General features: G+C 36.5%; 13 protein-coding genes, 1 non-coding gene and 1 pseudogene across 22 annotated transcripts in view; 7 read left to right on the forward strand and 8 right to left on the reverse strand.

Annotated features, from left to right (window-relative positions):
• Window positions 1-6909: 6909 nt before the first annotated feature.
• Window positions 6910-8751, reverse strand: LOC107616004 (uncharacterized). The gene is made up of 2 exons (XM_016318014.1): window positions 8275-8751; window positions 6910-8184 (listed from the first exon to the last, which is right to left on the reverse strand). The coding sequence occupies exons 1-2, from the start codon at window positions 8749-8751 to the stop codon at window positions 6910-6912; spliced, it is 1752 nt and encodes a 583-aa protein (XP_016173500.1).
• A 21604-nt stretch (window positions 8752-30355) lies between these two features.
• LOC107616888 (putative protein phosphatase 2C 1) lies at window positions 30356-31206 on the forward strand. Its single transcript, XM_016318777.3, has 3 exons — window positions 30356-30428; window positions 30506-30729; window positions 31144-31206. Exons 1-3 carry the CDS (start codon window positions 30356-30358, stop codon window positions 31204-31206), a joined length of 360 nt encoding a protein of 119 aa, XP_016174263.2.
• A 1148-nt stretch (window positions 31207-32354) lies between these two features.
• On the forward strand, window positions 32355-37145 carry LOC107618905 (uncharacterized). The gene is made up of 12 exons (XM_088499256.1): window positions 32355-32376; window positions 32984-33264; window positions 33647-33675; window positions 33772-33779; window positions 33825-34049; window positions 34126-34313; window positions 34545-34662; window positions 34728-34820; window positions 34898-35049; window positions 35140-35234; window positions 35528-35843; window positions 36622-37145. Exons 1-12 carry the CDS (start codon window positions 32355-32357, stop codon window positions 36922-36924), a joined length of 1830 nt encoding a protein of 609 aa, XP_088355382.1. The 3' UTR covers window positions 36925-37145.
• A 633-nt stretch (window positions 37146-37778) lies between these two features.
• On the reverse strand, window positions 37779-40353 carry LOC107616002 (SH2 domain-containing protein B). Of its 2 annotated transcripts, none has more exons than XM_088500093.1 (5): window positions 39987-40353; window positions 39118-39321; window positions 38474-38703; window positions 38212-38290; window positions 37779-38114 (listed from the first exon to the last, which is right to left on the reverse strand). In XM_088500093.1, exons 1-3 carry the CDS (start codon window positions 40002-40004, stop codon window positions 38686-38688), a joined length of 240 nt encoding a protein of 79 aa, XP_088356219.1. In that variant the 5' UTR covers window positions 40005-40353; the 3' UTR covers window positions 37779-38114; window positions 38212-38290; window positions 38474-38685. The 2 variants fall into 2 exon arrangements, with proteins under 2 accessions (XP_088356219.1, XP_088356218.1); XM_088500092.1 differs by having other exon boundaries at window positions 38474-38570; window positions 39987-40348.
• Window positions 40354-59273: 18920 nt separating this feature from the next.
• LOC148546581 (uncharacterized) lies at window positions 59274-59839 on the reverse strand. The gene is made up of 2 exons (XM_088498118.1): window positions 59822-59839; window positions 59274-59735 (listed from the first exon to the last, which is right to left on the reverse strand). Exons 1-2 carry the CDS (start codon window positions 59825-59827, stop codon window positions 59274-59276), a joined length of 468 nt encoding a protein of 155 aa, XP_088354244.1. The 5' UTR covers window positions 59828-59839.
• Window positions 59840-64540: 4701 nt separating this feature from the next.
• On the forward strand, window positions 64541-71062 carry LOC107617827 (MLO-like protein 11; annotated as a pseudogene). The gene is made up of 15 exons (XR_015899944.1): window positions 64541-65699; window positions 66130-66187; window positions 66302-66537; window positions 66644-66760; window positions 66957-67017; window positions 67114-67208; window positions 67696-67759; window positions 67929-68027; window positions 68354-68408; window positions 68687-68725; window positions 68825-68995; window positions 69105-69140; window positions 69431-69498; window positions 69592-69652; window positions 70603-71062. The product of XR_015899944.1 is annotated as an MLO-like protein 11 (transcript).
• A 6477-nt stretch (window positions 71063-77539) lies between these two features.
• On the reverse strand, window positions 77540-85935 carry LOC107617826 (delta(14)-sterol reductase). 4 transcript variants are annotated; one of them, XM_016319698.2, is made up of 14 exons: window positions 85452-85935; window positions 83167-83338; window positions 82939-83056; window positions 82387-82457; window positions 82236-82292; window positions 81835-81926; window positions 81574-81621; window positions 81250-81370; window positions 81090-81136; window positions 80828-80909; window positions 78927-79003; window positions 78705-78824; window positions 77958-78032; window positions 77540-77845 (listed from the first exon to the last, which is right to left on the reverse strand). In XM_016319698.2, the coding sequence occupies exons 2-14, from the start codon at window positions 83218-83220 to the stop codon at window positions 77692-77694; spliced, it is 1116 nt and encodes a 371-aa protein (XP_016175184.1). In that variant the 5' UTR covers window positions 83221-83338; window positions 85452-85935; the 3' UTR covers window positions 77540-77691. The 4 variants fall into 4 exon arrangements, with proteins under 4 accessions (XP_016175184.1, XP_088354214.1, XP_088354215.1 ...); XM_088498088.1 differs by having other exon boundaries at window positions 83167-83353; XM_088498089.1 differs by lacking the exon at window positions 82939-83056 and having other exon boundaries at window positions 82387-82451; window positions 85452-85869.
• Window positions 85936-88484: 2549 nt separating this feature from the next.
• LOC148546582 (uncharacterized) lies at window positions 88485-88844 on the forward strand. The gene has a single exon (XM_088499257.1). It carries the CDS (start codon window positions 88485-88487, stop codon window positions 88842-88844), a length of 360 nt encoding a protein of 119 aa, XP_088355383.1.
• Window positions 88845-89874: 1030 nt separating this feature from the next.
• LOC107616001 (uncharacterized) lies at window positions 89875-90303 on the forward strand. The gene has a single exon (XM_016318011.1). It carries the CDS (start codon window positions 89875-89877, stop codon window positions 90301-90303), a length of 429 nt encoding a protein of 142 aa, XP_016173497.1.
• Window positions 90304-103975: 13672 nt separating this feature from the next.
• On the forward strand, window positions 103976-106527 carry LOC148546583 (uncharacterized). Its single transcript, XM_088498446.1, has 2 exons — window positions 103976-104185; window positions 106222-106527. The coding sequence occupies exons 1-2, from the start codon at window positions 103976-103978 to the stop codon at window positions 106525-106527; spliced, it is 516 nt and encodes a 171-aa protein (XP_088354572.1).
• A 17051-nt stretch (window positions 106528-123578) lies between these two features.
• Window positions 123579-124816, reverse strand: LOC110266941 (uncharacterized). The gene is made up of 2 exons (XM_021112026.2): window positions 124759-124816; window positions 123579-124480 (listed from the first exon to the last, which is right to left on the reverse strand). Exons 1-2 carry the CDS (start codon window positions 124814-124816, stop codon window positions 123579-123581), a joined length of 960 nt encoding a protein of 319 aa, XP_020967685.2.
• Window positions 124817-126176: 1360 nt separating this feature from the next.
• On the reverse strand, window positions 126177-127220 carry LOC110266942 (protein FAR1-RELATED SEQUENCE 5-like). Its single transcript, XM_021112027.1, has 2 exons — window positions 127011-127220; window positions 126177-126950 (listed from the first exon to the last, which is right to left on the reverse strand). Exons 1-2 carry the CDS (start codon window positions 127218-127220, stop codon window positions 126177-126179), a joined length of 984 nt encoding a protein of 327 aa, XP_020967686.1.
• A 301-nt stretch (window positions 127221-127521) lies between these two features.
• On the reverse strand, window positions 127522-128151 carry LOC110266943 (protein FAR1-RELATED SEQUENCE 5-like). Its single transcript, XM_021112028.1, has one exon. It carries the CDS (start codon window positions 128149-128151, stop codon window positions 127522-127524), a length of 630 nt encoding a protein of 209 aa, XP_020967687.1.
• A 4512-nt stretch (window positions 128152-132663) lies between these two features.
• LOC148546584 (small nucleolar RNA R71) lies at window positions 132664-132771 on the reverse strand. Its single transcript, XR_015901090.1, has one exon. It is a non-coding gene; the product is annotated as a small nucleolar RNA R71 (small nucleolar RNA).
• Window positions 132772-143139: 10368 nt separating this feature from the next.
• Window positions 143140-144179, forward strand: part of LOC107616706 (uncharacterized) — a 5776-nt gene continuing 4736 nt past the window's right edge. The window contains exon 1 of one of the 4 annotated variants that reach the window (XM_016318649.3): window positions 143140-143390. The gene's annotated coding sequence lies outside the window, so the exon portion shown is untranslated. The remainder of the gene's footprint in view (window positions 143391-144179) is intronic. The other 3 variants (XM_016318648.3, XM_088498092.1, XM_088498093.1) reach the window with 3 other exon arrangements.

A 144179-nucleotide genomic window follows, 5' to 3' on the forward strand; every position in this document is an offset into this window, starting at 1 on the left:
AGTCATGAAGTGGTAAAATCTTAGACTGAAAGAAATTTAGGATCCAAAGAAATCAATCAGAAATTACAATCCAAGAGTTTAAACAGTGAAGTACATAATGCTTGTTGGCTAAGAAATAACAATTAACATGCCAAGAAAGGGATCAAAAGAGTTAGTTTGAGAAAAGGTGGAAATGAAAAAGAAAAGTGAAAATGTCAATTCAGTTAAAAGTCAGAGAAGTGGGTTAGGATTAGTGGCATGGTAATGTAATTTCTAATTAAGAAAAGTTCAAAAGTTTAGAAACAAGCAAACTCACATTCAAGCATACAGAGCAGATTATTGATGATAAAACATGTAATGAAAGAAGCACAAAGAGGAATACAATCATCAACACTGCACGTCAATCAAGAAGGGAACCAAACGGAATGGGAATGCTAGCCCAGCATCTCATGAATTTTGCTTTGGTTTAAAGTCAGATAAGTCACAAATTCAAAAGCACCAAAGGCAATTCATGAGTGGAAGTTAAGTAAAACAATTTTTAGGAAAATTTGGGCAGCATTCCGGCAGTAAAATGGACATTCCCGGAAAATCAAACAAGCAGCAAAACTCATATGAAGTTCAGCAATTTGGCAAATAGCATGAAGAACAAGGCAATTCATACGGTTTAGGCATTATAAAGCAGAACAGAATGGGTAAATTTATAAGAATCTATCAATTGAGTTAATCAAGCAGTGATAAGCAATGATGTAATAATCAATTCAGCATAAGCAGCATGCTTTATTTGAGCAAGGAGCAATCAGGGGTAAACCATGGCACTAATGCAGCAAAAAATTGATTAACGAGGTTCTCATTAACTCAGAATTACGTCAATTAGGTGTGTGATTTTAGCAATGATGAATGTGCATGAGAGGGTACCAAAATAAGGCGGAAGCTAACCAAGTGACTTATGAATTGACTTTGGTAAGAGTCAAATAAGTTTCAAGTCCAAAAGTGTCAAGCTCAATTCCTAAGTTGCAAGTTCATTAACATTATATTTTTCAAAAAAAATTTTGGCAGCATGCCGGCTATAAATTGGACGTTCCCGAGTAATAAATAGCAGCAGAAAGATTATACATATGAACCAGATAGCATCGAACAAGCAAACAATCAACTAATTCATATGGTTCAGGCGTCATCAAGCAGAAAACATAAATTGATGTAGCAAGGCAACAGTAAAATAATGCATGTGAATCACAATTCATCATGGTAGTAACAAGATATACACAGAGCAACAATACCAATCTGCAGCAGTAAATACGGCTCAAGTGGAATGATGGCACTAAGCAAAGCAGCATTAAACAGTAGTGAAACAACATATTGGTAGCATCAGCAGCAAAGTAATTTCAAAACAGATAAATCAAGCAGCAAGAACGGCGCAATTATCAGACCTAAATCTACTAACCACATCCTAACTACCTAACCACCTAAAATCCACTAAGAACATGCATCTCTAACTATCCTAATGCTAACAGAATTTAACTTCAACGAACTAACTTGAATGAACAGAAGAGTGAAGCTAAGATGCAGAGATGGAAGCAGTGAAACCTAGTGAAAGCAGAAACAAAATTGGAAACAGAAAGGGGAAGAAAGGTGGTGCACGGTACTGCCAGCCTGAGAGGTGGTGGTGGCTCAACGGCGCAATGGCTACCGCGACGACGTGGGGTGGCGGGGTGTGAAACGGGCAGAGAGAGAGAGAGAGAAGGAGAAGGGAAGAAGGAAGGGGAGTGGTGGTGCTACCCAGTGACGGCGGCGACTCGACGGCGGCAGGGCTTCAATGGTGGTGATGGGGTTTGCGGCGGGTAGGAAGGGAGGAGAGGAAGGAGAAGAAAAGAATGAATGGGGAAAAAAAGGGTGGTCGGCGGCGGGTTGGCAGGGGCGGCGGCGATGGGTTTTGATGGTGGTGGTCGCGGTGGTTTGAATTTTTGGAGGGAGGGAAGGGGACGTTGGAGAAGAGAGGAAGAGAGTGGTGACGCGAGGGAGGATAGGGTTCTCGCGAGGTTAATGAAATCTAATCCACGCGTATGCGTGGATCACGCGTGCGCGTGGATCAAGCAAAAATGCATTGACACGTACGCGTCATGGACGCGAACGCGTAAAAAGGGATAAATGAAAATGACGCGTAAGCGTGAAGCATGCGTACGCGTCGGCTGAAATTGTGCTAAACGCACAGTTCCAGCGTCGTTTTCACATAACCCTCTGTCTTCTTCGAAGGGAACAAAATTCTTCATTTTACGTGTGCGCGTCGCACGCCCCCGCGTGATGTGCTAATAATGGAAGTGACGCGTACACTTCAGGGACGCGTACGCGTGGTGTGCTAATAATGGAAGTGATGCGTACGCTTCAGGGACGCGTACACGTGGCTCGAATTGTGCTTCTAGCACACCAGCCGCACAATTCCATCACAACTTTCTGGTCGTTGGATGGAAGCGTCGATTTGGTTTCGACGCCCACGCGTGCCTACGCGCACGCGTGGATGGCTTTTTTTTATATATGAAGTATGCAGAATGCAATGCAGGTGATGATGCATGAGTTATGATTTCTAAATTTTGACGAGTAAGCATGAAATAAAATAAAACTGAAGGTGAAAAGGGATGATCATACCATGGTGGGTTGTCTACCACCTAGCACTTTTAGTTATTGTCCTTAAGTTAGACATTGGATGAGCTCCCTGTCATGGTGGCTTATGCTTGAACTCGTCCAGGAATCTCCACCAATGTTTGTACCTCCAGTAACCTCCGGGGTCCCAAATCAGACGCATAACGTCTTTAAGCAAGTTGAAGCGAGCAACAAGACCCCAAAAATGTGGAATGCCAGATTGAATTCCGGGATCCCAAACCTTGCTTTTGCACCCATCTTTGCATTGATCTTTATTATTCCAACCGGGTGGCAAGAGAATTGAATAATCACTAGAATGTCCAAACAGCCTTCTAGAACCATGCATTCGAGCTCTGCACCAACCTTTGTGTCCCAACTTGAAACTTGTAACCGTACTAAACCTAGTCTTATTTTGCCAATCATTACTCTTAAAGCCACAAAGGGCTCGGAGTTGTCCATCCGTCTCAAGCAAACCGTATTCAAGTGGGAAAGCAAAGGTCGAGGATAGGGACTTTACACACTTGAATATCGTATTGGATGGTAATGGCTTAGGGATACGTGTTTCTAATGATTGTGCAAGCTCTGCTTTATGATGCTCATCTTGGAGTTCTTCTACCTCTTTGCAAACTTCTTCAACTTCATCTGCACCCTCACCAAATTCTTCAGACTCTTCATCGTCGCTCAGGTCATAGGTTAGAGGTTGAGAGAAATCTACCTCTATATTGAATTCAAATTCACTTGAGGAAGGTTCTTCAAACTCAAAGGGTTCAAATGCGGATACAGAGTTGTCATGAGGGGGGCTTAATGCTTGATCATCATCATCAAGGAAATTTTGTTGCTTGGTCTATTCCATCCAGTTCTTCATAAAGAGCATGTCTCGGAGGTTGTGCACTATCCTCTTCAACATCAATTTCAGGTTTATCAGGTGAATGTTCCACATCTCTAAATTCCCATGGAGGTTCGGCATCACCTAGGTCCTCAACCACTTCTTCCTCCTCCTTGGGAGGCATAGCTTCTTCCAATTCTTCCAACACAAAGTCATGCTCCTCACGGTCCACCGGGATCTCTGGTGTCTCCATCATGTTGCGTTTCTCATTAGATTTTCCATATGAGGGCATGGGGGCTTCTTGAGTGTCCAGACATCGAGAGTTTAATTGAATTACCACTTGCCCCAGCTGTTGAATGGTTGCATGAAGTCGGTCCACTGTCTCCTTGAGACGATCCTCCGACTCTTGTCCCTTCCGGATAACACAATTAGGTTCATGTGACTTTTGGGCCGATGGGTATGGACAAGATACATATGGAGGTGGTGGTCTTTGTGAGTGATTGCATTAGAATCTGGGTGATTGGTGATATGGGTTAGGTCGATATGGAGGTGCTTGGTGAAAAGGGGCTTGCGAGTGCGGTGGTTAAAAGCTACTTTGGAGAGGGGGTTCATAGACGTGTTGTGGTAGGTGTTGATTGTCACGAGACGGTCCACCATAACCATTGTCTTGGTATGCATCATGGAATGGTTGTTGCTTGTAGTACATTGGAGGGGGTTGTTGCCAAGAGGGTTGATCAAATCCTTGTGGCACATTCCATCCTTGATTGTTCCAACCATGGTGCATGTTGGCACTATAATCTCCTCTTCCTGTAACATAATTATAACCACGCTCATAGCCAGAGGGGTGAGAAGTCATAGTAGAAAAGAAAAACAAAAACTAATAAAAATAAGCAACTAAGTTCTAAACTAACAAAGACTAGCAAACAAGTAAAAAGTAAATATTTACAATAACCAATAATAAGGCGCACGTTTGCAATTCCCCGGCAACGGCGCCATTTTGACGAGCGAGACTTTTGTTGATAAAGAATTTCAAAATAAATCATCATTGCAAGTATAGTTTCTAAACCAACAAGAATCCCTTCGTGCAAAATTTTTAGTTGTCACAAGTAACAAACCCCTAATAAATCAATAACCGAAGTATTTAAACCTCGGGTCGTCTCTCAAGGAATTGTAGGGAGGTGTTCTTATTATTGGTTATGCACAGGTATAATTTGGGGTTTTGTGAATAAGAGATAAGAAGAGTGAATTGCAAAGGAAACGAACTAATAATTATAAAAGCTCTTGGCAAGGAATGAAAATTAGAAGTCCTATCCTTGTTATCGTCCTCAATAGTGATGAGAATCGTTAGTTGCAACCACTTAGTTAACCCTCTAATTGTGAAGGAAAGTCAAGTGTATGAATCAATTTGATTCCTCAAGTCCTAGTCAACTCCTATGGAAAGACTAGCTTTAGTGGAATCCAAATCAATTAGCAACCTTCAATTGTCAATCAACTAAGGAGTTTGATAACTCAAGCGTCACCAATTACTCAATCAAAGCCAAGAGGAGAAAATCTAACTTAAAACTCTCCCAAGCATTTCATCAAACACTTGGAAGACACAACACAAAATAGTAGAAAGGCAATAAGAGATAATAAGATCCACACAATCAATCGCAAGTATCAATAACATAGATAAAAAAGAGCAATCTTAAATATGAAATATCTCAAATTGTATTAAATAGAGAAATCAACAAAAGGAATGTATAAACCAAAGTATTAGAGTCAATAAGAGTATAAGAGAATTAAGTCAAAGAACATTGAACCTGCAGTTGAGGAGAAAATAGATCTAAAACTTAGAGAAATCCTAAATCCTAAATCCTAAAACCTAGAAAGAGGGCTACATCTAAACCTAAAATTATTTTAATGATTGTATGAATGTTCTCCCCCTTCATTTTGCTTCACTCTCAGCCTCTAATCTGTGTTTTCTGGGCCTGGAACTGGGCCAAAAGGAGCCCAGAAATCGCTGGAGACAATTTTCTGCAACTGCTGTATGTCGCGCATATCACGCGTACGCGTGGGTCACGCGTGCGCGTCGTTTGGTGATATTCCTTATCACGCGTACGCGTCAGTCACGCGTACGCGTCGCTTTTCTTTTGTGCTATTCACGCGCGCGCGTCAAGTGCGCGTGCGCGTCACTAGGGAATGCTCCGGATCACGCGCATGCGTGAGCCATGCGTCCGCATCACGTCTCGCTGGTCAGCTCCATTGTTTCTTTGTGTTCCTTCCATTTTTGCAAGCTTCCTTTCCACATTCCAAGCCATTCATGCCCTATAAAGCCTGAAAACACTTAACACACAGATCACAGCATCGAATGGTATAGAGAAGAATTATAATCTAACAAATTAAAGGCTCTGGAAGCAAGTTTTCAATCATAGTATTAAATCAGGAAGGCAATTGTAAAACCATGCAATTTATATGAATAAGTGGGTAAAGACTTGATAGAAACCACTCAATTTAGCACAAGTTGGACCATAAAATAGCGGTTTATCATCAAGTATAGCGGTTCGCCGTTCTTGGGCTTCCCGAGGACAGGTGGTGTTGCGAGTACCTCCTTGAAATGCTTGAACGCCTCTTCGCACGCCGGTGTCCATTTGAACGCTATCCCCTTCTTCATCAAGTTGAAGAATGGTAGTGCCTTAGCAGTTGACGCCTCGAGGAATCGGGAAAGCGCAGTGAGCCTTCCTGCCAACCTCTGGACGTCTTTGATGCACCCTGGGATCTTCATCTGGAGTATTGCTTCACACTTTTCCGGGTTGGGCTCCACCCCTCTTTGGGTTAACATAAACCCCAAGAATTTTTCCCGCTTCCATGGCAAAGGCACACTTAAGCGGGTTGAGCCTCATGCCGTGTTGCCGGAGGGAGGTAAATACATTCCCCAGATCGATTATGAGGTCCTCAGGTCGGGTGGTCTTTACTAGGATATCGTCCACATATACTTCCACCGTTTTGCCTATGAGGTCGTTGAATATCTTGTTCATCAACCTTTGGTAGGTAGCCCCTGCGTTCTTTAGTCCGAACGGCATTACCTTGTAGCAGAATGTCCCCCCTGGCGTTATGAATGCCGTTTTCTCCTCGTCGGGCCGGTGCATCGGTATCTGATTGTAGCCAGAGTAAGCATCCATAAAGCTCAGATACCGATATCCCGCTGCCGCATCGACGAGCACATCTATATTGGGGAGGGGATAGCAATCTTTGAGACATGCTTTGTTAAGATCAGAGTAATCCATGCACATCCTCCATTTTCCATTGTGCTTTCTAACTAGAACTACGTTCGACAGCCAAGTTGAGTAGTCGAGTTCCCAGATGAATCCGGCTTCGAGGAGGCTAGCCGTTTCCCTGGCCACCTCCTCTGCCCTTTCTTGTGACATTTTCCGTCTCCTCTGAGCCATCGGCTTGGCTTCCTTCTTGACGGCCAGGTAGTGTGACATGAGCTAGGGATCTATCCCCGGCATGTCGGCTGGCGTCCAGGCAAATAGGTCGCCGTTAGCCCTAATCATCTCCATCAGAGGTTCTTTCAGGTCATAGGGGAGGTTCCTGTTCACGAAGGTGAACTTCTCTTCCGAGTCGCTGACCCTGAACTTTTCCAGATTTCCTTCTGGCTCGGGTCTGGGTTTGTCGTCGACCCTAGCGTCCAGGTTGGCTAGGAATACTCCTGATGCCTCTTTGGATATCTTTCTCAAGGAGAGACTGGCATTGTCGCATGCGACTGCCGTTTCCAGGTCTCCCTTGATGGATCCCACTGATCCGTCATCAGCGATGAACTTCATTATCAACATCTTTGTACTAATTACTGCTCTGAGGTCGTTGATGGTCTTTCTTCCTAGGATGACGTTGTAGGCCATGGAGTCTCGCAGGACTACGAACTCCGCCATTACCGACCTTTTCCCCTGTCCCAGTCCTATGGATACTGGTAGAGAGATTATTCCATCAGGCTTGATAAAGTGGTCGCTCAGCCCTACTACCCCGTGCTGGTGAGTCCTTAGATCGGCATCTCGGAGACCCAAAGCATCGAAAACGTTGCGGAACATGATATTCAAGTCGGCGCCGGTGTCTACGAGAATTCGCTTAATCAGGCCGATTCCTACCTTGGCCGTGATGACCATTGGGGGGTTTTCCATGGCTTCGTCAAACCATTGGTCCCCTGGACCGAATGATATGGACGGAGTCTTCTTGAAGTTTGGCGCAGGGTGGGATGACGAGACCGCCAGAACTTTGGCGTCCTTCTTATGCGCCGATTTCGATCTTGGAGCCGCATCCCTTTCGATCACTACGTTTACTATCGTGAGGCCGGGCTCTTGGCGTCGCTTTACCGGGCGACTCTTGTCCTCTGCATCTCGGTCGCGATCTCGTCTTCTCGGCTCCCTGATGAGGTGGGAGAACTCGCTTAACTTTCCATCTCGGATCGCTTGCTCCAGCGCGTCCTTTAGGTCAAAAGAATCCTGTGTTTTGTGTCTATAGCCCTTGTGATAATCACAATATAGATTCTTGTTTCCTCCTGTTCTGTCCTTCAGAGGTCGGGGTTTCGACAAAATTCCCTTCTCGGCTATCTGCTGGTAGACTTCCACAATAGGGACTGCGAGGGGGGTATAGTTGGTGAACTTTCCAACTCGGGGGAACGGCTTGAAGGTCTTGGCCGGCACTCCGTCTTTGGGGTGCTCCTTCAGTCTTTCCCTGCTATCGTGTTGACGAGCTTGGTTGTAGGCGGGCTGACGTTTATTGGCCGCCACCACCTAACTGACTTCTTCGTCATTGATGTATTCCCTCGCGACGTCTTGGATTTCTTGCATCGTCCACACAGGCTTGGTGGTAAGATGTTTCCTGAAATCCTCGTTTCGGAGTCCATTTATCAAACATAAACTGGCCACCAAGTCGGTTAGACCGTCTATCTCCAAACACTCGTCGTTGAACCTGTCTATGTATTTTCTAGTCGGTTCGCCGGATCTTTGCGTCACCCCGAGCAGGTTGATCGGGTGTTTCGCCTTTGCGATGCGGGTGGTGAACTGGGCCAAGAAGGCGCGGCTGATGTCGGAAAACTTGGCCACGGAACCCTGCGGGAGGTTGTTGAACCACCGGATTGCAGGTCCTGCCAAAGTGACCGGGAAGGCGCGACATCTCACCTCGTCGCCAACTCCTTCCAAGTTCATCCTGGCCTCAAAGGCCGTTAGGTGCTCTTGCGGATCTTGGGTTCCATCATACCTCATGTCCGTTGCCTTATCAAAGTGTTTTGGCAGCCACACCTCGAGGACTGAGTGATGGAAAGGGGTTGCTCCCATGATCACGGGACGCCGGGTTGTTCTAGCCCTTTCTTCGTCGCGTTCTTTTTCCTGATTGTTCACGGTAGCTCCTTTCCTCGAAGATCTCGCGTATATCAAGGGATCGCGTCGCCTTCTCAGCGTCCCTCTGTTCTCCCGAGGGCTATCCGATTCCGATCAGGGGCTCGGCGTGCCCCTGGAACGACTTCTTTGCCGAGGGGACCGCGAGTGGTCGGGCTCGGGGGTTTGCCGACGTTGCCCGCGGTTCGCGAGCTCACGTTTTAGGTCGCGCTCCAGGTTCTGTACCCTGTGTCTCAGTTCCTGCATTATCCTGGTACTATCACTGCCTGTTCCCCCAAAAGGGCGTCTCTCCTGGGATCGCGAGGATTGCTCGGCTTGTCGCGGGGGGGACCTCGTGCGTTCACGTGAGGAAGCCACGGAGGCGTCCCCCCTTGGTTTGGTTGCGTTCCCTAGCTCCCCAGGGACCAATACGAAGTCCATCTATTCGGTCCCCACAGACGGCGCCAATGTTCGGTTGGTCGAGTACCGGACGGATCAAGGACGTTTCTCGGGTGAGCGGAGCTCTCGACTGGTAAGGGACCAGGGGGTTGGGTGGTGATGACGGGCGATGTTCCGAGCTTCTCGCAAGGGAGGGGTGTCACCTGCAAAGACACTCCGACGCTCAAGTCAGTCAGGTGTGCAGGTGAGAAAGTGGTAGAATAGTGTGTGACGTACCTTGGGGAGACGGGTAGGACCCTCCCCATATATACCCTGTCAAGAGTGGGTCTCGCGAGAACAGACCCACCTTCCTCGAAATTTCCCAATACAGGTGTAGCGGTGAGCTGTAAAGGACGCGTGTTCAGGTCGGTTCTCGAACGTCTCGTGCCCGCCCGTTCGGGTCGAGTAGCTTGTGGATTGGTCCCCAGCATGTCGTTTGGGTTGGGCCGTAACATAATTTTACCTAAATACTAAATTAAATCATGTAAACACTCAACTTAAATATAAAGAAAAGATACTAAAAGTACAAAACCAATCATTTCTAAAAAAAAAAAGAATAACTAAAAAATTAGTACACAAAATAAATGTGGAATCACAATACTCAAAATAGAACCTTACAAATTTTACTCTCAACAACTCTAACTATGCCTCATAACTCTTAATTAAAATGTCATACATAAATTTAAAACTAGACCACTTATTTATATTATTCTTGTGGTGAAAAGAAGACATCCAATCATGCAACTCTTTTATTTTTTTTAATTGTTTCATGCTTACACTTTGTACACGACTAGAACTTGTTTACAAGTTGGATATTGTTGATCATAATAGTTATCAGGATTAGTTATTATTTTCAACCATATCACAATATGATACCATTTTTTTAGATAAATTAGAGTAACTATTGACCACCTAAATAGTGGGAGAAGGACAAAGGTTCAAAACTATAACAAAGCAAAAACCAAACTAAAAATTTCAACACCAAAAGACCTAAATAACACCTACATTTCTAAATATTAACACCAAAAGAACATAACTCCTCCACTGCAAAAACAATCTAGAGCACTTTTTCATGCCTATGCCAAACTAAACATAATCAAACAAAAAGAACAACCCCTAATTACCATTTAAACCAACCTAACAATCAGTTATTTTCCTACGACATCGCCATCGAGGAGCAAAGATTTTGGTCTCATAGAAAGCAAACATAAATAAACATAACCAACACCTGATCAACACGAGTAAGCTCTATTACAACTAGGGGTGTGCATGGCCCGGCCCGGTCCCGAACACTTTAGGGGCTAATTTGATGTGATTTCATCGGGTCTAGGGCCGGGTATGGGTCTCAAAAGTAGACCCGGTCATTATTTCAGATTGGGTCCGGGCCATAGCTCGGGTCACCCGAAATGGCCCGGTGGCCCGGTCATCATACACAATTAATATTTTGTGTTATTAGTGATGGATGATGGCTATTATTATGTGAAATTTAAGTATTGTAAACTTTAATATTTTGTGTTATTAGTCATTATATATAAGACTATAAGTTAATGTTTTATGTTTAAAATGCATAAGACTTTAGACTAATGCATAATTTTATGTTATTTGTATTGATTTAAATATTTGGTGTTATTAGGCAATATTAGTATTGATTATGGTTATACTTTAATTTTAGAGAAGAGTTACTTCTTATTATATTTTTCTAAGTAAATTTTACCATGTCAAATAATGATTGGAGTCTTGGAAATTTGGATATTTTTACATGCTAACTTACAAGAAGGTATCAAGGTAATATAATGTTAACGGCCCGGTTTTTACCCGGTATAATCGTAGCCCGAAAGTGCATAAGTTTCATCGGGTCTAGGGTCGGGTTCGGGTCTAACAAATAGGTCCGGTGTATATTTCGGGCCGGGTCTGGGTCACATCAAACCCGGTTTTACCCGGCCCATGCACACTAGGGGTGGCAAAGCGGGCCGGCCCGCCCCGCCCCGCCCCGCCCCGCCTAGGCCCGCCCTATAAACGGGGCGGATCGGCCCGTCCCGCCAACTAAAATGGGTTCAAAATGCTAGCCCGCCCCGCTTTATGGCGGATTTGCGGGTTGGCGGGCTAGCCCACTTCTTTTTTTTTTTTTAAATCAAATTCATTAAAATTAACCAAAAAATAATAATTAAAAAATCAAATACAAATAAAAAATAGTCAAATTATAATATAATTTTTTTACTATTTTTTTTTTAATTTTTAACTTCAATAAAATTGTTTAAAATAATATTTGTCAATAGAATCATCTTTATTTTAAAAAATAAGTCACATAATTTGAGCATATATACAAAATTGTAAAATAAAATAAATAAAGTTAATAACTAAAAGAAGAATAAAAACAAAAAATGAAAAAAAGTGTTTAAAAATTTTATAATTATTAATTTTATAATAGTCATCACACTTTTATTTAATAAAAAAAAAAGAAAAATAAAAATCTTCGACCCGGCGGACCGGCCCGCCCCGCCCCGCCAAAACCTGCCAATTTGGCGGTGCGGGTTTGGCGGGTTTTTTTAATTTGGCGGGCTCCAAATCCTAGCCCGATCCGCCTTTTTTAGCGGGTTTAGCGGATCGGCCCGACGGGCTCGACCCGTTTTGCCACCCCTAATGCACACCCCTAATTACAACTGATATCATACACAATCATTCTCCATTCCTCAAGCCAAATTGGACCATACCATCCACCCTTTTTACTAGCGCAGCAGTTATTGGACCTGTTTTAAGGACCCACTCTTCCTTCCACGTCTTCTTATTCTTATGCTTATCTCTTATTGCTTCTTTGTTTCTGTCAATGCTTTCTTGATATAGTCCATTATTGCTTCTTCCTCATTACATTTCAACATCAGTTGAGAGTGCACTCTCCACGTCCTTATCACTTCTTCTTTAGTGTCTTTAGCTTCGCTTTCGCTAATAGCTTTTGGCTTCGATATAGTTTGTCTCCCCTTCTTCTTGGACTCGTCTATACTGTGTTTTCTTCTCTGACCTTTCCCTTTCTTCTTTTATGGAGACTCACAGGAGATCTTTTTTTCTTTGCTGATTTACTTCTTTCTCTTATATCTTTTTTACACTCTCTTCTTTTCCTTTTTCTTACAGTACCCTTTGATCTTTCTTTATTATCCTTACAGCCACTTGATCCAAGCTTCCTCCCCATCCTGGTCTTGTTTTTCTGAGAAAGATTTTTTTGTATTACTTTTTCAAAGTCTAGTGAGTATTGCGGACCAAATGAAGATTTACTATTCTTATTCCCCTAATTCTCATTGCCTATATTTTCTTTCCCTTTTTCATATTTTAGTTTTTGGCCAAATTAAGATCTCATTCGAGTTTTCTAGATCACCTCCTCAAATATTCTATCATCCAAAAATTATTTTGTAAAAGAAAAGGATTTTTTATTGAGTTTTCTATGTGTTGTATGTCTAAGTAATGTATCCTTCTATCATGCTCTTCTTTCTCACAATACATCATCGTTTGCATTTCATATTTTGTGTCCATCATCTTATTATACTCTCTAATCCTCCCAAAGTCTTGCCTTTCATCATTTATTTCAGTCTCATGTTTCTGTAATTTTCTCTTTATTTCTTCCGGTTACTTGCCTATTTTTCCATCTTTCATGACTCTCATATTCAATGAGTTCTGTGATGGCCATACTTACGGTGGCTAAAGGTGACTTCTGTTTAATCAGCCAGTGGTAATATGGCACATGGTTGTGAAGAGCATCTTTTGAAATTTACATAACAGATAATAAATGCGACCAAGTTACTAAAAGGTCAATAATGTAAATGTAAGGGCAAAAAATATTTTATCTCATGTGGGCCTCATTTTATTTTTCCATAAGAATGATGCGGAAATTAGTGGACCTAAAATAGGAAAGAAAAAAATAATCTAGAGAAATTTCAGTCTTAATGTTAAAATGGAATAATGGAGAGTGACAGAAAAGAAAGTCGTAGAAAATAAAATATAAAAAAAAGTTGTGAAAAATAGTTTGAATTAAATTTATGATTTCAAATTCATTTCTTTTAAGAAGAGTTTTTAAATTAGATGTAAAACACAATAACAATGAGTTATAATGAAATGGTACCATTTTAACTCCAAGTGACATATATAGACACTATTATAAATAAAACATGAGTTAATTGTTACATGGTTTTTTTATTTTAAATTTGTCTTCTATTCCTATTCAGATGATTGCCATGAAGATTTTATTATTAGTCATCCATGTTGATAATAATCTTTAGATTTCTATTATGATAGTTTTGACTATAGATTTTTCTTTATTGCTATCATAATTCATAGATAGTTGCCTATGAGAACATACAACACGTTGAGCAGAAGCAATTATGCAGTAGTTGTAGAGAAGTGAGAGAACTATAGTTGAATTGTATTTATTGTAATGAATGTGAATGAATAAACTATTCTAATAATGACATGCATCTGATCTCTATACAACACTGGTACTAACTAATACCATAGCAGAACTAATAGAATTCTACATCAGTAACTATATAACAAAATAGAGAAGAGTAATCTTGATTATCTTGCTAGCTACGTAATGTTCTTTATATCCTTCTTATTCTCAACACCCTCATGGCAAACTCATGGCGTTTTAGGTAAGACCCTGAGTTTGGTTCTGAATTTCTGAAAACTTGTATAACAGAGAGGTTTGGTGAGAAGATCTATGACTTGGTCTTCTGCTGGGATGTGCACAACAATTAATTAATGCTGGTTTATTTTTTCTCGAACTGAATGCATGTCTAGATCAAAATGTTTGGTCTTGTTGTGCAAAATAGGATTTTTAGTGAGAATAACTGCACTAATATTGTCATTGTATAAGATTGGAATGCTTGAGCATTGAATGTGTAGTTCTATGAACAGAATTTAAACCCATCAAATGTCTGTTTTAGCAGCAGCTATGCTCTTAAACTCCACTTTTGCACTGGATTTGCTTATTGAGTGCTTCTTTTGGCTTGCCTAAGAGATTAGATTGGTTCTTAGATAAACACAGTATCTTGTGGTTAATCTTCTATCATCCATATCTGAACCTCAATTTTAATTTGCAAAGGCAAATAATTTAAAATTAGCATTGGGTTGAAAAAAGAGCCCTTGATCCATGGTACCTACCAAGTATCGAATGATTCTTCTAACACATTTCCAGTGGGATAAAAGAGGGTTATGCATGTACTGTAAAACTTTATTGAATGCATATGTAATATCTGGCCTGATTAAGGTTGCATATTGCAATGCACCAACAATAGATCTGTATTGAGTAGGATTCTTATATATTTCACTACCATGTGTAGATAATTTAGTAGTAGTGATCATGGGTGTTGGCATAGAATGTGATTCATGCATATGAGATTTAACTAGCAATACTTTGATATATTTGGTTTGAGAGAGGATATATGAACTAGATTCTGTCTTAAAAGCCTCAATACCTAAGAAGAAATTGAAGTCTCCTAAGTCTTTTAAGGCAAATAAAGTATGTAATTGTGATATCAATTTGGTGATTTCATTATTATCATTGCACGGAACAAGTATATCATCAACATAAACTAAAACATACATAGTAGAGGTAGAAGTAAAACGAATAAACAAGGAAAGATCTGACCTGGTATTCTTGACGTCAAATTGTGACAAAGTTGAAGCTAATTTAGTAAACCAAGCCCTCGGGGCATGCTTTAAACCATAAATAGATTTATTTAACTTGAAAACTGATATGATGGACCTTGAGGGAAGGATCATGGTTGCTGCATGTAAACTGTCTCTTGAAGTTATTCATTAAGAAAAGTATTGTTGAAGTCAAATTGTCGAATTGTCCAGGCTTTAGTAACTGTAGTTGTCAGAATAATTCTAATTGTTGTTGCCTTAATGACGGGACTGCACACTTAATCATAATTAATACCCTCTCTTTGATGAAAATCTTTAGCTATTAGCCTTGCTTTGTATTTTAGAATGGTACCATTAGGATGCTTTTTAATAGAATAAACCCAGCGATAACCAATAATGGTACTGCCAGGAGAAGGATCAACTACTATCCATGTGTTGTTTTTATGTAATGCACTAAGTTCTTCCTGCATTGCTCTTGTCCAATGATCAGTGGTGAGAGCTAATTTAGTTCTTGTTGGTATTTCATTAACAAGGTCTAGAATTTTCTTGGCACTTGCTTGTAGTGCTTTGGGTTTTAAGGGACCAATTTTTGATCTAGTGATCATAGAGTGAGTGTTAGTATTGGTGGAGGGATTGATAGGTGGTAATTGGATAATTGGGAGTAGGTTGTGTAGTAGGAGTGGTATTATCTGGCTATGAAGTCTCAGATGAGGTAGTAGAGGAAGAAAAAATTTGATTACGTAGTGTATCTTGTGTTGATAGTGGGGATTGTGATAAGGATGAATATGAGAAAATTGTGTGAGCGATCTCATTAGAGGTGAGGATAGGAACAGGTAAAATAGATTGAATTGTTGAATTCTTGGTTGGAGGTTTATAAACTTGTTGAAACATAGTATTATAAGGAAACAACAACTTATCAAACATGTCTTGTAATAAAAATCTTACCCATGGAATTCATACATTTATACCTTTTGTGTTGAGGTGCATAACCCATAAAAATGCATAAATTAGATATATATTGAAATTTAGATGAGTTTAAGGAGTTAGCAAGGGATAGCAACCACAACCAAAAATTTCAAGTAGATTATAATCTGGTGCATGATGATTAAGCATTTTAAATTGTGATTTATTAGAGAGAACATGAGATGGCAATCTATTAATTATAAAAGAAGCAGATAAAAAAGCATCATCCCAGTGTTTTAGTGGTAAACATGTAGTAGCTAGCATTAATAGTCCTACTTCAACTATATGTCTATGTTTTCTTTCTATCCTACCATTATGTTGATGTACATGAATATCTATGAAAAATGCCATTAGTAACTAAAAAATCTTGAAAATAATGTGATATATATTTTTGACCATGATCTGTTTGTATTTGTTTAATGTGATAACCAGTATATTTCTCCATCTATATTTTACATTGTTGGAATGCTGTAAAGACTTATGACTTGGAAGATAGCAGGAAGATGCACGAATATCATGATTAAGCATCAAGAAAAGATACATAGTAAAAAAAAACCATGATGAAAAAGGACAAAAGAGGGACACCATACATCAGTATATACCATTTCCAATGGTTGATTAAATTGATAAGTGTTTAATTGAAAAGGCAAAGCATGCATTTGAGACATACAATATAATTTGCATAAGGATGAAGAATTATTATCATTGTTATTTCTAGTTCTATCAAAAGAAATATTACAAGTATTAAGAACAAGTGAAATATTTTAGAATCACAATGGCCTAATTTTTTGTGCCAAACATCAAAAGTATTACAGATAACAATGAAAGCAAGAGGTTTAGATGTAATGATTGGTGATCTAGTTATAGCTACTCGTTCAAATTCATAAACTTCTTGCTTAGATGACCCTTATAGAAGGATCTGATTGGTGTCCTGAGATTTCACATAACAAGCATTAGGGTGAAATTCAAAATAACATTTATTATCTACTGTAAATTGATACACATTAATTAAACTGTGAGATATATCAGGGGAATCTAATAATTATTTAAGAATAAACCTTTTGTTACTATCCAAAGAAATCAGATATGAATAACCAACATCTGCAATAAGAGTTTCTGTGTCATTACCTAATACCACTTGTTCTTTTCTTTGAAAGTCGGATAATACTATCGTGCTAAAAGTAATTTTTTTCAGTACATGCTGAAATGAAGTGGCATGAGGAAATTGTTGACGCGTAGTTCACCTCTAGCCACAATCGGGGACAATGGCTGATGTACAACAAATGAGTGACAATCATCCGTAGTTAGAAAAAAATAATGGTGGCTACTCCAATGAAGATTTAATGATTGTTATCATGTGAATATACATCATTTTGATCATTGAATGATAGATTGTAGGGTTTGATTTTTATTTAAAGTAAAAGTGTTACTTTTATTTAAAGTGTTGTTAAACAAATAAGCTACACTTTTTAAACAAGAATCATCATAAAAAGATGTTTTTGGTATCTTCATGTGAGCAGTTACCAAAAATAATTAGTGATGTTTGCAGGATAAATTAATGCATAATTGGGAGATTAATTAATGGTCAAGGGAGATAATCTCTTTCTTTCTTTTTTTGGGTATGGTCATAGTGTTTGGACCAAGAAATACTCTTTTGAACATAAAAATCAAATTGGGCCATGAAATGCTATTATAGTAATAATAAACAATAACAATATAAAATCCAGGAGAATAAGTAATGATAATAATAGTAATAATAATAATCTTTTATATATATAAAAAAAAAGACAACTACGATTTTATTTATAAATCCTAAGTACAAATTTTATTTTAATAAATATATTAAAAAATTTTAATGTATGAATTAAAAGAAAATTTTAATTATAGTAAATTTTTTATTTTAATTTATACTTGTTTATTATGTATTATTTGATTTAATATGTATATTTTGTCCATAATAGATCGAAATTCGATTTTGTTGCGGCCTGGCCCAAACCCTCTACGGGTTGGCCCGATCCGGGCACCACCCGACCCAAACGGTCAAGGGCAGGGCGCCTTGCAGCCGATTCGGATACGCGTCCTGACAGCTCACCTATAGCTGTGAGGAGAACGCCTCGAAGAAAGTGGGCCTGTCCTTGCAGGGCCCACCTCTGACACGGTATATAAGGGGAAGGTTTTACCCTTCCCCCAAGGTACGACATGCACATTCTACCCCCCTTTTTCGCCTGCACATTTACTGACCAGAGCGTCGGAGTGTATTTGCAGGTGACACCCCCCTTTCCACGCGAAGTGCTCAGGACCTCGACTACGTCTAACCGGCAACCCACGACCAGACGAGGCCCCCATCACCAACCAGGATACCAACCCGAACCGTCCGGTACCCGACTTACCGAACATTGGCGCCGTCTGTAGGGACTCGACCATGGACTTTGTACTAGTCCAAAGTGGGACAGGCCGCGAGGCCGAGCCCGGAGGAGACGCCGCCGCGACTGATTCCCGACAGTATCTAAGATCCCCCCCGAGAAACGCAACACAATCTCACGAGAGACGCCCCTTCGGGGGAACTGGCAACAATCACGCCAGAATAATGCAAGAGCTGCGCCACAGAATGCAAGACTTGGAACGCCGGCTAGCAGATAGAGAACACGATCAGCACACCCCAGAACAAAGTCACTCCCGCTCTCACTCTAGGAGCCACTCCAGACGCATGCTCAGCCCCCAGGCTGAGTCCGAAAGTGATGGGGAAAGAGGACGCGCGAGAAGACGCCATGACCCCGTCATCTATGCCCGGCAGGAGAGGCGGCGTACAACGGATCGCGGGCACGAAGACGCTCGTCGGGAAGACGACGAAGGAAGAACGGCGAGAACCCGGGGACCCGTGATAATGGGAGCGACCCCATTCCATCGTTCCATACTCGAGGTCCAGCTGCCAAAACACTTTGACAAGCCAACGGACATGAGGTACGACGGAACACAAGACCCACTGGAACACCTCACGGCCTTTGAGGCCAGGATGAACCTAGAAGGAGTGGGAGACGTGGTCAGGTGTCGCGCTTTCTCGGTCACTTTGGCGAGACCTGCAATACGGTGGTTCAATAACCTCCCGCAGGGCTGGGTGACCGGTTTCGCGGACATCATCCATGCCTTCTTAGCCCAATTCACGACCAGGATCGCCAAAGCAAAGCACCCAATCAACCTACTGGGGGTGACTCAAAGACTCGGCGAGACGACCAGGAAATACCTGGATCGGTTCAACAACTAATGCTTGGAGATTGACGGGCTGACGGACTCAGTAGCAAGTTTGTGCTTGACGAACGGACTCCTGAACGAGGACTTCAGAAAGCATCTTACTACGAAACCAGTCTGGACAATGCAGGAGATCCAGTGTGTAGCGAGGGAGTACATTAACGATGAAGAAGTCAGCCGGGTTGTGGCTGCCAACAAACGGCAGTCCTCTCACAACCAAACTCGGCACCACGAGAGCGGAGAAAGAACAAGGGAGCACGCCAGGGACGGTGGTGCGAACAAGACAACAAAGCCATTCCCCCGAGTCGGGAAGTTCACTAATTACACTCCCCTCACGACCCCGATCATGGAAGTTTACCAACAGATAGCCGAGAAGGGAATACTGTCGAAACCCCGACCTCTGAAGGATCGAACAGGGGGAACAAAAGCCTTTATTGTGAATATCACAAGGGATACGGGCACAAGACCCAAGACTGTTTCGACCTGAAGGATGCACTTGAGCAAGCAATCAGGGACGGGAAACTTGCCGAATTCTCCCACCTCATTAGAGAGCCGAGGAGACTGAACCGCGACCACGAGGGCGAGGATAGATCCCGGGCGACAAGACGACGCCAAGAACCAGAGGGAGACGACTACGGACTCACAGTGGTAAACGTAGTAACGGCGAGGAATTCAGCCCCAAGGTCGAGATCAGTACAGAAGAAAGACGCCAAAATTCTGGCAGTCTCCTCTTCACCTGCGAGAAGTTCCCAGAGACTCCCATCCATCTCCTTTAGTCCAGAAGACCAATGGTTTGATGAGGTCCCGGAAAGCCCCCCATGGTCATCACGGCCAGAGTCGGAACCGGCCTCGTCAAACGAATCCTCGTGGATACAGGGGCAGACTCAAACATCATGTTCCGCAACGTATTTGACGCCTTGGGACTGCGTGACGCCGACCTAGCGACCCACTAGCACGGTGTGGTAAGGTTGGGCGATCACTTCATCAAACCCGATGGGATTATCTCCCTCCCGACCTCCATGGGACAGGGACAGAGGCGAAGGACAGTAATGGCCGATTTTGTAGTTTTGCGGGATTCCACAGCCTACAACATTATCCTGGGGAGGAAAACCATCAACGACCTTGGGGCAGCGATCAATACGAAGCTGCTCGTAATGAAGTTTGTTACTGATGACGGATCCGTAGGATCCATTAGAGGAGAGTTGGAAACGGCGGTCGCCTGCGACCACGCCAGCCTCTCCTTGAGGAAAAAATCCAAAGAGGCATCAGGGGTGTTCCTCGCCGACCTGGATGCCAGAATAGACGACAAGCCCAGGCCCGAGCCAGAGGGGGACCTGGAAAAATTCAGAGTTGGGGACGCGGAAGAGAAATTCACATTCATAAACAGAAATCTCCCCCATGAATTGAAAGAACCTCTGATGGAGATGATTAGAGCCAATGCTGATCTGTTTGCTTGGACGCCATTTGACATGCCGGGGATAGACCCCCAACTCATGTCGCACAGCCTGGCCGTCAAACCGGGAACCCAACCAGTGGCCTAAAAGAGGAGGAAGATGTCACAGGAAAGGGCAGAGGAGGTGGCCAGGCAGACGGCCGGCCTCCTCGAAGCAGGGTTCATCCGTGAACTAGACTACTCCACTTGGCTATCGAATGTGGTTTTAGTAAAAAAGCACAATGGGAGGTGGAGAATGTGTGTGGACTACTCCGACCTCAACAAAGCGTGCCCCAAGGACTGCTATCCCCTCCCCAACATTGATGCGCTCGTCAATGCAGCGGCGGGGTACCGGTATCTGAGCTTCATGGATGCCTACTCCGGGTACAATCAAATTCCGATGCACCGGCCCGACGAGGATAAGACGGCGTTCATAACGCCAGGAGGGACCTATTGTTACAAGGTGATGCCATTTGGCCTAAAAAAAGCTGGCGCCACATACCAGAGGCTGATGAACAAGATATTCTGCGGGCTCATAGGCAAGACGGTGGAAGTCTACGTGGACGACATCCTCGCGAAAACCACACGGCCTGCCGACCTCCTAAGCAACTTGGGGGGCGTGTTCGCGTCCCTCCGACAACACGGCATGAGGCTCAACCCGTTCAAATGCGCCTTCGCCATGGAGGCCGGGAAGTTCCTCGGGTTCATGATAACCCAAAGAGGGGTAGAAGCCAACCCTGAGAAATGCCAAGCGATTCTCCAGATGAAGAGCCCGGGTTGTATCAAAGACGTCCAGTGATTGGCAGGAAGGCTGACTGCGTTATCCCGTTTTCTCGGCGCATCGGCAGCAAAAGCCCTGCCCTTCTTCAATCTGATGAAAAAGGGGATAGCGTTTGAATGGACTCCTGCATGCGAGGAAGCATTCAACCGCTTCAAAGAGATCCTAGCAACACCTCCGGTGCTCGGGAAGCCTAAGACCGGAGAACCACTCTACCTCTACCTAGCCATAACAGAGGAAGCGCTTGCAACAGTGCTGATACGAGAAGAAGGGAAGGCTCAGCAACCAATCTACTTTGTGAGCAGGGCGCTACAAAGAGCAGAGCTGAGATACAACAAACTGGAGAAACTGGCGCTGGCACTCCTAACCTCCTCCCGAAGGCTGAGGCAATACTTCCAGGGCCACCGTGTCATCGTGAGAACGGACCAAGCAATTCGCCAAGTACTCCAGAAGCCTGATTTGGCTGGAAGGATGATGACTTGGGCCATCGAGCTCTCCCAATATGACTTGCAGTACGAGCCCCGACATGCAATCAAGGCACAGGCGATGGCAGATTTCTTAGTAGAGGTAACAGGTGATCCCCAAAAGGAAACGGGCACACGGTGGAGGCTCCATGTAGACGAGGCCTCCAACCAAACGTCTGGGGGTGCCGGGGTCATTTTAGAGATCCCGGCTGGGGTCATATACGAGCAATCGACCAAGTTCGAATTCCCCGTATCAAACAACCAAGCGCAATACGAAGCCCTCTTGGGTGGGCTAATTCTAGCCCGGGAAGTCGGGGCGACAAGGCTGGACGTGTGCAGCGACTCACAGGTCGTCACCTCACAAGTGAACGGAAGCTATCAAGCCAGAGACCCGCTGCTGCAAAGGTACTTGAAAAAAGTTAGAGAATTGACCAGGCAGTTTCAGGAGGTCACGATCCAACACGTTCCGAGGGAGAGGAACACACGGGCAGACCTCCTATCTAAACTAGCAAGCACGAAGCCGGGAGCGGGCAACCGGTCTCTCATACAGGGCATGGCAAAAGAGCCAACGGTGGCCTTCCATTTGGCAAAATCAAACCCCTCCTGGTTGGACCCCATCACAAATTTCCTGGAACGTGGCAAACTACCTGACGATGAGAGAGCAGTCAAAACACTGAGGAGGGAGGCAACCAAATACGCAATCATACAGGGACAACTATTCAAAAAGGGACTCAGCCAACCCCTATTGAAGTGCTTGCATCCCGACCAGACGGACTACGTACTTAGAGAAGTTCATGAGGGATGCTGCGGCCACCACATCGGGGGCAAAGCCCTAGCAAGGAAGCTAATCCGAGCTGGGTATTACTGGCCATCAATGATGAAAGACTCCGGCGAATTTGTGAGAAAATGCGTCAAGTGTCAAGAGAACGCCAACTTCTACAGAGCGCCGGCTTCCGAGCTGAGACTACTGACGTCCTCCCGACCCTTCGCACAATGGGGAGTCGACCTATTGGGACCCTTTCCAGTCGGCCCCGGACAAGTCAAATACCTCATAGTCGCCGTTGACTACTACACAAAATGGATAGAGGCTAAACCACTGGCTAGTATATCGTCAACCAACTGCAGAAATTTCATGTGGAGGCAGGTGATAACGCGGTTCGGGATCCCGGAAGTCGTCATCTCGGACAACGGAACGCAATTCGCCGACAAGAAATTCACAGAGTTCTTCACTGGCCTGGGCGTAAAACAGAAGTTCTCCTCGGTGGAGCATCCCCAGACGAATGGGCAGGTTGAGTCTGCAAACAAAATCATCCTGCTAGGCCTTAAGAAACGGCTAGACAGTAAAAAGGGGGCATGGGCCGACGAACTCGCCTCCGTTCTATGGTCCTACTGCACAACCGAGAAAAGCTCCACAGGCGAAACACCCTTTCGTCTGACATACGGAGTTGATGCAATGATACCAGTAGAGATCGGCGAGCCAAGCCCGCGATTACTCCTGAAAGGAGTGGAAGAGGCGGTTGAGAAGGACCTAGTGAATGAGGCCAGGGAAATAGCTCACTTGTCGGAAGTAGCACTGAAACAAAGAATGGCGCTGCGCTACAACACCAAAGTGCTCAAAAGGGAGTTTGAAGAGGACGACCTCGTCTTGCGACGCAACGACATAGGGCCACCGACACCAGGAGAAGGAAAGCTGGCGACAAATTGGGAAGGTCCTTACAAAATCAAAGAGGTGCTTGGCAAAGGCGCCTACAAATTGGAAAGGCTCGACGGCAAGGAAATCCCGAGAACATGGAATGCAGGTAACCTGAGAAGATTTTATTCGTAGCTCAGGCACACTGGCCAAGCGGCCTGATAAGCTATATAGCCCATTGTTAATTCCCAATGGTTTATTTTTATCAAATATCTACCATGTTCATAAATTTGTTTAGCTAACGACTAATGCTTACTTATTTGAATCCTCCAATCTACTATCTCCCAATACGAATCCCACACCATCGCGCTCGTAAACGGCAACCCGGGATTGATCACCCCGGGAAGCCAACTGAACCATAGCCATAACGAACGGCCGTGATAATAAGACCATAACAGTTTCAATCGAGTTACCTACGTGAACGGCAAAACATACACAAGCAATAAGTTCGCCTCAAAAAGACGGTAACAAAATACAAACGCTACCAAGCAAGATAAAGGCAATAACAATAAGCCGACCAGGCGACCAATAAAGTATAAAGTTAATAGTTGCAACAAAGTATTCAACAAACCCATACAAAAGCCAAAGTTACAAGAGTTCATTTTCGGTGTCAACAATCTTGCAGTGCTGGATCGTTTTGAAGACCCCAATAGCCGACGTATCGAAGTCTGGAGCCACGATCTTCACCTGAGCCTTCAGAGCCTCCTCGGTCATGAAGATCGCATTCTTCCCTTGCTCCTTCGTCGCCTTGTGCTTCCTCTTAAGCTCGTCGACCTCGGCTTTAGCAGCTTTAGCCGACGAAACGGCCTGGTCGCGTTCCTTCTCCAAGGCTGCCACCCGACCCTGCGCGGCACTCAGCTGGCTCTCTAGGGTCATCTCCCGCTCGGTTAAATGGGACACAGTCTCATCGGAAGCCTTCAATTTCTCCTCGGTAGACTCTGTTTTCTCCTCAGCAGCCTTGAGCTTTTTCCCCACCTCGGACAGCTGCCCCTGAAGCAGCTCGACTTGCACCTTGAAGTCATTGTTCGCCTTACCAGAAGATTCAAGCTTTCTTCGAAGAGCCTGCATTTCCGACAACTTGAACTCGGCCTTCTGAGCTATCACGGCCCCACGGAGCAGCGTCCGATACATCCACCTCGCCTACCCCGCCAGGTCGATGCCAAGGAAATGTTCCTCCATGCCAGGGATCAGGTGGGAGTCGATGAAAGTCCCAGCATCAAAATTTTTCTCCATCACGATAAAGGTTCCTTCCGGGCTGGCAGATGCCCTCCGCCTCTTAGGAGTATGAATAAGTTCCACATCATCGTCATCTTGGCGGGTAGAGGACGAGTGTCCGGCAATGGCCGCCTCTTCGGGAGTGGGGGAAACCTGCACCCCGGCCGAATTCATTGCGGTATCTTGGGGAGAGGGCACGGCCTGATCCTTCTTCTCCTCGACAGGATCTTCAGACTTCCCGTCGACCTTCTCGTCCGTCTTCTCCTCGTCACTATCCTCTAAAAAGGTCTTAACCAAACCCTCGAGCCCTGTCACTGAAGCAGACATCTCTACTACAACAAAGAAACAAATGCGTCATTCGTGAAGTCGGAAAAAGCAAATTAAATGATAAGCAACACAAGAACACAAAGGCAAAATAGCTCACAAATATAATTCCGGGCGACCTCCCGGTCACCCATAAGGAGGTGTGGGTTCACGTGGTTTTTTTCCGAAAACCGCGAACAGCACGTCGGCAATCCTCTTATTTTCAGGGGACATCACCTTGTAGGTCACCTTGATGAAAGTATTAGACCCCGCCCCGAAGCTCCAATACGTCGGGATGAGGCGTTCACCCTCTAGCGACAACCAAAAAGGATGACGACCTTTGACGGGACGAACCTTGAAATACTTGTCTTTGAACCCATGGTAGGAGTCCTCGAACAAGCCAAATATCCTCCGACCTTGGGCAGATCAGAAAGACAGGAACCCTTTCTTCGCTTTCCCCTCCTTGGAAGGGTTAGTGAGATTGAAGAAGAAAAGAAAGACATTCACCGATACCGGCAGCTCGAGATATTCACAACCCATCTCGAAACAATGGATAGAGGCCCAGCTGTTCGGATGAAGCTGCGATGGCGAGACGGATATCCGATTAAGAAGCGCCATCTGGAAGTCGAAAAACGGCATGCGAACGCCCACCTGGGTGAACATGGCTTTGTAAAACCAAATCCAGTCGGCAACCCAGGGGGAGTGAAAATTGATCTCGTACAGCCGCTCATGGGGGGCAGGAACGAAGACGTCATAGTTGGCCTTCTCGTCTGTCCCTCTGCAGAGATACTCGGCTTGTCGGAATTCGGTCAACTCCCCTCGTCCATCTGGTTCAGGGAGTCCTTCAAATCGGAAACAACCCAAGCATAGGGGTCGTAACCCGCAGCAGAGGTGGAAGCCCGTGAAACGACGCGAGGCATACCTACAGCGGGGGTACCACTCCGTTAGTCTATGAGGTCGGGAATCCGGGAAAAACCCAGGAACTACGTCCATTCTATTCAACAGTTAAGATCAAGCATGGCTACATATATCTATCATGCAAGCTACCTAAAAGCCTACCCTGGAATGGTACCCTTCCCCTAATGCATCTATCTGGCACTAGAACACCATCTACCAACAAAATCAAAGACCAACAACAGCAAAAATGCAGAACAAACACAAGCAACAAACATACAGCAGTAAAGCACAGGAAGGCAAAAATCGAGAGTTACCTGAATTGATTGCAGGAGCTTAGGAGGGAAAGGAGAGGCACAGGAAGGCTCGAACGAAGTCTTGGATATCAGGGAGTGAAGAAGATGAGAGTAGCAAGAATGGGAGAGAGAGAGAAGGAAGAAACTATTTAAAAACCGCTACACAAAGCGCGAAAGGGCCAGGGGCAAAATGGTCTTTGCGCGCAGGGTTTTGCAACTCATTATGAGCATTTAATGCTCAGCGCAAAGAACGAAGCGACGAACGGTCGTCTCAATAACCAAGAGACACGCGCGTAGGGGGCACGTCCTTCCCACGGGTGGCCGACCTGACGACAACGCACGGAACGAGAAATAACACGCCACTAATAGCTTTCACGACTATTACTGGCGCGTGGGGGCACTGTTGCGGCCTGGCCCAAACCCTCTACGGGTTGGCCCGACCCGGGCACCACCCGACCCAAACGGTCAGGGGCAGGGCGCCTTGCAGCCGATTCGGATACGCGTCCCTGACAGCTCACCTACAGCTGTGAGGAGAACGCCTCGAAGAAAGTGGGCCTGTCCTTGCAGGGCCCACCTCTGACACGGTATATAAGGGGAAGGTTTTACCCTTCCCCCAAGGTACGACACGCACATTCTACCCCCCTTTTTCGCCTGCATATTTACTTACTAGAGCGTCGGAGTGTCTTTGCAGGTGACACCCCCTTTCCACGCGAAGTGCTCGGGACCTCGACTACGTCTAACCGGCAACCCACGACCAGACGAGGCCCCATCACCAACCAGGATACCAACCCGAACCATCCGGTACCCGACTTACCGAACAGATTTATATGTAAATACCTAAAAATCGAGTTTGTCCTATTCGATTTATATAGATCTGTTTAGGACATGTATAAAACCAATTTCTATTTAAGACATCTGTGCAATTTTAGTCTCTAATTAATTTATTAATATAAATTATCCTTATTTTTAAATCCAATATATATATATATTTTTTTAGTTTTATTTTCTCATAAATTCACTATTCTTTTAAACTTTTAATGATTCATTAATTACTTTGTATTTACTGAAATCTTCAATTTTTTTATAAAAAATAAATGATCAAAATCATTAAATTACAAAATACTAACAAAAATTATTTATCTTTTTTAATTTCTGAATATAATTTTACTTTACTTACGATTGCATATTTAATACAAAAAAAAATAAAGCATATCAGATAATAATATTTTAATTCCTGAATATAATTTAATTCTTTATTAACATGAAAAAATTAAAATATAAAAGTAAATAATATCATTATTAGCATAAATAATAATAATGCAATAATTAAAATTAAATATATCAAGATTTGATTATTATTATTGTCACAAATTAAATACTCAACAAAAAATATAAAAATATAATTTTTTTATTAACGTGAACTGATTAATATTAAACACAAAAAATAGAATTTTTTTTTCATTATCAACATAAAAAATCTAAACATTTTTTTTACCAAAAATAAAAAGATTCCAATCTGCAGCCTTAAAAAAAAAGAGGAAGACTCGTATAAAGATTGGCAAAACAACTTTTTTTTAAGTTACTGATGTGTCACTCTCTCTCATTTTTCGTATCTCATTACGCTTGCCCAAGTTTTCTCCTTCTATCAGCATTGGTCTCTCTCACTGTCTCCGACAAGCTCATCGTCGGTCTCTTCCTGTCTCCGATCTCGCGTGCCTTCCTTGCCCTCTTCGTCACTGGCGGCAGTGGCAGCAGCTCCCTGACCTAGACGTCGTCGCCGCTCCATGTCTTGTCACTGCCTCGCAGTCAGTCTCGCGCCGTCATTGCGTTCGTCGACGTCGAGACAGAAGCAGCAGGTCCCCGACTTCCTCCTCGCCTTCAGCAACTCCTCGACTTCCTTTGCACAACCTACTCCCAACGTCTCTTTTGTATTTGGTTGTTGTGTTTGATTTTTTTTGTCAAAAATAATCACATTGAGTGAAGATCACCAATATGGGCACATGGGTATTCATAAAAAGATGAACTGTATGAATGATTGAAGCCAAAATTGGGATTTTTACTATTTTATTAATAATTGTATAATTGGGATCAAACAGAATTAAATGGGTTATGCAAAAAACTGGTAACTAAAATTAAAATGGATTTTGAAATAAGTAGTGATGAAAGGGACAGTAATATAAAAAAAATATAATGGCAGAGGTAAAATTGAAACGGAAAAGGAAATGAAGTAAAATTCAATTGAGAAAAGTAATACCAAAAAAACAATATTACATAGCTAGAGTTCCTGTCCGAATTTAAAGTGCTAGAAAGATGCCAATCATATACAGAACTCAAAGAAGAAGAAGAACAAGAAGAATTTGGAGGTGTAGTAGCACTAGTAGTGTTCCAATCACTAACACTCTTGTTCTCCTCTTCATCATTTTCATTATTATTATCACCATAGTTTACAAGCATACCACCCTCAAACATGTAACTAAGTTTCATAATTTCATCATCTAACCATTCATATGCTCCCAACTCCTCATCATTAAAAGCTTCATCATGATCAGCATTATTCTTTTGAATGCTTGGTTGCTGAAGCATTATCACCTCTTTTGTGTCCCTTAACTCTAAGTTCTTATTAGGTGCAGTAGATCGAGTAGGTGCTCTTCTCTTGGAAGCTTTTAATGCAGCAATGTCAATGGTGGGAGGGAAGGAGGAATAATCATTCAAAGATTTCATGAAGCAATAAATTTTCCTCCTGAGATTGAGAGTTCCAATAGTTCTTTATCTCATTGTCTGTTCTTCCTGGTAAATGCCCTGCTATCACTGACCACCTACAATTATTACATACCAAACAAAACATCATCAAAATAGAATTAACTATTTCCCACTCAGATACAAGAAACTACTTTGGTAAATTATGATTTACTCATCGTTTGAGCATTTTAGGCAATTTAATACCTTCTGATATAGGTGCAGTAACAGATTGTTAAACTGATTTATTTTCTTTTTTACTTTCCAATTGTCATGACAGGTTTATTGTCTTAGTTGGCTATGAATATTTCAATAACAGATTAAATATGCAAATATTTCTTGTGTTTTACATCAAGCCTCATTAGTTTTGATAATAAAATTTGAATATTCTCAATCCAAATCCATATCATGGCTTGTAATTAAAAGCCAGACATAATGGATAATTCGATCTGGATATAGTGATTAGCACTTGCTGGATGATACAGCATTATGTGGTTTATTTATATATGAGGTGTGACTCTATCAATGCTTATGCTAATTTATTTAAGGATATTTCTTCTTGTATTTTGTTTCTCATTTCTACATTTTATAAATTGGTGTCCTTTCTTGTCTGTGTATATTTTAGGCCAAAATTGTTTGCTTTTTGTCTAAAAAAGATTGGTTTTTGTTCCTTATATTCTTCCTCCTCCTTGCTATGGAATGAGAAAACTTGGAACTATCACAAGTGTGTTGCCTTGCTCTTTATTTTGATATTCTATTCTATGAAGATTTATGTTCTGTTCTGTGAAAGAAAATGCATAGAAATTTAGCTGTTAACCCTTTTGAAAATTGAAGCCTCTTGTGTTCTCTGCTTTTTCTACTTAAGTTTAGTTTTCCAATGCATAGTTTATGGATTAAATTAATGTCAGGAGCCTCAGAGTTTGATGTTGTCAATGTGATTCTTGAGGAGGGACCAATCATCCTACATATTTTTAGTATATTCTATCACTTGGTTTCACATGTTAGTATTTTAAGATTCATATAGACTGATTATTTTAGTCTTATCTGTTTTTGTTCTTTTCATGCAACAATCGCTTGATTCTTTGTTTAGACTATATGCCAAGACTATTCTTTGTTTAAACTCATGGTCACCTTGCTGCACGCAAAGTTAGGGATTCCCTGCCTATCAAACTTCTTTCTTTTTTGCATTCCGGTGAATCGAGGCGAAACGGATCAGGATAAACTAAATTCCATGTGGAGACAAGCTTTCATGAAGGCATATAAGGCCATGGACAAAGAGCTGAGGTCTCATCTGAATCTGGATTGTTTCTGTAGTGGGAGCACGGCTGTAACCATAGTGAAGCAGGTAGCAGCTCAATGAGTAGTGCATTCAATTGCTGCATATACTTCATTGCTTCTTTCACTGACAGTTCTATGTTGTTCACTTTCCAGGGATCAAATCTGTTCATGAGCAACATAGGGGATTCCTGAGCAATCATGGGATCCAAAGACAGTAATGACTCCATGGTGGCAATTCAGTTGATAATTGATTTGAAACCTGATTTGCCAAGTTAGTTTTGTCATCATTGTTCATCCTTTCTCAGTCTATGTTTTTGCTTTGAGATAGCTTATCTGAATTTTTTACAGGGGAAGCTGAAAGAATCAAAAGGTGCAAGGGCAGGGTATTTGCCTTGCAAGATGAACCAGAAGTTCCAAGGGTGTGGTTACCTTTTGATGATGCACCTGGATTAGCAATGGCTAGAGCATTTGGCGATTTTTGTTTGAAGGATTACGGTGTCATTTTTATACCAGAATTTTCTCACCGGCTTCTTACAGACAAAGACGAGTTCATTGTTCTTGCCTCGGATGGAGTAAGACTTTCGAAAATATATCTGCTTTTATTTGTTCTTGTGGTCTCAGTTGCCACAGTAATATTACAATTATCGCTAAAGTCTCGCAGCATAGAGCATTTGCAACATTTTCTGTTTCCTAGATGCATAGTTTTTTCTTGTTTTGTTGTTTTGGTCCATGTGAAAGTCATCAAATCAAAGTAACTTAGTTTAAGCTATGTATAACTTGCTGTAGGAAAATTTTGCTATGCATAATAGTTCTACCCATGTAAGCAAGAAAAGCATGTCATTCTCATCTATGTGTATGTTTACTTTTGTAAGTGAATAGACATATGATATGGTGAATTTGAATCCAACACTTGAAAAATTTTAACTAGTTCTTGTGTTTCTTTTTAGGCTACTTATGCTTAATATCCATCTTGGTATTTTGTGCAGGTTTGGAATGCGTTAAGCAATAAACGTCGATTTTTGGCGTGGAAAATATACTATTTCTTCTAATGCGCTTTAAACAGAATAGATTTTTTATTAGTTAAATAATACAAAAAATAATATAAAAATTTTAGTTAAATAACACATAACCTATTTTAAACTATACAGATTTTTCTTTTTTTTTTTATGTTTTGTCGTTGATACAAAGTAGTTGCTATTTTTTTTTTCTATGTTTCTTTTTAAACATAGCAAACTTATTCAAATAATTAGTTTTAAGAGAAATTATACAAAAACATAACAAAAATAACAAACAAAATACAAAAAGTTTTAACTACAAATATATAAATTATTTTAAATTATGCAAAATTTTAAAGAAAATTAAAAAGATCTAAGAAAAAGAAAAAAAGGTAATAAAAACTAAAAGAAGAAGAATACGTATAAAACAGAAAAAAAAAGATGCATACTAAAAAAAATTGAATCATAATTCTAATTATTAGTTACAATATTATTATTCTCTCCTAATTATATGTAATAAATATTAAAAAAATAAAAATATAAATTAAAAAGATAAATGGTAAAAATTTGAAACTACATAAAAAAATTGAAAAAGTGTATATATAATAATAACAAATTTTTTATGTGAATAATATTACAGGATTATTCTTAAATTATATTTAATTATAAATTTAATATATTTTTTATAAAAAATTTTATAAATTTATATAAATTATATTATTTTATTAATTTTATTTTTTGTAGAATAAAAAAGTATAAAGAGATACAGAATGAGAGTGAAAAGAGAGAAAAAAAATAAAGAAGAAGAATGAGAGAGAGAATTTGTTAATTTTGGAGGGAAATAATATTTTATTTTAATTGTAATAAAAAAATATCTCATGATACATTTTGATTTTTCAAATTTGTAATATAGAATATAAATTATAAGTTATATATAGAGTGAGAAGGGTAGAGAGAAATAGAAAACGGAAGAAAGGTAGATAAAACGATGGAAAGAGGGAGTTTATTAATTTTGAAAAAAATTATTTCATCCCAATTTTAATGAGAGGGTGTTACATATGTGACATTGACATATATATCTTGCTTGTTAAATTAATAATATAATATAGTTATATTTTAATTTTAATTTAATTTTGATTACAATTAAAGAATATCATAATGCATATTTTAATTGTCAAATTTGTAATTAGTAATTGATAATAATGTATAAAGCTGTTTGTTACGGTACGATGATAAATTCATACGTATCGATACGTTTAAAATATGGACAAATAACAATAAGACATGTGGAATTTATTTTTCACGTCAGCATTTAATTTTTTCTTTTTTAAATATATAATATATCACCACTTTTACTAAAACACCCTTTTAATTAAATAAAAATAAAAAAATATTAATTTATTTAATTTTATAAAAAGACTTAAACATCCTTCCTTTATTTGATTAAACAAAAATACCCTTTTAAATTAATCAAATTTTAGAATTTAATTAATCTTAATTTTATAAATTTAAATAATTAAAACAACAAAATAAAAACATATTAAAAAAACAAAAAATCAAAATTTTTCTTCATTTTATGTTAAATATATTAAAAAAACAAAAAACTAAAATTGTTCTTCATCTAGAATTCAAAAACCTTCTCATTCACCCATATGAAGAATTCAGTCTTCTTCCTCTTCTTCTCTCCTCTTCCTATCCTCTCTCTCTGTCTCTCTCTGCTCCTCGATCTCTCTCATCTGTCTCTGCGTCGCACGCAAGACGCCAACATTTTGCTGGGATGCCCTAGCCAATTACCCAACCTAGCAACCTTAGCTCCACACAACGGCTAAAGGCGAACCCATCCTTCCCATCACCCTCGAGCTCCTCCTTCCTCTCTCCGTCATCGATCTCACTCCTTCACCTCCGTCCATCTCCCGCCGCCGTCGCCGAAACGAGCTTCGAAGCCACCGTCGTTATCGTGCAGCTCTGTTCCACCATCGTGCAGCTACTGTTTCAGTTTTGAAAGCACCACGCAGCTCGGTTCCATCGTCGCCGGGCTCGCCTCCTTTTTCCGTCGAGCAGCTCTATTCCATCGTCGCCGGCGCTATCTCTGTTCCACCTGTTATCCCTTCGGTCGTGCCCTTGTCCCCCTCTTGCTCAGGATCTGCCCTGCTCTGTTATAGGGCTTCTAGATTCTAGGTAATTTTTTTATAACAATTATTGAATAATTGTTGTTAGTTAATTTGTGAACTTGTTATGGGTTGAATAATTGTTGAATAAGTGTTAATTAATCTCTAAATCTTACTGTTTTTACTGTGAATTACTCCATTGTTAATGATTCTGATAATCCATTGGTGAATAAGTGTTAATTAATCTGTCTCTAATACTGTCAAGAGTATGCTTAACTTATTGGCATCATTCTTATAGTTGGATCTTTCAAATTGGTTTCCGAGGAACTTCAAAATTTTGAAGTGAATAATATCTCACATTCTCCTTTCATTTCGCTTTTTTACAGACGAAAATGGAAGCTATGTGCCCTTCAAGGTAACTTTTCTCTTAACCTTACTGTCCAAGCTATTTAAATTTCATTTTTCAGTGATCTTCTAAACTTAATGACCATGTTTTCATTTTCCTTTTCAGCAATGGAGGTTTGACAATCTCAGCACAGTTTTTCTGTCATTGATCATTCTTTTCATTTGAGTTTGATATCAAGACAGTGAAGGTAAGGACTTTGTGCTGTTCTATTGTTTCTGCAGGGAAAGGTCTATCCGGTGGCGTTATTGGTGGAATATCTGTTGGAATAGTAGCAGCACTTCTGTTATTGGTATTTTGTGTTTATGTTAAATGTTATAGAAGAAGGAAGATGTGGAACAAAAAATTGGTAGCTAAAGATTCCAGCGAGAACTTTGTTCTCCAAGGTATATGGATTTCGACTTATATTTTATCTAATAGCATGCTTGGATTAGTAACTCTTATACATTGTCCCTCTTTCAGGCGAAACCTCTCATAATGCCAAAAACAGAACTTCAGCTTCTGATGATACTAGTATTATAGGTGTTAAGGTAGAAAAATCAGCAGAGTTTTCGTATGAGGAACTAGCCAATGCCACAAATAACTTCAGTTTGGCTAAAAAGATTGGTCAAGGTGGTTTTGGTGAAGTCTATTATGGAGAAAATGGCGAGGTTCATAATTTCTCTGTGTTGCTAGTTTTGATTACAAGTATTTGAAAGAAAAGTTGCATATATTTTTTTATTAATGAGAAACTAAATTGCAGTTCTTTTAGTTGAATAGATGCTGCATGCATAGTCAAGTTTTATGTATGATAATACTGTTAGGACTTAGGATAACTAACATTTCAATTGTTACTTTCTTCTATCTTTCCACTTTGGCTGAAGTTTTCTCTGATAACACAGAGAGCTGCAATTAAGAAGATGGACATGAAAGCATCAAAAGAATTTTTGGCAGAACTGAAAGTGTTGACGCGTGTTCATCACTTAAACTTGGTAATCTTTCTCACATATTCCATAGATTGTTTCCAACTATGTTCATATGATCTTTCTGTTTCAATGTTTCACTATTTTTCGATAACAATATAGGTACGCTGATTGGATATTGTGTCGAGGGCTCTCTTTTCCTTGTGTATGAATATATCGAAAATGGAAACTTAAGCCAACATCTGCGAAATTCAGGTAATATAAGCACATGATATGATACATATCTATGTTCAGAATTCAGTGCTTAATGATAAACTGTTATCATTTACCAGATAGTGAGCCTTTACCATGGTCTACCCGGGTTCAAATTGCTCTGGACTCGGCTAGAGGACTTGAATACATTCATGAGCATACAATGCCTGTATATATCCATCGCGATGTAAAGTCGGAAAATATTTTATTAGACAGAAACTTCCGTGGAGAGGTACGATACATCTCAATAAATTCAATGAACTTGTTACCTTTTTTTGTTTTCTTGTATAATTCTGAGATACTGCATTGCATTGTTTTGCAGGTTGCGGATTTTGGACTGACCAAGCTGATTGATGTTGGAAGCTCATCAGCTCCAACTGCTAATATGGCTGGCACATTCGGCTACATGCCACCAGAGTATGATGAACTGTTTTCTCTCTATTCAATTTCTTTTGGCAAACTAAGGATTAGAGTATGCTAACTATTATACATTAACTAAACTTGCAAAGTGTTGGTAGTTCTTTTTTTTTCCCATTAATTTAGTACATAGTTATGAGTTTATGAATGTTGAAAGAGTATTCCTTGATCTTCATCTCCTTGTTTCCAATAGCAATAAAAGTAGAAGTTTTTCGGTCTTAACTTCACACATTCACATTCTAGAAAGGAAAGTGAGCTTTTTAGATTTAATAATAGGATTCTCTTATTTGCAGATATGTATATCGAAGTGTTTCTCCCAAAATAGATGTATATGCTTTCGGAGTTGTTCTATATGAGCTTATTTCTGCAAAAGAAGCTTTGATGAGGAGTGGTGGTGCATCTGGTGCTGAATTGAAGGGCCTTGTGGCTTTGGTGATTATTAATGACTTTGCTATGGAGTTGCTTCAGATCGAGAAGCAGCGCAAGGACGAAGCTCACAGAGAAGCCCTTAGAGTTCCCAATGAGGAGCGCAAGAAGCTCAAGGCCGTAGCTGCGCAAATCAGGGCTCAGGAGCACAAGATCGCACAACAAGAAGTCAGAGAAACACTCGTGCGTTTTTCTTTTTCTTCTTCCCTCCCTTCTATGAATTTCGCTGTGCACACCAAGTGTTCGATGGTTTGCTTATTTGTTGGTTTGAGCTAATATGCACGTCAAATGTTTGTTAATTAGTCTCAATGGATAATTAGGTAGATATATGTGCTCAATGTTGTGTTCGTGCAGACGAGGTGCTTGATCTAATGACTGAACTACTTTTGAAATAAGTGTTGTTTTCTTTCTTTGGAGCCATAATGGCTTGTTGTTTTCTTTTTTTGAAAATTGACTAGGCCTCAATCTGGCTTTGATTTTCCTTTCTGTGATATTCTTTTGCTTGGGCCAAATGTAAAGGGTTAGATTTTATCTTTTGCATTTGTATACCACACACTATTGATTGACCCTTGTTCATTGTCATTGTTCATTACTTAGCTACCTAATCAACATTTCTAATATGATTGCATTTATGGTCTTTGTTTTGTATTTAGCTGTCAGTTGGTTCATTCTGGTTTATACTTTACATTGCTAATCTGTCAAAAAATCCAGTAATAAAATAGGAACTAGTTTCATATTTGATTATGCAACATGTAGAAACAATAAAATAAGTCAATAATCAGCTGACATGGAGTTTGGAGGTATAGTTTTTATATTTTGGAAGTCTAGTTTTCGAATCTTTCAGGTGCGCTAAAGAGATACTTCGACCTATTGTTGCACACAGCCTTGGTTTCATGTGTTTAAGTTAAACCTCTTATAGTCTTTTGATGTGCTTACTGATGTGTCATTCTTATGAATCCAGTTAAAAGAAAGAGCTGAGAAACTTGAAAATTGGAGGATGAAGGTCAAAAAGCATGGTGAGAAGATGGCAGAAAAGAAAGAGTTATTGCGTCGACAAAGCTCAATGTGGATCGATGAAGCTAATCTTGAGGCACAAATGATGAAGCTAATCTTGAGGCACAAATATTGGAATCCATCGTTTCCTTTTGCTGAGTCCCTTATATTTCCACATTTGTTATGGTTGGGATCAGTGTTGTGTTATCTGTTACATAGAAGTTATATTTTTGTCCTATGTTCAATCAAGGTTGCATCATCATGCAAATAACTTATGCATTTGGAGTATGGTTAACCACTGCCACATTCAAGATGCATAATACACATGGAAATAAGTCTGGATATTTTGGGTTAGTCTGGGATTATAGAGCAAGTACTAACGTACCAAGTTTGCATGCTTGAGTGTACAATGATTTTTCTTTTTTTCCCAATAGACGTGACTTGCTAGTGATTGCACTTGATGCATATATGGTATACCCTAATTTAGAACCATTGCAAGAACTAGTATTTTTCTTTTAAGCTTACGCGATTTAGATTTTCCTTAACCCAAATGTTGTTTTGCTCACGGTTTCTTAGCGTGTAGAATCAATCAAACTACGAGCACCGCCAGTAAATGATGATAGCGAGATAATTATTTAGCATAAAGCTAGGTTACATTTTCCTTAAGCAATCAGGTATTCAACATAGATTTACATTTCACGTTAAACTTCAGTGAATTATTATGCAAATATTCTCCGTCAATGATTTTTGTTATTATTTTTTCTTTGTCAATTCATAGCTTTTTGCTTTTCAGCTATCCACTGCTCACAACAAAGACCTTTGCTTTAGTGTTACACAGCGACTGAGCCCAGATATGAATTGAATTCACACCACTTTGTTAAAAGACCTAGTGAGATAATCACTAAATCACATTCTATGATTATAGGTAGATATTTTCATCTGACAATAATTTATTTGGTGGAGAAAGACAGACACAATCCATCACCCTCTACAATCCATCACCCTCAACAATCACGTTCTAAGATTTTAATAACATAACTATTTGTTCCATCTTTTTCAAGTTTCCATAGCCTTCACTTAATAAAATAAGTTAAATGAAGTTAGAGAAAACAAAGCTGGGAAAAATTACGGCTGCAGAAGAATAAAAGCACCTATCGATTTCTTGGCATCTATATTTTCCAGTCAATGGTCTGAAATTAATAATCTACAGGCAGTATGGTTCACGAGGATCAATAATAAAGCTAAGCAAATAAGTATTGACATTGCCACTTCTCCAAAGAGTTCAGATGATAAGCAACGACATCAAAGAAGCATAGCTTGTGAAGATGAAACAGAACCATCTTCTTAGTCTTCAAATTCATTCTGGTGATCCAAAAGATAGTTGGCTGCCAGGTCCTCGTTTTTGTTGCATGCAAAGAACACCTCCAACACAAGATCTCTATCAAATCCCATATCTTGAAGCTGCAAAAGAACAACATAGGGACAAGAATAAGATACTAACACTAGCAAGTAGTACATCATAAACAAATTTCAACGGAGAGCAATCTCAATGGCTTACCCTTTGAATAGCCTCATTCTCTTCTGGGGTGACAGTGATGGTCTGGGGCACTGCAGAAGCCAACTCACTTGGTAGATTCCTGATCAAACAATTCAAAACAACCTTAGCATACCCATGTCTTATGAAGTCAATAAAATCCCAGATACATTGGGGACTCTGCATTTATACACGCGGGGATTATAGGATGTGTTTACTCATACAATCTGAATATGGAAAACTTTAAAAAAAAAAAGCTGCAGACTTTAGAAATTCATCATCTTACTCTTCTCCATCAGGTTCATTTATAAATTCAAACAGCTTTTTCAAATCTTGACGGCCCGAGCGAGATTGCAAAACAGGTGCTACAACATAAGTGGGATCTGAAAGAAGTGATCAATATTTCAGGCATTCAATAAGCCCAACAACACATGAAGTCAGTATTTTGTATTAACAACTCCTGGAGAGGCAGCAGCTATGTATGAGCGTGAGAATCCATCAACCCAGATAAAGGAGCTTCAAAAATGAAGAATGTATGAACTTGAGAACTACACAGATTAATCTAGCACATTAATTGTCAAAACAATTTAAATATGCTGTGACAGTGAAACATGCAAGTTAAAAATTTTGCAACTTTCTTATGCTTGTGTGATTCATACAAGAAAGTTGTAACAGAATATATCATTACATTCGCAACTACTGGCCAACGAAAACAAGGTCACCATGGTAATGATACAATTTCAAGCTAAATATCATTAAATTAAAGTAACTAATCAAGAGTGTTTAAGAGCTAACTTAACCCTCTTTCATATCAGGAAAAAACCAACCAATGACACAAACAACAATTCTAAAAGCACAACGCCATAACCAGAAGCGATGAAATTTTTTCCATTCTTGCGAGAGAAAAAAGGCCAAAAAAAAAGCACATACCTGCTGAATAATGGTAGCAGGAAACGTAGTTGAGTTGGCCAGATAAACCCAAAAGCAGAGAGAAAAAGTTCCATCCTTCACTTCAATTTCAGCTCTTAAATCTTTCAGCAGAGAGTACCCTGCATTCCCTATTGCATCCGTGAACATAATTTCTTCTTTTTTTTGTTTTTGCTCTCTGTAAAACTTTGGTCTCTCAAGCATAGCCTAATTGATTGACAAATTGTGAATGAAACTGAAGTCAATGAAGACGCATTAATCAAATTTAATTGATTGTACAAAAGAAACCCAAGGTAGAAGCATTCTTTCGTAGTCACAGAGAAATTTAGCATTGTATTCTGTAATTGAGTATTTACAGCTCCATACCAAGTAAGAAACATACTGAATTTATTTGAATCATTTATGTCGGTCTCACCTCATATTCTTCATGGTTTGGTACAGAATTAAAGAGACAAAATGTGTTTGATATTCTATGATCATCTTAATTCATAGAGGGAAAAAAAACAACTGAATTGGAAGCTTATCTCAAGCTTATCTCACAATGATATTCTAAGTGTATCATATTTATAATCCAATGATACTCTTACTTCTAATTTGACAAACAGTACACTTGCATATCTTACTTATTGGTTTTTAACACAAGAACAAAATCAGAATACAGAACATAATAACTCAACAATTATATGAAAATTAAAAAAGGAACAAAAGAACAAAACTATCCTCATACATTAACACCAAAACTAATTTCAGTTCTCAATCAATTGATTCAGCGCAAAATTAGCTTCTTAAGAAAATAAAATTAACTCAAGAACAGAACAGAAAAACAAATAGAAGCAGTGAAAAATCAAACAAAAAAAAAATCAAGAATCAACCTGAGTCAGAGGCTCCATTCTTGATGATGCAGACAGAGAGTGACAGAGTACAGGGAGGAGTGGAGGAAGACGTGGTGGCTGCCAGAAAGGGAGAGGCGCTGGACGACGACGGCTGGACGAGGCTCGACGATGGAGGGCGAAGGGACATTCAAAGAACTTCCATAGAGGAGAAAGAAGCAGTATTTGGCCAGTGGTTTAGCCTTCCTTCTCCTCTTTTAGGTTCTTTAAATTTCGTGAGTGACTAGTTACTAAGATCAATGTAGTCAATTATTGTTAGGGTTTTGCCGTTTTGGTTTGCTTTAGAGGGGAGGGGGCACGAATGATATTGGAGAGGATGAAGAACAGATTGATTTTTTATATTTTTGATATGTTTTGCTTTGCTTCAAAGGAAGATGAATGATTAGGGGAATTAGAAAAACTGAAGAACGATTGATTTTTATTTTTTTTAATATGTTTTTGTTTTGTTATTTAAATTAATTGAAATTATAAAATTATGATTAATTGAATTCTAAAATTTGATTGATTTAAAAGGGTATTTTTGTCTAATCAAATAAAATAAGGATGTTTAAGACTTTTTATAAAATTAAATTAAAAATATATTTTTATTTTTATTTAATTAAAGGGGTATAATAATAAAAGTGTTGATATAATATATATTTAAAAAAGAAAAAATTAAATGTTGACGTGGAAAATAAATTCCATGTGATTTGTTACTACTTGTCCATAGTTTAAACGTATCGGTACATATAAATTTATCATCGTACCATAGCAATCACCTAATTTTTATCTCTACCAAAATCTCTCTTTCTAATCTTCTCCAATTCTCTCTTTCTGCAGATTCCAATTCTCCAAATTCCAATTCACTAACACTTTCTTCTTCACTTACACCTTCCTCCTCTTTCATTTCTCTCTTTCACTCTTTTTTTTCAAGTTTTTCACTTTTCACCTTTAGACTCACCTGATGAGAAACTAACGACCACAAAATTTCACAATCTGTGTAGTTTATTTCATGTGTAATTCATGGAAAAGATCAAAGTTATGAAGCATTTATTTACTATACTTTTGTAATATTTATATTATATAGATTAAAAGGGTACTATAGTCTATATAGATTCGTTGATAGTGGTGGCAACAAGGACAAGTTGGATTATACAAAAGAAAGAAAGATAATGAGGAAACACGTGCATGCTCCATGAAGATTCAGTTTATGTATATTTTGAGGATATCTTATATTATATAGTTATATCTTATATATATTATATAGTTATATCTTATATGAATAATGCTAGGTAGACAAAAAAAACAGTCAAAATTTGCTTTATTTAACATTTATTAATTGTCGCAACAATTAATGAATGTTAAATAAGGCAAATTATGGCTGTTTTTGGCTGATTTTATTTGGTTACCAAACATTTCCGTATTATATTATATATATCCTTGTAAACGTGAAAATGTTGTAGTCTTATATTTTATTCATTACATAATTTAATACGTACGTTATTCTATTAAAAAACTATAATGGAAGTACCAAAAAAGTGCTAGCTTTAATTATGACTACATCATATGCATGTTTTGTATTATATTTTGGTTTGTAATGGAAGTACCAAAAAAGTGCTAGCTTTAATTATGACTACATCATATGCATGTTTTGTATTATATTTTGGTTTGTGTACACTCTAAATTTTCTGTATGAAAAGTGTTAGGGGTTAACACTTTTGTTAAATTATGACCAGCACTTAATTATCAAAAGAAAATTGAATGATTCTATACTATTAGATATAATTTCACACCATTAAAAATATCATTAATGGCTAAAAACTACAAAATCTGCTAGTCCCCTAAAATTTTTCTTTCTGTATTATATAAAGACAAAAATATAAAAATAATGAAATATAGAGGATGAAGTTATTCATCTTGATTAAAACATAAAAAATAGCATACAAACGAAAATTTCATATTGTGAAATATATATAATTTTTGGATATTTTTTTAATTTTTAAAACTTTTTTAAAGTGAAAAGACCAAAAAAATTAAATAAGAGATTAATTATTATTGAATTTATAATTTTTATCACATAAAAATTTTATTATTTTATTGTGATTAAATATGTATTTTTTTATTTTACAAAAAAATTTAATTACTTGAATAATATTCAATAGAAAGATGTACAAATATTTTGCAGTTGAATTCTGAGCATAAATATTTTATTCAATTCTTTAATCACATTTGATTTTTTAAATAATTATTTACGCTGTTAAAATAAAATATAATTATTTTTTACGATATAATTTCATATAATTTGATATATGTATAAAATTATTTTACATTAAAAATATATTAAAATTAAATTAGATTAATAGTTAAATTTATTTTTAAAAAAGGTCATTTTTTAAATTCGTATTTAAAAAAATTTATCAATTAAAATAGTTTTTTAAAAATGACAAACTAATCATTTTTGTCATTTTGTCGCTCTATTAACATTTTTTGTCAACGATTAATAATGTGAAATATTAATTGACAATATACATAATTTTTAACACGTTCAATTGAACACTAATTAGATATATTTATAAAATTCTATCACTTTAGTCTATTTTTTCAATTATATAAACTCTAATTTTAATATAATCTAGTGACTAAATTAATAAATTTGTTAAACACATTTATTTAACGTCTAATTAGATATACTAGATATCATATATGTCATCAATTAACATTTTATATTATTTTGATAAAAAATTAAATACTGTTAATAGAGTGATAGAAAGATAAAAATAAATAATTAAAAATCAACGTATTTTTTAAAAATTAATTTGATTATTAATCTAAAATAAATTCTTATATAAAATTTAAAAAAATAAAGATTCACATATATTTATTTTTATATAAAATTAATAATTAAAAGTTATTAAATAATAATATAATAAAATTTATTAAATTATTTAATAATTTTTAAATATTAATTTTACATAAAATAACTTCATGTTAATTTTTACTTTTAAAAAAAATCTAAGATTTTGAAGTGACACGAAAATAACTTGATCCAAATAAAAAATCTCTTTCTTTTATTTTTATTTATGGTTCTAAGAATCATACCGATTTGTTCGGTTCAATCACATTAATTGAAAATCAATTATTAGGTAAGTTCAATTCAAATAAAAATTTAGTGGATAACAAATCATTCAAAGAATAAACCGATTAACCCATGAAACCAGTGCAGTTTTTTGTTAGCAGTTTTACTTGAGTATAATATAAGGAGACACTTAGATAAAGATATTTAAAACGTTTTTTTTTTAAAATATTTTTTAATAATTAAATTTAATATATATAATTAATTAAATCTTATTATTTATATATATATATATAAAAAGAGTATTTTAGTTATTTTTTATAATAGAGATATTATAGTCATTTTTTATAAAAAAATATTAATTTAGATCAGTTCAAAATTTAATTTATTAGTTTTTCGACTAAATTAATTTGTTTGATCTAATTTTAATAAAAATGTATATGATATGGTCGTCATAAATGAGCTATAATTCGGCATGATCCGTTATAGCTCCTCCATTCATGAGCCATAACTCAGTCAGATAAATGCTCCCATCATAACCGACGACAAAACGGTACACAATTAAGATACGTTACCCACCTTTTCGTAACCGACCTTAATGCTAAAAACGTAACGGCCGAACAATTTACCATATAAAGCAAGGTAAAGTATTTTCTTCGGTAAGTGACAAATAGTACAATATACTGACTTAAGCTTCGGAGTGCCTTTGCAGGTACACTCCCTCCTCATTTGTTCGCACGGTTCACGTCACATTGAGAAGAAAGCTCGGACTCAAGGATTGGACGCTCAGCCACCGAGGTGATAGCTCGGCAAGCATTCATCACTAAAGGCCAATCTATTTTACAAGCAAGAACAATTGGCGCCCACCGTGGGACCGAAGAAATAAGTCTTTTCTTTTGGTCCTTCCACCTTCACTTATGCTCATGGCTGACGTACCACCTCCTTCACCATCCGAACTTCTGAGGATGGTAACCGAGTTACAACAGGCTAATCAACGTATGGCCGAGGAAAACCAAAGAATGGCCGCCCAGATTACCGAACTGAACAACGCTCGGATCGAGAATAACGACACTCATCACCAACGACCAGAGGATGATGAACATCATTCTGGCCCTTCCCATGTCTCGGAGACCATCCGGGTTGAGGGAGCTCAACCTGAAGATGAAAACGCCGAATCCGACGAGCTCATGGGTCCTTTCACGCCAGAAGTAATGAACTTTGAGCTACCGCGAAGGTTTACCTTACCACTAACTCTCACGCCTTACGATGGGCTCGGAGATCCGAAGAAGTTCCTCAAGAAATTCCGATCAATAATGATCATTAACGGTGCATCAGATACTGTCTTATGCCGTTGTTTTTCGAATTATTTAGACGGCCCTGCACTTGATTGGCTTTGTGCTTTGCCTGCAGGTTCCATCTGACGATTTCAGCAACTGGCCAAGCTGTTTGAAGAACACTTCGCTGGATCCACAATATATCTGCATGACTCTGACTATCTGAATACCATCAAGCAGGGGCAAAACGAAAGTTTGAAGGACTATATGACTCGTTTCACAAAAGTCGCCATCAACATACCCGACCTCCACCCCGAAGTCCATTTGCATGCAATTAAAAGTGGCCTCCGACCTGGAAAGTTCCAGGAAACAATTGCGGTTGCCAAGCCTAAAACCCTTGCCGAGTTCCAGGAAAAAGCCAAAGGCCAAATCGATATCGAAGAGCTCAGACAAGCTCGAAAGTCTGACAAAACAAGCTACAGAGACGATGATAAAACTCCAAATAGTAAGAAAGGTTTTCAACTAACACCTCATTTTGATTCTTATACGTAGTTTAACACTAAGCGGGAGGATATCATCAAAGAAATTCTAAATTCAAAACTCATCAAACCACCAAGAAAGGCCGGCACCTACCAAGACACTAAGAACGTAGACAAATCCAAATATTGTGCCTTCCACCAGAAGCACGGCCACACCACCGATGACTGTGTGGTAGCAAAGGATCTCTTAGAATGGTTAGCTCGGCAAGGCCATCTCGATAAGTACATTGGAGGTCACATTCAAAAACGTTCCTGATGAGCGGATAATTTATACGCTTTCTGGCATTATTTTTACATAGTTTTTAGTATGATTTAGCTAGTTTTTAGTATATTTTTATTAGTTTTTAAATAAAAATCACATTTCTGGACTTTACTATGAGTTTTTGTATTTTTCTGTAATTTCAGGTAATTTCTAGCTGAAATTGAGGGACTTGAGCAAAAATCTGATTCAGAGGCTGAAGAAGGACTGCAGATGTTGTTGGATTCTGACCTCCCTGCACTCAAAATAGATTTTCTGGAGCTACAGAAACCCAAATGGAACACTCTCAATTGCGTTGGAAAGTAGATATCTAGGGCTTTCCAGCAATATATAATAGTCCACACATTTCCCGAGTTTAGATGACACAAACTGGCGTTCAACGCCAGCTTTCTACCCTATTCTGGCGTTAAACGCCAGAAACAAGTTGCAAAGCAGAGTTAAATGCCAGAAACAAGTTACAAACTGGCGTTCAACTCCAAGGAAGACCTCTACATGTGAAAGCTTCACTGCTCAGCCCAAGCACACACCAAGTGGGCCCGGAAGTGAATTTCTGCATCATTTACTCATCTCTGTAAACCCTAGTAACTAGTTTAGTATAAATAGGACTTTTTACTATTGTATTAGGGTCTTGGGAGACCACCTTTAGGGTCTTGGTTATTCTGGTTCCCCTCTGGGGCCGAAGCCAATGAACACTATTATCACTTATGTATTTTCAACGGTGGAGTTTCTACACACCATAGATTAAGGTGTGGAGCTCTGCTGTTCCTCATGAATTAATGCAAAGTACTATTGTTTTTCTATTCAACTCAAGCCTATTTCTTCTCTAAGATATTCATTCGCACACAAGAACATGATGAATGTGATGATTATGTGACACTCATCACCATTCTCACTTATGAACGTGTGCCTGATAAACACTTTCGTTCTACATGAAAACAAGTTTGAATGCATATCTCTTAGCCTCCTGATTTATGATCAGAGTCTTCGTGGTATAGGCTAGAATTATTGGCGGCCATTCTTGAGATCCGGAAAGTTTAAACCTTGTCTGTGGTATTCCGAGTAGGATCTGGAAAGGGATAGTTGTGACGAGCTTCAAACTTGCGAGTGCTGGGCGTAGTGACAGACGCAAAAGGATTACTGGATCCTATTCCAGCATGATCGAGAACCGACAGATGATTAGCCATGCGGTGACAGCGCATTTGGACCATTTTCACTGAGAGGACGGGATGTATCCATTAATAACGGTGATGCCCAACATACAGCTTGCCATGAAAAGGAGTAAGAAGGATTGAATGAAGGCAATAGGAAAGCAGAGAATCAGAAGGAACAAAGCATCTCCATATGCTTATCTGAAATTCCTACCAACGAATTACATAAGTATCTCTATCCTATTTTATATTTTATTTATATTTTAATTATCAATTTACCATAACCATTTGAATCCACCTGACTGAGATTTACAAGATGACCATAGCTTGCTTCATACCGACAATCTCTGTGGGATCGACACTTACTCACGTAAGGTTTATTACTTGGACGACCCAGTGCACTTGCTGGTTAGTTGTGCGAAGTTGTGAAGAAGAACTAAGATTATGAATGTGCGTATTAAGTTTTTAGCGCCGTTACCAAGGAATGAACGATCACGATTTCGTGCACCATGTTTTTGGCGCCGTTGCGGGGGATTGTTCGAGTTTGGCCAACTGACGGTTCATCTTGTTGCTCAGATTAGGTAATTTTATTTTATTTTTAAGCTTTTTGTTTTCGAAAAAAAATTTTCAAAAAAAAATATAAATTAAATAAATTATTCTATGGCTTCAGAATTTTGAGAATAAATTCTAGAGTTTCATGATGATCTGTTGAAGTCTGGCTGGCTGTAAAGCCATGTCTAATCTTTTGGACCGAGGTTTCAACTCATCATCACAAGAGCTTGTTAATTTCTATCAACCTTGTTGTTGAATGTAATGATCTGCTAAAACTTTGCTGGCCATTGGCCATGTCTAGTGTTTTGGACCGAATCTTTCACTGAAAGCTTGGCTGGCTAGTAAACCATGTCTAATTCCTGGACCGGAGTTTTAGACTAACATTGCATGATTCCTGGAATTCTTATTAAAAATTTTGAATTTCCTTATTTTCTTTCTCAAATTAATTTTCAAAAAATCCAAAAAAAATTTTAATAAAATCATAAAAACAAAAAATTTGTGTTTTTGTTTGAGTCTTGTGTCAAATTTTAAGTTTGGTGTCAATTGCATCTTTTTAATTTCTTTAAATTTTTGAAAACTCATGCATAATGTTCTTCATGATCTTCAAGTTGTTCTTGATGAATTTCCTTGTTTGATCTTTGCATCTTCTTGTTTTGTGTCTTTTCTTGTTTTTCATATGCATTTTTAATTTGTTAGTGTCTATAGTTTGAAAATTTCTAAGTTTGGTGTCTTGCATGTGTGTCTTTTCTAAAAAAAATTTCAAAAATAAGTTCTTGATGTTCATCTTGACATTCAAAGTGTTCTTGGTGTTCATCTTGACATTCAAAGTGTTCTTGCATGCATTATGTGTTTTGATTCATAATTTTCATGTTTTATGTCAATTTTGTGTTTTTTTCTTTCCTCATTAAAAATTCAAAAATAAAAAAAATATCTTTCCCTTATTTGCAAATAAATTTCGAAAATTTGGTTTGACTTAGTCAAAAATTTTTAAAATTTAGTTGTTTCTCATGAGTCAAGTCAAATTTTCAATTTAAAAAATCCTATCTTTTCAAAAATCAAATCTTTTCCATTTTTCTTTCATATTTTCGAATTTTTTTTTTAAATTTGATTTTCAAAATCTCTTTCTTAATTTTGTTTCATAATTTCAAATTCTTTACTAACAATTAATGTGATTGATTCAAAAATTTTAAAGTTTGTTACTTGCCTATTAAGAAAGGTTCAATCTTTAAATTTTAGAATCATATCTTTTAGTTTCTTGTTAGTTAAGTAATCAACTTTAATTTTCAAAATCAAGTCTTTTTAAATTTCTTTTTCAAATCTTTTTCAAAATAAATTTCAATCATATCTTTTTCAAAACTTAATTTCAAAATCTTTTCTAACCTCTTCTTTTTTCAAAATTGATTTTCAAATCTTTTTCAATTAACCACTTAACTTTTTGTTTGATTTTTAAAATTCTTATCTTTTTCAAAACCACCTAACTAACTTTCTCTCTCCAATTTTTGAAAATCACTAACCTCTTTTTCAAAATTTCTTTTCATTAACTAATTATTTTAAATTTCAATTTAATTTTATTTTCCTTTTTGATTTTTGAATACTAACTAATATTTAAAATAAAAACAAAAATATTTTTGATTTATTTTAATTAAATTTGAATTCTTCCTTCTCTCATCTCCTTCTATTTATTTATTCATCTACTAACACTCCTCTCTCACTCATAATTTGAACCCACTATTCTCCTCTGTGTTCGAGTTTTTCTCTTCTCTTTCTTCTATTCTTCTCTTCTTATACTTACACAAGGAATCTCTATACTGTGACATAGAGGATTCCATATTTTCTTTTCTATTCTCTTCTTTTTCATATGAGCAGGAACAAGGATAAAAACATTCTTGTTGAAGCTGATCCTGAACCTGAAAGGACTCTGAAGAGGAAGCTAAGGGAAGCTAAGGCACAACTCTCTGGAGAGGACATGACAGAAATTTTTGAAAAAGAAGGAGACATGGCCGAACCTAATAACAATGGTTGAGATGCAAGGAAGATGCTTGGTGACTTTATTACACCCTCTTCCAACTTCTATGGAAGAAGCATCTCACTCCTTGCAATTGGAGCAAACAACTTTGAGCTTAAGCGTCAATTAGTTTCTCTAATGCAGCAGAACTGCAAGTTTCATGGACTTCCAATGGAAGATCCTCATCAGTTTTTAGCTGAATTCTTGCAAATCTGTGAAACTGTCAAGACCAATGGAGTTGATCCCGAGGTCTACAGGCTTATGCTTTTCCCTTTTGCTGTAAGAGACAGAGCTAGAATATGGTTGGACTCTCAACCTAAAGATAGCCTGAACTCTTGGGATAAGCTGGTCACGGCTTTCTTAGCCAAGTTCTTTCTTCCTCAAAAGCTAAGCAAGCTTAGAGTGGATGTTCAAACCTTCAAACAGAAAGAAGGTGAATCCCTCTATGAAGCTTGGAAAAGATACAAGCAACTGACCAAAAAGTGTCCTTCTGACATGCTTTCAGAATGGACCATCCTGGATATATTCTATGATGGTCTGTCTGAATTATCTAAGATGTCATTGGACCATTCTGCAGGTGGATCCATTCACCTAAAGAAAACGCCTGCAGAAGCTCAAGAACTCATTGACATGGTTGCAAATAACCAGTTTATGTACACTTCTGAAAGGAATCCTGTGAGTAATGGGACGCCTCAGAGGAAGGGAGTTCTTGAAATTGATACTCCGAATGTCATATTGGCTCAGAATAAAATATTGACTCAGCAAGTCAATATGATTTCTCAGAGTCTGAATGGATTGCAAGCTGCATCCAACAGTACTAAAGAAGCATCTTCTGAAGAAGAAACTTATGATCCTGAGAACTCTGCAATAGCAGAGGTGAATTACATGGGAGAAACCTATGGAAACACTTATAATCCCTCATGGAGAAATCATCCAAATTTCTCATGGAAGGATCAACAAAAGCCTCAACAAGGCTTTAATAATGGTGGAAGAAACAGGTTTAGCAATAGCAAGCCTTTTCCATCATCCTCTCAGTAACAGACAGAGAATTCTGAGCAGAATCCATCTAGCTTAGCAAATATAGTCTCTGATCTATCTAAGGCCACTCTAAGTTTCATGAATGAAACAAGGTCCTCCATCAGAAATTTGGAGGAAGAGTCACTGAAACCCCTCCTAGTACTCTCCCAAGCAATACAGAAGAGAATCCAAAAAGAGAGTGCAAAGCCATAACCTTACTTGGTGTGGCCGAACCCAGAGAGGAGGAGGAGGACGTGAATCCTAGTGAGGAAGACCTCCTGGAACGTTCACTGACCAATAAGGAGTTTCCCTTTGAGGAACCAAAGGAATATGAGGCTCATCTAGAGACCATAGAGATTCCATTGAACCTCCTTTTACCATTCATGAGCTCTGATGACTATTCATCTTCTGAAGAAGATAAAGACATTGTTCAAGGGCAAGTTGCCCAGTATTTAGGAGCAATCATGAAGCTGAATGCCAAGCTATTTGGTAATGAGACTTGGGAGGATGAGCTTCCATTGCTCATTAATGAACTGAATATCTGGGTTCAACACACTTTACCTCAAAAGAAATAGGATCTTGATAAATTCCTAATTCCCTGTAACATAGGCACCATGACCTTTGAGAAGGCTCTGTGTGACCTGGGGTCAGGCATAAACTTAATGCCACTCTCTGTAATGGAGAAACTAGGAATCTTTGAGGTACAGGCTGCCAAATTCTCATTAGAGATGGCAGACAAATCCATGAAACAGGCTTATGGACTAGTAGAGGACATGTTAGTAAAGGTTAAAGGCCTTTACATCCCTGCTGATTTCATAATCCTAGACACTGGGAAGGATGAGGATGAATCCATCATCCTTGGAAGACCCTTCCTAGCCACAGCAAAAGCTGTGATTGATGTTGACAGAGGAGAGTTGGTCCTTCAATTGAATGAAGACTACCTTGTATTTAAGACTCAAGGTTTTCCTTCTGTAACCATGGAGAGGAAGCATGAGAAGCTTCTCTCAGAATAGAGTCAAACAAAACCCCCACATTTAAACTCTAAGTTTGGTGTTGGGAGGCCACAACCAAACTCTAAGTTTGGTGTTGGGAGGCCACAGCCAAACTCTAAGTTTGGTGTTGAGAGGCCCCAACATTGCTCTGATTATCTGTGAGGCTCCATGAGAGCTCACTGTCAAGCTATTGACATTAAAGAAGCGCTTGTTGGGAGGCAACCCAATGTTATTTAATTATATCTATTTATTTTCTATTGCTATTTTATGTTTTCTTTAGGTTGATGATCATGTGAAGTCACAAAAACAACTAAAAAATCAAAAAAGAATGAAAAATAGCATTAAAAACAGCTCACCCTGGAGGAAGAGCTTACTGGCGTTTAAACGCCAGTAAGAAGCATCAAACTGGCATTTAACGCCAGAAAGAAGCATCAAGCTGGCGTTAAACGCCAGAAACAAGCACCAGACTGGCGTTTAACGCCAGAACAGAGCATGGAATTGGCGTTTAACACCAAGAATGGGAGAAAAGTTGGCGTTAAACGCCAGAAACAAGCAGCAATCTGGCGTTTAACGCCAGGATTGCACTCTAAGGGAGTTTACACACCTAAATGGAGCAGAGATGATAAATCATTGACCCCTCAAGATCTGTGGACCCCACAGGATCCCTACCTACCCCACCTCTCTCTCTCTCTCTCTCTCCCACCTTTTCATAACACTCTTCCCTAAATACCCCTCACCAATCACCTCCACTTCTCTTCCCCATCACCACTTCACCAAACACCTCCACCACTACTTCCCTCCTAAACCCACCCACACATGGCTGAACCACTCACCTCCCTCAATCTCCTCCATTATCTTCTTCTTCTCCTCTCTTCTTTCTTCTTTTGCTTGAGGACGAGCAAACATTTTAAGTTTGGTGTGGAAAAAGCACTGCTTTTTTGTTTTTCCATAACCATTAATGGCACCTTAAGGCCGGAGAAACCTCTAAAAAGAGGAAAGGGAAGGCAATTGCTTCCACCTCCGAGTCATGGGAGATGGAGAGATTCATCTCAAAGGTCCATCAAGACCACTTCTATGAAGTTGTGGCCAAGAACAAGAAATCCCTGAGATGCCTCAAGGGATGCACTTTCCTCCACAAAACTATTGGGAGCAAATTAACACCTCCCTAGAAGAATTAAGTTCTAACATGGGACAACTAAGGGTGGAGCACCAAGAGCACTCCATCATTCTCTATGAAATTAGAGAAGATCAAAGAGCTATGAGGGAAGAGCAACAAAGGCAAGGAAGAGACATAGAGAAGCTCAAGAACACCATTGGTTCTTCAAGAGGAAGAAGACGCCACCCTCACTAAGGTGGACCCGTTCCTTAATCTCCTTGTTCTTATTTTTCTGTTTTTCGTTTACTATATATCTATTTATGTTTATGTCTTTATTACATGATCATTAGTATTTAAGTGTCTATGTCTTAAAGCTATGAATGTCTTATGAATCCATCACCTTTCTTAAATGAAAAATGTTTTAATTACAAAAGAACAAGAAGTACATGAATTTCGAATTCATCCTTGAAATTAGTTTAATTATTTTGATGTGGTGACAATACTTTTTGTTTTCTGAATGAATGCTTGAACAATGCATATGTCTTTTGAATTTGTTGTTCATGAATGTTAAAATTGTTGGCTCTTGAAAGAATAATGAAAAAGGAGAACTGTTATTGATAATCTAAAAAATCAAAAAAATTGATTCTTGAAGTAAGAAAAAGCAGTGAATACAAAAGCTTGCAGGAAAAAAATGGCGAAAAAGAAAGAAAAAGAAAAAGCAAGCAGAAAAAGCCAATAGCCCTTAAAACCAAAAGGTAAGGGTAATAAAAAGGATCCAAGGCTTTGAGCATCAGTGGATAGGAGGGCCCAAAGAAATTAAATCATGGCCTAAGCGGCTAAATCAAGCTGTCCCTAGCCATATGCTTGTGGCGTGAAGGTGTCAAGTGAAAAGCTTGAGACTGAGCGGTTAAAGTCGAGGTCCAAAGTAAAAACAGAGTGTGCTTAAGAACCCTGGACACCTCTAATTGGGGACTTTAGCAAAGCTGAGTCACAATCTGAAAAGGTTCACCCAGTTATGTGTCTGTGGCATGTGTGTATCCGGTGGTAATACTGGAAAACAGAGTGCTTAGGGCTACGGCCAAGACTCATAAAGTAGCTGTGTTCAAGAATCAACATACTGAACTAGGAGAATCAATAACACTATCTAAATTCTGAATTCCTATAGATGCCAATCATTCTGAACTTCAAAGGATAAAGTGAGATGCCAAAACTGTTCAGAGGCAAAAAGCTACTAGTCCTGCTCATCTGATTGGAGCTAAGTTTTGTTGATATTCTGGAATTTATAGTATATTCTCTTCTTTTTATTCTATTTGATTTTTAGTTGCTTGGGGACAAGCAACAATTTAAGTTTGGTGTTGTGATGAGCGGATAATTTATACGCTTTCTGGCATTATTTTTACATAGTTTTTAGTATGATTTAGTTAGTTTTTAGTATATTTTTATTAGTTTTTAAATAAAAATCACATTTCTGGATTTTACTATGAGTTTGTGTATTTTTCTGTGATTTCAGGTAATTTCTGGCTGAAATTGAGGGACCTGAGCAAAAATCTGATTCAGAGGCTGAAGAAGGACTGCAGATGCTGTTGGATTCTAACCTCCCTGCACTTGAAATGGATTTTCTGGAGCTACAGAACCCAAATGGCACGCTCTCAATTGCGTTAGAAAATAGGCATCCAGGGCTTTCCATCAATATATAATAGACCACACTTTGTCCTAGTTTAGATGACGCAAACTGGCGTTCAACGCCAGCTTTCTACCCTATTTTGGCGTTAAACGCCAGAAACAAGTTGCAAAGCAGAGTTAAATGCCAGAAACAAGTTACAAACTAGCGTTCAACTCCAAGGAAGACCTTTACACGTGAAAGCTTCACTGCTCAGCTCAAGCACACACCAAGTGGGCCCGAAAGTGGATTTCTGCATCATTTACTCATCTCTATAAACCCTAGTAACTAGTTTAGTATAAATAGGACTTTTTACTATTGTATTAGGGTCTTGGGAGACCACCTTTAGGGTCTTGGTTATTCTGGTTCCCCTCTGGGGCCGAAGCCAATGAACACTATTATCACTTATGTATTTTCAACGGTGGAGTTTCAACACACCATAGATTAAGGTGTGGAGCTCTGCTGTTCCTCATGAATTAATGCAAAGTACTATTGTTTTTCTATTCAACTCAAGCTTATTTCTTCTCTAAGATATTCATTCACACACACGAACATGATGAATGTGATGATTATGTGACACTCATCACCATTCTCACTTATGAACGCGTGCCTGACAAACACTTCCGTTCTACATGAAAACAAGCTTGAATGCATATCTCTTAGCCTCCTGATTTACGATCAGAGTCTTCGTGGTATAGGCTAGAATTATTGGCGGCCATTCTTGAGATCCAAAAAGTATAAACCTTGTCTGTGGTATTCCGAGTAGGATCTGGGAAGGGATGGTTGTGACGAGCTTCAAACTCGCGAGTGCTGGGCGTAGTGACAGACGCAAAAGGATTACTGGATCCTATTCCAGCATGATCGAGAACCGACAGATGATTAGCCATGCGGTGACAGAACATTTGGACCATTTTCACTGAGAGGACGGGATGTAGCCATTGACAACGGTGATGCCCAACATACAGCTTGCCATGGAAAGGAGTAAGAAGGATTGAATGAAGGCAATAGGAAAACAGAGATTTAGAAGGAACAAAGCATCTCCATACGCTTATCTGAAATTCCTACCAACGGATTACATAAGTATCTCTATCCTATTTTATATTTTATTTATATTTTAATTATCAATTCACCATAACCATTTGAATCCGCCTGACTGAGATTTACAAGATGACCATAGCTTGCTTCATACCGACAATCTCCGTGGGATCGACCCTTACTCACGTAAGGTTTATTACTTGGACGAAGGAATGAACGATCACGATTTCGTGCACCAGTTTCACACCTTCCAGAAACGAGGACTCGTCAGAACAACAGCACCGAGGAAAAGAAAGGACAACACCAAATCAATATGAAAAGCCCAGAGGTATAATCAATTGTATTTCAGGGGGATACGCCGGTGGAGGGTCCTTAAGCTCGGCCAGAAAGAGATCACACCGAGCTATATGCTTGGTAGATGGCTTCCAGCGCGAAGCTACACTCGCAACACAACTCTCCCAAGTGACGTTCACACACGCCGACTTTAATTCAAACATACTCAACTTGGACGACCCTGTGGTAATCATCCTTCAATTGGGAGATCTGTTGGTAAGGAAAGTACTTCTGGATCCCGGGAGCTGCGCCGACGTCCTATTCTACTCAACATTCCAAAAAATGAAGCTCAGCGACAACGCTCTCCAGTCAATAGTAGGAGACCTTGTCGGGTTCTCGGGTGAGCGAGTGCCGATATTGGGATCAGTGTGGTTACAAACCACACTGGGTGAGCATCCTCTTTCAAAAACATGTGATATTCAATATTTAGTTGTAGATTGCTTTAGCCCATATAACCTCATACTAGGCCGACCTTTTTTGAATAAGTTTGGCGCAATTGTATCTACAGTTCACCTGTGTGTTAAGTTCCCTTTGCAGGACAACCAGGTTGTAACAATCCATGGGGATCATAAAGAGGCACGCCAATGTTACAACATCAGCATGAAACTACCAACCCGTTCCAAACAACAAGTCAACAATCTCCACCACGTCGCCAAAAGCTTGGCGTTAGCCGACCTCGATCCACGAGCCGACTTCCTTGAACGACCTACACCATCCAGGACTTACAGAAAGTATATTTCCATAATAATCCTAACAAATTTACTTATGTAGGTACATCCCTAGACTCAGTGGAACTAAAAGCCATCACCACCTTTTTACAAACACAAGCCGACCTATTCGCATGGACACCTTCTGACATGCCTGGCATCGATCCATAGATCATCAGCCATAAATTAGCAATAAACCTGTCTGCACGACCAGTGCAACAGAAGAAACGAAACCTCGGCGATGAAAAGAAAATAGCATCATTAGAAGAAACTCAAAAGCTGATCCATGCAGAGTTCATCAAGGAAATCAGATTTACTACCTGGCTGGCAAATGTGGTAATGGTAAGGAAAAAAAATGGTAAGTGGCGCATGTGCCTCGACTTTACTGATTTAAACAAAGCATGCCCGAAAGACTCTTACCTTTTACCATCCATAGATTCTTTGGTGGATAATGCTTCTGGCTATGCTACCTTGAGTTTTATGGATGCTTATTTGGGTTATAATCAAATCCTCATGCATCCCTCTGATCAAAGTAAAACAGCATTTATCACTGAATTCGGTAACTACTGCTATAAAGTTATGCCCTTTGGACTAAAGAATGCAGGGGCAACTTACCAGTGCCTTATGGACAAAGTCTTCGCCAAACAAATCGGCAGAAACATAGAAGTGTATGTCGACGACATGGTCGCCAAGACACAGCTCGGGAAAAACCATATTGACGACTTATCAGAGATTTTTGGCCAAATTCGCAACTACAACATACGTCTAAACCCAGAAAAATGTGCCTTCGCAGTTCAGGGAGGTAAGTTCTTAGGTATTTTACTAACAAACAGGGGCATTGAGGCGAATCCAGATAAATGCCGAGCAGTTCTGGAAATGACGAGCCCAAAGACCATAAAGGAAGTCCAACGCCTCACCGGAAGGATCGCTGCACTATCCAGATTTATCCCATGCTTAGCTTCAAAATCTATTCCTTTTTTTCAAACGATAAAAAAGAAAAATAAATTTCAGTGGAATGATGATTGTGAGAGAGCTTTTAAAACACTAAAAACAACTCTCTCACAACTGCCGATCTTACAAAAACCCCATCAAGGGGAAGATCTATTTCTATATTTGTTAGTCACTGATTGGGCTATAAGCTCTGCTCTTGTTACAAAACAAAACCCAGCATCCAGTATACTTTGTCAGTAAAACCCTTCAACACGCCGAACTCAATTATCCCAGAATTGAAAAGCTGGCTTTAGCACTAGTTTTCTCAGCAAGAAGACTCCGACCTTACTTCCAAAGTCATGCTGTCTATGTCAAGAGTGACCACCTATTACGCCAAGTGTTACATAAACCAGAAATCGCAGGCAGACTTATTAAATGGTCAATAGAATTGTCAGAGTTCGACATCAGGTACCAATCAAGAGGACCGATTAAGTCCCAATTCTTGGCAGACTTCATTGCAGAACTTACTATTCCTTCAGAAGACGATCATACAAAACAATGGATCTTATACGTCGACGGCTCGTCGAACACTGAGGGCTGTGGTGCCGGCATATGTCTAGAGTCTGACGATGGCTTTATTCTGGAACATTCATTACACTTATCTTTCAAGGCTAGCAACAATCAAGCCGAATATGAGGCCCTCGTTGCAGGACTCCGACTTTATTTAGATCTCCGCATTTCCACTATAAAGGTATACTGTGACTCCTTATTGGTAGTACAACAGGTAAACGACCTCTTCCAAGTAACGGATCATCTCCTTTCTAAATACTTATTATTAGTGAAAGATTTTACTTCAAAGTTCTCAAATTTTGAAATTCAACACATACCACGAGAACAAAACCACAGGGCTGATATCTTATCTAAACTCGGCAGCACACAATCCGACTTATCCACACTGCATCAATCCAATATTACATCCCCAAGTGTAAGTTTAACAGATGTATTAAGTGTCACACAGGAACAGGGTTGGCAAGACGGTTACATACAATATCTGAAAATAGGTCAAATACCAGAAAAGGTCGGCAACACAAAACGATTCCGAAGACAAGCATCTTTTTTCACTTTGCTCAAGGAGACTTTATACCGCCGAGGATATACTCGCCCGTTGCGGAACACATATAGGAGCTCGGAGTTTAGCTTCAAAAATCCTCCGCGCAGGTTTTTTTTGGCCGACCTTACAACATGATAGCAAGACTAAGGTTCAGACTTGTGAAAATTGTCAGAAACATGCACCACTCATACACCTACCTGCCGAGCACCTACATTACTCTGACGTTAGTTGGCCTTTCTATCAATGGGGCTAGACATCCTCGGTCCATTTCCAACGGCACCGGGGCAGGTAAAATTTTTAATAGTTGCAATTGATTATTTCTCAAAGTGGGTTGAAGCCCAACCTCTAGCCAGAATCATATCACAACAAATGATTTTTTTCACTTGGAAAAATATTATTTGCCGTTTCGGCATTCCTCACCACATCATCACTGACAATGGTCACCAGTTTGCCGACCATAAATTTCAATCCTTTTTGAAGAACCTTAAGGTCAAACAACATTTTGCCTCCGTTGAATATCCTCAGACAAACGGACTAGCAGAGGCAGTGAACAAGATCATACTACATGCCTTAAAGAAAAAGTTAGATGATGCCAAAGGACTTTGGGCCGAACTAATACCCGAAATCCTTTGGGGATACAACACAACACCTCAGTCATCAACAAAGGAGACACCATTTCGCCTGGTATATGGCTCTAAAGCTATGATACCTTTAGAAATCTCGCACAACTCGGTCAAAACTCAGCTCGGCAACCAGGATGAAGCTCGGCGAGCCGAGCTAGATCTCATTGAAGAAATAAGGGAAACAACAACACTCTGACAACGCGCGGCTCAGCAAACAATTGCCCGACGACATAACAAATCGGTCAGAAACTGATCATTCTAAACAGGCGAGTTAGTTCTTCGGAAGACGGAAACTGCGCGCTGACCTCCATCCCATGGAAAGCTCACAGCAAACTAGGACGGCCCCTACCGGGTTAAAGAAGTTCTCGGCAACGGAGCTTACAGACTAGAATCCATGAATGGTACAACACTACCTAATACCTGGAATATTTCCTCTCTAAAGAAATTTTACAGTTAAACATCAGGGACAGGCTTGTACTCTTTTTCCTATTACTAAGATTTTTCCCAATGGGTTTTGCTTTGAGAGGTTTTAACGAGGCTAGCCTACCTGAACCTTTGTATCCAAAGGATTACCAATACTACTGTATGTAATAAATCTATCTCATTTTATACAAACTCTGTCACATTATGATGTTTGCTTTTACAATCAACAATGCTTGGTACAATTCCATCTATGGTCAAATCACATAATGACGAACATCTTCGTCTAACATCCGAACCAAGCATATTCGGCAAACATTAAAAGGAATATTCTTAACAGAAATTCCAATCAATCGCGCAAAATGCCGTTCAAATATTCAAAACAAATCGGAAACGAATAAAGACAAGGTCAAACAACTCTATTAATGACCTCTAAAATAGTTACTGTCAATAATGTATCATCAATTACATTACCCAATAAAAAAGTTTTAACAAAAATAAAATTACATTAACATACTAAATATTCTCTGCCTCATCTTCGGCAACACCATCATCTTTAACCATCTTCCCATCTCGGACAATCTTACCAGGATCCAACTCAGATAGATCAACACCTGGAGCAAGAAACTTCGCCTGTAAGGCCGCCCTTTCAAAACCCTCTACAAACGAATCCAAAATTTCATCGCTTTTCTTCTTATTCATTTCCTTCAGCCGAGCAGTAACATCAATCAGCCGAGTTTTCATGCTCGCTAAATCAGCTTCCTTCTTCTTCAAGTCCTCAACGTCCTTAGCATAGTTATCTTTCGTCTCCTTTAACCGCTTTTCAGTATCAGCCAACTTACTCTGCAGCTCAGAAACAATATTTTTGCTCTTACTCAATTCCTCTTTCATTACCAAAACTTCATCCTTCTCCTCCACCACTTTCTTATGCCTCGGCTCCTGGCTTCGCCCCAAACTGGCCAACCTCAACCCAACAACCTGCAAACCATGACAACAACAAGAAAAGTAAAATACATAAAAATGTCTTAACCAGGATAAAAATTACACCAAAAGGAAGACTTTACCTGCATATATTGCCCGACAGCTACTTCACCAACCTCTTTCGCAAGAGAAACATCAGCTTCAGATTGACAATGTTCATCTACCGCAGTCATATAAGGATACTCTTTTTCCCACACAGAAACACCCTCACTAAGCTCAGACATCTCATGAAGTTTTTTTCTGATTCCCAACAAAAGCTTGAATCTCTTCCAGGGACACTCCATGTTCCTTCCCACTAGAGTCATCGGACAAATCCACCACACCCGACTTCCTTTTTCTCGCAATCACCTTCCTACGCCCCTGACGAGGCTGGACAACCTCTCCAGCCGTTACCACTTTCTCACGGTTCGACGATGAAACCTCCTTTTTCAAATTCTTAATTTTAAAGCGTGACCTGAGAGTAGCAGCTGAGACCCCAGGGTACTTCCCACCTGCAATACAAATACAGAACACGTCAGAAACTCATACAAAATCAATATACAAAGAACAAAAATCCCAAACTCACCCAGGTAATTTATCACTGCCTCCTTATCGTCTTTCCATTTGAGTAACTCATACATAGATATAAGATCTTTACGATCAATACCCTCAACCAAAAACTCAATCAAACACACATTCCTCGGTGATATGACTTCAGGACCGAGTATATTTTGCGGTTCTGAACACCACCACAAAGGAAACTTCTCGACCAGATTCTCATCAACATAAAAGGGAAACTCTTTTTCTACACTCCTAACCTTAAGATACATTTCTTTAAAATCCTTGAATGAGAATTTATACAACTTGAAAATAGCAAACCCAAGGGTGCTATTGAAATTTATTCAACCCCCTTTCCATACCCCCCTTTGCTTGAAATAAAGAAAAGAACAAGTCAACTGATGGCGTCTCCTCAAGATATTCCATCAAAATCTCAAAGGAGCGCAGAAACACCCAGCCATTAGGGTGAAGCTGAGACGCAGCACAGTTCAACTGTTTCAGAACCTGACACTCAAACTCTGTAAATGACAATTTCACCCTCAATTCCTCAAGCACACAGCTGTGCATGTAGAAGAACTCAAAACCCTGCCCTCGATGATACACCCTATCATCGTTGCTACATGAAAGCAACTCAACCTGAACCCCAGAACCAGCCCTAACGACTCTTGCTAAGTTCACTTCCTTTACAGCAGACTCATCACGAAATAGGGAGATTCAGGATTTCACATCCTCACCAACCCAGTCATAAGACCAGTCAATCTCACCCTTTTTCTCCTTCTCCAACCCCATTAAGACACAACAGCAAGCACACAAGAAGAGAAAAGAGAAAGAAGCAGTAAATCAGAAGCAAAGAGACAAAGTGTACATACCTCTTTTGCTCATTCTGTTACCAAAATGAAAAACCCAAACACCAAAAAAAACTAGAGTTTAACTTCTAGCAGTAACCCAACAATGGTTCGAATACTGAAACTGTCTCCCAATAACATCTAAAATGACGCAACTACTTTGGAATGGCAACAAGCCTTTAATGCGTACATTAATCTCTCTCTCCTCCCCAAAACAATGCCACGACTCCCCACGTCATAGCAAATAATACTTTTTTAATGAAGTACGTTGAATTGGGGGCTCACTCAGTAACCTATCCAACCGAGTTATAACTCCTCAAGAAGCTCAACCTGTTTCATTAAAAATTCTCCACAGGCCAAGCTTGGGAGCTGTGATATGGTCGTCATAAACGAGCTATAACTCGGCATGATCCGTTATAGCTCCTCAATTCATGAGCTATAACTCGGTCAGATAAATGCTTCCATCATAACCGACGACAAAACGGTACACAATTAAGATACGTTACCCACCTTTTTGTAACTGACCTTAATGCTAAAAATGTAAAGGCCGAACAATTTACCATATAAAGCAAGGTAAAATATTTTCTTCGGTAAGTGAGAAATAGTACAATATACTGACTTAAGTTTCGGAGTGCCTTTGCAGGTACACTCCCCCCTCATTTGTTCGTACTGTTCACATCACATTGAGAAGAAAGCTTGGACTCAAGGATTGGACGCTCAGCCACCAAGGTGATAGCTCGGCAAGCATTCATCACTAAAGGCCGATCTATTTTGCAAGCAAGAACAGTATATATATTAAATTTTAATTATTAAAAATATTTAAAAAAAATGACATTTTTAACATCTATCTGAGTGACTTCCCTATAATATAATGTTGTGGTTTGTATTTTGCATTGCATGTTAGGTACATTAAGTGTGTGTTTGGATTACAGTTTGCAAACGGGAGTTTGTATAAAATTGATTTTGCAAAATTGATTTTGATGAAAAGTAAGTTTGTGTTAACGTGATTTATGTTTGGCAATCTTTATATCAAAATTGATTATAGTAAAATAAATGTTGTTTGGATTATATTACTCAAAATCACTTTTAGATGAAAAATTACTAAAAGAGACATCAATTTAAATAATTTTTTTATATACATGCAAAATCAAAACGCTAACAAAAATAATATAAAAAATATTTATCATATAAATAAAATAAATACAATAAAAAATAAAAATATGAAAAAGAGTACTATAAATTTTATAATATTAAACAAAAAAAAAATTTTCTATAATTTTTTTAGTACGGTCAGTACTCTTTAATTTAGTATTATTTTAGACTATAATCCATTTTCTTTATTGTATCAACTATTTTTCATTATCTATGACTCTATTGTTACTTATAATTAGTTTTTATTTATTTTGTCTTTTTTTTATAAGATCATAATTTATATTATAAAATTTTGATAATAAATGTAGTATACAATAATTACAATTACAAATTTTATAAAATCAGAATAAAAAATAAAAAAATTAATACAAAACAAAAATAGAGTACATCAAAGAATAAAAAAATTGATACAGATAGGAAATAATAAAAATGTCATAAAACCAACAACATATATCATATGAACAAAAAAAATACAATAAAAGGTAAATAAAATTCATATGAATAAAATTAAATAAAAAAATAAAAAAATTTCATACATAACATAAATACAATGCAGTAAAGGAAGATAGAAAAAAAAAATTCATATGAACAAATAATAATAAAAATATCATAAAATTAACAAAATATCTAAAAATTAGAACATAATAAAAAAATCAACAACATTTGTCAATAAATAAAAAAATACAATAAAATAAATAAAAATCACATGAACAAAGTAAAAAAAAAATAAAAAATTTCATAAAAAATATACATATAAAAAATAATATAGTAAATGATAAAAAAAACTCATATAAAAACATAACATGAGAAATTAGAATACTACACAAATAATATAAAAGTATTTATCCTATAAATATAAAATACAATAAAAATATAAAAATTAAAATATGAAAGTGAGTACTAAAAATAATTAAAAAAATTAAAATATTCACTTTGCTAGTGATTGAAACAAATTTGAACCATTTTGATGAAAAACAATTGGAACTAAGAACAAGTAGGAAGAACTATAGAGAACTGTGATGGTAATAGTTACTAGTATCCTTTGTATAGAAGAAAATGAAGGATAGGATTGGTAAAAAAGAAATAAAATTTCCACCTAATTTTCTAAGATAATCAGCCACTATGAACGTGAAACGCAGAAGCTACAAATTTTAGCTTCTCCTGAAGTACGTTTAAAGGCAGAATCACTTCTGCGTTCAGAAGAATAAAAGTTGCCAAACATAAAAGTGAAACTTTCAAGAGACTCAAACGTGCTTCTTTCCTCCTCAACGCGTTTGCCAAACACACCCTAAGTATGTGTTTGGATTCACGTTGGGTAAAAAGTTTGAATGGAAGTGATTTTGTAGAATTGATTTTGGGTAGAAGTGAGTTTGTGCCAACATGATTTATATTTGATAATTTTTACTAAAATTTATTTTGATAAAATAAATATTGTTTGGATAATATTAGTTAAAATCACTTCTAAATAAATAATTAATTAATTACTAAAAAATATAATATTAAATTATAATATTATTTTTTAAGTATATTTAATTTTTTTATATTTTTTAGTATTTTTTATATAATATTTTTTTATAGTACTCTATTTTAATATATTATAATTTTTTATTATTATAATAAAAATTAATATTTATTTATTAAATTAAAAATAATATATAAAATAATATATTTTAGTACTCTTTTTAAGTATTCTTAATAATCTTATTTTTATTATTATTTTAAATTCTAATTTTTTACAAGTTATATTTTTATTATTATTTATAATTAATTTTTTATTTAATTTATTATTTTTAATAAGAAGAATAATACATATTATAAAAAATTAAAATAGTAATCAATACACAAAAATTAGAATAATTGTTTTAATATTTTCAGTATTTATTTATAAAAAATTATGAAAAAACCAATAATAACTAGCAACAACCTAAACGTGCTTTGAGTAAACGAAGAAGCTATAATTTCTTGTTTCTAGTGAACGAGCTTTTGGGATGTTGGCGTTAAAAAAAAATTGCCAAACATCAAATAACAGCACTTAAATAGTGAAACGCACTTTTTTCCTCTCCAACGTGTTTCACAAACACACCCTACATAGTTTGCAATTGAGTTGGCATGGAGAGAGACAACTGTGGCCCAGTGAAGAAGCAGGAAGATTCATGTTACGACATTGCATTCTGTGTTGCCATTGCAGCTGTAATACACGCGCTTTGCTTTCCCCCTTTCATTTTGGAATCTTAAATGTTGTTTTTTCCGTTGAACTCATTCACTGTACTTTAGTTGTTATTAGGTAATTAGGTAATAGGTAAGTTGTTTGGTTTTGCTACATTTTCATAGCTCTACTCTCTCTCTCTCTCTCTCTCTCTCTCCCTCTCTTTCAGCCTTTGAATTGTGACTGTCACTCATAGGAGAAAGAGAGAGAAAGAGAGGGAGATCTGTGAAGTCTTCATTGTTTTCTTCAGCTGATTTTCACTTGTAATGGTGAGACAGGTTCCATTGTGTGAGTTTCCTAGGTTCCTGACAGTGTTTTAAGGTGGTGGGGTGTTTGATGTTGGAATAAAGCTGTGACCTTTTCACTATGATTTGAGGATGTTCCCTGACTCCTCTTGCCACTGTTGCTGAACCATGACAAAAAGGGTAGCATCTTTTTTCTGAGATACAGAAATCGTATTCCATGTGTTTGATGAAATGTGAGCTTGATTTGGAAATTGGGTTTGCTCTAATAGTCTTAAAGGAGCTTCCTTGAAGAAAGAAGAAGAAGAAAATAATCTCCCTTTTGTTGTTTTCCTTCTTTTGAAGTGATTGTACTGGTGGAAAACTAAAACAGGCCAAAAGGGTATCCTTATTTCACCTTGTGTGTGGGGTTCTAAATTTGTTTTTTAGACTTTTGAATTTATGTGGAGTGAAGAACCACTAAAGTTCCTTTGGGGGTGCTTTGCCTTGATTCTCTTTGTTGGCCATTGCCCTTGGTCAAACGTGGTAGACTGGTAGTTAAGGGTATCTTATATAATCTGTGTTGGAGACATTAGAAATAACAGGATCTTCCTTCTTTGTTATATCTAAATTAGGGATCAAGCTAACTAGCTGCTGATCAAAGACAGAACCAATTAGGATTTCTATTTGTGGGATTCAGTATTATCCCACTTAAGTTATAGTTTGATTAAGCACTGAATGTTTGTACAATTTGCATAGTTGATCTTCAATGAGACCTTTAAATTTAAGTCAGTAAAGTCTGAATAGGTTGGCCTGAGGTTTTTTAAGGCATAGTCATATTTGAGGTTTGGTCTGTAAATTTGGTTACTTCAATATGTCGGATAGTGTGCAAGAAGCGCGGTCGCTTGCCTTGACTCCTACATGGTCTGTTCCCACTGTGTTGACCATCTTTGTTGCTGTCTCTTTGCTTGTGGAGCGCTCCATTCACCAATTAAGCAATGTAAGTTTTCTTCTTAGAAGTTTTATTCAGTTTAGGATTGGTTTTGATGTTAACCTCTGTAACAAGGTTATCAAACTTGAGAGTTTACCTAAACTCGGGAGTTTAGACCAACTTGAATTGTGTAATCAACAAGCAAACTTGTAACAGTTTGCTTGTAAAGTTGTAAACTTGACCAGCGACCTAAACTTACAAGTTTACGAGTTAACTTGAGAGTTTGATAACCTTGTTCTTTAGTGTAACAAAGATTTGCATAGCGAAAATTGGAAGCCTGTTCAAGACATTAAGCAAACACAAGCTGTGGAGTGGCAATGGAGGAGCTATTGTAGGACCCGTTTTATGAATTGGAATGAATAAGCCAAATTTTGTGTTCAGTTTTGACATGAATTCTGATGTCTGTTTTCTTTGCTCCTCTGGGTCTCTGGGGCTGCAGTGACTGCGGAAAACTAATCGAAAACCATTGCTTGCTGCTTTGGAGAAGATGAAAGAAGGTACAATGCACTGAATTTTTCTTCATTGTGTTAATATTTTTGTTACATATCTCTTTTTGACTAATCAACTTGCTTTTTTCTTTCCTTTTGTGTTTTATATTTTGCTATCTTCAGAGTTGATGTTGCTTGGATTCATATCACTCCTACTAACAGCTACCTCAAGAATTATAGCCAATATTTGCCTTCCATCAAAGTTCTACAACAGTGCTTTTGCTCCATGCACAAGATCTGAGATTGATTAAGAAATGGAAGATAATGGCTCCGAAGGACGTAAATTATTGATGGCTTTTGCTTATCCAAGCTTAACTCGGAGGATGCTGAATGGCATGAATAGAAGCTCCTGCAAAGAGGCATGAACAACAGACCCCAATGTTTAAACTTTGGCTATTATGATTATTCATTAATTATTGCTCCAAATCAACGTGTGTCAAAATTTTCATTTGTTATGTTTCTCAGGGTTATGAACCATTCGTGTCATATGAAGGTCTAGAGCAATTGCACCGGTTTATTTTTGTCATGGCAATAACACATATATCTTACAGTTGCCTGACGATGTTGTTAGCAATTGTGAAGGTGAGAAATGTTTCAACATTAATTTGAATTTAAATGGCATTGAACTGAAATTTGATATTACAGAACACTATCACTTGGATGTTTACTTATTTATTTTGGTAACTATGTATTAATGTATGCAGCAAAACATCTAAGTGTTATAACTTTAGATTTCTGATTGGCATGAGAAATTAATAACACCAATAGTTTAAAGCAGATTCATAGTTGGAGAGTGTGGGAGGATGAGGCTCATATGGATCAGCATGGATCTTTGGCAGGTAAGCACAATACTTCTTAATATGCATTTGTTGTTTGTAAGTGATTTTCTTTGTGTGCTGTCGAGAGTATATTGACTATTTCATGTATTGCTGTAGTAATCACAAGAGAGTTGACAATGCGAAGACAATCGTCCTTTGTCAAGGTTCATACATCAAATCCAATGGCCAGAAATAGTTTCCTCGTTTGGGTGGTAATTACGTAACTCTATTTTGTTTCCCCATTAACATTTGATTTCATTTAATGTATTTTGTCGAATGTCTACCTTTAAGTTCTTGAATTCGTGCGATGAAAAATGGCATGTCTGAAAATACTTTAAATCAAAATATTCTGAAACAAAGTTTGATAATCAGATGGTTAGCTGGGCCAGAATTTGATCAATTTGCTTTGCTTAATATATTTTGCAGTTGCTATGGCAAATGAAGTAGTAAAATATTGATAATTCATGTTACCTAATTGCATCATTTCTCATCACTTTCAGCAAATTGTAACATCAAACTCTGTGTGTGAATCTTTTGATATTTTACCTGATACTCCCGACTGCTACATTCATATGTTATTTCGTCAATCTACTTATGTCAATTGCATATAGTTGTATATTGGACTTGATAAATTGAGGTTTCATTTTGAACAACTTATTTGGTAATACATAACTAATTCTAAGTTTAATCAAATTGTAGACATGTTTTTTCCAACAATTCGGCCATTCGGTGGTTCGTGCTGACTACCTTACACTTCATAATAGATTATCTTGGTCTAAATGGTTTTGATTTAAAAGCAACCTGAGTTTTATTTTACTGTGTAAATTAAATTCTTACTTTATCTCTGTGATGCAGTGCTTGGATCTCTGAATTTCTAGTATTCATGCATCACTAATTTTTTTTTGTACTCCTTTACTCAATCTCTTTTCCTTATTTATGGCAGAATCACAACCTCACATTAAAATATGATTTTCACAGCTATATGGTTAGATCTATGGAAGAGGAGAATTCCAAAGGATAGTTGGTGTGAGGTTAGTAATGGTTGAGCATTTTTTGTCGTCATTATTGAGGAAGTCAATAGTACATGATCTGTTGTGACCTTTACATACTGTGTATGATTTTATTTCAATGTTACAGTTCGCTAAGAAATTTCTGGAAAAGAGTCTTCAGTTTTGCATTTTTAAGCAGTAGTTCAACTTTTCTATTCTGATTCATTGCAAATAATCAATGTAAAGAGAAAAGAATGTTCATTATTTGTATTAAGCATGTGTAGCATTAAGTTATGGTTATTGTTTTTGTTTTCCACAAATTTATTTTCATGAAGTTGAGAGCTAACAGTGTCTGAAATCTCTAGCAGTGGCTTACTCTGGGGATTTGTTGTTGCTTTCATGCTTTCCAACATTAAAGGTAGTGTGTCTTTTTTTTTTTTCATAATCTTAATTTTCAAATAATATATACATTCCCTCCATTACTAAAACCAATTTGTATCTTTCTTTTGGCCAAAGCTTTCACTTTACTTCCATTTCTCTGTGAGATTACCTCAAACATAATTGTGGTCAGTTATTGAAGTAGTCAACCCAACTAAGAAGAATAACTTGCTGCTTTTATATTGTGGTTTCATTATGTCTTTGTGTTATCTTAGAATCTTACAATTGCTAATTCATTTATCCTTTTTCTCGGTTTACCGCAGGATCAAATCTCTTTCTGGATAGCTATCATCCCTGTCACGGCAAGTTATCTTTGTTATTTTCTCTTTCTTTTAAGTTATTTTACTTTGTTGAACACTTTCTGATTACCGTGTCTTTTTATTTCTTGTGTTTATGAACAGCTTGTTCTTTTGGTGGGAACAAAGCTCCAGCATGTTATTGCAACATTGGCATTGGAGAATGCCGGAATCACTGGTTACTTCTCGGGATCAAAGTTGAGGCCTCGCAACGAACTTTTCTGGTTCAATAAGCCTGAACTATTGCTATCCTTGATCCACTTCATTCTCTTCCAAGTAAGCAACAATAGTTTATCGGCTACTTTTGTGATATTTCTAAATGAAATTTGTTTTTTTTCCCTCCTAACTCTAGATGCATGTTCATTTCCTGGTTTTGTTTTCGCAGAATGCGTTTAAATTGGCTTCGTTCTTTTGGTTCTGGGTACTTCTCTACTTCCTTATCCATCTTAAGTCATAATTATTTCCTTCAACAAATAATACAATGACTAGCTATATATTTTCGATAAGCAAATGTTATAGCCTTATTCAAATTTTCGGTGATTGACACGTTGATTTTAGTATTCCTTAAAAGCTTCTTTTTGGCAAGTTATTGCCACCTTTTTTCAGTGTTATCAGAATTACTTTAGATATGATGAATCACTCCATAGAACAAGATACTGAAGAATGGCACGAAGTTCTGTATGTACTAAAATGTCTTTTTTGTTATTGCAGTGGCAGTTTGGTTATAATTCCTGCTTTATCAGGAATCACTTGCTTGTGTACTTAAGGCTAATCTTAGGGTATGCTGAAACCATGAGATCCTTAATTCCATTTATTTAAGATGTTAAAAAAGCCATGTGCCATTTTATACCTTTTCTATATAAACTTTGTAGGTTTGCAGGACAGTTTCTCTGCAGTTACAGTACTTTGCCACTCTATGCGCTTCTTACACAGGTAATCCACGACCTAAATCGGTCGGTTTCTGTTGTATGTTTTCTGCTTTCAGGATTTTGTTGGTGGAAAATAGTGGAAAACAAGAAAATTTGTTTTCCAAATTTTTTAACCTCCATTATTTACTTCACCAAATTCAAAAAACAAGAAAACATAAGTCATGCTGACCCTATAGATCTGTTTAATTCAAGAAGATATTTCTACGATCATTCTTCAATATTCATTGGCAAAATATCAGATTGTTTTCATTCAAATTAGTTTTTGTGCATCGACATCATAGAAAGTTCCACATTATACTAAGTTGGCATTTTTATCCAATTTTGTTAGTGGGCATGTAAGCAGTGAGTGAGAAATTAGTTCCTGATCAAACCAAACAAAATCATTATGATATATCCGACTATATGACATGTTTTCAGTTGTGTGTGTCTCAAAAAGTCAATGATGGCACACCTAATTTCAAGGCTTCATTATGAACCATGTGTATGTGATGCTTTTAAGGCATGGAGTTGGTTTGAGTGAATCATTCAAGTTCAATTTCGATGTACTAAGTTAAAGAATTTTACACTATTATCCAATAAACTTTTTCTTTTGGATCACAATTTGCGTTAGTCGTAATGAGTGTAAAAGGAATTACTTTTTCTGATATGACAAACAGGCAATATATAATTAAATATCGGGTAATGCTATGGTGAATGGTGTTTTTCAATGAAGAGTGAAGATTGTCTTTTTACAATAGAAAAAAATATTTAAAAAATAAAGACATCATATGCAATGCACACTCCTTTAAAAAATTTTGTTACAATATTCACTCTTCGCCAAATTTCATTATTCACCATAGAAATCCCCTTAAATATGTGTAAAACATTTTAAACTGCATAAAGTTAAATCTGAATCATTGGATTCTTGCCACTTTTATTTCTCATGCAATAAGATCTTTCTATGTTTATTTTCAGATGGGAACAAACTATAAGGCTGCATTGATTCCAGAGAGGATAAGGGAGACAATCCATGGATGGGGCAAGGCAGCTAGGAGAAAGAGAAGGCATGGTATGTTTGCCGATGATTCCACCATTCACACGGACACGAGCACTGTACTATCTCTCAAAGAAGACGATAGAATGGTCGATATCCCTGAAACTGGTACTGACCATGTCACTGGAACTGAAGTAGAATTACAACCGGTAGCAGCTGCTACGGCTAGTTCTGAAGCTATTTGAACATGTATAACTGGGTTGGTCTAGAATTGAACTCATTTTTTTCTGATATATATAAGGTATACATCGGTTTTAAGAGAATTAGTGGCGCCTTAGCTGTGGCCACCTATAAAACCACTTTGACGCTATGTAAATAAGAGCGTGAGATAAATATAATGTATTTCTGTTTAGTAAACGTGATTTAAACGTGATTTCTGAAGTACCTTGTTGACCTGTTCTTTGGAGAATCGAATTATGAAGATAATCTTTATATTTCAGTTATTCACTGTTATTACTTGTAACCTAATTTTCATAATTCTTTAGATTTCTAGAATAAAATATATTTAATAAATGATCACGTGTGCTTTTGTTTGTATTATCCTATCGATTTATAAGGCTTTTTGTGACCAAGATATAAGTAATGGATCACTATGTTTGTGAGTTGGGAATTTTAAAGAAAGGAGGAGAAAGAAAATGGTTAGAGGAGTATTTCATAAGTACTCATCAAATCTAACTTACAAACACAGGCTAATGACAATTGATTAAAAAATGAGGAATGCTAGGGGACTAGCAATTTTGGTGTTTTGTAACCATCAATTGGCCATTAATAGTGTTTTTAATGGTGTGAGATTACATCTAATAGTGGGAGATCACTCACTTTTGTTTTGATGGTTAAGTGCTGGCCAGAAAACACAAAAGTTGCTGGCCCTAGACTTTTCCTTAAAAAATATTGCTTTGATTTTGATTTTTTTATTTGCAATGCTTCTTAGTGTTAGTTTTTGTGCTTTTATGAGTTGTATTTTTCTCCACCGAAAAAAGATTCTTTTTCTTTTGGGTTCTATTCAACACTCAAGTATTTTACATCAAGGGCACGAATTCTATGTGCCGTGTGTATTTGGCTGACCGGTGTGTATAGCACTTAATTTTGGCTGACCGGTGTGCTTGCTGATGAGGAGTCATTGGATTATACATGCTTTTTAATCTAATAGTAGAGATCTTTCTAAATTTAATTTCATATGATTGGTTAGTTAATACTTTATGCTGCTTTTGTGTCAGTAGGATAACTTTATAAATATTAGTTTTAAGACGGTTATTATTGTTAGATTTAAAATATTTTGTAGTATTATATCAAAAATAAAAAAAATCAGATATTTAAATTAATTCAAAACGGATAAAATTTTGTTGAGTAAGATTTTTTTATTGTATTATTTTGCACAGCCAGCAAAGATGCGAGCAGAAGTTCGTTGAACACCGGAGTGGGGCATCAAGCCAGAGTGGGAGAGGATGGTACTTCACCTCCGATGACGTTTTAGCGGGTGGGCAGGATGGTTTTTTGGCCAATATCTTCGCTGCCAATGCTCACGACCCTTCTTCATCAGCACGGTTCTTCACCTCCGATGACGGCATCCCCAACCCGCAACAATATTTCAGGTGTGCAGCAACGCCTCGACAGCAACCATGGAGCAGATGCCCCGACGAGGAGGATTAGGTGTGGTAGGGATGAGATTAAGAGGGAGATGCTGTCCCGTGTACGATAGAGCAGATACCTTCCTTGTCTTCGTCGTCCTCTTACTTCCTTCTCTTCCTCCGCCGTTTGCAAGCGCACCTCGCCTTCTACTATCTCCAACGCCGGCGACAAATCCAAATCTTTCCACTGCCTTCGCTATTCACTTTTTTGTCGCGCCACCAACTTCTTCTTCTCTCCACTCGGCCATGGCGGCTTTGGCACCGTCTTTTTCGACATTCTCTCTCCTCCGGCAAAAACTCTATCGCAGTGAAGCTCTGGACCCCACAATAACCTTGTAGCAAGGAGAGCGAATTTCACAACAAGATCCTCTTTTTAATTCAGTTGCAAAATTAAAATTAATTAATCCTTTAGAATTCTAATGAATAGTTGTGTTCGATTTGTTGGATGATTATTAATAATTTTAGGGTAAAGTACTAAATTGGTCCCTTAGGTTTGGGCATAATTCTGTTTTGATCCTTAAGGTTTAAAGTGTTCTATTTGAATCTAAAAAAGTTTCATTTAGCATCAATTTAGTTCCACAGTGAGGTCAAAATTAAATAATTAACAAAATGTCCTACATAACAACAGTTCAAGAACAAAATTGATAATCTGGAGAACAAGTACAAGCTCCAAAGGCACAAAATCAACCATTGATGCATCAATACATTTATTTATCATTTTCTTTAGTTTTATAGAAAATATTTTATTTATATTATAAAAAAATAATAAATAAATGTATTGATGTATCAATGGTTGATTTTATGCCTCTAGAGCTTGTACTTGTTCTCCAGATTATCGATTTTGTTCTTGTACTGTTGTTATGTAGGACATTTTGTTAATTATTTAATTTTGACCTCACTGTGGGACTAAATTGATGCTAAATGAAACTTTTTTGGATTCAAATAGAACACTTTAAACCTTAAGGACCAAAACAAAATTACGCCCAAACCTAGGGACCAATTTAGTACTTTACCCATAATTTTATTACATTAAGTTTATTAACTATGGTTAAGTGATATAGAGAATAATTTTATCAATTAAAATTTTTGTAATATTTTCTAAATTTTTTTTTTTACAAAATCTAATAAAAGAAAGATAAAAAATAATAAGAGTGATATTTGTATATATAAGATAAGAGTAATATTTTTTTTACCAAAGATAGGAAAATTCAAATCTGCGATCTCTTAGATGAGTACAGGGAGACTATGCCATTTGAGTCATAATTCATTGTCAATAAGAGTAATATTTAGATATATAAAACATATCTTTGTACATAAACCAATACAAAATAAGAGACTAATTTTAGAATATTCAGGTGTACTTACAATATTCTAATATTTGTATCCACGTATATTTTAATATGATATCAGTATCATTTTAAAGATAATATCTAATACAAATTTTAATTTTCAATTTTTAATTTTAAGTTATTTTAGTTATTATAAAAATAAAAAATAATACTCAAAATTAATCCCATTAAACTGCTCAATAATTTATTTATGAAAAGATATAATTGTATTTGTTTAAAGGATAATTCATGGTTCAAAAGATATAATTCATGGTTAAAAATGCCGAATCTCATTTTAGGTTTTGACGGAATATTCGAAAACGCTGTGTGAGTGTGTGGCCATGGCGAATCAGCAGAATTTGCCAGAAGGAACGGTGCAGAACATTCTAGAATAAGAAACTTTCAAATGGGTCTTCGTTGGTAGCAAAGGTGGCGTTGGCACAATACTCTCATTCTTCTCGCCACTGTTAGCGACTCTATTCTCATAATCTCCACTGACCCAACTCACAATCTCAGTGATGCTTTTCAACAACGATTCACAAAGACTCCAAATTTAGTCAATAACTTCACCAATTTATATGCTATGGAAGTGAATTCCACTACTGAGCATGAGGATATGTGGGCACTTCTAAAGGGATGGACGGCATGAGTCGCTGAAATTTTCGGTAAAATGTGGGTAATGGACTTCAGGCGTGCCCAATAAGAGGCTGCCGAAGCCACCATGACTGAGTAGGGGAGGAGAAGGAGTTGATAGCGCGAAGAAGAAGCGAATAGGAGAGGTCTTGGAGATTCCGTCGTTGTTGGCGCTGGAGATAATGGAGGAGGCAGTGCGCTTACAACGGCAGAAGAAGGGGAGAAAAAAACCTGGAGGAGAATGTTAATGACAGTGATGCGTGAGCATCTTGTCTATCTTTTCCTAGTGAATTTGCATCTAATTTGTTGAGTTTAATTAAGAATTAATTATATTTTAGCCACTATGGATGCTATTTTGAGTTTTGTGCAATTTTATTTAATGTAGGTAGCATTCGGATGGATTTGATGAAGTTTCTACAGAGAAAGAGAAGAAACCAAAGAGATGACCAGCGAATACCGACGCGGACGCATGGCTCATGCGACCGCGCGGAATGGAGGAAATCGCAATGACGCGATCGCATGCCTGACGCGAACGCGTGGACTGGAATCTGCACAAATGACGCGAACACGTGGACGACGCGGACGCGTCACATGAGCGATCTGCAGAATGGACAAATCTAGTGGTCCCCACCCATCAGACTTGTTAATTAATTCAAATTTAAATTCAAATTTTAATTCTAGGAAAAGATATTATTTTAATTTTAATTTTAGAAATTTGATTTTTAATTTTATTAGGATTAGTTATAAAAGGAATCCCAACAGGTGATTCCAACACAACATTTTATTCCACAACATTATTCCCATTTACTATTTATAATCTTTATTTTCTACTCTGAACCATGAGCAACTAATTCTCCATTGTTAAGGTTAGGAGCTCTGTCTATTGTATGGATTGATACTATTATTTTTCTATTTTAATTTATGTTTTGATTTATTTTTCAATAATTGTTTTCGTTCTTTATTTTATGAATTTGGGTGGAACGGAAGTATGACCCATGTTCTAATTGAGTTCTTGTATAACTTGGAAAAGCTCTTTACTTGAACAATAGCTTGAAAACATATTATCCTGAATTTCTAATTGTTTGTATTTAACGGGATACGTGACATATAATCCCCTTATTTTTGGATAATTAGGATTCTTGTAGCATATAAACTGGAATTTGATCATCACCCTCTAATTGGAATTAATTGACCAAGAAATTGGCAGTTGATGAATTTTAGAGGAGACTAAGAAGGTCTAAGGAATTAGGGTCTAGTCACAAATAGTTTGCCATGAATTAAATCTTGCATGATTAAAATAGTTAATAAGAAAAGTCAATCCAAAAAATAGATAACTCTGAAGCCTTAACTGCCTACTCAATATTTTATTCCCAACTTATTTATTTGTCTATCCTTTTGATATTCTGAGTTCGAACTTAAACCTTTTGAACATCTCAAAACCATTTTATGCTTGTCTAACTAAGTAAATCATTTAACCATTGTTGCTTAATCCATCAATCCTCGTGGGATCGACCCTTACTCACGTAAGGTATTACTTGGTACGATCCGGTGCACTTGCCGGTAAGTTAGTGGGTTACAAATACCGCACCAGACAGTAATAGATAATTAAATATGGGTATTCATTTAAAAAATAAAAAAATGATCCCTTTATTTTATGTACAATTACAAAAAAGACCCCAAAAAATAAACATTTTTATTTTGACATTTTTTGGCTGACCGGTGCGCTAAATAACTTTTTGGCATTTCAGTGCGTAAACATCACCTGCGTACCAAATCCGTGCCCTTACATCAAATGGTTGAATGCCAAAGAAAGATGACACCAACACAAGTTTAGGGACAGCAATATATCATTTTAATTAATGTAATGGTATTTTATGGGAAAAAACGGATCCAAGAATTTTAATATGGAAGGGCCGAATTGTAGATAAATTTTTTTATTTTTATTATATTTTTTATTTCATAAAAGCAATTTAGACATAACGTATAATTTTATTTTTAGCATGACAGCTATATAAAAGAAATATAGCAATATCAATAATTTATAGTATGTTTAGTTAAAAAAATTATTACATATCTTATTAATTAAAATTAATTCTTTCAAAAGGTTTAAAAGCAAATTATAAACTATTAATTATGTGAAAGACATAGTACTTTTATAGAATATTTTTATAATTTTTTTTTTAACACCGTAAATTTAGAAGAAAAATGAGTATTTTTTTATAAGAAAAAGTTATCTAAAATACACAATGTGATTATCAAAATATAACTAGGTAAGTCATTATTAATATTTTATATAATAATATAAATATTAAATATGTTAATATTAGAAAACAAATGATTTAAAAAAAAATATATATATATATATATAGATGATTATATAAAACTAAAGATACAAAAGACTTGAGAATATGATATTAAATTGGTTAAATAAAAAATATTAGGATGCTAAATAATTGAGACATAAATTCATTACATAATATATATATATATATATATATACCAAATTACACAATATTATTTATTTTTTTAGACATATATCTCATATATAAGTATAATATTTTAAAATCTTGGGGAGACAAAGCCACTACTTGCTCCTCTAGGTCCATCCCTATCTATGGGATTTATTTTTTTGGAATAGAATTATGGCTATTTGGATCAAATTTCATGAAAATAGTAATTTTTCAAAGTTTTGTTTTTTAATTTCAAGACTCATATCTAAGATTTCTAGTCTATTATATTGACAAATTCTCATTAACACAATAGTTTAACTTTCAACTTTTCTATCATGATGAAACTATTGAATATCCAATTACCCCTGTCTAAGCCGAAGATCTAAGAAAAATATAAGAATCTCGCGATAAGAATCTTTTTTCATTTGATATTTTCTAATAACCAACTTGCTTGGTTAAGTGTTAGTTTATTTACCTGATTAAATAAGTATTTAGTGTTTAAATTTTATCTTATATATACAATATTGATTAACGGTAAATTCTTAAACAATATTCAAATATACAATAAATTAATTTTTGACCTGCTAAATTAAAAAATACTGTGTAAAAAAAAAAATCTAAAGCACTAGTTAAGAGACCAAAATATCTACAATGTTCACCAATCTTGTTAACAGCATCTATTTTTATTTTCATTAATTTTTCATTTTAGAATATTACAAAAAAAAAAACAAAATTTCTATTTAGTTGGCTCAAAATCAAAACATAGAGAATGTACCTAATAATAATAATAATAATATGTATATAAAGAAAAGAGACCACTTTGCTAAAATATTCATCTCACTTTCATAAAATCAAACAAGGTTCTTATTAATAAACTCCTTCATAAATAGTATGCAACTTCTAACAATAGTTTCAATTCTACAAAAATACAAAAGCCAATACAATGGAACCTTCTTTTTCTTCTTTTCTTTCTAATACACAAATGGCAATATTCTCCAAGGAACAAGTTTTCGGTACTCAGTCCATATCTCTTTATACTTCTTCGCACAACGAGATTCATCCCTTCTCTCCCTCCATATCAACAGAATAAGAAGATATATTGGATAGAAGTATGGAACTGGTGAACTGCAAAAATGAGTAAGATATACAAGGTTTGACATTATTTTCTTTGTAGAAAAATCAATATCAATAACTTTATATCAGCGAAATAATTAAAGGAATGAGTTAATGAGATCACCTTATCCCACAAGGTAAGCTAAAGGAGAGAGCAAGAAGTAAGTCACCTAGGTAATTACAATGTCTGGCAATACCCCTTCAACAACAACAACAACAACAACAACAATGACAACTTGTGTTAATAGCTTCCATGAGAAAGTGAATTGAGTGTATATACGTTGTTCTAACAAGACTCTAGATAGACAAATAATAACCACGGATTAAAACATGTTACTGTCTTCGTTCTTTTTTATCTGTCAACTGTTACTTTTTGGTACATATTGATTTAACGCATGCCAAAAAGTGGACAAATAACCAAAGGAGTAATGTGTAATGTGTAATGCATAAGATGTTAAGAACTCACCAGGTATAATCTCTGACCTAAATTCAACAACTTTCTAAATAAAAATTCATGAGGATTAAAAAATTTTATTGGTAATATATTATACTATTACTAATTACCAATCATTAACTTGGATTATACACATACTCAACCAATCATAATTTTCGCTATTTGATAAAAAGAATAACTTAGCCAATGGAGCCTTTTCTCATCCCATTTTTTATTCCGAAGCCTCCCAACATGTTTTAAGATATGCTTAATCGGTATTCACATATTATGTATTAAATTAAAGGTGAAAGAAAAACAGATGCATATCTACTCCAAGCAATTTTTTTTTCTTTTTTTCAGTTTTTACCCCTTAAATAAAGAAAGAGGAAAAGGAAAAAGAGAAACAAAATACAGATATCAAATGAAAAAAAATCTTACCAATAACCAGAAGCAAGTAACTTTCCACCAATGACTTTTGGAGGCTTACCCCAAATAGGGCCCTTTGGATTCTTTTTGAATACATGTTTTTGCTTGTTTGCCCCTCGAAATACCATGTATCTGCAAAGTTTGATCTTCAATTTTATGTTATGAACTTATGTAACTTCAAGAGTATATGTGGTGCATTATAGAATTCACGGTTGGATATTACGAACACATTACCCAATCAGGAAGACAAGACAATTAGCTATAATGGTTGTCGTTGTTAACTCCACCTCATTTGCTAAGAGCCACCATCCCTGACAGCAATTGTAGCATGTCAATACATGTTATGTGTTTAAACGAAAAAGTACTGTACACTGTTCTAAAAACCGAACCGGATCGGCCGGTTCAACAGGGTTAATTGGGAACGGTCATTTAGTTGGTTTGGTTGAAGTGCAAAACCGATCTGCAAAAAACCGGTAAAAAACCTATTGAGCCGGCAATTAACCAGTGAACCGTTTGAACCGGACAGTTTTTTCCGATTTTCAATTAAAAAATAAAAAATAAAAAATTACATAAACCCTCCACATTCTCTCTCTCTCACACGCACACTACCACGGAACCCTAGCCCTCCTCTCTCTCTAGCTCCACAGAACCCTAGCACCCCCAGCCAACAATAGCAGCAGCAGCCAGCGCCCAGTTCCCAGCGCCGCCGTCGCCGACGAACTCTTCTCCTCAGCCAGCGTCCAGCCCCGGTGTTGCCGATCCTCTTTTCCTAGATCCCTTCTCCTCGCGTCGCTAGGTCTCATTGGAGCTGCTGTTGGCGTTGCCGCCTCTGTCCTCGTTGTCATCGGCCACCCTGAACTTGTGTCTCTGTCCTCGTTGTCGAGCCCTCTCTCTCGCGCGCGCATCAAACCTCTGTCTTCGATCCCCCTCTCTGTCCGAGCTCACTTTCCTTCCTCCCTCGCCGTCACTTCTCTTCCTCCCTCACCGCCATAAGCAAAGCTACTTTAATTTATGTTTTCTTATTTTGTTATTTTATTGATTCCGAGTTGCTGAAATTTGATCGAGTTGCTGATTTTTTTTTTTTTGTTCATTTTTGAGTTGCTGAGATCTGAAATATGTTGGTTGATAATGTTTTGTTAAATTTTCGAAAATAATTGTTATTCTGAGTTCCGAGTTTCCCTCATATGCAAGCCATAGAAGCGAATTGTATATCTCTATATCTATCTGTAGCAAGAAAGTAGGCTAGGCTTTACCCACGGGCAAGCTATCTAGCAGAAAGTGAGTGAAGCTGCTTTGGTCTACTCTGGGTGCACAATTATTATTGTAATATCCTTTTTGCTGATTTTCTGAAATAATTGTGTTTTGGGTTAGGATTGTTGATTGTTGCTGATGTGATTCTGAATTTAGTTTGGATGTTGAGTTTGGACTCTTTGCTTAATTTTCTGTTTTTGGATTCTTTGGCTTTGGATGGCTTTGGATGTTGAGAAGTTTTTGGATTCTGAGTTTTTGTTGAATACTTGATTAGTATTGAGAATATAAATGTAATAGAACAAGATTTGGTTTAAGAAAAAGTGAAAGAAGAGCATGTAAACTCTTGATTTAGTTAGTTATTCTGTTTCAGGTCAATAGCTTTCATATATATTGCAGACATTATATTTGGAAGTGTTGAAACTAATATGATCAATGTTATTGATTCTCAATAATTATGTTCTCAATTTTAAGTTTTTGAATACATTTCTTTGTTTCTTATATCACAAGAATTCTTCTTTTGGAGTGTTTATCTTGATTGTCAAATAATTGAGCTTGATTAGAGTTTAGAAGTTAATTAAAATTTTTTTATTATGAATTCTAAAAGATAAAATATGAACAAATTACTATGTGAAATGTTAAATTTTTAAATTTTAGTAGTTTAGAAAATATTAAATTTGAATATTTGAAATTGTATATTGAATTTTTAATGATTTCATTGTATATTTAATTAAACCGGTTCAACCACAGTTCAACTTCGGTTAGACTATTGAACCGTTGAACCAGTCACTTCACCAGTTCAATGACCGATTCGGTTCTCGCAACCTTGGTACTATACATAATGGCGCAAATAAATGGCAAGTTGGAAGTTAAGTTATAGCAATTACCTGAATGCTAAAAGTAAAAGGAATCCAAACTAAATCTCCAAAGACCAACATGAAGCCCAACCTCTCTGCAATTATGTCCCAACTAAAAACAAAAATTAAGAGATAAGATCATAAACCACAATTATATCTAACATGAATGACAATATAGATATCACAATCATGAGTTCATAACTTAGTGAAAATATTACAAGGAAAACATGTTTTATTTTTTTAGAGATTGGGATGAACAATTTTTCAAGTAGAGCAAACGCAATTCACTTACGTTGATGTCATGTACTCTTCATGCACAAAGTAGTCCAAGATGTATAACTGGTATAAATGTAAAGAAAGTCACTCATCAAACACCCAAACTAGTGCTTATTAAAAGAAAAGAGAAAAAAAGGAAATTCAATAAACTAGAGTAGACAAGATTTTAAAATTACTGCACAGAATATCTGGAAGAGAATCATTGATTTGCTCAAAGTACCATCTTGAATGCTCTTTGCAAGAATGGATAAATTGATTAGCAGCCACCCCATCATTCCAGCTCTAACAAACAAAAATCTACAATTTGACAATTCCATTATATGTGCAGGAATATTTATAGTATTCAGAATAATCATAAAAAAAACCACAATTCTGACAATTCCATTGACAGGGTTGCAAGCTAAGAATGCTTTTTTTCCATCATAATTGCCAATTATATACACTTAAGCAATCATATAAAATGAGAACAAGCAAGAAACGACATCAGGTGGATAACATACTTGAGGTCAATACCCATATACTGAGGATTCAGTTGTATTCCAAACCACCTATCAAAGTAAAACAGAAAACGAAAAACAAAATTAACCAATAAAATTCAATTTCTGCAACGGTCAAGGAAATAAAATCAACCATGTTCACACTTCACACTAGTTAAAAAGTCGGGCTTCGTTGTACTAGACAGAAAAACACAAAAGAGATGCAAACACAAATTCCAAACAGAAGCTATTACGATTAAAGAAATTTTAACATCTAGAACATACCAATCATGTATTAGGTTTCCAGTGATATGAGGTTTTAGTGATGAACTTTTACTTTGTGACTTGCAGCCCGCAAAATAAAGTGCCAGGGTCACCTGATATGAAATTAGTAAAAATGACAACAAAAAAGGTTATTATCAAGCAATGCAGAGTAACAATAAAAACAAATAAAGTATAAAATTTAGCTTTTGATATATTTCAACAACTGTGCATTGGTACATTTAGCCAGCCTTTTCTAATGATACGATAGGATTTGACTTCCATCATTGTTATTAAGTTCAATAATGTGTCATTTATTCATATTTCAGTTCTAGCAAATTCATATGATGAAATTGAACTATGAAAAGAACCATGGAATGTCATTACTAAGTTGTAAATAAGATTCTATGCTTATAATTACATACAAGAAAACTGAAGATAAATGTTGTGGACAGCAGCTCAAATCCTCTCTCAGATATAGCCTGCAAAAGTTGCCACAGGTTATTCTGCGACTCTAACTCTAGCATATGATTCATAGTGTTATGCAAAATTCAGAATATCCATATGAACACGTACGGTAGGAGATACAAAATCCATCTTGGCACTAATCCCAAGAAGTGCAACCAACAGAAGAAGCAAGACTAAACCTGAGAAAATGTGAACATAGTTACACCTCCAAAAAAATAGAAAAGGAATAGTGGTGTAAATATAGACTCAATTCTTGTGAATCTTATATGAATCAACATGCAAAATATATTTTAAAGTATAAAATATACCACAACTGCTAAACCTTATCTCACTAGGTACAATAAGTAGCATAAAAAAGGAATCATCATAATCTTTGTTATAAATCATGTATACATTCAAATTATTAAAATCTAACCATTATAACAATTTCACCTATCACCTATGATTTTTCCTTTTTTAAGATTTCTTCTATTAATAGGTCATTGAACAAACATTTTGTCATGTATAGCATTGAAGACTGGTCATGAAGTGAACAACAAAAATATGTTGCCATTATAACACTGATTTAAGGATTACCATAAACTAGAGAACCTATATTACATCAAAATCACACTAAAATGAACCACATTTTTGTAATGTACTAGAATGTTAAAAACGAACCATTGCAGCGATAATGAAGGCGAGTTCCATCAGCAAGAACAACCCCAGGAACAAGTTTTCCCAGCACAATGGATCCCGCAATTGACAAATAAGCAAAGAAGCCCAGAAGCAAATAAGCCTTATCCACATTCCAAAGTAGTGAAAATATTAAAACTTTACATATTACATCCGTAGAATCAACTAATTCATATAAAGGGTATAGTGAGTGAATGAATGAATAGTACTAACTGAGTTCCATGATGGTATAAGAGCTTGAAGAAGAGAACTCAGTTTCATGAGCATGTGTGAGCCTTGTATCTGAATGGAATGAATAGTTTGATTGTGATTTTAGTGTCAGAGAAGATTGTGACTTCGATTATTGTTGCAGTGTTGTTGTTGCTACTTTATTGTACTCAAGATTCTGAAAATCGAATGACTGATTCAATAATTTAATAATCTAACCTGTGAGTGAACTGTAATTAAACCAATTTAATTAAATATATAATAAAATTTTAAATATTTAAATTCAACCATTCATATAACAACAAACTTTAAAATTTCACAATCTCACGTTTAATTTCACGATGTTCAATGACCAAAAATAACAATCTTTTATCTTTAAAAAAAAACACTCATCACAAGTCATAATAGTCGTGAAGTGGCCCAAAATCAACCATCACAACTAACTAATTAACTAACTCTCAAAATCAACAAAATCATATTAATATCAACCAACAACAATCAACAACAGTCAACAATAAACAAGAGATTAACAAATAAAATAATTTTGATCTCATGAAATAAATTAAATCAAACAAATAAAAACAAAAAGAAAAAATAAAACTGAAGAAGACGACGCTGAGTTACGAACAGGGAAGTGGGGGAGTGAGCAGCGCCAGCAAGAGACGGCAGCGTCAACAAAGCCGGCGACGACAGGCAACGCGGGTGAGAAGAGCGACGATGCCAAGAATAAAGGCTGCAAAAGCGCCGGCGACAGCAGCGGGCAATGACAATAGCGAAACGGCGGCAAAGCGGGCGACAAGAGCAACGTGGCCAAGGACAAAGGCTGCACCAACCGACCAACACCAGCGACGGTGACCTTCTGAACTGGCCAACGGAGCCAATCGGGCCTGCCTCCTCCTGCTGCCTCTAGGGGTATAGCCGGCGGCTACAGCTCCTTAGGTGGGTGGGTTTTGGGATTTTTAATTTTGGGCGTAACCTAAGTGAATGAATCTGAACCAAGGTTCTAAAAACCGGACTGGCCATCAAACCGTTTTAGTTACTAGTTCACTAGTTCATTGGTACAACCGGTTCAACCGTCGTTCAACCGGAAAAACCGTTTTATTATAAACACCTGATTCTATAAAAATTTAATGAATAAAGCAACTGGTTCTAAACACTCTTCTACTGCATTTTTTTTTACTTCAAAAGGGGATCATAAACAACTAGTTCTATGAATAAACAAACTACAATGATATGCAATGCCAAAAATAGGCCAATGATGAAATAATAAAGGGTTTCTCTCTTCAATTCTATGTTCATCAATATCCAGAATTTCCTTCTTAATATACCTCAGAATTTCCTACAAAATGAAAATTGAACACAATACACAGCTTTAAAACAAAAACAAAACAACACTCAGAAATCAATCACCTCTTCCAAACACAGCCAAAACAGAACAACATTCAGAGTATGAGCATTGACCACAAAAAATTGATTTCTAAAACAAAACAAAAACAGCAGAACAACATTCAGAGTTTGAGCATTGATCACAAAATATTGATTTATGAAACAAAACAAAAACAGAAGAACAACATTCAGAGTTTGAGCATTGATAACAAAAAATTGATTTCTGAAACAAAACAAACACAGCAAAACCAGCAGAACAGCATTTAGAGTTTGAGCATTGATCACAAAAAATTAATTTCTGAAACAAAACAAACAATCAACAAAACAATGAAAACATGAAGCATATAATAAATCAATGATCACCAATATCCAGCAAGAATCTCAAAAACAACAATAAATACACAACAATAATTTAGCAAATAAACAAGAACAAGACCTAAATAAAAAATCCAACAAATTAAATCGCAGAAACCTAACAATTTAGCAAATTAAAACAACAGCAGCTCAAAAACTTACAAGAAGAACACTAATGCAAGTGGAATCATCATGCTAATATGTTTTCTACAAAGATGCTATTTGTGCATCTAAAATTTCCTAATTACTAAGATCCAATTATTCTAATTTCACATGCAATCAACTTACTAAGTTTCTAAAAGCTAGAAATGATAAAACCAACCCGAAATATGGTTAAAGCATTTCATCAAACATGTTGAGTGCAGTAAACTTAAAACGAAATAATTACTTATTGTAAAACTTAAACTTTAATTCAGTCTATGAAAAAAATCCAAACCACTACTAAATCAAATAATTACTTATTGTAATAGAACTAAGAAGTTGCAGAGTTTGAAGCAGAGTATTGGTCTTGTGTAAGTGTATTATCTGGTGGCTGGGTTTAGGGAACTCACGGCGGCGACAAAAGAGAGCAGTTCGACGGCTAGGTGGAGCGCGCGGGTTGGTCGCAGAGTTTGAAGCAGAGCAACGTGGCTTCCAGACGAACGCGAATGCGAACCCGAATGGTGAACGGCGAGTGAACGCGAACGGTGAACGCCGAGCAAACTTGAACAGCGAAGAACGCGAACGAAGACGACGGCTGAACGAAGACGCGAACGTGAACGGCAAACAAACGGCGGCGGAAGCGCCTGAACAGACAAAGACGACGGACGCCGAGCTCGAGGAAGCAGCTGCGATCGGTAACAGCGAACAGGGGTTGAAGACTTGGAGCACGAGGGAAGCTAGATGGACGGACGGCGGCAGTATGCCACTCCTTGCGGCGGTGGTGTAGGCTTACAGTGCTAGGGTTTTTTTGGCTAAGTTTCTGTGTATGAAAGAAAGGGAGGGAGAAAGGGAGAAAGAAACGAAGGAGCTTCAGAACCAAGATGAAAGTAAGCCAAATTTGCCAAAAACGACGCCGTTCTTTTAAATCGGTCGGTTCTCTGTCCGGTTCAACCGGCAGGAAACCGGCCGGTTCGGCAGTTCTTCTTCGATTTTAAGTATAGTTGTCAGAATCGAACCGGTGATCGAACTGGTAAGGTTACTGGGTTACTGAATCATTGGTTCAACCGGTGGGTCACTAGTCGAACCGGTTTACTCGGTATAATTAAATAATTATATAAAATTTAATTATTTTTTTATCATTAGTATTTTTATTTTTGTTTTTATAAAAATAATTATCATTTTTAAATTTTAATGCTTTATTAATTAGTTTATATTCATTTTATTATTATATTATTATAGGTAAAAAGTCACATAAAATTATTTTTTTGTGAAGTTGATATTTAAGAATCGTTAGATGATTTGACTAGTTTAACTAAATATCATCTAGCAATTTTTAACTATCAACTTCATATGAAGATAAAAAATAAAATAATATATTAAAAAAATAATATTAATAGATATCATATAATCATGAAAAGAAAAATTAAATTGTGATTAATTAAATTTTTTGTTTATCTTTTTAATTTGTATATATTTAATAAAATTTATAGTTAAATAAAATGTAATTGATTTAAAAATCAGAGACTTTGAAATTAAAATAAATTGAATATAAGTGAAAAGAAAGGGAATACTATATGTATTATAATTTGTATACTAATTGATGAGAATCACTCCAGCTTGGTGGTAGAAGCAATAATGCTTCCCCTGGAGGCTGGAGGCAGGGGTTCGAATTTTTTGTCCATTGTACGTTGACCGAGCGACTCGGACCGGTCCGGTTTTTGCCGGTTTTTACCGGTTCACATCGGGTTAGACCGGTTCGTACCGATTCTCAACCTTAAATGGTCGCAAGCTTGGACCGGACCGGCATTGGGTTCGGTTTACCGGTTTTCCAGTTGAACCGACCGGTCCGATTCTGACAACTATGGTTTCAAGGGACAAATCATATCGTAATTGCTGTCAATCTACCGTTAGACCAGTCAAACCGGTCCGTTCAGCTCGATTTTCAGAACATTGATCTAAACTCTTCAACTCAATTTGTTCATGACAAAAAAAAGGCACATTTGTTTTTATTAATCTAAAGTCACGTCGTTTAAGGGAGATTTTCTTTAAAAAAAAAAAAAGAAAGTTTAGGGACCATCACTTTTATTAAATTTTTGTCAGCACTTAAATATCAAAAGGAAATTGAGTAATCCTATACCACTAGATGTAGGCCCAGTTTGGGTAAACAACTTAATTAAGTTTCTTTTGAAAAAATAACTTAAACAATAAATGACTATATTAAAAGTAGCTTATAAATAAGTTATTTTGTGTTTGGATTTTTAGTTCTAAAAGTACTTATTTTATAAAAATATGGTAAAAAGTAGTAGTATTATGAGAGAAGTCATTTTTTTAACTTCTCTATAAACTCCTAAATAGCTTCTTAGAAAGCCGCAATTTGGTTTTGAAAATTGCACCAGGTATTAATACTACTACTTTTCATAAGTCAAAAGCTCAAAAAAGTTACTTTTGAAACTTCCCAAACGAGCCCGTAATCTCACACCATTAAAAACCTCATTGATGGCTACCAATCACAAAATCTGCTGGCCCTAGCACTCCTAAAAAAAAGGGGGATAAAATATACTTTTTGTTCCTGAAGTTTAGCAAAAGTTTTAAAAATACTTCTAAGTTTTATTTTGTTTCAATTTTGTCCCAGAAGTTTTCAATTTGCATCAAATATACCCTCGACAGCTAAATTTTCTAAATATTTAAGACCAATCTAACAATAATGTATGAAAATTATGCTTGATTTGCTTGTGTTGAGGGTTATTTTTATGAAATTGTTGTTGAATTGGTCTTAAATATTTTAAAAAATTAACTATCACCGTATATTTGATGTAAATTGAAAACTTTTAGGACAAAATTGAAATAAAATAAAACTTAGGGATATTTTTAAAACTTTTGTCAAACTTTAGGGATAAAAAATATAATTTACCCAAAAAAATGCCAACCTGGGAGATCTGCTATTGGTTCAGCCGATTCATCGATTAACGGTCAATTCAAGCAGTTTTTTTGGTAGTTTATTACAAATTGGATTTTTAATAAAACCAAGACAGTGAGCAGAAGAAAATGTTTTTGGTTAACTAAATCAAGGGGATGGATTCGGCGAGCCAGACGTCTTTGGCTAACCGGTGCGCATTTTAGTGGAGAGCTATTAGATCTGTTTTATTTTTTAATTCAACGATAGAAATTATCCTGAAACTTGTTTCTTTTTATTGGCTAGTGAATACTTTTTGTAGGTTTTGTGTCAGAAGAGTCACTTTAGAAAATTAAATTTCTTGGTGGTTATTGTGGTTAGATCTAAAATCTATCTGGATTAATATAGCAAAAATTTATGAATTTGTATGTTAAAATCAATTAGAGTTAAGTATTCTATTTTATGTTAAACTAAATGACGATGAAGTTGGGCTGTTCTATTCCGGGTGGGGATGATTGATTTCTTCTAAATTGGCCACTGTATCAGTGAAATGGAAACTCTGACTAGGACTGCAACGAAGGGCGACGTTGAAGCCAGTTACGTGTGTGCGATGCTGCTACTGTGTAATAAGGAAGAAGAAAAGCACAGACGAAGGGGAGTTGAATTTTTTGAAATTGTACGTGCTTCTGGGGTAGTCGAAAGGTGCGGAGAGATCTTTAGGGAGATATTCGAGCAGCGGTGGGTGGAGGTAAAATCGTCAAATCCTGGACAGCCCGTGATTTGTCGGTCCACCGGTTGCCCTACCCGCGACACCATGGGTGTTGTCGAAGATGTGTCTCGTATCTTATGTGTGCACTGCTTGGCCGATTACAAGGTGTGGGTGTTCTTGGAAATGTTTAGATTTCAATGAAAATTGTTATTTAGTGATATCTATTGTTCAACCTTGTTGTTTATGCTTCTCGTATCTGATAGTACAATAGCTAGTATTGTCTCCTATTTTGTAAAGAATTTACGAATGATTATCCACATATGGATTATATTTTTATTATGTTTTTGTTTTTGTGCATGAAAAAATTTAAGTTTGATCTAATATGAAAGATTTGTTGGATGATGATATAACTTATGTAAATAATTATAAATAAAATATTACAACCAGACAGAAATTTAGGTTCAGGAGGAGGGGAGCACTTGTCCTCACTAAATTAAAAAAAAAAGTAATAATATTATATAAATCAATATATTTATTTTAATGCAATTATATTTTTGTCTCGACAAAAATTTATTAAATTTTATTTTGAGATTTATGTTAAAACTACTCAACTATTTAATTACCAAACTAAATCTCAGTTCTCTAAATATTAGTATAATTAGAACTTGATTTTTTTCAAAATTTAGCATATTTTTTTAGTGATTTTTTATTTTTCTTTCTCCGAAGAATAAACAGAACAAATAATTAAGCCGAATAATTATTAACAAAAATAATTCAATAAATTTATTTATTTTTACCATTTATAATTTTATTCTAAAATCAAGTTAGAAATCTATAGATCTACAAGATTTCTATCAGTATTTAATCCTATCCTTTGATGATTCCTTCTCCATTGTTTTCAATTTTCTTAATTAAAAAAATTTGTAAATAACCAAAATAATATTGACGTTTTCCAGTTTCGGATTTCAAAAAAAAGTACAAAATAAAAACAATACTGCCATTTTGCAAAGGAAAATTTTTTTTAATAATTTTTTAATTAATAATATCGATTAATTATCTGATCTTATCCAGAAGAATCGATAAAGAAACGTATGAGGTACTGAATCCTAATTAATGCCAGTATATTAAAATTAAAAAGGATATAATAGGAACAAATAGAACGCATCGTGGGTGCCTGGGTGGTCGTCTCTTCTCTTGATATTCTCCAATAATCCCCCCAAAGTTCTTGCAAATGGCTGAAACATCTAAGAAGAATAGAAAGAAAAAGAACGTATCTGTTGAGTACAAATGTCCACTCAATCTTCTTCCTCGTGACATATGGGTGAGGATTCTTACGAAGATTGCATCAAATTCGATTCAGGATCTTTTCACCATGCAGGTGACTTACAAGGTGTTTCTGGATGTAGCGAGGTCGGATGCTGTATACAAGCATGTGACGATGTGGTATATACCGTTAGTGTCCTTTTTATTTTACTTTGACCGACCTGAAAGGAGGTTCGTTGATCGCTGCGTGGAAGCAGGAAATCCGGATACTATACTCTGCCATGAGATGACGGAGTATTTCTGGATTACCCATCATGTCCTTGGAATGGATCTGCTGACTAGGGCTGCAACGGAGGATAACGTTGAAGTCGGTTACTTGTGTGCCATGCTGCTATAGTATAATCACGAAGACGAAGAGAACAGGAAACGGGGTGTTGAATTTTTTGAAGTTATACGTACTTCTGGTGAGGTCGAAAGGTGCAAGGTCTTCACAGAAATTTTCGAGGAGCGGTGGGTGGATGATAAACCTTCAGATCCTAGATAGTCCGTGACTTATCGGTCCTCCTGTTGCCCTACCTGCGGCACCATGGGTGATGTCCAAGATGTGTCTGGTGTCTTGTGTATGCACTGCTTGGCTGATTACAAGGTGAGGATCTTCTTGAAAATATTTACATTTTAATGGACATTGCTGTTTACCAATTTCTATAATCTGCCAGTGTGTTGTTGGGGGGTTATGCTTATGTTATCTGCTAATACAGTAGCTAGCAATGTATTCTATTTTGTTATGAATGATTATCCTTCCTTAACATGTGGACTATGTTTTGATTGTGTTTCTACTTTTGTGTGTGGAAAAATCTCATTTTGATCCAGTAAATTGAAATAATTAAAATACATACTTGTTCATACCTGTAACATATAAGTTAAAAATGATTTATAAAAAAATGTTTAGACAACAAAAATATTGTTGACCTTTTTTTTTTTCAAAAAACGCATATTGATACTTTTTTTTCTTACTTTTACTTTTTAGCATCGACATAAAAATATATCATTAATTTTTTGTTGACAAAATGTTAAATGCAGGTGAATATGTAATTTCCATTAACTTAGAAAATAATTTTTTTAAATATGGCTGTTACCGAAATAAATTAGTAGATGAGTAATATGAATCATGCATTAGTCATTGGAAAAGCACCAACTATTTTAGTTAATTTAGTGAACTTTTGACGATAAACTTGTTTTTGTTTTTTTTAGTTTAATTGTATAGAAAGTATTGGGAAAAAAAGCATACAATGGTTCGGTTTGCGTTTTGAATAGTTCATAAAAAAGTTAACGTTAGATTTTTCATAGTCAATTGAAATAAATCTTTTATAATTTAGTTTTAATTAGTAACTACCCATAAATTTATTATTGAACTAATTAATATAATTTACATATACTTAGTAACTTATAATTTCAAATTCTACACTATTTAATTTATACTAATTAATAGATTTATAAATATTTATGTCATAATTTAAAATTTCTTTGTTCAAAGTATATCAAATTTCGATAATAGCATAGTGCAAGCAATAAATGCCTATCCTAAGCCTAATTATGCCTTCATGTAGGATGCGTGCTTGTAGGTGGGATTTTAGATTAATTTTTTCATTATCGATGTGATTGTAATTACTGGTTGAATAGACCATAGAGTGTTAATTTAATGTTAATAGATCTTTTTATGCTTCATATTGTGAGAATTGTGTAATAATCTAGGATGTCACAGTAATATCAGATAGAACTGGTAACTTGGTAAGGTAATGGGCAGTGACGAAAAAGGATAATTTAACCAGTTAGAACAATAATTTATTTTATAAAAAAGATTTAATAAGAAATAAAAAAACACATGAATTATGATAAAAAAAAATATGTTAGTATTAACAACTATCATATGTATGTTTGCTATTGATATATTAACATTTCTATTACGCGATGCACAAAATGTTTTTCAAACGAAAATTATGTTCTGCTCAAAGTACGTGTTTTATGTATGTTTAGAAATATATAACATATTTTATGCAAATGAAAATACTGTACCATAATTTGTGTTTACCTAGTAGTGTTTAAGTGGAAAAAAGTAGCAAACATTGTATGCATAGCTTACATAGTGTTTGAACGAAGAAAAACAGCAAACATTGCATGCATGACTTTCGTCAACCATTTAAATTCAGCCGTTGATCAACGTTTTTGGGAATTTATTATTATTTAATGAATTTGAATAACCACTTCGGTTGATATTAAATATACTGAAACTTAATAATCCATTTCATTTGACTATTAAACAACATAACAATCATTTAATGAAATCTAAAAAGAGAAAAGTAGTTAATTGGCATAAAACTTATCTAATGATATATAAAATTTCAGAATATATATATTGGAAATATACGAGTTATCTAGCTTAACTGAAATGAAAGGTGGACCTAACCCTAAGGAGATTGACAAATAGTATCAACTCATAGTTGGCGCGACAATAGATGCCTGGAACGTGACTAGCATCTCCAGCACCGTCATCTTTGTGCCACCCTCTTCCATGGCGTGTAGATAGCACCCATGTTGCCAAGGCTTAGGCATGTATTTGAAACACAAACTTGATTCTCTCCATTTAGTATAAGCACATTACATTTAGTTAGCCACGACCATGTGATAACTTGTCTGAATCCCACTTTGCAGATTGTTAGTGCACCATACGCCTCAAGCGCACAAAATGTTTCGATTCCCTAGTTTTTTGCCTTGTCGTCATCGTTACGAAGCATCAGCATCATTGACAGTGGGTACTGGGTGGCCACATGGTCATGGATTGCAGTAGTGTGCAGCATTTCCATCCCCACATCATGGTGTTGTCAAATGAAGAGCTCTCGCACACCGGCCCGAAATAGAAGGTCCGGGTGTCCCTTCTGCATGCACCGTTGAAAGAATCTTTCTGCCTCTCGGTCCCGACAATCCCAAGCCAACCGAATTTGCTGTATATATAGAATCGAGGCATATTGATACACAATATCCTCCTCCTCTGTATTGCGTGCAACAGTACACAACATTTTGAGACTACACAAGTCCTAGACGGAGTTTGCTGCGGCTTTCACGACAATTAGCACTTAAACATCATAGGGAAGGTAGATGGTGTCTGTTGAACGCTTCATTATCACTTTCCAGATGATGAATGTCTGGAAGGGGAAAATAGGTATAATGAGGTGAATACCTAAGGAACCAATTAGTACCGCCAAGTGTTTTTGTTTATGGTATTTTTATAAGCACTCGGCGTCGTATCGGAAGGTGTCCCATTGGTTCTGCACCATCACGTCCTCACTTCCCCTCGTACGTGGCTTCTTTAGCAAGCATGCCTCGCTGTAGTCTTTTTTTTTAATGTGAATTCTTATTAATATTATATATATATATAGTTGGTATCACTAAAAGTAATATGCTTTTGCAGTTAAAGAAAGCAGTCTAGTGAGCTAACTATAACATAAGCCAATTCAACCCAATTATTTGTATTTTTAGTTTTGAAATTCGAAAAATTATGAGAAAATTCTACCCAATCCTTTCTCAAATAAAGGGTAAGTTACACTCTATGATAAATCTAAGATTGGATAAAATGAATTATTTATCAAGATGATTAATATTAACTTAAGTTTTGACAATCAAACTACGTAACTCTAGTAAAACTACTTGAACTTCATACCTACAAAATCATATAATTTTTATATTAATTTCATTAACAACTGTGAGATTCACCCCTTACTCAATTAACGTCTCTTTACTTTTTTTATTTTGAATTTGTGATTTAGCTTTTTGGTTTCTCTTTTCATTTGTTCATTTTAGTTTTCTTTTGTTATTTTTGTATTGTTAGATTTAATTATTATAAGTATGAATTTAAAAAAAAAAAGTATTTTGGTTATTTTTTGTTTTTATAATTGGGATTTCGTTGTTTTTAGCTTTATCTAACTGAAATAGGTAAAATAATATAAAACGCTGTCAACTATTTTAATCGTAAAAAAATTAGATGACAAGCAAAAAAGAATATACTATAAAAAATGAAATATATATATATATGTAAAACTATTTTTATCGTACTTATTTTCTATAATATGGGTATTGTAGTAATCTTTTATAATCTATAATTTATATATAATAACAACGTCGTTTACATTTCTGTAATAGGACCCGGCTAAAAGCATTTTTTATATCTACAGGATCAAGAGCCCCAGGATCAAATCATATGCGACCAAAAATAATAAATTAGAGAACATATTATTAATTTACTATAAATAACATAACATTCATGTTTTTTTTTGTTACCACGGTATCCCTCAACCCGATAGGTCAAGGACTAATTCCATGCGAATTTGAGCTCCGTTTAAGGGTCAGCCGCTGACCAATGGGTTGCTGCATGCACAAGGCGGATTCGAACTCCCGACACTTGCTTAAGTGAACAAGTGAGCTGACCACTCGACCAACCCAAGTTGGTTACATAACATTCATGTTACTAAATTTAAAAAAAGGTAAAAAAAATTCCAATAGCATAAAACTTGTCTGTTCATATACCAGTTCAAAATATACATTAAAAATATAGCTGATTCAAGTGATATGCGAACCCAACTAAAGGGAAGTTGACAAATAGTATCAACTCGTAGTCGGCACGACAGTGAATGCAGGGGATATGACTAGCACCTCTGTAATCGTAGTTGCAGTCCCACTCAGCTCATCGTTGGTGATGGTTATAGAGAAGACCCATGTGGCCCCGAGTCGGGCACGTCGTCGAATCACACACCAAATGCTCTCCTATTTCAGGCAGTTGGACTTCAAAGTGCCACGAAACTGAGACAACTTGACAGCACATCACTTTACACTTGTGAGTATACCGGACTGATGAGAGAATTTATGCCGGTCTAGAATTTCTCTTAGTACAAAGAATTACTTCGTTGCAAGCATAGTCTAGATCAACAATGAATTCTCCATCAAAATTTAGTTTGGTTGTCACAAATGCAAACCCAATAAAAATAATCGAGAGTATTACTCCCGAGTTGTTCTCTCTAGGAATTGCAATTGAATGCTCAAGTATTGGTTATGAGGTTCAAGGGGGGTTTGCGGATAAAGAAGCAAGAAATTAAATGACAAGAAATTTAAATCAAACAACTAAGGATAACAATTACTAAAGTGGCACTTCATGGCAAGGATTGAGAATCAAGATTTTCTATCCTAGTTATTAATCATAACACAATAATTACCAAGAGCTAATCCTATTTTGTTATCTCCAACATCGGGAGAAAGTTAAAGATGCTTAAAATTAATCTCAATCCATAAGTCCTAATCAACTTACTAATTGAATTAGTAAGAGATTAGCGTCAATAGAAACAATATTAATTAACAACTCTAGATCACCAACATAAGTTGGATATTAATGACTTAAGATTATCTAATTTTTCTTTCCAAGCCAAGAATGCTCAAAACTACTCTATAACTAAGCCAAGCATTTTATCAAACACTTTGTGTGCATAAAAAGAAAACATATTAAAATAGCAAGAAATAATAAAATCTAAAGCTATCAATTGTAAGAAAATAATAATAACAATCTAAACAAATATTAAGAAATATGAAAACATCAAATTGCATTAAATAAAATAAAAATTAACAAGAGTTCATCAACATAAAAAGTGGCACAAATGAGAAATTAACAAGAGAAACTAAGAGAATTAAGACAATTAAACAAGGAAATATAAATGGATCTACATTAAAACAAGAATTAAAGAATAAAATTAAACTAAAAACTCTAATTTTAGAGAAAAGAGGGAGCTTCTCTCTCTAGAAAACTACCTAAAACATGGTTCCTAAGCTACCCTAATTGCTCCCCCTTGATCCTTCTTGAATTTGGCTTCAAATAGCTTTAGAAATTAGTTGGATTGGGTTTTGGCAGGTCCAAAAATTGGCCCCAGCATCTTCTCATTAATGAGTCATGTGCATACATTCATGCGTACGCATGCATTCTTGTGCGTACGCATGACTGTGAAGATTGTAATTGTGTGTACGCATGTATTTTGGTGCGTACGCATGGCGTTGAAAATATTCCAAACTTCATTTCTTCATGAGTTCTTCACTTTTGCATGCTTTCTCCTCACTCCTTCAATCCATACTTGCCTTGTAAACCTGAAATCACTTTATCAAACACATCAAGGCATCGAATAGAATTAAAGTGAATTAAAATTAGTAAATTAATGGCCTAAAAAGCATGTTTTCACTCTTAAGCACAATTTAGAAAGAATTCAAAAAACTATACTATTTTAGTGAATAAGTGTAGGAAAAGTTGATAAAACCTACTCATTTAAACACAAGATAAACCCTAAAATTGGAGTTTATCACAGACACCTCAAGCGCATGAAATATTTCGATCCCATTCTTTTTCGCCCTCTTGTCGTCCTTACGAAGGAGCAACATCATTGACAGTGCGTACTTGGTAGGGTCATGACCCTTAATTGCGGCATTGTGCAGCATTTGCATCCCAACGTCATGGTGACATTAAATGAAGAGCTCCTGTATCCCGTCCCAAAATAGAAGCTCCAAGTGGCCACTCTCCCTGCACCGATGAAAGAATCTCATTGCGCCCAGATCGCGGTACCAACACTACCTAATGGCATGCGGCTCTGGTATAAAAGCACTGGTATGCACAGTATCCTCACCTTTTACCTTGCGCGTAGTGATAAACCACAATTTTATGGTTTATCTTGTATTGAATTCAGTAGATTTTATCAACTTTTTTCACATTTATTCACTAAAATAGTATAGTTTTATAAATTCTCCCTAAATTGTGCTTAAGAGTAAAAACATGCTTTTTAGGCCCTTAAATTGCTAAATTTAATCTACTTTAATTTCATTCGATGCGTTGATATGTTTGTTGAGTGATTTTAGGTTTAGAAGGTAAAGATTGGATTGAAAGAATGAAGAAAAAGCATGCAAAAGTGGAGAAAGCATGAAGGAATGAAGTTTTGGAAATCTGCCATGTGAGGCATACACGTGACCGGAAATTCGCCAAGCGACGCGTGCGCGTGACAAGCAGCACGTGACCTGTAAGAACCACAACTAATCAACTCGTTAGTTAAGTGATTATATTGCCCAGAATAGGATCCGAAAAGTTAGAGTGAGAATTTGAGGATTTAAATGCCATTTTTGGACTCAGTAGGTCTTTCTGAGTCAGAAAATGTCTTTTCTGCGAAAAACCGTGAAAAATCACGAATCGGAAGTTGAACCGGTTCAAGTCTGTCGGGTACTGCGTGAGAAAACTGGAAACAGTAAAAAACCTTAGAAAAATATTAGAAATGGAAAACCGGGCGTTAATTTTAAAAGTTTGGCCCGAAGTTGGACCAAACAGGCTAAAAATACTAACGGGCTGGACCGGGCCCAAGTTGGGCCCAAGTCCAACATATATAAGGGCTCATTAATGAACCCATTCATCATTAAACACACACACACAACAGAAAATTGAGAGAAGAGGGAGAAGGGAGAAGAAACACTATTCACACATCACTTCTTTCCGCGATATCTTGAGCTACGGTGCTCCGATTTGTGTGCCGTCAGCGGCTACGCAAAGCTCTCGCCGAGCCCGTCAATTCTATCTAAATCTTGTGGTAAGTTTTTCGAAATTATTCTTCCCTTCTTCTGCCTTAAGATTTCGAGTTTGGTGAGTGATGATCTTGAGAAAACCTTGTGTTTTGGGTCTTTAGGTTCACTCTAATCCTTGCTTAGCTTTGGCTTTTGGCTACCAAAACTGTTGGTCAAGGTAAGAGGCTTTGAACTCTTGAGAAATTTTGATTTATGTTGAGCCCTAGGTTGATTTGTGATGGTTTATGCCTATATAGTTTGATTATTGTGAGTTTGGAGCTTGTTGGTGAATGTTAAAAGCTTGGATTGTATTGGAAAGCTTGTTGGTGCTCATTGTGGGTTAAGGACATATTGGGAATCGGCCAAGATATGGTTTCAGTTTCCTCTATGTAGTATTTAATATTCATGAACCCTTAGGCTAGTGACCCATAGGATAAGTTTGGATTTATGTGGTTGTTGATTATGGTTGGTTGATGTTGTATGTTGAAATGATATTGCTATGTTAAGAATTAATGATGTTGAGATATGATGCTTGATGATTTTGAATGATTGTATATGGTTGGATATGGATTTAAAGCATGAATGAGGTTGATCATGTGAATTGATAGAGATGAGGTAATGATTGGTGAATGTATTGGCAGAGGATTGATTTTAGAGTCATATATTTGAGGTTTGATGGTTGAGAATGGTGATTGGTAACCCTATAAGGTAATTTATGTTATAAATGAGGGTATGGTATTGGCCTAGTTGGATGTGGCTTGAGAAATTGGTAAATTTGAGTATATATGAAATTTGGGTAAAAAGGAAATTTTGGTAAATTTTCTTCGATCATAACTTTTGCCTCAATTTTCAAAATTGATTGGGATTTGTTTGAAATTAAACCTTATTAAAAACCCTTTAATTTGATATAAAGTTTGTAAATTTTGAAATTTTGTAGAGGAAGTTATGATCATTCAAAGTTGGTATTAAAAATCTGAAATTCTACAAAGTTGTAGAATTTTATGATTTCTGATATGTGTGCACGCACAGCCTTGTGCGCATGCACACCCCTACGAAAATCTTATTCTGTGCGGACACACAGACCTGTGCGTATGCACAAGCAGGAAAAGGCTCTCTGCTTGCAGCGTTAGCACAGCTTGTGCGCACACATATCAATGAAGAATTGCGACCTGTGCGTATGCACGGCCCTGTGCGTACGCACGGCCCTGTGCGCACGCACAAGTTGGGAAGGGTCGTCTGTTGGGGGCGCTAGCACACCCTGTGTGAGTGAACATACCTTACAAGTTTTGGTACATGTGCGTATGCACAGCCCTCTGCGTACGCACACCTTAAAAATCTTCCTGGGCGTGCGCACACACACGCCCTGTTTTACAAATTTAAACTTTGTTTTCAACGATATCACCTTCCCAACAAGGTTGTAAGCTTTTATAACACCATTTTAAGACTCTTGGGCCTAGTTTTGGGTATTTAAAACATGGGAAAGAATTTAAGGATTTTAGATAATATTATTTGGAAAAATTAGAAAACGGAGGCCTAGGTTTTTGGCGTACTGAGGATGGTTTGATGGTATGTGATGAATGGTTGATGTATGAAATGAGAATTGATGAACTGTTGAGTTCGAAACGAAAATGTAAATTGACAGTGGTTGAGATGAGTTGATGACTCAAATGTGTGATGAGGAATCACTGATGTATTGAAACTGTTTTCTGAAAAACCACTGAACTACTATTTTAAATTGGGATTAAGAGACGCTATGCGCACGGCAGGGACGGTGGTTGGATCCCGCCTGTCGAGGTAGCGGCGGCAGCGTAAGGGCGGTGGTTCGTCCCGCTTGCATTGAGATGTGAGGCCATGGCAAGAGTATCCCGCTCGCATCCCTTCGGATCAATAGAGCGTGCAGGCGCAAAATCCTGGACAGTGATCCAAGCACTATATCTCGGGAGTTCCCATATGATGATTCCGAAGGGCGACATCTCCATGGAGGTGTGTCGGGGTGGCAGTTGAACCGACAATGTGATATCACAGCCAGTAGGACATGCATTCATCATGTGTATTTTCTATTTGTTTGTATACTTTGCCGACTTGAAGTTGTTTGCCTATTTGTATAACATGTCTAATTGCTATTTGAATTAATTGCTTTATATGCTTCAACTTGTGTTTTACTTGTACTGTTTATAATTGTGTTTTCTACTGGGATTAAGGAGGTTCGGAAGGCGGTGGCGATGGGATCGCATAGAGGATAGGTTGGTGAAGGTTGTGGGACAGCGGTGTTTGGTTAGAATAGAAATCCCCTAAGATAGAGTACCCTGTTTATTTATGTTAAGATATATTATTTTTATTTGTTTAGTATGCCTTAAAATTGAATCGTGTGATGATTATGGAGTCTAGGATTGCCTTTGGCATCCTGGGGTCTTATATCCTACATCACTGGGCACTGTTACCATACTGAGAACCTCCGTTCTCATACCATATTTCTGTTATTATTTTCAGATGCAGGTTGCAACCTACCTTGGTGAGTTGCTTGGGTGGTGACAGAAGTGGAGGATCCGGATATCTTTTTGAGTTCTTTTGATTTATTTTGTATATGTCTCTCCTTTTTTTGTATTTTGTTTGGCCTAGAGGCTTGTATTTGAGAGAACAAAATTGGTATAAGCTGTTTTTACTATCTGGTTTCATGTATGGTATGTATATGGCTAGTCGGCTTAAACTCCGCGAGCCGTGGCTAGTTTATTATGATATTATATACTTATCTTTTGTTACCCTATTTCTGTTTCTTGTGTTTTAAGTTAGCCGCTTTGTTAGAACGTTATGCGCTTTTCAAAAATCCTGTTTTTTAGTAATATCCTCCATCGGCCTTCTAGATTATACTATTCTTTCTATATATTATATGTATGAGCTTAGAACTATCGTAATCTCTGATTAACCTTTGCTTTACGACGCGAGGTAAAGTTTAGGCTAATTAGGGTGTTACATGACCTCATTAATGAAACACGCTGGGGGCGATTTTTGGGGCTGCAGAAGCCCAATCTAACTCATTTATGAAGCTATTTGATGCGAAATTCAAGAGAGAACAAGGGAGAGCAATTATGATAGATTAATATCATGCTTTAGGTCATATTATAGAGAGAGAAGCTCTCTCTTCTCTCTAGAATCGGGGTAGAATTAGGTTAAATTACTCTTAGGTTTAGGTTAATTCTTGCTTTGATTTAGTTTCCTTGCAATTTATTATTCTTACATCTTTGCTCTTTAAGTTTTTCTTGCTATTTCCTTTATTTTGTTGCTTTTGTGTTTATGAACTCTTTGTAGTTTTGATTTCTATTAATGCAATTTTGATGTTTCTTTGTTTATTAATGTTTGATTGAGTTGTTTGTTATTAATTTCTTGCAATTGGTAGTTGTTAGATTTTATATTTCTTGTTATTTTACCAGTTTCGTTTACTATAGGTTTACTGATTCGTTTTCAAAGTTACTGCATTAACTCATAACGAAATTCAGATTCAAGGAATTGGTTTAATAATCATACTTCAATATTAACTTACCAAGTTTAATTACAGGATCCAAATCAAAGGAACCAACATAACCAAAAATTTTGAGCAACTAGTCATTTCCAAACAATCAAATAATTATCAACAATCACAATCACAAGCACAATTCAACTATATGAGTTATTCACACAAGATAACAATAAATCATTTGCAATTATTCTTTAACCTTTATTAGCATTTATAGTATAAGACTTTTAATTTTAAAAACATATCCCATACCTCAATGTGTCAAAATTAGAAGAAATTCAAGATTAGATTGTGGCGGCAGTGGCTGGCTGTATGATGCGTGAGTATTATTAGTGTCTTTTCTATATGATTTATATAGTGATTCGTTGAATTCTTGAGAGATTTAGGTGATTTATCTCCTATTAGATGCTACTTTGAGTTGTTGTATTTTGTTGATTACAGGTAGTATTCGGTGAAATTTGGTAGAGTTCAAAAGGAAGAAAACAAGAGAAGTTTGTTGCTACCCCCTTGGTGCTAAACGCCACCTCACCAGCGTTAGATTCGGTGAGTTGCTTTGATGGTGACAGAGCGGAGGATCCTCGCTATGTTTTAAAGTCTTTTGATTTATTTTAATTAGGTCTCTCACTTTTGTATTTATATTTGCCTTAGAGGCTTATTTTGAGAGAAATATTGTATAAGTTGTTTTACTTTCAAAACTCTGTATGTCTGTATATAGCTAGCCAGCTTAAACTCTGCGAGCGGCGGCTAGATTCTTATGACTATTATACTTTGATATATCTATAAATATGTCTTGATATCTGTATGTATATCTTATGCCTCGATTAGTGTAACTTCGTGTGAATGTTTTGCACTTTTGAACTCTGTTTTTTAGCTTAATTCTTCATCAGGCTTCTAGAATTATTATTTCCTTGTGTGTGTGTGTGTGTGTGTGTGTGTGTGTGTACTAGCTTTAGAATTGTCGTAACCTTTGATTGAGCTTTGCTTTACGATGCGAGGTAAGGCTTAGGGTAATTACGATGTTACATATTAAAGGCTTTAAATTATCTTCAAAGCATTAGAAAAACCCAATTAGCTCTCTGTTTTTGGTCTGATTTAGTTTGGACATCAATGTAAGAATTGAAATTTTTTTGAGAATTGAAAATTACACTTTATTGTATTCTGTTGAATTGGTATTCATCTTGTAAACCAAATGTTGGAGTTTTATATTATCTTCGGTACTGTTAGTGTTTTTAATTTTAAATTGTGTAATGCAGGTACTTAAGAACGTCTTGGAAAGGATAATGGCAGTGAAGGAAACTCAAACTTTTCAGGTCAATGGACTGATGGATGGAATAATGATTCCGATGAGGAAGAGTTCTCTACAGGGTTAGAGTCACCGTCAGGAGTGGGCAGGGAGAGTGAGGCGGCAAAGAGAGTGGATATATCTGGTGCAAGGGAAGAGGGTGGCATGGTGCTTTCATCGGAGTCACCAATTGGTTCAGGAATCCAATAAGTGATGATGTAGACGGTTCCATGCTGTCAACCGCGGCTGCAGTGACTGATGCTGAATTTGATGGGTATGCAAGATACGTAGAGTATGCAAAGGCGACTGGATTTGTTGTTCAAAAAGGAGATTCCATTAAAGATGATTAAGGCAATATTATGAAGCAATTTTTCTACTGCAATCTACAAGGTTTACGAGAGAAGAAGCATTATGAGAGAGCGAATAGAAAGAGAGAGCATAAGGCAAAGACTAGGACTAACTGCAATGCGAAGTTTGTGGTGTTCTTAGACAAACAAAGTGACAAGTGGAGGATAAAGACATTTGTTCAAGATTACAATCATGATTTGGCTTTGCTTGCTTTCACTAATCTTTTGGCAGCCCATCGCAACATCAACGAAAAAATATATGTAAGATATAGTCCTCTATATGTGACATAAGAGACAGGAGCTCAAACTTAAGAAATTTTAGAGTTTCTATTAACAAATAATTATTTCAAAACATTGTTATATCATATTTATTTTAAAAGTTATATAATAATAATTTTACTAATGTTATGGCCTAATATTTCTAAAATTATACCATATAAATATGGTTAGTCTTTTCAAGCTCTTTTATTATAAATTTATAATTATTTGTTATTTCAAAATCTAGATGTATAAAATATTAAAATTTACGCTGATCATGTACTATTTTGGAAGGTTATATTTAGGTAATTTTTTTAAAACCAAAATTCATGATTTAAATTTATAGGTTTGTAGAAATGCAATTTTCTTAAGTTTGAATTAAATACAAAACTTGGATTTCAGTTTTTATTAATTTTTTTTAAAGTTTTTTTTATCTTTTATTGTAATATAAATACAAATACCATGATTATGATAAAAATATTTTTTAATATAATTTTGCATGAATATCCTGAAAAAATAAGAGTGATTTTTTTTTGTTTTATATTTTTGCATTTTGTATTTGTGACTACTCATTTCTTCTTTAATTTTAAAACCTATGTTATGGAATTAACAAATAATATATATAAACATGGATATACAAATTAAAAAACAAAGAATTTTTAATTAAATAAAAAATAAAAAATATCTTAAAAAAGCATAAAAATTGATAAAAATCCACGATTATTCATGTATGTATATTTACTTCATGAGTCATAATGGTTTTGCAGATTTTATATTTGTTTTTTGGGTTAACCACCAATTATACCCCCGGATTTTGTAAACGCTGACAATAATGCCCCTCACTTTTATTATCGACAAAAATATCGTTGGATAATTTAAAAACGTACACCAAATGCCCGTCCGGCAAGTGATGCCTTTTCCGTTGACGGAAGTGTGTGATGTGGCAAATGGAAAAGCTTGTGTGGCAAACGAAAAGCTTACCTGGACCCGTTCCCAAATTTCCTAATTCAATTACCCTAATTCCCAATTGCAAAATGAGAACGTGATGCATCTGAATAGCCGTTCAACTATGGATGCAGCAGGTATGATGAAGCGAAGGTCTGCATCAATGGTAGAAGGCGGCAACGATAGGTGCGAAGACTCTGGTTCGAAGCAGTATGATGGTATGTGTCGCTGTTCTCTTGCTGTTGTTGCTCTGAGATCGAAGACGAATGCTAACCCAGGGAGGTGGTTCCTTCGGTGGCCACTATGGAAGGTAAGCATGACTGGGTTTTGGCCTGTAATGGGTCTTTGTAGTTATTCCTGTTTTAATGTGTTTTGCATGTTATGATCAATGTTCTGAAAACCGGTTCGAACTGGCCGGTCGAACCAGTCGAACCGTGAACCGGTAGTTGTAGCGGTTCGGATAATAAGAAAAATCGCAGGATTTGAAAATCGGACTTGAACCGACGAACCGGCCGGTTACCGGTCGGTCGAACCGAACCGGGACCCGGCCGGTTTTTTAACATTGCCTCAATACGCTGCCGTTTTGTGCTGAGGGAACCCTAATTCAGTTTTCTCCTTCGCAGCCTCCACTTCCTCGTTCCTCCATCTTCTCAGTTCTCAACTCCAGCCTCCCACAGAACAGAACACCACCCAGTTACCCACGACTCCAGGAGGCCCTCAACGCACTCACCGCCGTCGCACTCACCTCAGCACACTCACCTCCGTCGCGCCTTCAGCACGGTGACGCCGTCACCAGCGTCGCGCCGTCAGCTCCCTGGCGCCGTTGGGTCCGTCGCGCCTTCCGATACCTCGAGCAGTCAGCACCTTCCCGCCGTCAGCTCTGTCGCGCGCTCAGCTCTGTCACGCCCTCAGCCACTTCGCATGTCACCTCCGTCGAGCTCTGCCTCTGAGAAAGCAGTAGCGAAGCGTTGAAGCGTTGAAGCGTTGTCCTTCGAGCTCTGAGAGAAAGCAACAGATTTCCTCATTTCCAGGTAATTTTTAATTTAGTTATGAACATGATTTTGTGATGCAATCCGATTCTGATGAAACTGTGCTCTGATGAACTGAACTCTGAGTCTCTACTCTCTGAAAACTGAAACTGTTATGAACTGATTTTGTGATTTCATTGATTCCGATGAATTGAACTCTGATGAACTGAACTCTGAGTCTCTACTCTCTGAAGGTGTTATGAACTGATTTTGTGATTTCATTGATTCTGATGAACTGTGAACTGTGAACTGTGATGAAAGTCATGAAACTGTGAACTCTGTGAACTCTGTGAACTGTGATGAAAGTCATGAAACTGTGATGAAATATGAACTGATTTTGTGATGCTTTTGTGAACAAAGAATTTTTTGAACCTGAGATGTTGTACTTGTTCAGAGTGTTAAGACTTAAGAGTGCGGCATTCCACAACATGATGATCAAGTGTTACAGTTACAAAAATAATAAGAACAAGTTTTGAAATAATGCTTCTCATTTTCTCAGTGTACAACAGAGTGAAGACTAAGAGAAAATTAAAATTGTGGTTGGATCGACAAATTAAAGATAAGAATGGCTACATTATATTATGTTCAGTTCTTCAATTCATTGAGTCTTCTTTTTTAATCGTGTGCCAGTTGTTGTTGAGCATCTCCATTTATTTATTTGCACTTGTGACATTTCTTTTATAAGAAATTGTACCACTAGTTTTGAATTTTGTAAGAATAATTAATGTGCACTTGTGACATTTCTTTTATAAGAATTTTTTGAACCTCAGATGTTGTACTTGTTCAGTTGTTTGTATACTCTGATTTTGAAATTTGGATGTTGTTTGTTCATTTATTGTGAACTTGAGAGTTGAGATTATTGGGTTGGATTGCTGGTAATATTGAGTTGAGATTAGTGGAAATGAAGGTGATGAAATCAATGAGGCAAATCTGCAGCAAATTATGGAGGATTTTGATGATTGATGACAAACTTGGATTATTTTGATGCTGCTATGTTATGTTTGATTGGTTGTTTGTTGACTTTTGAACTTTGAATTTGTATTTGAATGAGATTATAACATTTGGTTTATGTAGGACTTTTAATTTGAATGATATTTTAAAGTTTAGATTAGACTATAATTATATTTTCATATGCTTATTTATATTTTAATTATTATTTTATTATAAAACGATTTTTACGGTTCAACCACGGTCAAATCGGTTGAACCTATGAACCAGTAAACCAGTGTCTAGAGCGGTTCGATGACCGGTTCGGTTTTCAGAACCTTGGTTATGATTGATTTGTTCTTCATGGGTTTTCAATTTGTGTTCTTGACAGAATAAAAACCAGGATTGCAAATATTTTCAATGGATTGATGAATTGGAAGAGCAAGACATGGTTGAAGAGGTGGAATGTTCTTGGAACCACAAACCCAGGCTATCTTCAGGTGGAAAACTCAAACAGAAGAGCACTAGCAAGCTATTCGAATCAGTGGAGTATGAGGACATAGACCCCATGGTGCTACCTGTTCTTACAAAAGAATTGAAAGAGAAATTAAGGAGGATTGAAATTCTTCTAATCATGATTTGCATTGGGGTTGCAATTGGTGTCTTCATCAATTTCTTTGCTCTGTTTAAGAACTGAGTTGAACTAATGTTAAATAGTGGATGAAGAGTAAATGTGAATGATTAGTGTGTATTTTGATAACTGTGAATGTGCCAAATTTGGTTGAAATAGGGAATGACAACTCTTGTATTGTGTTTTCATGGAAACTGATGTGTATTAAGAGTGTAGCAAATTATTCAACTATAAATTTGATGAGAACCTGATGTCTGTTGTGTTTTGTAAAGTGCAGTAAAACCAAATAGAATACTTGTAGTATAAACTTGGTAATTAACATTTAAATGTACTATATCTGATCACATTGACCATAACAGGTTACATAACGTTTATAACAATCCCCAAAAAGTAAATAAACATTCCCTGTAATTCAAGCATAACTTGTGATCAAGTGACAATGTTGCAATGACATAAGGGAATTAGGTAATCTACCACAAAAAGTACTTAACAGAGTCAAACACAACTTAGTTCAATATATCTGAAAACAACTTAAACAAGTCAGCCAAAAAGCTCATTAACACTCAAAACAAAGGATTCCTAAATCAGTTCTACAATGTCAAAAGACACTAATACAACACATTCATCATGGCTTCTTCTTTTGTTTTTGTGAAAGCTTTGAAGGTGCAGGTGTAGGCATGAATTCCATGAATCTCTTTGTGGTACCCTTGCTTGCTACACTCATTGTTTGGTGAGAAACCAATGAGGGAGCACTGGAGCTAGAATTTGGCACATGCACTTGGGCTGAAGTATTGGGCTTCACATGAATATTGGGCCTTCCAGCCACATTGGGCCTGACCTGTGGTGGTCTAAAAGGTACATTGGGCCTCACTGAGGTAGCCCTTGGAGTGGGAGCAGCAGCCACACTGGACCTGACCTGTGGTGGCCTAATTGGATCATGTGCTAGTGCAATAGTGGATGGTGGTCTCATAATGGGGATCTTTGCCCTAGCACTAGATGCACCCCTCCTCACAAGTCTTGGAGCAGCAGCTACAGCACCAGCAACTTTTGGTGGAGCTGACTTGTTGATAGTGGTGGTTGAAGCAGATGCTGCTGCAGGATCTGATTCCAACCCTTGGGTTTGCTACAAATTCAACACAAATTCCATAAGTCTGTGTATGTTGCAGAAAAAACAAGTACAAAGGTGTTAACATTGAAGCTAATCTCATTATCAGTTTGAGATTGGGGGTGCCCTTGTGTAACTTGTTGTTCATCAGCTGCCTCAAGAGTCTCCTCATAGTACACTGATCCGCTTGATATATGCCATTGCATTCTTGAATTCCAAATCTGTCATTGCCTGAGCACATTGCCACAGAGCTCCTCTTAACTCTTTATCCTTCCATCTCTTGTTCAAGTTCTGCCACATGTGCATCACACAAAATCTATGTGAAATTTTTGGCATGACTTCTTGGAGTGCTGGAACCAGTCCCTAAACCACATGGCAAAAACCCAATATTCAATATCACAACATAAGTGCATGAATTCAAATTACCTAATTGGACAAGATGTATAAATTACCTTTTGCTTGTCACTCATGAAGTTCCACCCAAATTCATGGTAATTACCGATATCTTCACGAAGTAAATTCAAGAACCATTTCCAATTTTCCTTTGTTTTCGCATCAACCACAGCATATGCTATAGGAAATAGATGATTATTCGCGTCTTGTCCTACAGCTGTGAGTAGTTGACCCCCAAAATACCCCTTAAGAAAGGTTCCATCAAAGAAAATAAAAATCCTACAACCATATTTAAATCCTCTCTTACATGCCTCTAAGCATATATACAAACTTCTGAACTTAGGCAAACCCTCTGGTTGTGGATGTGTGCTCATAGTACATGTAGAACCAGGATTAGCTTTAAGTAGCTCCGATAAATAATTGCGTAGCTTACCATACTGTTCCTTCTTCGTCCCCTCAATGATATCCTTTGCCATCTCCATTGCCCTATACATCATTCGCTCACCTACACTTATGTCATATTCTACCTTGAACCACTCTTCTGCCTCCCTTTGTATCAAATTAGGAGAAATTCTAAGCTTGTTAACTAATTCTCCAGCCACCCATTTACAGGTTACCGATCTAGATTTGTTACTCCTTGGACATGTGTGCTCATCAACTAGCGTCTTGATTTGAAAACTTAGTGGAAAATTTCTCCTTGAACAGTACACCTCCCACGGACAGTCCTAATTATAACAAATAACTCTGCATCTTAGAGGCTCCACCTTTAAAAAGAACACTTCCCTCCCCATTTGGATGTTAAACTTCTTAACAGCATCCTTGAACTCTTGCATCGTTGCAAACTCCATGCCCAGCTCAAGTCTAACTTGGCCGAAGCGTGCTTGAGGATTATGTTGTGGAAATACCGGGACCCCGTTTTCATCATCTGATTCAGCTAAACTGTGAAGATCCTCAGACTTGTATTGGAACTCATTTTCCTCACCCTTATTAACTCCATCAGCGTTACCCTCATGTACAAGTACAACCACTGTTGGGGCCTCATTATCCCTGGGAGGAATAATTTTCTGACCTGATGGTTGTGGCCTTGAGTGTCTCTTCCTTCTTCCTGATTGTCTTAAATTATCGTCTCCCTCCTCATTATGATTCTCTTCTACAATAACATAAAATAAAATAATTCATTGTTAACAACATCGCAGTTTAGTATTTTTATGAAACCTAAATTGCATAATTTTCTAAATGAATTTACCTTCGATGGCAGGTTTAACATGTGGATTCACATCTTCATTTGACACATTCTGCGCAGATTTTGCTTCTCCTCTAGCTTCTTCAGCTGGTGTTTCCCCTACTACTTTGGTGGTACCCAATGGTGGTGGCCTTGCATGTTTCTTTCTAATTCTCTTTCTACCGTATCTACCGACATTCTCATTGGTTTCATATCCGGCAGTTTGATCTCCCTCAACTTGGGGTGCCTCAGTTGGTAGTACATTAATAGTCTCAACATTACCCTTGTCTTGAGCCACTTCCCCATTACCATTGTACCAATCTTCCATCACCTCATCTTCTCCCTGCCTTTCTTCATCACGACACACATCCTCATCGTCTACCTCTACAACTTCTACCTCATCCTCAGATACCTCGACTTCATCTACGTACTCAGGATTTTCTAGAACAGGATGCTCAAAATACAAGTGAACCATATTACCATTTTTCATCGCAGCATCACACATACTAATAACATCAGCATCCCTTTTAAGCGGCCTTAAACCATTTGATAAGTCAAAACCGGGCTCTAACCAATGAACGTCCTTAAACCCTGTGTAACCTAAATCGAGAAACAACCCTTCTACCAGAAATAAATTACAAGTATCCACACATACCCTGTCAATGTTGCTAACAGTACCCCCAGAATATTGCAAACCACCCTTTTGATTGCTTTCTAACCTACCCATGTGGTGCATCACAAATGTTATGAGTGCTGACATTTGAAATTTCAAGCAGAAAAAATACACATTTTAATACTAGTACAACACCAATCAACTACTAAAATTGTTCATCCAAAACAGAAAAAAATTACCCTGACTAAACCCTAAACCAATGCAATACAGCAAACAAGGCATGCATCAAGTGACAAAATTTTAATGCCCGGAAATCCAAATTGTCACATATTTAGTTGTCATTTTTTCCCATCAAAGACCATATAGCCACAGAAACATGAACGAAAACAAAGTTCCTAATGGCAAAGAGGCAGAGATATTACGCGTACCTTGTTAGATGAACAACCACCAACATGCGACAATATCCCTCCAAACCAGCGTTGCGGCGACGATGGGCTGACGATGGTCTTCGACGGTGACTTGAAGAGGAGAAGATGGAGAGGCTACTATGACTCCAGTGTTAACTATTTTACTCTTTCACAGTGTTAAAATCTTTTAACTTCTTAAAGCATTAGTTGAAATTAGGTTATTAATTAGGAATTAGGGTAATTGAATTAGGAAATTTGGGAATGGGTCCAGGTAAGCTTTCCGTTTGCCACACAAGCTTTTCCATTTGCCACATCACACACTTCCGTCAACGAAGAAGGCATCACTTGCCGGACGGGCATTTGGTGCACGTTTTTAAATTATCCAACGATATTTTTGTCGATAATAAAAGTGAGGGGTATTATTGTCAGCGTTTACAAAATCCGGGGGTATAATTGGTGGTTAACCCTTGTTTTTTTTAAAACTTATACAAAGACCACGATTTATATAATTTTTATGACTAAAAAAAAATTGTTAATATCACCAAACTCATCTCATCAGCCATGTTGATAACAACAGCCTCTAGTGAGTCTTCATCAACACCTTTTAATATGGTGAATATTTCTAATTGCTCCCTCACTTATATAAAGTCAATGACCCACAAATTCAGTGTAATATTAGTGTAAAAATATAAATAAATTAAAAAAGTAAGCAATGCAACAATAATAATAAAAAATTAACTTTGGGTATATAACTATGTTTAGATGATGATACTGATTAACAAGGAAAAATTTGAAAAGAGAACAAGTACAAGAGGAGAATTTTACTACCTTTGAGTGTTTTCATCTTCACTAAGACCTCTTAATCTTTCTTGCATCTCATTACCATAATGATGATGGATTATTTAAAAAGATAGCAGACAAGTATAACAATTATTTAGGGTTTAGAGACAAAAACCTTATTTGCTTATCTAACTGGTGTTTTTCATTGGTAAGATTTTCCACTTCAACCTACAGATTTAAAAGGAAAAAAAATAAAAATAAAAAACAGCAAATCAATGATAATAAAAAGTTCTTGGAAGAGAAGAATCTACGAGTGGCAGCGAGGTGATTGCAAGACACAACGCCAAACAACGACGCAATGTGGAGTCCGTCGGCAAGCAAATGCAGCAACGAAGTGACTGTAAGATGCAGCACCGAACAGTAATGCAATGGGGAGACCGCCGACAAGGAATTTGTAGGACACGGTGACGCTGCTGCTGGAGGAGAAGATTCTGCTGGTGGCAGCAATGTGACTGCAGGATGCGTCGATGAACAAGAACGCGATGGGGAGACCAGTGACAACAGGAACGACGACGAAGGGAAACAGAAGCACATGTAGAACAGCGGTGAGAGTGAATAAAGGAGGCGGTGACCGACGGTGAGGCTTAAGAGAGAAAGTGTTTAAGTGTATGTTGAGGGTGAGAGGGAGAGCTTTGGTGAGGGAGTGAGGCACAGAGGAGGGTGAGAAAAATTAGGGTTTTCTTTTATGAGGGGTAATAAAGTTCTTTCGGCCATGTTTTTGAAGCGTGGCCAAATTTCTAATCAATCGCCACCTTCGTAAAAGCGTGGCTATTGACCTATTTTGGCCACGCTTATGAAGCGTGGCAAGAAAAAGCATGGCCAAATGTTTAATTAACTGCCACCCTCATAAAAGCATAGCAATTGACCTATTTGGGCCACGCTTTTAATGCGTGGTAAGAAAAATCGTGGTCAAATTTCTAATCAATTGCCATCTTCATAAAAGTGTGACCATTGACCCTTCTAGGCCACGCTTTTAAAGCATACTAAGAAAAAACATGGCCAAAACTCTAATCAATCGCCACCCTCATAAAAACGTGGTCATTGACCCCTTTTGGTCGCGCTTTAAGAAAAAGAGCGGCCAAATCTCTAATCAATCGCTACTAGGGGTGGCAAACGGGTATTAATCCGTCGGGTCGGTCCACGTAACCCGTTAAAAAAAAGCGGGTCGGGCTGGAAATTTGAGACCGTCACACATCAAAAGTTCGCCTAATTCGTACCGCTTAAACTGTGGGCTTTGGCGAGGCGGGCTTCCCTGCTGGGCTTAGGATTTTTTTGAAGATGTTCTAATTTAGTATTTTGGATTATGTTTTACGTCTGATTTATTATGTTCTAAACTTGTAAATTTTTAATTATATATTTTGGACAATATTTATTTTACTTTAGACAATGTTAGTTTTATTATTTTGTTTCAAAAAATTTGGTTTATGATTATGTTTATTACGTATTTATAATTATAAAGAATTTAATATTTGTGAATTTAGATATTATAATTTTTTATGTCTTTAGAAATTATAAATTTATTAAAATAGTTATGAAATTATATATGTTATTTAATACTTTTTTTTTGGTAATTTATATTATTTAATATTTAATAGTAAAAAAAATTAAAAAAAGGAGATTTGGCGGGTTAGATTTCAAGACTGCCTCATTAGGCGGCGGTGACGGGGTTTTCAACTAGTTTATTTAAGTAAATTACCCTATGTATCACTATGAATTTAAGATCTACAGATACCAACTTTAATGTATATCCAAAGTGAAAAAATAAATATTATTAATAAAACGTATTGTGAAGATTTTTAATAAGAGCAATGCTACATGGCAGGCAATTATTATTATTTTTGGCTAGCACTTTATCAGCAATAATTTGCACTCATATTTATATAAGTTTTGCACACAATAAGCATATAATTTACACCTATGTTTATCAGAATTTTACACATATGAATTATTATTGTTTACATCCATACTTTTCAGAATTTTTACACATGAATTAATAAAATTTATCTGTTAAAGATAATTTAGTATTTATACTGGTCAAAAGATGGCTAAAAATACTAAAAATTGTTAATTTTCCAAAAAAAATTTAATAATAATATCAATAGTAACAAAAAAATAATAACAATAATAATATCAACAATAATATTTAATAGTTATTTTTATTAAAAATAATAATATTTTATTATAAAATTTAAACACTTTATAAATTTATACTCATATAATTCATATCACAAATACATTAAAAGACGCTCTCCGATACAGATCAATTATCATACAGATATACAGATATTCTTTTAAGTTGCAGAATGGGGCAGGAAATTAGCAGTTTGTGGGCGCTCACGGAAAGAATTTCTGAGCCGAGTTGATTGTGTGAACATCGAACAGGATGACATTATTGGTTTTCCATATTTAACTAGCATGTCCGTTATATTTTGATCCTTTTAATTGGTAAAATTCTTTTTGTTATAAAAAATCTGAAAACTCTTTTTTTTTTTTTTAACAAATATCCTAAAATTCTCCTTCCCTAAACCCACTAATTAACAAGTTTATACACAGTAGTCCAAATTCTATGCTTTATTCATAAAGAATAACGAATCTCACTACCAAATTAGTGAACCAAAATAAGTAATATAATAAAGTACAATTAATTAATTAATATAAATTATAATAAATTATAATTGTAATATGTTTTATATTTTTTTTTTTAAAGAAAAAAGGACTCAACACTGAAGAATAGAGTTCATTACAAATTCAAAAAACAAATACAGGAATAAACAAAAGTGCTCAACAAAAGTTTTAGTATTAGATAAAGAATATCTAATTTTTCATATTAGATAAACAATATCTAATTTTTTATATCGGTTTCGGTTTATACATTCCAATTAATTAAGAAACTAGTTAAGATTACTAAGGTAAAAAGGTAATATCTTTTAAAGTGTCTAAATAATGTATTAATGTAACGAAGCTATTGGAATTTCAAAAAGAGGTTAACTCTTTAAAATATGGGAAATGTTAGGAAAATAATGACTATTTTAAACAATATGAATAACCACCAATTAAATAAAAATACATTACACCTCTAAATTAATTATCTAAATTTTAATATTAAAATAACCATCCGTACACTAGTAAAATAAATATCCGATATATCTATTGTTTACATTGTTTAATATTTTTATTGTCTACCTATACTTGACCAATTTATTAGAATGTAACCTAAAACAAATAAATGGTCTGACTAATTTTTTTGGATACAAGCCTTTTATTTATCAATTCTTTTTTTTAATTTTAATTTTTATCTTTATGATAATAATAACAGTAATATAAATATAGAGTTTTTTGTTGACGTGATGCTTAAATTTTGAGTTTAAAGATTTACTTTTTTAGATGTTTCTTATTTTTTTTTATTGTCACATTTAATTGTGTTTAGAAATTCAAATAATAATAATAATAATAATACAAATAAGACTTTTTTTTTTGCTTACATGATACTTAGATTTTGAGTTTGAGACTTCATTTGTTTAAGTGTATTTATTAAAAATTTTAAAATATTCTTTATTTGTATTTTTTTATTGTCACCTTTAGTTGTGTTTAAAATTTCAAATTTTAAATATAAGAAAAGATTAACACAATTTAAAGGGTTGTTATTTATTATTTATAAATTTTTAAGTTATAAATAGAGATAATTTTTATTTTTTATTATCGCAATAAACATTTAAAAAGTTTTAATGTAAAGTTTAGCACAAAATTGACATACTAATAATATAATTATATATGCTCTTATTTTTTAAGAGTATTTTTTTTATAGTTGAAGAATATTATAGATTTTAAATTGTTTGATTTATATTTTATATTAAATAAATAGAAAATAATATATTGATTGTTGTTCATATCCACTTTGTCGGTGTGTCCGATCTTATGGGGCTGATTTGGAGTGCAGAATCTTCATTGCATATACAAATATACTCATATATTTAAATATGAGATCTCAACAACTTCTAGAAAAAAGAAGATAATTAACCACCAGAATAGGAAGGAAGGTTACAAGAGTAGCCACTAGGTCACTCATCCAATTATTTAACTCTTATTTTCATCTCAGGGGGTTTTCAACTCTAACCTATATAAAAATCTATCCAAAACCCTTTCTTACTTAAGCATCTGAGTCCTTTATAGGTACCACCCCACGCACACCTCCTCACGAGAAATTTGGACGACTTTATCCTTCCATGAGAAGACGTCATACATTGTACCTAAAGGCGCCTGGACTCCATGTTCAGGCTCAAATCATCTTGGTTCTAGGTAAACTTCGAAACAACTACATTTATTACGCATTGATAATTTACCATGTTAATTTATCATGTCAAATTTATATTTTATATTAGAGAAAATGACACTCCCCTACGAGATGTCTAAGAGACACTCTCTTTCCCTTTATTTCTAAACAAAAAAGTTATTTGTATACTAAAATCAGTCACTAAAATCAACAACTAATGTACTTATATATAAATATATGTGTGTTTTAATTTATTTTTAATGTGTATTTATATTCTAACATATATTTTATATTGTGGCTGACTTTAGTGACTGACTTTGTCATAGAGTATTACAAGTACTTTTAAAAACATCTAAGAGAAAAATTTTAAAATTGACTTGTTATTATTATCAAAATTAAAATATTTAATATGATCTCATACATTAATTAATATCTAAATTTAATTCTTATATTAATGTTTATTATAATATCTTTAAATTTTAAATGTTATTTTACCAAATATATATATTTATTGTTGTTTATATTTATTAAAAATCAATTTTAATTTAATTTAATTTATTTTTAGTATTTGATAATGAAAAGATAATCTAATTACTTTAATTTCATTTATTGTTTTTTTCTAATTTAATGTTTGACACCTAATAATTAACTTGATATAACTATATGAGCAATCAAAATATGAATAATCAAACTTAAATTGGATTTGTGTTCTTTTTAATTTTTTGAGATTAGAAAGAATATGTTTATAAGTTGATATTTTTTTTAAGTTAGTTTTGATTTTGAAGAGAAACATGTGAAGAGAAAGAGGCATATAACGAAAATTCCAAAAAAAAGATAACTTTTTAAAACAATGAAACTTAAAATAATATCAAATACAATGAACCAAAAAAAAATACAAACAGTAAAAAAATTTGAACAAATTAAAATGAAATACTAATAAATAGAAAATCTGGCCGACACTTAAAAAATTTATTTAAAACAAAAAATTAAACTTGCATAAAGATATAATGTAATATGAAGCAGTAACATTTTTAGAAAGTGTCTAATACTTAATATTAATTTTATTTTATTTTAGGTCTCAATATGTCACATAAATATTTGTGGATTATATATCGTAAGACTTAATTTAAAATTTAATATAAAATTTATTACTCCAATGCTTGGTTTCTTTTCAATTTAAATTTTAAATTATTTTAAATAAATTTAATTAAATTGTAAAATTTTAACTAAAATAAAAATATAAAATTACGAAATTAGTAATTATATACCATATTTAGACCGAGAGAAAAATTATGTTAAATTGATTTGGAGTCCTTTTTTTTTGTATAAAATAATTTTAAAATTAATCATAAAAAATATTAGTACATAATATAAACAAAAATCAGTAATATACAAATTAGACTTATTGTACTAATATAAACAAAATTGTAACACAAATTCAAAGCGAACAAAATTACAACACAAATTTATACAGTACAGATGAATATCATACAGAGTTACAAATATTCCTTTTGAGTCGAGGAAAACTTGACGCGTATTGGGACGGTAGTTGAGCTGCTAAGCCATTGACAGACCGTTCAGTGTTGTTGCAGGGCTTGTCGGTAGAGGCTGGCTTCTCTTCTATGAGCCGTCATGGGTGAACGCTTTTAAAGTGAACGGAAGTGTCCAATGAAGGGTGTGAGGTTATGGCAGTATGATTTGATGGGCCTTTTATTGTAATGTATCCATACACTAGTAGTGATTTGTTTGTTTAAGAAAATAAGGGGATATATAATGTTGAAACGAAATATATCAAATAAATGACTATTATATTTTATATTTTACGTAAATAACATATTATTGATTAAATTTCTCGTATTTAAAGTTTTCAATGAATTGAAGAGCCAAAAATTTCTATTTTAATTTTCTTAAGCAATTTTCATAGGACATTTTTAGGTATTTTCTAAAAAAATTGATAAATTAGTGTTTGATCTTTTAAAATATTATATTAATTCTTAATAAATTAAATGGTAATTTTTTTTTAAAAAGTGACATTTTAATTTTTAATTTATTCTATTATATAAAAAAGATTTTTTTCTCAAATAAAATAAAAAAATAATTAATTTCCCAAACCCTATTTTCCAGGTTTAATTACGAGGATACGATTTTTTTTGGTAATTAAGGAGAGTTCGCCGTACCGTCGGCGAACTCTATGTAGAGTTCGGCATATTATATAAGCCCAGTGAGACCATTTGTGTTTGTCCTATTCTTGTACAATCTCTCTTCAAAATTTACTGTCTTCCTCTTTTATCCTATCTTTTGGACGCACGTGAAGTTCATTGCAGACGACATTCTTTGTTTCAGGTCAGTAAATAATAGTTTAGTTAGAGTTAAATTTTTTGCTTACTTAGAGTTAGATTATTTTTAGCGTAGTTAGCGTAACTATTGACATGTTAATTAAAATAATTTAGTTATAGGTTGTTTGTTAGTTAGAGTTACAGAGTTACTAATGACATGTTAGTTAGATTTACTGTTAATTATTTGTTATGTTAGTTAAAAGGTGAGTTCAGTATTTGTGATTTTATTTTACTGGATTGTATTTAGATGGAGGAGCAGGTATTGGGTTACGAGGGTGAGATGTATAGACTGGATCACACTGATCACATTGCTGGCAGGCTTGACAGAGTGATACACTTTTTTAACTGTTTTTTATTTTGTTATAATTAATTAGCAGTGAAACTCTAATTTTATGTGTTAATTGTCCCTCTTTTTTGTGTTTTTTGTTTCCGTTTGGTAGGCGCCTCGGGTACTCCGCACTAGGCAAAATTTGATGGCACGGCCGCCGGAGCAGATTAGGCCAAATCTCAGACGAGATGGGTTTGCGTATGTGGCCTATATGGTCGAGTTTGAGCACGACTAGCCTCTTGCCTCGGCTTTGATAGAGAGGTGGAGACCTGAGTCCCACACGTTTCATCTACCGTGTGGAGAGATGACTATCACCATGCAGGACGTAGCCTACCAGCTGGGGCTCAGGATTGACGGTGATCCTGTGAGTGGGTGCATCAGTGGGTGGGAGCAGCACCATCAGGGACACACAATTGAGGAGATACGTGAGTAGCTACTCGGTGTTGTTCCACGCCCATATGACCGTCAATCACAGACGAAGTGGACGATGAAGCTCACGTGGTTCCAGAACACAAATTGTGGAGAGCTGGAGCAGGACGCTACAGAGGAGCGCTTGATGAGGTACACGAGAGGGTGCATCATGCAGCTGATAGAGGGTATCCTGTTCCCGGATACCTCTGACTCTCGGGTACACATCAGGTGGCTCCTACTACTGGAGGACCTTGAGAGGTGTGGTCAGTCTCCTAGCATGGCTGTATTGCCAGATGTGTCGGGCCACGGAGCATGGCCAACGCAATTTGGGAGGGTGCGTTAGCTTGCTGCTGTCCTGGGGTTACTACCGCATTCCGCTGATACAGCCTGACGACTTTGATACTCGTCGATTTCCCCTACTGGAGAGGTATTATAGACACGTATAATAAGCTTTTATGTTATTATTACTAAGTTAATTATATTGAGGAATAAGATATCACTGTGGTTGGCATTGTAGGTGGGTTTAATACCGACCGGACAATGCCATGGGCGAGAGCAGGCTTAGGCATTACAGGCATACCCTGAACGGGATTGGGATGCGGAATTTAAGTGCAGAGTATTCAAGTTTTACATAGTTAAGTTTAATGTACTTTTAATAAGTGTTTTATTTGAAATTTGTATGTCGTTATTTATATGTGTTTTGTGAACAGGTTGAGTGGACGCCGTATGCTGGCCCACAGCTGATTGGTATAGTTCCACCGGCGATAGCTGAGGCAGAAGCATCATCGGCAGTTGTATGTCCATTACTTTGCTTTGCTATCGTCGAGTGGCATCAGGTGGATCGAGTTGTACGTCAGTTCGGTGGCCTGCATCACATTCCGACCAGGCCACTGAACATAGACGACATGCACAAGTTGGATGGTCGGTTTGGTCGCGGAGAGTGGTTTCCGCAGCTTCTCGGTGGCTGGCATGAGTTGTGGGATGCTCGAGTCCATCATCATCTGCCTATACACCATCATATAGACCTACGTTCGTCGCTCTCATACATGACTTGGTACCTTCAGTGGGCGCACATGGAGTTATTCGGCCTAGGTGACCAGCACCTAGTGGCGGCCGAGGTTGTGCCAGAAGATCTGCCCATGCACCATCCACTTGCTCCAGATCTGCATCAACCGGATGACGGGCACCTACTAGAGATGAGGCCAGCAGCAAGAGGTGGGAGAGGTAGGGGTGGAGGAGAGCCAGGGGAAGAGGTAGGCGCGGTGCTGGGTACAAATTTTAATTGAACTAATTGAATTCGTCCCTATAATAAGGAATCAATTTAATTGAATAATCTTGAATCGTTTATATAGTTATTTTTATAGTCAATAAATGTGACTGTTTTTTCAAGATCCAAGAAGTTATTGATAAGGATATGTATGATGAATTATCAAAAAATTTTTTTAGGTACACAATTTTTATATTCTCTTATTTTGTTTATTAACTATTCTTATAATTTGGTATTTAAAAACAAAAAAATAAGCATTCTCATTTCTTTTGTTTTTTCACTATTTACAGGAAAATGAAAATCTCTTCATATCTAGATCCATATTTTGGTCTACCACTTAAAAAAAATTAAGACAAATATGAATATTCATGACATTTAAGTAAAATTATCTTTTGTAAATGACTAACATATATTTTGGTTTATATATATTCTTTTTGAATCAGGATAATAATAATAATAATAATAATAATAATAATAATAATAATAATAATAATAATAATAATAATAATAATATTTTTTCTGATAATATTTATATCTCTTTATTATGTGTTTTTATAATTTAACATTTTAAAATAAAAAAATATGATATAAATAAGATCTCATTAATATTAAAATAATAAAAAATTACTTATCTAATAATTTTGAAGAGTGAATAATATATTAACAAAAAAATTAATTTCTTAAAAAATAATAAAAAAACGGCTGAACAGGCACGATAGTGACTGTTGATGATGCATAAATTACATAAATTTTACCCCATAGTTCTTTAAGGAATTATGCATAATTGAATATCCATAAGAGGTTGGTTCTTTTCACCTTGATTTTATTACACATAATAACAACATAATTCTTTTTTTCCTTATTTTTTAATTTAAATTTATTTATTTTATATTTCTTACTAATATTAAATAACTTAAAATATTTTATTTTTTTATAATTTATTTTTTAATTATTAAAATTTTTTTATAATTATTGATATTAAATTAGGATAACATTTTTGTCGTTTTTTTTAATTATATCTTTTTCCGATAACATATACATATCTTTAACGTGTGCTTTTATAATTTAGCATTTTAAAAGTATTTTATAGTAATTTTAATTTCAACAAAATATCATATAACTAAGTCTACTTAATTTTGAAATGATGAAAAAAAATACTTATTTGATAAATTTAAAGGATGAATAATATATTAACACCAATACTAAAATATAATATAAATAAGATCACGTTAATATTAAAATAAAAAAATAATGATCTAATAAATTTGAATTGCGAATAATATATTAAAAAAATAAAGTTAATTTCTTAAAAATAATAGAAAAGCAACTGAACAGATACGTTAGTGGCTGTTGAGCTGCTACTTCCTTATAAAAAGAATAATTGAATATATATAAAGATTGTGCCCGTTTCAATCTTTTGAATAACACATCGTATATTATAAATGTCATTTTCTTAAAATATTCACATTCAAATTACATAATTATAATGCATTGTTAGCCTCTTTATTTTCTATCATGATACCACATTAATTTTAGTGGCAGAAAAGTCTAAAGGACCAGTAATTTTGTTAAATTCTGGCCAGCATGTAACCAGCAAAGAAAAGTGAGCCATTGGATGAAATCTCACACCAATCTCACACCATTAAAATCATTATTGATGGCTATTTGATGACTACAAATCACAAAAATTGCTGGCCCTAACATTTCTCTTTTAGTGGCTATTTCACACAACTTTAATTTGTATAAGATTTTTATTATATTTTTACTCCTATAACTTTTTTTTTCATTTGTATAATATTATAAGATGCTTTCTTAATACCATATTACCATTACTCTTTAATAGCTGCTGCAGCCAGAGTAGGAGTCCTGAGGCTGAGCGGTGGTCTATTCAGGGTAGGTGATCGTGCCGGTGCCGGAGCCGGACGAAGATAGGAGGCCGATGCTGGTGCTTCTTCCACAACCACAGGATTCTGAGGTAACTAATTAATAAAGCAATTCACAGCATTAAAGAATCCAAAGTAGTTAGGTAGTCGGTTAGAGTAACAAGTAACAACTAAACGAGGAAGAAAATGAAAAGGAAAGAAGAACGCACCGCAGGAGAGGGAGATCTACGAGTGCGGGAGGTGATATTGCTGGTAGATTTGATGGCATTTCTGGATAGAGAGAGAGGTGGAGGAGCAGCGTAGCGAAATCCGAGATCGTCGTCGTCGTCGGCGGTCTGGGAAGCCATGACCTGTGCGAGGCGCTGAGCAGCGGTTTTGGCGGCAACATTCTGATTCCTCTCGACGGTTGAGATTTCATTGTTTCCGGTGAGAGTTAGGGAGGAGGAGCGAGCATGGCCAGAAGCACCATTAGGTGAAGAAAGAGAGCTAGATTCACTCTGCTCCACTGCCTGATAGAAACCGGGCTCTCACTTCCTTTACGCTCCATCACCATCAGAAATGCTTAATGCTAAATGCTAATGAAACCGCTTCCTCTTCGTCTTCCTCTTCCTGAAAAGAAATATTGACAGTCAAGTGAATGTGAGCCTCTTTAGTCTTTACTTTGGTTTACACTTTACACTGCTTTGCTTTTTCACTCGATTCTCATTTCACTCTGTACCTTACTTATCAAATATGACAAACTTTTTTTTTCTGAATGGTACAGATGAATGTTAGAGGTCATAACTCATGACTCTACTACGACCGGGACACTGCAACGACAAAGAGGAATCCATTATAAAAAAGGGTGCGCACACTCTCTTATAGTCTTCAGTGTTTTTTGGAGCAAGTGAGCAACTCTCTCTCAGACTCTCACCGCCATTTATCTGAAAATTAAATTAGTAAAGTGCGCGGGAGGTAGGGTGGTGAGGAGGCTCCCCGGGACAGAGACCCAGTCAGCCCGCCAGTGCACTGGGCCGCTGATACAAGGCAGACGGTTGGGACTGTTTCAGGACTAGTACTTGAAGACTACTTGTCACTGAGACCACCTGGCTCACACCACTCAGAGGCAGGGACCAATCAGCAGGGAGAGATACCTGAGGTCAGTGTACATTTCGATATCGGGACCCAGTTTCAGTTGTCGTTCAGCCCGTCGGAGCTCGACCCCTAGCCCGACTACCAGCCCTTGTTGGACACCCAGGACATGATCGATGTTAGCATGATGGTGCCAGACTGGATGGCTCCTTTGATGCAGGGGGTGATATCGGGTTGGGAGATGTGTCGACGATGCCCCATCAGACCTAGCCATTCTTGCAGATGCATGCTATGCCACCTCAGTCTGCATACTTGGCACGCATCCCGGATGATCAGTCCAGTGGATCATCGTCTACTACAGATTATGCGACGCTGAGGGAGCAGATGAGCACTCCTACACCACCTCCGGTTCCTCCAGTTGGTCGCGGGCAGCACGACGTCAGACCACCTTCGTGTGGCACAGATGGCTGTCTCGACCCGTGGCCTCATGGACAACATGTTGATCCACGTGGTGGTGGGCGAGGGCGTAGGTAGTTGATTCTAATTTAGCTATGTTTGTCATACTGTTTCGTCACTGAAACTGGTGGATTTTTTCTGTGAAAAATTTATGTATATCTTGTTTTGAATGACATAAACATAAAGTTTTGAATGACATAAACATAAAGTTTTCAATGATATAAACAAAAACAAGTCTGTTGTACACAACATTTCCATAGAAATGATAATAGTAAATAGACATAAATGACACCTATAACTAACGTCGACTAGAAGACGCCCCTCCACCATCAAGAGCAGTACAAGTCCTCCGTGTGTGTCCGTTCTGGAAACATAATCTGCACTGCTTTTCGCCGTTATGCTCAACGTCATCCATGTTGTTGCGAATTCTAGAGCTGACAGGTCGACCTCTCTTCACTCTCATCATTCTCGGGTTGGGCTGAATACGGGATCCTTCATAAGATGGCCAGTCATCCTCATGCCCTCGGTCGAAACTCTGATCTATAAACATTGAAGACCGACTCTATGCGGTACACAGGATGAATAAAACTCTTCCAATCAAGTCTTGCATGAGAGCAAGCTGCAAGGACATGACGACAAGGAAGATGAAGAGCTTGGAAATACCCACAGTCACACGTTCCCTCATTAAGCAGCACCTGATAATTCTGTTGCCTGGACCCAGGAACTGCCGCTAGCTCTTCAACCGTAAAGTTTGTTCTCAATCGATCAAACTGGTAAACATTCATGGTATTCACGTGCTTGGAGTTGAATTCTATGGTTTTCACCAACGTCTGAGAGAACTCAGCACCGATTTGAAGTTGGGTCAGTGCCTCGGAACCCTTCCTTGCAAAAAGTTCACCCAATCGAAAATAACTTGACTTGACGAGAGTTGTGATTGGCGAATTGCGAGACCCCTTCATCACAGCATTAATGCACTCGGATATATTCGTCGTCATGTGACCAAATCGACGACCCTCATCAACATACTGTGCCCACTGTGACCGTTGCATTTTCTCAAGCCAGTTAGTGATTGCCATGTTTTCGCCCCGCAGCCAGCCAAAATAATGCGCAAACTCACGCTGTGACTTTGAATACGCTGCGTTAATTAGAACCTTCTTCAAGTCTATGTTCTTAAAGTATGTCATGAAGTTGGCTGCAATGTGTCTTGTACAAAAGACTTGGAAGGTATGAGGTGGCTTCCATAAACTCCCCTCGGCATTCAATGCACTATCAATGGATTTGTGTCTGTCTGAAATCACTAAGAGCCCGTGTTGTGGTGTGACATGCTCCCGCAAATACGACAGAAAGAACGACCACTCCTCCTTTGTCTCACCCTCGACGACGGCAAATGCAATAGGCAGAATATTTGCGTTCCCGTCTTACGCTATCGCCATCAGTAAGGTCCTACCGTATTTACCATATAGGTCAGTGCCATCAATAGAAATAAGTGGCTTGCAAGGCTTGAAAGCCTCAACACATGATGGAAATGTCCAAAAGACCCGATGAAATATGACAGTATGTGTGGAACCAGGCCAAGGCTGAGTCACCAGTTGCACCCAAGTACCTAAAGAGCCAAACTTAGTTGCCTACTTGTACACATCTGATATTTTTAATTGAAAATAACCAATATTGAAATAAGTATTACCCGGCAAGTACATCTCCATTGCGAATAACCAACAAGGAAGCTTGTTGTACGATTCCTCCCAATCGCCATATATTCTGGCAATCACTCTCTATTTTGCAGGCCAAGCCTTTCTGTAGGACGCCTTGTGTAAGAACCCGCGTTTTCACGTAAAACCATTTTAATAAAATAATTTTAGTGCCAGAAATAGATTCAAAATTTAGAAGTTTTAATTTGAAAATAAAAATGTAAAATTTGATTTCAGTGAATTTTTCTGAGCTGGAAAATGTATTTCTTTCGAAAAGTTTTTGTAAAAATGCGTACTGACACTTAAGCTGGCAGTACCGGCTCTGGACTGTCCAGTATCGTGTATTTTGAAAAATAATATTTTGAAGATTGATTTATTATTTTGAAAGGAGAAAAATAATTTAGAATCGAAAATCGGGCACTAATCTTAAAGGTTTTGGCCCAAAGTGGGCCAAACGGACAAAAAACGCTAACGGATTGAACCGGGTCCAAACCTGGCCCAAAATCCAACATATATAAGCTCATTTAATGAGCTTTGAACTCATTTTTCCATCCCTAAGGGAGAGAGGGGGCGCAGCTGCCATGAGAGGAGAGGGAGAAGAGAAAATACTATTCACCCTCACCTTCTTTTGCTTGTAACTTGAGCTACGGACCTCCGATTGACAAGCTGTTTGCGGCCACGTGAAGCTCTCAATGAGCTCTTCCTTTCTATCTAAAGGAATCTGGTAAGGGCTCGCATCTCACTCTCCATTTTCGTGCCCTAAGTTTCTGCACGTTTTTTGTTGGGGTTTTGAGCAAGTTTTGTGGTTTTGCTTGTTTAGGTGATCTCTAGTAGCGGGTAATTGTTGGATTTTACCCCTAATCTCGTTGGATAAGGTAAGGTTCCACTAAATTCTTGTGTTTAATTGTTTTGTGTATCTTAGATTTTGATTTTGATGATATATGTGTTGTTAGTGTGAGCCTTGGTATTTGTTGGTGTTAGTTGAGGCTTTGGATAAAGTTTGGTGGTTTTGTTTTGGTGTTTGGTGCATTTGGGAATTGGTCAAAGTATGGTTTCAGTTTTCTTTATGTAATATGTAATGTTTCTGAACACTTAGGCTAGTGACCCATAGGATAGGATTGAATTAAATTGGTTGTTGGGATTGTTGTATGATGATGATGTATAATGATTTGAGGATTTGAGTTGTTGAATGATGATTTATGATGAATTATGATGGGTTGATGATTTTTGAGTATATTGGTGAATTATGATGTTGTAATGATAATATGGTGTGAAATATGTAGATTGAGGTAAAATGAGATTGAGAGTGATGCTTGGTATTGATAGATGATGAATATTGATGAATTGTGTTGGTGGGCGGGTTGGATAGCTTGACCCAGGGTATGAACAGAGCACCTTTTGACTTCACAACAGCTGGATCACTTATTAGCGCTGACGTGGGGGAAACCCTCGCTTGTGCATCACTTTTATTGATGCCATTGCACTGCATCTAAGTGTGGGCACTATATCATCAGCGGGGTCTTGCTCGCCAATTGAGCATATAAAATCACTCTTTGCATCTCTTGTCCATCTTTTCAGGATAAGAGATGTAGGGATGCATTTTGCATTGCGATGCTTCAAGACCCGAAAGATGTGGGAGCACGGTAATCCACGAGTCTCAAATAGCCTGCACTCACACGCAAACAGGTCCTTGTCTTTATTGTAAGATACTTTAAATTTCCATTGCTGATTAAAATACTCGCTCGTGTTGTACTCAACAATGTCTCCACTATTTGGGCATTCATTCACATTTAAGGCACGTGCTGCTTCTATCTCATCTTTCACAAGTTTGAAAATATTTCTAGTATAAAGTTCAGCAGCTTGTTTCTCAAAACTTTCCAAGCACGTAGTCAAAACAGAAAACTTATAAAAGGTTTCAAAGTCAGCAGTAAGATGGTTGTTTCGGTAATGCCTTAGTACTTCACTAAATTTATGAATGAATTCAAGGAGACTGGTTTTGCTGTCAACATAGTTCTTCAATAATGAATGAATTCCCTCACACTGTGATGTAGTTCTTATGTGGCCAAAGAAGTGCTCCCTCAAATATACGGTAGCCCACTTCATTTTGTCATTATAAATGCCCTGGACCCATTCATTCTCGGCAAGTCCGTATTTGGATATGATCTCGCTCCATCTCTCTTCAAATATTTGTACGGTAAACTGTCCATACAATAATACATTAAAATCGTCCCAAAAATGCTTGTTTTTTATATTCTATACCGCATTACGATGGAGATTCCATGCACAAAGGCGGTGTGGTATACAAGGAAATACTTCTAAGATAGCCTCTCTCATAGCATGGTCTCCGTCTATCACAATGCCTCCGGGTAGTTTTTCTGACATGATTTCCAAAAATACCTTCAGTGCCCACTTGAAAGTTTCGGATCTTTCATCTGAGAGCAGGGCATCCAAAGATAGTTGTTTGGCCATGGTGGTTGGTCCCTGAAAATATGACTAAGGGATTGTTGTAGACATTTTTCTTGTAAGTGGTGTCAAAAGTGAGTACATCGCCAAAACATTCGTAATCAACAACGCTTTCTCCATCAGCCCACACCAAATTATCCAACCTACCATCCTTTAAGGTGAACTTTCATAGAAATAACGGGTCACTGTCTGCCTTGGACAACAGATAGGCCAACGCAGCAAATGCATCACCGTCTTTCATTTTGCCACGCCTAGTCTTACTAATGTGGTTATGTAAGTCTTTGCTGGTAAAACCCACTTTATCGTATCAACCTTTTTGGGAAACCATGTAACCCATTATGTGGCAAATTTTAACACCACATGCTCGCAAGCTGTCTGCTTGTGTTTTATCGGCCTCATCAAGCCCACGATTCGCAACAATAAGATGTTTGTACTTAGGTAAACACAGTGGATGATTGTGTTCACTCTCAAAGATACTGACTTTCCACTTACCCGTTCTATAGTGACGAATAAACCGAATCCTCGCCCTGCAGTTGACACGAGTAATTGCCCTATGCTCCCTTTGCCAATTGTCCCTTTTAAGGTGCTTCCAATATCTTTCTCCTGCTTTATTGCAAACCAACTGTCTTGTATTAATGTTGCCATTAGCATCCACCGTCTTCAAGTCTTTTCGGGACACAAATCCATAGCACTTGGCATATTTGGCGTAAAATTCACAAACTTGAGATTCTGTATCAAATACTAGTCCCCATATGTCTTCGATGGTCAAATCAGTTATCAACTTTTCAAAACCATCAGCATTAATTATATATGCCTCTGCTTCATCTACAGTTACATCCACCATATCATTACTTTCATCGGAACTGCACTCATACTCAACACTTAAATCCTCAGATTGATCACCATCCTTATACGACTCTTTGCCATCATTCTCCATGACTGAACTTAAAATTTTAACATGTTAGGTACTAAATAAATGATAGGAGAATGGAATAGACAAAATGAACTCAATTTTTTATGATTAAAATTATCGGTCAATCAAATTCTATGAAACCTAAGAGCTATTAGTGCATAAGAATGTTATTTATATGACAACCAAGAGTTACAGAAAAAAATTCTCTAACTTATTAACTTCCTATGGTCTTTCTTTTGAAAACAAGAATACAACAGATTCAAATAAATATGAGCACATGAATGATTTGCCATAGTTTTGTGTGAGGCATTTCATTTATTCATGAAAGGATGAAATAAAGTCATTAAATTGATTTGCCATAGTTGTGTTTAGTATGAGGGGTTGATAGAATGCTTTTAAGAGATTGTGATTAGGTGGTTACACATTCTGTTTTTTCCTCCAGTTTTTGAGTTTAGGGTGGTAGTTATCTTTTTAGTATAGCCTTGTAAGTACTAGGTTCTGGTGGTGAACAAATCTATATATTGAAAAAAGTGGAACTTGTATAGTGCAATTTTGATGAACAAGGTGCTTGTAGTTGGGAACTCAAATCTTCTATCCCATTTTTCTGTGTGAATGATTTTGAAGATGTTAAGTTTGAGAATCTTAAAATAGAAGAAAAAGGGAGGTCTCATGATTTTACAGGTGTTAGATTTTTATTGAAGGAACTAAGGAGATAGGAAAATGGGATAGAAGATTTCAATTCCCTAATGAAACGTGTACCTTACTCATTGATTTTCTTTACTAATATCATATTCCCAATCCCCCCAATTTATGTCATGTGCAAGAAGTAATTGTTACTTGTTAGTTCCTATAAATAAATTAAAAAAAAAAGAAAAAATTATTTTTTATTCTATGGTCATCTTGAATAGCTTATTCTTGGTATAAAGTATAAACCACTTATTCCTAGTTATCATACAAAATGCCTTTGTATTATAGATAGAGGTTCTTATACCCAAATAATTTTTACCAAGTTTTCAATGCCTAGCAAGTAAATATTGTAAATATGTATTATTTGGAGTAACTTTAATAAAAAGATAACATTATGTTGGTGTTGTAAAAACTGATTAAATTATAGTATCTGTATTCTAACCCTATCATGAAAATTTGTTCAAACACATTTGTCCCTCTCAAAGCAGCTTCTTTCTTCTTTCTTTTTCATTTTTTCTTTAAGAAAAATAGTTTTGTAGACTTTCAAAGCATGCTACAACTAATTGGTCTACTATAGTAATACTTCTAATTGAGCTACTCATGGCTATTTGGCCCATTTCTGTTACAGAAATTTAAACTAATTGTCTCTCTTTCCTTTTTCTTTTTTAATTAATTTATTTTTTATCCTATTTCCTTAATACATTTTTTAACTTAGATAAACAAAACGTGTTAAAATCAGATATTAAAATTCAAAGCAGGTTTGGTACCGGTTATTTCTTGTGTTTATTATGTACAAGAACAAATCAAACCTACATATAAAATGAAGAACCATGAACAGGAGGGTTTATTATTTGCTTGGAATGTGGGGTGTAGAAGTATCATTTTGGAGGGTGATGCAGAGTTATCGAGAGAGAGAAGACAAGAATTCAACCATTCTCATAATGGCACCACTGCAGGATATCCTTAAATATGTTGGCTGGTTTATAGGTTTAGTAGTTGTATAGTTGTATTGTTTCTAGGGAATATAATAAAGCGACTGATGAGCGGATAATTTATACGCTTTTTGACATTGTTTGTACATAGTTTTTAAAATGTTTTAGTTACTTTTTAGTATATTTTTATAGTTTTTATGCAAAAATAACATTTCTGGGCTTTACTATGAGTTTGTGTATTTTTCTATAATTTCAGATATTTTCTGGCTGAAATTGAGGGACCTAAGCAAAAATCTGATTCAGAGGCTAAGAAAGGACTGCAGATGCTATTGGATTCTGACCTCCCGGCACTCAAACGCATTTTTCTGGAGCTATAGAAGTCCAATCGGTGCGTTCTCAATTGGGCTGGAAAGCTAACATCTTGGGCTTTCCAGCAATGTATAATAGTCCATACTTTGTCCGAGATTTGATGGCCCAAACTGGCGTTAAACGCCAGCTAGAGACCCTTTTCTGGCGTAAAACGCTGGAACTGGCCTCAGAACTGGAGTTAAATGCCCAAACTGGCATCCAAGCTGGCATTTAACTCTAGAAAAGGCCTATGCACGTGTAAAGCTTAATGCTCAGCCCAAGCACACGCCAAGTGGGCCCCGGAAGTGGATTTTTGCACTATCTGCACTTAGTTACTTATTTTCTGTAATCCTTAGTAACTAGTTTAGTATAAATAGTACTTTTTACTATTGTAAAAGGGGGGTGAACCTCTTTTCACTTTTATGTTACATTTGGGAGGCTGGCCATTCGGCCATGCCTAGACCTTTTTCTCTTATGTATTTACTACGGTGGAGTTTCTACACCTCATAGATTAAGGTGCGGAGCTCTGCTGTTCTTCATGAATTAATGCAAGTACTATTGTTTCTCTTTCAATTCATGCTTACTTCTTCTCCAAGATATAATCTCGTACTTAATTCATTTAAGTCAGAATGAAGGGGTGACCCGTGACAATCACCCACTATCTTCGTTACTCGCTTAGCCAAGATCCGCGTGCCTGACAACCATAAGCGGTCTACATGATGTTCAACGTATTCATTGGACGACAGCCGGAGTATAATCTCTTGGGTCTCTGATCCAAGGATTTGACTTGCCTCTCCTGACAACAGAGCATTCGAATCCGTGAGATTAGAACCTTCGTGGCAGAGGCTAGAACCAATTGGCAGCATTCTTGAGATCCGGAAAGTCTAAACCTTGTCTGTGGTATTCCGAGTAGGATCTGGGACGGGATGACTGTGACAAGCTTCAAACTCACGAATGTTGGGCGCAGTGACAGTGTGCAAAAGGATAGAGAGATCCTATTCCGACACAAGTGAGAACCGACAGATGATTAGCCGTGCGGTAGCTGTGCCTGGTATTTTTCATCCGAGACGAGAGATTCGACAGTTGATTAGCCGTACAAAAACCATACCTGGACCATTTTCACTGAGAGGACAGATGGTAGCCATTGACAACGGTGATCCACCAACATACAGCTTGCCATGGAAGAGAGCATGCATGATTGGATGAAGACAATAGGAAAGTAGAGGTTCAGAAGCAACAAAGCATCTCTAAACGCTTATCTGAAATTTCCACCAATGAATTACATAAGTATCTTTATTTTAATTTACGTTTTATTTATCTTTCAAGTTTGTTACTTTCTTGTTAAGAAAGGTTCAATCTTTAAATCTAGATACATATCTTTTAGTTTCTTGTTAGTCAAGTCATCAACTTTAATTTTAAAAATCAAATCTTTTTAATTTCTTTTTTAATTCTTTTTCAAAATAAATTTCAATCATATATTTTTAAAATTTTAATTTCAAAATCTTTTTCTAACTTCTTATCTTTTCAAAATTTATTTTCAAATCTTTTTCAACTAACTACTTGACTTGTTTGTTTTAATTTTAAAAAGTTTACTATTTCTTATCTTTTTCAAAACCACCTAACTACTTTTTCACTTCTAATTTTCGAAAATCACTAACGACTTTTTCAAAAATGTTTTTAATTAACTAATTGTTTTAGTTTTTAATTTTATTGTATTTCTTTTTCAAATTTTTGAAACTAACTTAATTAATTAAATAAAAATAAAAATATTTTTCTTTTCCCTCTTCTTAAAATTCGAATACTCTCTCTCTCTCTCTCTCTCTCATCTCTTTCTATTTATTTTATTTATCTACTAACATTTCTCTTCTACTCATCTAATCATTCGAACCCTCTCCCTCTTTCTGTGTTCAAATTCTTCTTATTCTCTCTTTACCTCATTCTTCTATTCTTCTTTTCCTCTGACACATAAAGGAATCTCTATACTGTGACATAGAGGATTTCACTACTCTCTTTGTTCTCTTCTTTTTCATATGAGCAGGAACAAAGATAAGGACATTCTTGTTGAAACTGACCCTGAACCTGAAAGGACTCTGAAGAGGAAGCTAAGAGAAGCTAAAGCACAACACTCCGGAGAGGACCTTACAGAAAATTTTGAAAAAGAAGCAGACATGGTAGCCGAACTTGAGAACAATGGTGGAGATGCAAGGAAGGTGCTTGGTGACTTTACTACACCAACTTCCAACTTCTATGGAAGAAGCATCTCAATTCCTGCCATTGGAGCAAACAACTTTGAGCTTAAACCTCAATTAGTTTCTCTAATGCAGCAGAATTGTAAGTTTCATGGACTTCCATTGGAATATCCTCATCAGTTCTTAGCTGAATTCTTGCAAATCTGTGACACTGTTAAGACCAATGGGGTTGATCCCGAGGTCTACAAACTTATGCTTTTCCCCTTTGCTGTAAGAGACAGAGCTAGGATATGGTTGGACTCACAACCTAGAGAAAGCCTGAACTCTTGGGAAAAGTTGGTGCTTTCTTGGCCAAATTTTTTCCACCTCAAAAGATGAGCAAGCTTAGAGTGGAAGTCCAAACCTTCAGACAGAAGGAAGGTGAATCCCTCTATGAAGCTTGGGAAAGATACAAGCAATTGATCAGAATGTGTCCTTCTGACATGCTTTCAGAATGGAGCATCTTATGTATATTCTAGGATGGTCTGTCTGAATTGTCCAAGATGTCATTGGACCACTCTGCTGGTGGATCTCTTCATCTGAAGAAAACACCTGCAGAAGCCCAAGAACTCATTGAAATGGTTGCAAATAACCAGTTCATGTATACTTCTGAAAGAAATCCTATGAATAATGGGATGACTCAGAAGAAAGGAGTTCTTGAGATTGATACTCTGAATGCCATATTGGCTCAGAACAAAATATTGACTCAGCAAGTCAATGTGATTTCTCAGAATCTGACTGGATTGCAAGTTGCATCCGGCAGTACTAAAGAAGCCTCCTCTGAAGGAGAAGCTTATGATCCTGAGATCCTGAGATCCTATGGAAACACCTATAATCCTTCATGGAGAAATCATCCAAATTTCTCATGGAAGGATCAACAGAAGCCTTAACAAGGCTTCAATAATAATAATAATGGTGGGATAAATAGGTTTGGCAATAGCAAGCCTTTTTCATCATCTTCTCAGCAACAGACAGAGAATTCTAAGCAGAGCTTCTCTGACTTAGCAACCATAGTCTCTGATCTATCTAAGACCACTCTCAGTTTCATGATTGAAACAAGGTCCTCCATAAAAAATTTGGAGGCACAAGTGGGTCAGCTGAGTAAAAAAGTTACTAAAATCCCTCCTAGTACGCTCCCAAGCAATACAGAAGAGAATCCAAAGAGAGAGTGCAAGGCCATCAATATATCCAAAGTGGCCGAACCTATAGAGGAGGAAGAGGCAGTGATTTTCAGTGAGGAAGACCTCAATGGACGTCCACTGACCACTAAGGAGTTCCCTAATGAGGAACCAAAGAAATCCGAGGCTCATACAGAGACCATAGAGATTCCACTGAACTTACTGTTGCCATTCATGAGCTTTGATGAGTATTCTTCCTCTGAAGAGGATGAAGATATCGTTGAAGAGCAAGTTGCTCGGTATCTAGGAGCAATCATGAAGATGAATGCCAAGTTATTTGGTAATGAGACTTAGGAGGATGAACCTCCATTGCTCATCAATGAACTAAATGCCTTGGTTCAGCAGAAATTATCTCAGAAGAAACCGGATCCCGGAAGGTTTTTTATACCTTGTACCATAGGTACCATGACCTTTAAGAAGGCTCTGTGTGACATGGGGTCAGGTATAAACCTCATGTCACTCTCTGTAATGGAGAAACTAGGGATCTTTGAGGTACAAGCTACAAGAATCTCATTAGAGATAGCAGACAAATCAATGAAACAGGCTTATGGACTTGTAGAGGATGTCTTAGTGAAGGTTGAAGGCCTTTACATCCCTGCTGACTTCATAATCCTAGACACTGGGAAGGATGAGGATGAATTCATCATCCTTGGAAGACCCTGCCTAGCCACAGCAAGGGCTGTGATTGATGTGGACAGAGGAGAGTTAGTCATTCAATTGAATGAGGACTACCTTGTGTTTAAGGCTCAAGGATCTTCTTCTGTAACCATGGAGAGGAAGCATGAAAAGCTTCTCTCAATACAGAGTTAAGAAGAGCCCCCACATTCAAACTCTAAGTTTGGTGTTGGGAGGCCACCATTACGCTCTGAGTGTCTGTGAAGCTCTCTAAGAGCTCACTGTCAAGCTATTGACATTAAAGAAGCGCTTATTGGGAGGCAATCCAATATTATTTAATTATATTTATTTTTTATAGACATTTGTTTTCCATTGCCATGTTATATTTTCTTTAGGTTGATGATCATCTGGAGTCACAAAAACAGCTGCAGAATTAAAGCGGAATAAAAAAAACAGCATCAAAAACAGCACACCCTGGAGGACAGGCTTACTAGCGTTTGAACGCTAGTAAGGATAGCAGAATGGGCATTTAACGCCCAGTCTGGCAGCATTCTGGGCGTTAAACGCCAGAATTGGTAGATAGACTGGTGTTTAACACCAGAAAAGGGTGTCTAGCTGGCGTTAAATGCCAGAATTGGCAGACAGACTGGTGTTTAATGCCAGGAAAGGCAGCAGAGCTGGCGTTAAACGCCAGAAAGGGCTGTCCAGGGGCGGTTAAATGCCAGAAAGGTGCAGGGACCAGAATTCTTTGACACCTCAGGATCTGTGGACCCCACAGGATCCCCACCTACCCCAACTCACTCACTCTCCTCTTCACACCTTTCCATAACACTCTTCCCCAAATACCCTTGACCAATCACATCAATACCTATTCCCCAAACATCATTCACCTATCAAGTCCTACCCTCTTTCCCATAATCTCTTCACCACTCACATCCATCCACTATTCCCCAAAAACCCATCATAAAACCCCACCTACCTCACCATTCAAATTCAAAACATTTCCCTCCCAAACCCAACCCCTTCTTACACAAATTCCCTCTCTCTCTTACCCTATAAATACCCCCTCATTACCATCTTCAATTTCACACAACATAAACACTTAAACCCCCTTGGCCGAATTCAAAACACCCATCTATCTCCTCTATTTCTTCTTCTTCTCCTTCTTTCTTTCTTCTTTTGCTCGAGGACGAGCAAACCTTTAAAGTTTTGTGTGGGAAAAAGCTCTGCTTTTTGTTTTTCCATAACTATTAATGGCACCTAACGCCGAAGAAACCTCTAGGAAGAGGAAAGGGAAGGCAGTTGCTTCCAACTCCGAGACATGGGAGATGGAGAGATTCATCTCAAAAGCCCATCACTAGAAAGAGGATAGAGCAAACAAGAGAGCCCACTCATGGACCTCAACAAGAGCATGAGGAAGTCCCTCATCAAGAAATCCCTAAGATACCTCAAGGGATGCATTTCCCTCCACACAACTATTAGGAGCAACTCAACACCTCTTTAGGAGAATTGAGTTCCAACATGGAGCAACTAAGAGTGGAGCACCAAGAGCACTCCATCATCCTCCATGAAATCAGAGAGGACCAAAAGGCCATGAGAGAGGAGCAACAAAGGCAAGGAAGAGACATAGAGGAGCTCAAGAACTCCATTGGTTCTTCAAGAGGAAGAAGAAGCCACAATCACTAAGGTGGACCCATTCTTTAATCTCCTTGTTTATTTTCTTTTCTATTTTTGGTTTTTATGCTTTATGTTTTGACTATGTTTGTGTCTTCATTACATGATCATTAGTGTTTAGTGTCTATGTCTTAAAGCTATGAATGTTCCCTGAATCTTTCACCTTTCTTAAATAAAAAATGTTTTCTGAAAAAGAAAAAGAAGTACATGAATTTTGAATTCTATCTTGAAAATAGTTTAATTATTTTGATGTGGTGGCAATACTTTTTGTTTTCTGAATGAATGCTTGAACAATGAATATTTTTATAGTGAAGTTTATGAATGTTAAAATTGTTGGCTCTTGAAAGAATAATGAAAAAAGAGAAATGCTATTGATAATCTAAAAAATCATAAAATTGATTCTTGAAGCAAGAAAAAGTAGTGAAAAACACAAAGCTTGCGAAAAAAATGGCAAAAAATAAAGAAAAAGAAAGAAAAAGAAAAAGCAAGGAGAAAAAGCCAATAGCTCTTTAAACCAAAAGGCAAGAGCAAAAAGCCAATAACCCTTTAAACTAAAAGGCAAGGGTAAAAAGGATCCAAGGCTTTGAGCATTAATGGATAGGAGGACCCAAAGGAATAAAATCCTGGCCTAAGCGGCTAAATCAAGCTGTCCCTAACCATGTGCTTGTGTCATGAAGGTCCAAGTGAAAAGCTTGAGACTGAGTGGTAAAAGTCGTGATCCAAAACAAAAAGAGTGTGCTTAAGAACTATGGGCACCTCTAACTGGGGACTCTAGCAAAGCTGATTCACAATCTGAAAAGGTTCACCCAGTTATGTATCCATGACATTTATGTATCCGGTGGTAATACTGGAAAACAAAATGCTAAGGGTCACGGCCAAGACTCATAAAGTAGCTGTGTTCAAGAATCAACATACTAAACTAGGAGAATCAATAACACTATCTGAATTCTGAGTTCCTATGGATGCCAATCATTCTGAACATCAAAGGATAAAGTGAGATGCCAAAACTGTTCAGAAGCAAAAAGCTACTAGTCCCGCTCATCTAATTGGAACTAATCTTCATTGATATTTTGAAATTTATTGTATTTTGTCTTCTTTTTATCCTATTTTGTTTTTAGTTGCTTGGGGACAAGCAACAATTTAAGTTTGGTGTTGTGATGAGCGGATAATTTATACGCTTTTTGGCATTGTTTTTACATAGTTTTTAATATGTTTTAGTTACTTTTTAGTATATTTTTATATTTTTTATGCAAAAATCACATTTCTGGACTTTACTATAAGTTTTTGTGTTTTTCTGTAATTTCAGGTATTTTCTGGCTGAAATTGAGGGACCTGAGCAAAAATCTGATTCAGAGGCTGAGAAAGGACTGCAGATGCTGTTGGATTCTAACCTCCCTACACTCAAACATGTTTTTATGGAGCTACAGAAGTTCAATTGGCGCATTCTCAATTGGGCTGGAAATCTAACATCTTGGGCTTTCCAGCAATGTATAATAGTCCATACTTTTTCCGAGATTTGATGGCCCAAACTGGCATTAAATGCCAGCCAGAGACCATTTTTCTGGCGTAAAATGCCGGAACTGGCACCAGAACTGGAGTTAAACGCCTAAACTGGAATCCAAGCTGGCATTTAACTCTAGAAAAGGCCTATACACGTGTAAAGCTCAATTCTCAGCCCAAGCACACACCAAGTGGGCCCCGGAAGTGGATTTTTGCACTATCTGCACTTAGTTATTTATTTTCTGTAATCCTTAGTAACTAGTTTAGTATAAATAGCACTTTTTACTATTGTAAAAGGGGGGGGGTGAACCTCTTTTCACTTTTATGTTACATTTGGGCCAGCCTAGACCTTTTTCTCTTATGTATTTACTACGGTGGAGTTTCTACACCTCATAGATTAAGGTGCGGAGCTCTGCTGTTCTTCATGAATTAATGCAAGTACTATTGTTTCTCTTTCAATTCACGCTTACTTCTTCTCCAAGATATACTCTCGTACTTAATTCAGTTAAGTCAGAATGAAGGGGTGACCGGTGACAATCACCCACTATCTTCGTTACTCGCTTAGCCAAGATCCGTGTGCCTGATAACCACAATCGGTCTACATGATATTCAACGTAGTCATTGGACGACAGCCGGAGTATAATCTCTTGGGTCTCTGATCCACGGATTTGACTTGCCTCTCCTGACAACAGAGCATTCGAATCCGTGAGATTAGAACCTTCGTGGTAGAGGCTAGAACCAATTGGCAGCATTCCTGAGATCTGGAAAGTCTAAACCTTGTCTGTGGTATTCCGAGTAGGATCTGGGACGAGATGACTGTGACAAGCTTCAAACTCACGAATGTTGGGTGCAGTGACAGTGTGCAAAAGGATAGAGAGATCCTATTCTGACACAAGTGAGAACCGACAGATGATTAGCCGTGAGGTAGCTGTGCCTGGTATTTTTCATCTGAGACGAGAGATTCGACAGTTGATTAGCCGTACAGAAACCGTACCTGGACCATTTTCACTGAGAGGACGGATGGTAGCCATTGACAACGGTGATCCACCAACATACAGCTTGCCATGGAAGGGAGCATGCATGATTGGATGAAGACAATAGGAAAGCAGATGTTCAAAAGCAACAAAGCATCTCCAAACGCTTATCTGAAATTCCCACCAATGAATTACATAAGTATCTTTATTTTAATTTACGTTTTATTTATCTTTGAATTATCAAAACTCATAACCAATTGAATCCGCCTGACTAAGATTTACAGGATGACCATAGCTTGCTTCAAGCCGGCAATCTCCGTGGGATCGACCCTTACTCGCGTGAGGTTTTATTACTTGGATGACCCAGTGTACTTGCTGGTTAGTTGTACCGGAGTTGTGAAAAGTGTGATCACAATTCCATGCACCAGTGACCAATTTTCTAGATCAGCAACATAATAAGCATAAAAGTATATCAAGCAATTAAACCTGCAAGAGAATCCAAGCATGCAGCTGTTACAAGGCACCTTTCCAAGTTTAGTAAGGAAAGCTTTTGCAACCCTGAAATGAACCAAGACATCATCGAAAATTAATGAAGCATAAATAATTATGAAATACTGAAACTTAAGAATTCTGTTCAAACTGGCAAGCTGAGATGCTAGTATTGTATATCGGTACTGTTTATAGTTCACACTGTAACATGTCTACTAACTAACATAAGCAATATCAACTACAGAAATTACAAGGACAAATGGAAAAACAAAGAGACTTTTCCAAGAATGATTTATACAACTGAAGTCTATATCAAAGAAATGAAGCCCAAGGAAGGTTGGATATATAACTGAAATTTTTCCATAGAAAAGACAAACTGATTGGTTGATAGCTGCATTCAGAATTATAACCATATATTCACATAAAAATAGAAAACAAAGAAAAATCCATGGAAGAAGATGAAAATTCTAGGTTGAACCTATAAAATAAAAAATCCTGATTGTTCTGAAACACCACAAAAATACAAGGAAACGGAAAGTACCTTTTAGAAAGCTGATGCTAAAATTAGTGACTTTACTCCAAGAAATCTCAAGACTCCCCAAACACGCCAACTCTGGAAGCAAATTGAATAAAATACATTGTTCTGTTAATCATTGAACCATGTGTTGACTAAGACAACAATGACTATACTTCCATATGTACACATCACACTGACAATTATATAGTAGTTAAGCACAATTGCAATGTGTTCTTTCTTAGAGAAATAAAAGTATTCACACACTTGAACTAATTAGCCTTCAGGAGCAAAGGTTTTGATATCTTCAATGCCATACAAGATAACCATAAAACAGACCCTGGTTTATCTAATTCCTAAACCAGCCGATCTTGTAACCATTGAAACAGCACCACTAATTACTGATATTAGAAAAATACTTAAATATTTTGGCAGCACCGCACCCGACCAGTAAAAGCATAGCATACGGCAGACAACATGATTACATACCATCAGATTAAATTCATAATATTATATTTAAAATATTTAAACATGATCTGGATCTCAGAAGTGTTAATCTTTCTAACTACCTATCCTAAACATCATAGTTTCTAGCCATTGAGATCAAAGTTCTCGCACCCTAAACATGACAAAACCTTGTTGATCTTAGAATCTAGATCAATTATGTGAACCTACTTATTTAAAAAAAATGTGACCAGCCATAGGTAACTAATTCAACTGAGTTAGCATTTCGATCAAACCAGTTTTGCTCAGCTTTCACCTAAAATAGCAAAGAGAAATAGAATCTAAAAACACAATTATCCATATCCACTAAGCACAATTATCCATATCCACTCGTTGTTTTGTTGACTTTTAATTCCACTTTCTACTTTTAATTCTACAATAGGGTTATTGACTTATTGGCCATAGACCGGGACAATAACCCTATGAAATAGAGGCAGAAAAATTCTACAATAGTTCCAATCAACTAAAACAGCAAAGACAAAAAGAGAAGCTGGTTTCACACAGCTTACCAAACTTTATAGAAAACAACTAAAAGGCTTCACATTAAAGATAAAAGACCAAGATGAACTGCAACATGTCTACTCACACACTAACCCATTATAAAACCTTAAACACCAAGCAAAATTCCAAGCCAAACACCACAAACAACATAAATCAAGCTCACCCAAAAAAAAGATTTTTTTTCAAAATAATAATAATAATAATAATAATTTAAAGGGCCAGTTAATTACTTCAAGTCATTGTCATGGAATAATTGACAAAATTCAGTTCCAAAATTAAAGCAAACAGCAAAAAATGCCACTCAGAGAAAACATAGCAGCTCAGAGAATCACAGAGAAAGTTACAAACTTTGGTGAATTAACACACACCCGAGATACTAAAAACAAAATAAAATAAAGATTGAGGATCAAACCTGAAAAGGGTCACAAGACAGGGTTTGAGTGACTGTATGAAGAAGAGCAAGCTTAGTGTTGCAACGGTTTCATGGAGCAAAATTAAAGAGCGGTGACAGAAGCAACAGAGAGGAGAGTGTGTGTAAAAGTGAAGTGAGTGAGTGGAAACACAGAAACAGAAAAACAAAGACATTAACTACATAAGAAGATGAGTGAGAAGAAATGCAAAATTTAGAAATATATTATTATTATTTTTATTATGAAGTCATGGAATAAAAATAAAAATAAAAATAAAAATAAAAAATAAGTGAAACATAGACGAGGACAAGAACCTAGCCCTTAAAATTGGCCAAATCCCTGAGGCATATTTAGTATTATGATAGTGACTTCACTAGTATTTTAAGGCACAAAAAATAACATTAGTTCTATGCCATTGAAGAAATATTAAACCAAATATAAGATTGATAATGACAATCAACAAAGAATTAAATAGCAAGTATTTCCTTCTTTTATCGCTGTCTTAGTTCCTTGAAACTCTCTGGTTTGCTCATCAATTTTACAGTGATAAACTAAAAGTTATTAAGAGAGACAAAAATCTATTTAGTCAAGAAGGTAAAAACAATACATATTTAAGCTAGATAAGTAACAAGGATCAAATTCTTTGTAACAGTACATGCATATTTAAACCAAATGCCTATTTCTGCTATTGACTACTAGGAAAGAGTTAAAACAGTACTATTAATTTGGTTTCAACTTTCAATAGGCATGCAGCTTTTTAATTTTTTTCTGAGTTTTATAAAAATGATTTGTAGCATGCTCTATGAATTATAATTAGCCAAACTTCAAAGATTTAGAGTTGTATTACTAATTATGATATAAATGAAACACTCATATATGAAATAACATCAAATAGCGTGCTATGGTGAATCATAATAGATGCAATGAAAAATCAAGAATAAAAAATCAAAGAACATAATCAACTCAAGTACAGAACAGAAAAAAATAGAAGCATTAAAAAATTATAACAAAAATCAAGAATCAAGAATAACAACCAAGAGAATACTAGAGAACTGCAGAAAATATGCCAACCAAGAATCAAGAAATTTAAAAATCATAACTAAAATCAAGTACTAAAATACTTAGGAACAAACCAGAATTAACTCAAGAACAGAACAGAAAAACAAATAGAAGTAGTGAAAAATCAGACAAAAAAAATCAAGAACCAACCTGAGTCAGAAGCTCCATTCTTGATGATGCAGACAGAGAGTGGCAGAGTGCAGGGAGGAGTGGAGGAAGACGCGGTGGCTACCAGAAAGGGAGAGGCGCTGGACGACGACGGCTGGATGAGGCTCGACGATGGAGGGCGAAGGGGCTCGACGATGGAGGGCGAAGGGGCATTCAAAGAACTTCCATAGAGGAGAAAGACGCAGCCTTTACCCAGTTGAGTGGTTTAGCCTTCCTTCTCCTTTATGTTCTTTAAATTCCGTGGATAGCTAGTTACCGAGATCAATGCAGTCAATTATTGCTAGGATTTTACCGTTTTGGTGTGCTTCAGAGGGGAGGGGGGCACGAATGATATTAGGAGAAGATGAAGAACAAATTGATTTTTTATTTTTTTTATATGTTTTGCTTTGCTTTAGAGGAGGACACTAATGATTAGGGGAATTGGAGAAGATGAAGAAAGATTAATTTTTGGTTTTTTTAATATGTTTTTGTTTGGTTGTTTAAATTATTTGAAACTATAAATTAGGATTAATTGAATTCTAAAATTTGATTAATTTACAAGGGTATTTTTGTCTAATCAAATAAAGTAAGGATGTTTAAGACTTTTTATAAAATTAAATAAAAAATATATTTTTATTTTTATTTAATTAAAGGGGTATATTAGTAAAAGTGGTGATATAATATATATTTAAAAAAGAAAAAATTAAATGCTGATGTGGAAAAAAATGCCACATGGTTTATTACTATTTGTCCATATTTTAAACGTATCGGTACGTATGAATTTAGAGTAAAGTATTGTTTTTGTCCCCAACGTTTGGAGTAAATCTTATTTGTATCCCTAACGTTTAAATCGTCTTATTTGTATCTTTAACGTTTGTAAAAGTGATTTAATGTTATCCTGCCGTCAATTACACATCATGAGCGCTTTAGTTTGAGTTTTAAAAATCTCTTCTTGAAGTTAGAATACAAATGTCTAGGATAGAATCGATGATCTACTCCGAAAAATAGCCCATCAAATGTTGAAACTAATTCATACAACATTTACATAATTCACTTTTCTAGGAACATAATTGAATCTAAACACAAATAGTGGGTATAATATTAAAATCGAACACATCCAAATGAGACCTAATTGAGAATGAATACATTCAAGTGAGAATAATTAAAAAATATAATCTGATTTGTTAGTATAATTAATAGTAGGATAATATTGAATCACTTTTATAAACGATACAAATATGACAATTTAAACGATTTAATCTTCTATTCTTCGGATATCGCCTTTCTGATGCTTACCCATTTTAGTTTCCTCCGAAAAGTTTCGAACTTTTTATAGTTGGGCTGGTTTTGTGCAACTCTTCGTACACCGAATTCTTTGCTTATTTGAGAAAACAGTGGACTTTTTTTTTCCCTTTCCTGAAGAGGGTTTTTACCCGTTTTGCTTGGGAGCTGAGATTGATTTGGGGTCACATCCATGTATTTGTTCTTGGTTTTGCTTTGACGGTAAGGTCTACATTTCTTGTCATTTTTTCTTCTTTTTGTAAATTTCAAGTTATGATTTATTGTTTTAAACCTTTATTGGAGCTGAAAATGGCACTTTTCTGGATGAATCTTGGTCTAAGATGGAAAGATGTTGAAGGTCTTATTTGATTTTCTACCTGGAAAACTGAAGACTTGATTGGGTGCTTCATCTGATTTTTGTGGATCAGTTTTGTGCGGGTTTATCAATTTATTTTTTCTTTCTTTGTTAATGTATAATTTCTGGAATTTCTTTCCCCTCTTCGTTCAGCTCTGATCCATGTCAAGAGCTGTTGAGAGTGTTTGCTGTTTCATAGTTCTAATTCAAAATCACGGATTCTGAATTCTGATGTTGCCTGCATGGCAGAATGTGCATCTGAAGTCACTTTTCCACTTTGGTTTTGGCCTTTTTGTTACATAATACTTGAATCTGCAGTTGTAGCACTTGGTCTAATATTTGATTTAGTCCTGTTATTTGTACTCATTCTTTTGATCTTGTATCTCTTGTTGGATTTTTGTTTGGAGATTGACAACCCCCAAGAAATTACCCATTGGTGGAGACTAAGTTTTCTGATCCCCTAGCTTTGTTTGATTCAACTTGATGCAGATTTGTTCTGTATCTTTTCTATATCTGTTGCATCAATCTACTAAATAATACCAAATAAAAGCCTTTTCATTTTGTTTGGAGCTCCTCTTGATTGAATGTTTCTTTTGTGTTTGGTCTATGAAAGGTATCATATTATATTTCTTGTATCCCCTTCTCTCGTTGTAAAA

Source organism: Arachis ipaensis, chromosome B9, assembly GCF_059453495.1.
Source record: "Arachis ipaensis isolate K30076 ecotype BB chromosome B9, ASM5945349v1, whole genome shotgun sequence".
Lineage (NCBI taxonomy): Eukaryota > Viridiplantae > Streptophyta > Magnoliopsida > Fabales > Fabaceae > Arachis > Arachis ipaensis.

Excerpts from the sequence above, each read along its gene's own strand:
- LOC107616004 (XM_016318014.1), bottom strand. The coding sequence starts at position 8,751 with ATGGGAGCAACCCCTTTCCATCACTCAGTCCTCGAGGTGTGGCTGCCA. Across the intron at positions 8,185-8,274 it reads AACATCTTACCACCAAGCCT|CCCGCCTACAACCAAGCTCG; the intron begins GTGTGGACGATG and ends AATAAACGTCAG.
- LOC110266942 (XM_021112027.1), bottom strand. The coding sequence starts at position 127,220 with ATGGCCAAACAACTATCTTTGGATGCCCTGCTCTCAGATGAAAGATCC. Across the intron at positions 126,951-127,010 it reads GGAATCTCCATCGTAATGCG|TTTACCGTACAAATATTTGA; the intron begins GTATAGAATATA and ends TTGTATGGACAG.
- LOC107616001 (XM_016318011.1), top strand. The coding sequence starts at position 89,875 with ATGGCTGAAACATCTAAGAAGAATAGAAAGAAAAAGAACGTATCTGTT.
- LOC110266941 (XM_021112026.2), bottom strand. The coding sequence starts at position 124,816 with ATGGCGATTGGGAGGAATCGTACAACAAGCTTCCTTGTTGGTTATTCG. Across the intron at positions 124,481-124,758 it reads TGGTTATTCGCAATGGAGAT|ACGGGAACGCAAATATTCTG; the intron begins GTACTTGCCGGG and ends CGATAGCGTAAG.
- LOC148546583 (XM_088498446.1), top strand. The coding sequence starts at position 103,976 with ATGCATCTGAATAGCCGTTCAACTATGGATGCAGCAGGTATGATGAAG. Across the intron at positions 104,186-106,221 it reads TTCGGTGGCCACTATGGAAG|AATAAAAACCAGGATTGCAA; the intron begins GTAAGCATGACT and ends TGTTCTTGACAG.
- LOC148546582 (XM_088499257.1), top strand. The coding sequence starts at position 88,485 with ATGGAAACTCTGACTAGGACTGCAACGAAGGGCGACGTTGAAGCCAGT.
- LOC107617826 (XM_016319698.2), bottom strand. The coding sequence starts at position 83,220 with ATGCTCATGAAACTGAGTTCTCTTCTTCAAGCTCTTATACCATCATGG. Across the intron at positions 80,910-81,089 it reads GAAGAGTACATGACATCAAC|TTGGGACATAATTGCAGAGA; the intron begins GTAAGTGAATTG and ends TTTTGTTTTTAG. Across the intron at positions 78,825-78,926 it reads TGTCTTGTCTTCCTGATTGG|ATACATGGTATTTCGAGGGG; the intron begins GTAATGTGTTCG and ends CAAACTTTGCAG.
- LOC110266943 (XM_021112028.1), bottom strand. The coding sequence starts at position 128,151 with ATGGAGAATGATGGCAAAGAGTCGTATAAGGATGGTGATCAATCTGAG.
- LOC107616888 (XM_016318777.3), top strand. The coding sequence starts at position 30,356 with ATGGGATCCAAAGACAGTAATGACTCCATGGTGGCAATTCAGTTGATA. Across the intron at positions 30,429-30,505 it reads TTTGAAACCTGATTTGCCAA|GGGAAGCTGAAAGAATCAAA; the intron begins GTTAGTTTTGTC and ends AATTTTTTACAG. Across the intron at positions 30,730-31,143 it reads TTGTTCTTGCCTCGGATGGA|GTTTGGAATGCGTTAAGCAA; the intron begins GTAAGACTTTCG and ends TATTTTGTGCAG.
- LOC107618905 (XM_088499256.1), top strand. The coding sequence starts at position 32,355 with ATGTATAAAGCTGTTTGTTACG. Across the intron at positions 33,265-33,646 it reads TTCCACCTGTTATCCCTTCG|ACGAAAATGGAAGCTATGTG; the intron begins GTCGTGCCCTTG and ends GCTTTTTTACAG. Across the intron at positions 35,050-35,139 it reads ACAGAAACTTCCGTGGAGAG|GTTGCGGATTTTGGACTGAC; the intron begins GTACGATACATC and ends ATTGTTTTGCAG.